General features: G+C 40.4%; 5 protein-coding genes and 2 non-coding genes across 8 annotated transcripts; 4 read left to right on the top strand and 3 right to left on the bottom strand.

The window, feature by feature from the left end:
- The first annotated feature begins 9,806 nt into the window (after window positions 1-9,806).
- On the top strand, window positions 9,807-9,878 carry trnaa-cgc. The gene has a single exon. It is a non-coding gene; the product is annotated as a tRNA-Ala (tRNA).
- Window positions 9,879-41,317: 31,439 nt separating this feature from the next.
- On the top strand, window positions 41,318-77,807 carry m1ap (meiosis 1 associated protein). The gene is given in 13 exon segments (XM_026353256.1): window positions 41,318-41,514; window positions 44,444-44,707; window positions 44,854-45,051; window positions 48,324-48,495; window positions 70,018-70,173; window positions 70,560-70,719; window positions 72,302-72,443; window positions 72,956-73,019; window positions 73,167-73,309; window positions 73,857-73,972; window positions 74,237-74,318; window positions 76,386-76,557; window positions 76,560-77,807. Coding segments are annotated over 12 exon segments (1,707 nt in total). The 5' UTR covers window positions 41,318-41,514; the 3' UTR covers window positions 76,598-77,807.
- Window positions 45,409-45,480, bottom strand: trnaa-cgc. The gene has a single exon. It is a non-coding gene; the product is annotated as a tRNA-Ala (tRNA).
- A 6,838-nt stretch (window positions 77,808-84,645) lies between the features above and the next one.
- dok1b (docking protein 1b) lies at window positions 84,646-99,269 on the bottom strand. Its single transcript, XM_026353255.1, has 5 exons — window positions 98,905-99,269; window positions 88,701-89,024; window positions 88,042-88,138; window positions 87,767-87,939; window positions 84,646-87,083 (listed from the first exon to the last, which is right to left on the bottom strand). Exons 1-5 carry the CDS (start codon window positions 98,959-98,961, stop codon window positions 85,674-85,676), a joined length of 2,061 nt encoding a protein of 686 aa, XP_026209040.1. The 5' UTR covers window positions 98,962-99,269; the 3' UTR covers window positions 84,646-85,673.
- A 1,694-nt stretch (window positions 99,270-100,963) lies between these two features.
- On the top strand, window positions 100,964-103,971 carry nagk (N-acetylglucosamine kinase). The gene is made up of 10 exons (XM_026352342.1): window positions 100,964-101,106; window positions 101,566-101,650; window positions 101,852-101,950; window positions 102,040-102,181; window positions 102,524-102,634; window positions 102,714-102,826; window positions 102,974-103,061; window positions 103,161-103,258; window positions 103,340-103,418; window positions 103,546-103,971. The coding sequence occupies exons 1-10, from the start codon at window positions 101,078-101,080 to the stop codon at window positions 103,746-103,748; spliced, it is 1,047 nt and encodes a 348-aa protein (XP_026208127.1). The 5' UTR covers window positions 100,964-101,077; the 3' UTR covers window positions 103,749-103,971.
- Window positions 103,972-104,420: 449 nt separating this feature from the next.
- On the top strand, window positions 104,421-107,878 carry LOC113157704. Of its 2 annotated transcripts, XR_003298521.1 has the most exons (10): window positions 104,421-104,545; window positions 105,588-105,725; window positions 105,819-105,902; window positions 106,016-106,178; window positions 106,280-106,348; window positions 106,504-106,635; window positions 106,944-107,043; window positions 107,169-107,340; window positions 107,469-107,601; window positions 107,701-107,878. XR_003298521.1 is itself a non-coding variant. In XM_026353307.1 (9 exons), exons 1-9 carry the CDS (start codon window positions 104,522-104,524, stop codon window positions 107,547-107,549), a joined length of 963 nt encoding a protein of 320 aa, XP_026209092.1. In that variant the 5' UTR covers window positions 104,421-104,521; the 3' UTR covers window positions 107,550-107,739. The 2 variants fall into 2 exon arrangements, 1 of the variants encoding a protein (XP_026209092.1); XM_026353307.1 differs by having other exon boundaries at window positions 107,469-107,739.
- A 297-nt stretch (window positions 107,879-108,175) lies between these two features.
- paip2b (poly(A) binding protein interacting protein 2B) lies at window positions 108,176-116,315 on the bottom strand. The gene is made up of 4 exons (XM_026353099.1): window positions 116,149-116,315; window positions 111,387-111,553; window positions 110,412-110,594; window positions 108,176-110,277 (listed from the first exon to the last, which is right to left on the bottom strand). Exons 1-4 carry the CDS (start codon window positions 116,153-116,155, stop codon window positions 110,221-110,223), a joined length of 414 nt encoding a protein of 137 aa, XP_026208884.1. The 5' UTR covers window positions 116,156-116,315; the 3' UTR covers window positions 108,176-110,220.
- Between the last annotated feature and the right edge of the window lie 1,907 nt (window positions 116,316-118,222).

Here is a 118,222-nt window from a genome sequence, read left to right as displayed (position 1 = left end):
GTCAATCTGAAGGATCGCATAAAAACAGCGAGCACAAATCCTGTGCTGAACGTGAACATTTCAAAATGTCGGACTTAAACAGATTACACGTCGAGCATGGGGTCAATCCCCACCCTGTGTGATATCCACTGCTTGTATTTGTATCGCTGCTGGCCGGTTGCCAACTGATTTACCCCCCGTGCCTCACCTCTGCTGAGGAGGAAATGGAACAAACAGCCCAAAACCTTTTCCACTAATCCCCCAACAATGGATTCTGCTGTTTTATTAAGGGTGTGATGGAAGGGATTCTGAGCACAGGTAAGCCTGGAGATTTGGTTCAACGCTCCAGTTAAAGTATTTGATTGGCTTCATTCGACCCAAATGACCCATGAATGTGTGTATTTTTTGTGTAGGTTGTTCAACGTGCCCAATAAGAACGCCACACTGCTCAACACAAGACTTCCTTGTTTACAACTGTAGCGGTGCAGATGGTTCACACACACACTGAAGACGTTATTCTGGTATACTGCATCGTAGTCTGTGATTTAATAGGCCTTGTCATCGTGCTGTCTACAAACATCAAAGTCGATGGTATACTCAGGTTTATTAGATCATGCGGTGCGGCTGCGCTGAATTTATGACATTGCTGAACCTTGTACTTGAATTTTGAATTTGTACTGTGGTGTGACCCAAAGAAGATCACAGCACGCTACAAGCAGTGCTCTACAAATATTTATCAGATTTTATGATAAAATGAATAGATGGAGTTCTTTTGTTCTTTTAATGGAGACCGTACAGGAAACAAATGGTATAAATGTGGTGACTATAGTATATTAATAGCATTAATATTACCAAAGGAATCAGTTACACAGTTTCCTCAACAGTAAGACCAGTGAGGCTCTGAAATTATTTCTGTTTTGTCTCAACGCTATACAAAAGTCTTCACTTTGTCACTTCTCCTATAAATCCCTTCCAGCTATATTACAGGTATGTCACATGCATGCCATGCACACGTCGATGTAATGCGATTATGAACAACCAAGCAAATCCCTCACATTGGCCCTGTAGTGTGTTCATGGGTAAAATGCCTCCAGCAGCAATCTGTCAACTTGTTCTTTCATTTTTTTTTCCAATGTGACGTGAACTGATGTTTCCAAGTAACATAGACACATGTGAGAGGCCTCTCCTGTGGTTACAGTTGTTGTGCAGCTACAGTCCAGAGGCACCAAAGGGATGTGCACAGGTGAGGCGTGTTATGTTTTGCTGATCACAACTTTTCAGCTTCCTCAAAAATCCTCTACGTCCAAACTGTAACCTGGCAACAGAGGGCACGGCAGAAACCATGAACTGAGCACCTGAATGTGTCATGTGTGTCAAATATTACATATTTGGTGGTGTTTTGAACGACCATGGGCGGGTTCACACAGCCTGTTTATCTTCTTTTATTGATTAAAGGGTGGGCAGTGTAATAGAGGGCATGTAGCTAAGTGGTAGAGGTCCCAGGTTCAATTCCTTCAGATCACACTGTGTTGCAGTACAAGAACATTGTTCATTGTATCTTTAGGCTTTAGGTAGAAAATTCAACCAGAATAGCAGCCTTACACTTGCAGCTGCTCCTGCAAGAAAACTGACAAACCTACATTTGGTTTTATCAGGCTTCACTGTCTGACAAACAGATTTTTTTTCTCATTCAATATTGTTCTATTCAGTTGCACCTGCTGATATGTTGCAACACAATGGTTGGCAGAGGTAACAAAGCCATCGCGAATCATCACATACAGTATGTTGTGCAGTTTCAGTCTTAATGCATAAAACACAAGCACATGTTCCCAGGCGTTTCTTTAATGCAGTGATGGAGCAGATCTGAGTGTTATTCACCCCTTTGCTGTGAAATGAAGATGTTCAGACGATGCCACCCAACGTTTTTCGCACAAACACACACACTAGACATGAGTCAACACACACATGAACGCGCACACACACAAAACACACACGCACAGACACCACATCTATTAAAAAGTTGTGTCTAATTAAAGGGATAATTTCAGTTCTAATTAGCCTGCGTGTCTGTGATGTAGTCATTCTTTAGTGTGAGCTGAACTATAATCATTAGCCTCATCCTTCAAAGCAACACAGAGCGCTTTGTAAGACACACATGCTGCTGCACGACAATCCCTGATCACTTCAATTGAAAACTGCTAAATTAAATCATCTAATGCAGTGATTCCCAAACAGGGGTAATTGTAAAGGTAAAAAAGGGAAAATAGCCAACTGCTGAATCATTTTTCAGGAGGAAAGATGATGCACATTGCATGTTAATAATAATGTAAAAGAATAATGTTAAATATTAGTACCCAGCATTAGTCTCCCTAAAGTAAAGAAAGGTAAAATATAGCTCATGTGGCATTCTGCTTGATTCCACGGCAGATGGTGCTATCAATTATAGAGCCTGTGAAGATGAATCTGCCCTCAATCAGATTAAGTTGATTATGCCAACATCAACTCCCTTATGATCAAGGCTTCTTAGATCAACATCAACACACACCGCCGAACACCGCCTCTTTGGCCCGATCTATCTGTGCGTTAATGTATGCACTTTTCAAATCTGACCTAAATACGCTACACGTTGAGCCCTCTGAACATCATCAGACTACATACCATGATGGAGTCACTGCCAACGTACTCGGTGTTCCACCCAACTCAATGCAAATGTCCCTTTAATCCTGTTAACCCACTCTAAGTGTGAGAGAGTAGGAGAGAGCCCGGGGCGAGTACGACATTGTGCCCCTCCACCCCGCTGAGATCTAATTGAAGAAACAAGTCCTCAGTACAAAGTGAACCTCCTTGGCTCCCTGTGACATTAATATATGACTAGTGTAAAAAAAAAAAAACTGTGATCCGCAGCGTATAAATCTGAAGAACAGGATTTGGAATGTGAGGGGTGCAGAGAAAGAGGAAACAAATTTAAACCCCATCTTACATTATGTTTAAATTGAGGTGCTTACAGCTAATCTACAGGTGTGTGTCACCGTTTCGGCCTGGCATCAGGCCAAGCTGAGGATTTCCCTCACCTCTCCACCTCAGTCTCCCTCTGGACCCCCCTTGTTTCCCTGGTTTTTGTAGTGTGGCTTAATAAATCCTGTTTAAGTTCATTCCTGCCTCGTTCCCCTCCGTAAATTGTGACAGAACGAACTGACCAGACCGCAGCCATGGATCCATATGATCCTTTTAACAGCCACATAACCCTTTCCCCCCATCTTGACCAGTACGAGCTTTTTCCCGAGGCACTACAGGAGGACTATGCAAACCCAGATGATTATCTGGACTCACTTTTCTGGGGTACACGTCTGGTTTTGGCCCCTAAACCGATAAGTTACCTGAGATCCAGATACCTGCGACATTTCCGCCAGAAGCGTCAAAATCGCCACGGCCCCAGTTCCTGCTCCAGTCTCAGTAACGGCCCCAGTTCCTGCTCCAGTCTCAGTCACGGCCCCAGTTCCTGCCCCAGTCTCAGTTCCAGTCACGGCAGCTGCTCCAGCAACAGTCACAGTTCCAGTCACGGCAGCTGCTCCAGCAACAGTCACAGTTCCAGTCACCGCAGCTGCTCCAGCAACAGTCAGCAACAGTCACAGTTCCAGTCACCGCAGCTGCTCCAGCAACAGTCACAGTTCCGGCCTCCACCACAACAGCTCCTGTTCTGTCTCCCCGTCCTGTTCTGTCTCCCCGTCCTGTTCTGTCTCCCCAGCCTGTTCTGTCTCCCCAGCCTGTTCTGTCTCCAGGCGGGTCGGCGCAGTGGTCATCGACGCCGTCTCCTCAGTCTCCGGGCGGGTCGGCGCAGAGGTCGTCGACGCCGTCTCCTCAGTCTCCGGGCGGGTCGGCGCAGTGGTCGTCGACGCCGTCTCCTCAGTCTCCGGGCGGGTCGGCGCAGAGGTCGTCGACGCCGTCTCCTCAGTCTCCGGGCGGGTCGGCGCAGTGGTCGTCGCCGCCGTCTCCGGGCGGGTCGGCGCAGAGGTCGTCGGCGCCGTCTCCTCAGTCTCCGGGCGGGTCGGCGCAGAGGTCGTCGACGCCGTCCCCAGGCCTCCGCTCCGCAGCCGGCTCTCCAGGCCTCCGCTCCGCAGCCGGCTCTCCAGGCCTCCGCTCCGCAGCCGGCTCTCCAGGCCTCCGCTTTGCAGTCCCGACGCCCTTCGGTCTGCGGCTCTCCTGGCGCCCCCTCCGGGACGTCTGCCCGAACGCCCTTCGGTCTGCGGATCTCCTGGCGCCCCCTCCGGGACGTCCGCCCGACGCCCTTCGGTCTGCGGATCTCCTGCCGCCTCCGGTCCGTCCGCCCGGGGCTCTCCGGTCTGCGGATCTCCTGCCGCCTCCGGTCCGTCCGCCCGGGGCTCTCCGGTCCGTCCCCCCGGGGCTCTCCGGTCCGTCCCCCCGGGGCTCTCCGGTCCGTCCGCCCGGGTCTCTCCGGTCCTGTTTGCCGCTTCTCCTGCTGCCTCCCGGCTGTCCGCCCGAGGCCCGGCTTTCTGGTTCATCACCTGTTCAGTCCTGTTCACCACCTCCCGGCCGTCCGGCGGAGGCCCTCCTGGTCTGCTGCGCCTGGTCCCTCCTCCAGGCCCCCTCCTCCCGCCCGTCTTGGTGTGCTCGCTGGTTCCCTCTTGGGCCGTCTGGGATCTGGCCCTTGGGGAGGGGGTTCTGTCACCGTTTCGGCCTGACATCAGGCCAAGCTGAGGATTTCTCTCACCTCTCCACCTCAGTCGGGCGGACCTCTCCCTCTGGACTCCGCCCACCAGCCCCTTCTCTCCCTCTGCTCACAGCAATCAGCTGAACATTGGACTCACCTGTGCCCACTTTCCCCTACAAAACTCTCCTCAGCCCTTTCCCCTCTGTTAGTTCGTCGTCGCTCCCAACCTGTCTCCAGCGTCGTTCTCCAGCCTGTGTTCCCTGACTGTTGCTAAACCTGCCTGTTCCTGCTCATCCTCCTCAGCCCTGTCTGCTTCCCCCCTGGATTCCCTGGACTTCGTTCCCCCCTCTGAACTCTGGACATTATTACCTGTGTTTCCCATGACTGTTTTCCTGCCTTTGAGCAGTGGTTTTGTTTTGTACTTTGATATCCTGATTTGTTACTTTGTGTTCAGCCATTTTGTTAGTTTTACGTTGTCACTTGTAATCGTGTTTCCCTGCCTGTTTTGTAGTGTCGGTTGACACCCCCCTTGTTTCCCTGGTTTTTGTAGTGTGGCTTAATAAATCCTGTTTAAGTTCATTCCTGCCTCGTTCCCCTCCATAAATTGTGACAGAACGAACTGACCAGACCGCGGCCATGGATCCATATGATCCTTTTAACAGCCACATAACCCTTTCCCCCCATCTTGACCAGTACGAGCTTTTTCCCGAGGCACTACAGGAGGACTATGCAAACCCAGATGATTATCTGGACTCACTTTTCTGGGGTACACGTCTGGTTTTGGCCCCTAAACCGATAAGTTACCTGAGATCCAGATACCTGCGACATTTCCGCCAGAAGCGTCAAAATCGCCACGGCCCCAGTTCCTGCTCCAGTCTCAGTCACGGCCCCAGTTCCTGCTCCAGTCTCAGTTCCAGTCACCGCAGCTGCTCCAGCAACAGTCACAGTTCCAGTCACCGCAGCTGCTCCAGCAACAGTCACAGTTCCAGTCACCGCAGCTGCTCCAGCAACAGTCAGCAACAGTCATAGTTCCAGTCACCGCAGCTGCTCCAGCAACAGTCAGCAACAGTCACAGGTCCAGTCACCGCAGCTGCTCCAGCAACAGTCAGCAACAGTCATAGTTCCAGTCACCGCAGCTGCTCCAGCAACAGTCAGCAACAGTCACAGGTCCAGTCACCGCAGCTGCTCCAGCAACAGTCAGCAACAGTCACAGGTCCAGTCACCGCAGCTGCTCCAGCAACAGTCACAGTTCCGGCCTCCACCACAACAGCTCCTGTTCTGTCTCCCCGTCCTGTTCTGTCTCCCCAGCCTGTTCTGTCTCCCCAGCCTGTTCTGCCTCCAGGCGGGTCGGCGCAGTGGTCGTCGACGCCGTCTCCTCAGTCTCCGGGCGGGTCGGCGCAGAGGTCGTCGACGCCGTCTCCTCAGTCTCCGGGCGGGTCGGCGCAGTGGTCGTCGACGCCGTCTCCTCAGTCTCCGGGCGGGTCGGCGCAGAGGTCGTCGACGCCGTCTCCTCAGTCTCCGGGCGGGTCGGCGCAGAGGTCGTCGACGCCGTCTCCTCAGTCTCCGGGCGGGTCGGCGCAGTGGTCGTCGACGCCGTCTCCTCAGTCTCCGGGCGGGTCAGCGCAGAGGTCGTCGACGCCGTCTCCTCAGTCTCCGGGCGGGTCGGCGCAGAGGTCGTCGACGCCGTCCCCAGGCCTCCGCTCCGCAGCCGGCTCTCCAGGCCTTCGCTCCGCAGCCGGCTCTCCAGGCCTCCGCTCCGCAGCCGGCTCTCCAGGCCTCCGCTCCGCAGCCGACTCTCCAGGCCTCCGCTCCGCAGCCGGCTCTCCAGGCCTCCGCTCCGCAGCCGGCTCTCCAGGCCTCTGCTTTGCAGTCCCGACGCCCTTCGGTCTGCGGCTCTCCTGGCGCCCCCTCCGGGACGTCCGCCCGACGCCCTTCGGTCTGCGGCTCTCCTGGCGCCCCCTGTTCAGTCCTGTTCACCTGTCACCTGTTCAGTCCTGTTCACCGCCTCCCGGCCGTCCGGCGGAGGCCCTCCTGGTCTGCTGCGCCTGGTCCCTCCTCCAGGCCCCCTCCTCCCGCCCGTCTTGGTGTGCTCGCTTTCCTGGTTCCCTCTTGGGCCGTCTGGGATCAGGCCCTTGGGGAGGGGGTTCTGTCACCGTTTCGGCCTGACATCAGGCCAAGCTGAGGATTTCCCTCACCTCTCCACCTCAGTCTCCCTCTGGACTCCGCCCACCAGCCCCTTCTCTCCCTCTGCTCACAGCAATCAGCTGAACATTGGACTCACCTGTGCCCACTTTCCCCTACAAAACTCTCCTCAGCCCTTTCCCCTCTGTTAGTTCGTCGTCGCTCCCAACCTGTCTCCAGCGTCGTTCTCCAGCCTGTGTTCCCTGACTGTTGCTAAACCTGCCTGTTCCTGCCCGTCCTCCTCAGCCCTTTCTGCTTCCCCCCTGGATTCCCTGGACTTCGTTCTCCCCTCTGAATTCTGGACGTTATTACCTGTGTTTCCCGTGAGTGTTTTCCTGCCTTTGAGCAGTGGTTTTGTTTTGTACATTGATATCCTGATTTGTTACTTTGTTTTCAGCCATTTTGTTAGTTTTTACGTTGTCACTTTGTAATCGTGTTTCCCTGCCTGTTTTGTAGTGTCGGTTGACACCCCCCTTAGTTTCCCTGGTTTTTGTAGTGTGGCTTAATAAATCCTGTTTAAGTTCATTCCTGCCTCGTTCCCCTCCATAAATTGTGACAGTGTGATCCAGCAACTGGCAGAAGTCAGTATGATTGCTGCTGTTTTACTGAGTACAAAGCAATAAGAACAACTGTGTAATCTTCTGTTACACTAACTATTTCCAACACTGTACTATATTAGAAACTATATTACAGTTAATACTCAGTAAACTATACATTCATTATCATCATTCACTACATTCATAAATGCTGTTGTGTGTGTGTGTGTGTCTCAGTGTGTGGAGGGGGACATGTGTGACAAGCTGTTTACTTATATGGATTTGCTTGATGCAGGCAATTGAGGTCATTGTTTCGTAGCGATGCAGTCTGACCTGTGACAGGATAAGAAAGGCCCACTGTGTGCTAAGCTGCTCTTGACAACATGTTTTGATTCTCATCGGGATAGAAGAGGAGCCTTAATTGAAAAGGAGTGAGGGGGTGGACACACTGGGCAGTGAGAAGGTCGAAATGTTTTACAGTAAGAATAAGTTTAAATTTCAGGCAGGAATTGCATTCAAGCCGTTCTTGTACCCGCGGTTCCCATTGCTGGGTGATGAACTGCTGTGGGTGGCTGATAGCTCAGAGATTTAAACCCCTTTGCACCGAACGCTACCACAGCTTTTGACTCCGGCTGGGTTCGCCTCCGTTGGCTTTATCACACTTCTGCAATGTGGGACTGAGCAGATGTGAAGCATTCCCATTCCAGAGGCAGGAGAAAATGTTCAAGGCCGTTCAGTGTCAAAGCATTTATTGTTTGAGCGAGAAGAAAGCTTTGGCTGTACTAGGGGTCCAGCGTCAGTAGGCCTTCTGATACTAAGACCAATTTTTCTCCAACTGACTTGTGTTAATCTGCTCCCCAGAAGGGAAAACATTTTACTTAGACACACTGTACACCTCTGCTCATCCTAAGGATACACCTGGTACTTTAGCTAGCAGCATGTCCAGCAGCATGATACATCCAGTATTTTCCAACCCTCTGATTTTCCAGTTTTTCTCTTACTACTACTACTACCAGTTTCCTTGTGCCGTCAAATCAACACATTTTTTAATTTATGACAAAATTTCACACCCATTTTGTTCTCAGTCCTGTACTTATTATTTTGTTATTCTCCTTCTTCTAAAGTTGCCACAGTGCAGGAGATAATGTCTCTAAAGCTTAATCCCCTGCTTTGGTTTTGAGAACTAACCTATCTTCTAGGTGTCAAGGCTGCAAATATGGTGTAGTAGCAACAACTTTCCTATTAGCTTCCAATAAGTAACAATGAAGAACAGTGCACGCTCACTTGCAGGAAGATTTACACCACAGTGAGACTGTGTAAGAACACACTGGAATAAATACACAGCAGCGTAAAATGTAAAGGATGGAGGCTGACTGCACAGATTAAATTGCACAATTGATCACTGATGAAATCAGCCTCTGCATATTTGTGGCTGTCTGCAGTTCCTCAGTAATCCTCAGACTGAAGTCTTACTTAAGACTACATGTTAGAATGGTCTCCAGTAGTGTTTGTCCTATTCAACATAAACATTAATTGACTAACAAAATATTTACTGTAGCATGTCAGATCATTAAAATGTATATATATATATTCATTATACATATATATGTTGTATATCTGCTGCCAAAACAACAGAAACAATAGACACTACAGAACAACTCCCCCTTATCACATAATTATCACCTTTCTGACAGTTTCAATAAAAGCTGAGATGTTATAGCATAGAAAAAAGTAGACTACACTGCAGAGTGTATACAGTAGTGCTGTAAACACACGCTGACAAATGGTGATGAAAGCATTCAGTGAAATAAAGCAATGTGGCAATGAAGACAAGAAAGATGAAAACTGCAACCAAACAATATTAATGTAAGCAAATGAAATATTCCATCAAATAATGGCAAAATCCTAAACTCTATACAAGGAGGGGCTGTAGCTCGGCGGTAGAGTGCTGGCTTTTGTCACCAGCATCTCCATTATTTGGTCACCTTGTTCTCTTTTCAAATTGAGAAATGTCATTTGGTGACTTGAATGCTGCTGATTATCTCTTTACAATGATAGATGTGAAGGGATGGGATATGTGAGCATCACAACTTGACCATGGAGCAATGAAAGTAGGTGGCCTGGTCTGATGAATCACTTTACTTTAATGTGAATAAGTGTGTGTGTGTGTGTGTGTGTGGGTGTGTGGGTGTGTGTGTGTGTGTGTGTGTGTGTGTGTGTGTGTGTGTGTGTGTGTGTGTGTGTGTGTGTGTGTGTGTGTGTGTGTGTGTGTGTGTGTGTGTTGTTCAGTGGGGAAAAAATTATAGGATGTGCGGTTGATGAATTGGTACCAGATACCAGAGGACACGTTCAGAGCTCTTGTGTTTTAAGAGGCACCTATACAATCTGTCCATGTCTTCTATAAGAAGGGTTCATTTACATAGCAACAGCCACAACTAAGAGGGGATGTAGCTCAGTGGTAGAGCGCATGCTTCGCATGTATGAGGTCCTGGGTTCAATCCCCAGCATCTCCATGTCTTATCTGCAAGAGAGCAAAGCATTTATTCTTACAACATACAGATAGTTTGAGGCTCTTTCACATTCAACAACAATCACTGTGGTGTCCGTTGAAAGAGAGCATAAATAATGCTTGTTTAAAATGCATGAGTTGCAACAGCTTTCATCAGGGTTAGTTGACATCGAGTCTCTTTTAACTTGAGCTTTTTATTTGCAGATACATTGAAGAGTAATGAATGTGATAACTGTGAAACATGGGTTTTGGGTTATGTCATGCTTATATGATCTTAGTATTTTGATCATTCTCCCTCTTCTCATTAATAACTGTGAGCCTTTTCCTGAAGCAGACTGAAAACGAAAGAGCTGAGACGAAGCAGGGATTGAGGCTAAGAAAGGCAAGGAAGGCGAGAGCAAGGAGCAACGACTAGAAAAAGAGAATGCTCCTTGAATGGTTTTTGGTCTGTGGATGGATGATGAGTTCAGTGTTAGATTAAAAACACCCTGACATCATGTCTATTAATAAAGGTCATGGCTCAATAATCAGCACATGAATATGAATTCAAAATTTCATCAGGAGGGAGGCCAGATTTGTGGAGTGAAGGAGGTGGGGATGAATCCAGCTGGGTGTCTGCTTACATGACAACAGCTCCGTCATTCTAAGCCGCTGCAACGAGGGAGCGAAAAAAGAAATTCAGAGGGAATTAAAAAGGGAGAGAAGGAGTGACAGGCAGACAGGAGGGAGGAGGAACAGAGTGGCGTCTGTCCCTCCCTAACATCTGCTCACTGATCACCAGGAGAGGAGAAGACTTGAAGTTTTTTGACAGCTACAGAGACAAAATGGGGAGAGCTGATAAATGATGTGTTCGCTGAAGCGTGACTCCTATTTAAGAAAAACAAGTGCTCATAGAAGAGGCTATTAATGATCCCTAAGTTCATCTCTCAGTGAACAGCAACTGGTTGCACCATCGAAAAAGGCGAGCAGAGCTCAGGACGGGTTCAGCAAATTGGAACTATGCTCAGCGCAAATGTGCAGCGTCACAGAGCTGTTAGCAAGGCTTTGGACCGCAGGATCGTGCACTAGTGCGGCTGTCAACACGAGCAAAGTTGAGTGTATGATGTTGTCGCTGCACTTTTGGAAATGCACAGAGGGCAAATGTGGGACAGTAGCTGCTGATATTTGTGGTACAATCAGTTCTACTGCATTGTGATGACAGTTTACCTTCAGAGAGTGAAACAACTTTTTTAGACAATGTCAAATAATTCAGTTGTGTGTATGAACAGGTAGTTTCTCTGGGGTAAATTTAATCTGACAGACTTGTTGTTACCCCTTGGGCAAAAATCGCTGAACGCCGTTCTGCTGGGGAGGGAACGTGCTCAAAAATCACCAGTAAATGTCAGAAAATATCTAATCAGTTTAGCCAGTCATCCCTTCTTCCTTCTTCACTTCACTTTTGTCTGGAAATGTTTGGACGAGGATGAAGAATGAGACAGGAGTTGAAAATAAAACAGCTCTGCTCAGATTGGGTCCAACAGTCGAAAAGAGCAGAACTATAATAGCATACAAATACTGTGAGAACACATGTACTAATATACTAATATCACAGTTTCTTATTAAATAATGGTTCCTAACATTTTCCTTGTGTTTATTAAGACACCACATGATCGAAGGTGACACTGTGTACTCTCAGGTCTCAGTATTCAACACACAGAGCTGAGAAACAAAATATAATTTGGACTTGGTTTGGACCTGGCTCAGGTTTCTGTTCCTCAGACATGAAAAGGGCTCAAAATATGGCAGCAATATGGCACCTTAAGCAGATTCAAGGCAAAACATCAAACAGAGACCGTTATGTGTTAATACAGCATGGAAATATTCATCTGAAAAATCAAAGCACTTGATCCTGGAACATGTTTTTTTTTTTTTCTGCGTTAAAGCTCTCGTCACAAAGCTCCAAAATCTTTCTATAGCTGTTCTGCACCTGCAAGACAGAGACCAAGGATAATTGTTCTCAGCTGCAATCATGAAGAAAGGAGAAAGAAAGTCACCCTGTGATTTTGATACATAAAACCGTTTACTCATGTTACTGCTAAAAGAATATCTCCTGTAGTCTTGCTCCCGTTTCCGTCCACGTCCTCATCCCCTCCTCCATCTCTCCTCCACACGCTCCCGAGCTTCTCCTTTGAGCTCCGTCAACTCCCTGAAGACAGACAGTGGTGGGAAGCAGGCTTTTGGGGGGAGGAGGGAATAAGATGGGGTGATGGTGGTTCTGATGGGGGGAGGGCGTGGAGGAGAGGGTGCGAAGAACAGTGTTCCCAGAATGTCAACACCCACATGTGCGTACATCAACCTACATACACACAATGGAGAAGCAGCTCTACTGAATGGCAATCACACCAACAGCGCTGCCAGTCATTCCACCCAAACACCCCCCACCACCACCTCTGAGGCCCGTCTGTGGTTTAATTGGTGTAATTATATTTGCATAAGGCTCTGCTGTTTCAGCTAACACACACACACACACTCGTGCACGCACGCACGCACACGCATGCACCTGACAAGTTTTAATAGGCAGGATAATTGAATATGGTTCCCACCTGTGCCCTGAAGGGTCTATCTGTATTTATTGCAGAAGATCAGCGCTCTATACGTTTACTTAGACAAATTGGAGCTCATTTGCCTCTAGATAAGCTGTTATTATAGGACTTCAAAGGTTAATGGCCTTGAATAGGAAAGTTTATAGTCATCATTATGTTGGTGATTGAGGGCAGAAACAGTCCCAAAAAACTGTAACAGAGCATAACCTCCATGATGAAATCGACCTGGCTGTTAGTTGTTAATGTACCTTTTTCTATGCATGAATCTAAGCCTCTTTTGAAATGACTAACTCTTAAAAAGAGCAAAAAATACTTTTAAAGTGGAACTCAACTTGACATTTTCCTAAGTGTAATTCGTTTTCCCTTATTATTTCTAGGTCACAATGAGCAGCAACACTAGATTAAAGCACTAACACTTTAGTTGTGTTCTTTTTAGCTGCAGGAATTGGAAGAAGCCTTGAGATGGCCCAATGAAGGAAGGATTTCTTTTAAGCGTAATTATGGATCATATTACGCAGTAAAATTTTATTTTATCGTTTAGACTGATCCCTGTGCTTTTATTACTTAAACCATGACATCAAACATCATAATCAATTATGCTCACACCTGAGCAAACGAAGAATCTCCCTCTTTGAGGTACACAATAGACAAACTTGGTGCTACTTAAAGGTTTCTTTAGTTGCCACAGTACTGACACTTTCTCTAAAATGTTATATTTTAAGGTGACCAAACACTACTTAACATTCTGGGGAAAAAAACAGCTGTGTATGACTAAAGCACCACTATCTCATCGAGGGTGTTATTAAATGTCAGGAAACTTTTACAAAGCACAGAAGTTTCCACCACTCACCTACCTAAAGGCTTTTTTAGGTAACAGACAAGCACATGCAGATAAGGTGGAGGTTCTATTACACACACATCAGCAGTGTAATTACCACCCATGACAGGGAAAGACTTCTTTTAACTATAATTTTCAAATGGTTACTTATGGGATATGTAAGATTCTGTTAAATGACCCTACAGAAGAGGCAGAGTGTAGATAGTAAGAAATGATGACAGGAAATAAGCTAGAGTCAAACCCATGATATAATGGATAAGTGTGAGTATTATTCTGTCTAATTCATGTTTTCTACCAGAACTTCTCTCTTCTGATAAAATGAAAACAGAAGTTCTAACAGGGAAAACAAAAAAGCACAAAGAGAAATCCAAGGGCAAAACTGGAAATGATAATATGACTGATGATCCGAAGAGAGATGCTACTGTCTCATATTTGTTTACTCTGTTTCTTTGTGTTTTTTTCTTACTCAGATTTACCTTGTAACCCCCCAGGTTGGCCCCTGCACTAGTAGACCCTCCCAGTGTTAAACATGCTTGCAGCTCTAAGACAATATTGTCAGCTCAACATGTTACAGACTCTACAGGCAGTAGACGCCCATGTATTTTTACATGTCAGTGATATGGAGCCACTAATATAGAATCAGGAAATGTTGCTGCTGTTGCTGAAAATTGTAATGTGTGAAATACCTCAAATGTATTCATAAAAAATGGTTCTATTCACACAAATGGCCTTCAAAATTACCTCTTATTAACATTTCCAACAATGCAACGAATGAATGCATTTGAGATTATCTTCACAATAAGAAAATGAACCCTATTCTTCTGCACCTCAGCGCAGTTTGAAATCATCTCCACCACTGGCAGTGGCTGTCTGACGGCTGCAGTTTCCTCAAATGCACTGTTGCATGTTTTAGGCTTTTCTTTTTTCTGCCCATCTTTTTTGCTTTGTTAACCATACCTCCCCCTTCTCTCACTCTCTCTCTCTCTTTCATTTATGAACTCACCTCACCTACGCTATCCATCCCTCCCCCCTCTTCTCGTCGTCGTCCTCCACCTCCTCCTCATTTTCCACACACACCAAACCCCTCGCCTAAAAATGAAATCTGATTTTTCTTCTCTCCCTCTCTCTCTCTCTCTCTCTGTGTGGATGAGGGTCTCTGGGTCTTTTGTTCATCCACCCGCTCATGTGGCCTCCTCGTGTTGCCGCGGCAACCGGGTGTACACATACTGTTGCTCCAGGAGAGAAATCGAGATGGCAAAGAGAATGGGATGCAGGAGGTTGAGAATGATGAGATGGAGTCAGAATCAGGGGAGACTGAGACAGAAAGCAAAAAGGACAAATGGTGGTAGAAATATGGAGTGTGGCGTGATTAAGAAAAGCAGGAGGTGGAAATTGAGAAAAAGGACAAAGATGACAAAAGGGGAGAGAAATGAATAAGGCAGTATTCCTCTCCACAGCTTTGATTATTATTCTCTGAATGAAATACCTCTGTAATAGCAAGCCAAATTGAATTTATACATGTAACATCTATTTCGCTGCTCAGCACTTCTTCATTTCTATAAATTTAGTTTGGTAGAAGATAATTAATTTTTTTTTTCAGAAACAGTAAAGTTTGAATCGAATATTCTGTCCAGGAACTCATGCTGTGTGTTTTGTATCAGTGACCGATTGTAATACAGTCCATGCTGCAAAATGCTCTCAAAGCATAAGCAAAATGTAGAGTTAACATGGAAAAAAATACTGCAATGATAACACAGACAGAAACAAGCCATTGTCGAGTTCCTTTTTTACATGGATGAATTTCCCAATTGTGCACAGACTCTGATAGCAACTATGGTGACAGCAAGAAAAAGAGTGGCTGATCTAATTCAATCATTGCAGTACAAAACAGTAAGATAATGTCTAAAACAGTAAGAAGAGAAGGAGACAGGCATTAAACTGAATGTCTGTATTATTATTCTGTCATAGTCTGCGTCAAACAAGACTCTTGTATTTTTAATACAAGAACATTTAAAAAGAAGACAAAACGTGACGTGATGGGAGCAGACCTATTATGACGTATAAAAAAAAACAGATTGGGAAAAATAACGGCAGAGACACAGTGAGAGACAATAAATACCGGCATCCTTGTACGGGCGGTGTCTTCCTCCACCCAGTTGTCTGTGTTTGCTGTATTAGAGGCCCTGTGTGAATCCAAACCCTGCAGACAAGCAACCATCTGCCATCCTGGCTCCTTTCCAATGCTGCACAGTAGAGCCAAGATGGTGCCCAGTCATACAGTCAAACAAGCCATGTTTTATTATAGATCAAGACATGTATACTGTAAAAAGTGGAACCAAGGGGTACGTTATTTGCGTCTGGCTTATCTAGCAAGACAAGTAAACATGTAACTACATTATAACTGGACCTAAGGACATGATGGCAACTAAAACAGTAGCACACTAGAAATTAAAGATGATGTTTGATTTGTGTTCAGTCAGTCTTTTCTTAAATTTGGATCCCTTACATATTTTCTAATATGTAATATTATGACATATTCTTGTCAACATTTAGTCAGTTATTTAGTTTGTGTTTTTCCTTTTTTCATACATTAGCAAACATTTTTAAAACTCTGATTACCCTTTGTCATTATATGTAGGTACTGAGTGTAGAATAATGAGGAAGAAATACCTTGCATGCACCACATGCAATGCATGACACAATTGAAAAAAGTGTGTGCAATCATGTGCATGCAAGCAAACTTAATTTACAGCATGTTGCTGTATGTTAACAATGTTTCAAACCCTTTATAATTTTTAAGTTCTAAAGTACTTTAGAGTTAAACTGAGGGAAGAGGGAGATAAAAGTAGTTGCATATCTGGATCTAATATGAGTTGGCTTCAGCTGCAGCAAACGTCTTCTCTAGAAAACAAATGAAGGGTGCACATTAACACTAGCTGACATTTCTTTGGTGCCACAAGATGAACAGGGGCCCATTGACTGGTTCATGGAGTTGGTGGCAGTCTGTACGAGTGGCTGGTGACCTGCTTATATGAAGATTGATTGGCTGAACTGAAAGCTGAAATAAAGGAATGATGAACAGAGGCAGGGGTGAGAGACAGACAGAGATAGAGGAACTATCGGTATCATAGAGACTTTCCATGCCAACTGCACATATACTGTATGTGCACACACACACACACACTGAGCTGGAGAAAGATCACGACACAGTGCTCTGATCTGAAGTTAATGCTGAACCATCCAGACTCATTGGCATCATTCCATTTCACAACACACTCACACAGACTCTCTACTGGCAGTTCTCCATTATTATAATCTCAACTCCATCTCATGCATATACATACCCACATGCTCAGAGGCCAATAGAATATAACTTATGCAAAATTGAACTGTGTAGAGATTCGTCCTGTTATGCAGAAATATTTGTATTTTCATGCTTCATTTAGTCATTACCTTTTAGGCTCTGTGGTATAATGCCATTTATAACTAGGGGAAGGAAATGCCGTGTTGAATAGCTAGGAACCAAACCGCACTGCTGAAAAAGCTCAAGGATGAAGGAGCAGCTGAACAAGTATAAACAGGTACCTTGAACTAAAGAAACAAATGAAGGAAAAACAGACCTAAAACGCATCAATATGTGAGCACAGAACTGAAAGAGTTGAATTGAAATGTACAGTAAATACTTGGTGTAAGCGTGCTTAGGATGTGACCATCAGTTGAAGTATAAGAATAAAAGCTAAAGGGCTTTGTTAGGCAGGTGCTTGAACGTTTGCAGTGGTTGCTATGGCGTAATTGGTGGTAGGGTGGTAGGTACGGAGTGGTTACTATTTTCTTAATAATTAATTTCCCTGTACCAATGTTCTCAGTGCCATTAATTATTAATAGAGGTGTGTTTCAGTCTCTCTCCATCAGTCAGTACTCTGCAATTATCCACACACCAGAGAGAACCACCTTTATAGAGGAGAAGTTAACAATCCATTTCTTTTATTTGTTTTAGTTCTTTTGTTGTCTGTTATCACCTTTAAAAGGTGTGAACACATATTGTAATTTACATCCCCACTTTCTGTCCACCTGTGGGACTGCTGTGATGATTGACAATTCTGAAGGAGACTGATTAGGACAACTGAGAAGCAGCGATGTGGTGGAGGAGCAAAACACAAACTGTAGCATCCCAGCTTCCAGTGTTACACATTTTCATTGTTCACGTTCAAAAAGGTAACAAGATACTATTTACTAATTAGAAGAACATAGAGACCCAAATGTGACAGAAACCTCCTCTCCCTATAACCTAATGTCTCATTTTAATAAGATATTAATCCTGCCTCTATGAGCTATACTTATCTTTAGCCCTACAGTATCTATCTCTTTACCAGGTCAGAGGAATTATATTTGGTCAAGTGTCTATATAAAGTAATTACAGATTACATCAGATTACACAACACATAGACATGTGTAACTGTATAATCCCAACATCACTCTTTTGACATGTGGTGAAGGTCAGCATATTGTAATTGTTTGTCTTATCGTGCACATTAAGGCAGATTAATATGTGTACTTAATCACCTTAATAATGTGTGTATATTTAGTTTTTTTGGTTCGTGTGTGTGTGTGTAAAACTGCAGTAAAGCAGCAAAAGCAAGAATATGTTTAGTGAGGTCAGTCCTGGGTCAAATGCTGAATGTTGCCAAATGCTGTATATCTGTGTGTGCAGGCATGCATATATACATATGATTATGTGAGGATACATGGCACTGTAGATCGCAGACTGTGTTCATATGCGTGTTCATATATGACCAAGTCTCAGCTGGTGCCATGCAAGCAAACAGTGAGGGGGGTTGTACCCCTCGCAGGGGATTGTCACATATAATAAAAATGCTGTTAATAATGCATGTGTGTGTGTGTGTGTGTGTGTTTGTCTGTGGGCGCGCGCACTGGAGTGAGCGGTCTATAAGCTGTAGGATTAGTGTCTGCGGATTGAGACTGAGATTAAGTTCCCACACCAAGGGGCTGCTGCTGCTGCTGCTGCTGCTGCTGCAGAAAGACACATTAACGTATGTGTGTGTTTGCTGTGGTGCGGACTAACTAGGACAAACCTGAGGTTTGTTTGGCATAGAGTATGTTTAGGTTTAAGAAAATTGACTGGGCCCAAATATGTGCACTCAGTTATATTTAAAGTGGCACAAGGGAGTTTTATGTAAAAATATATTTATTTAACAGCCTGAATACTGCATCAGAGAAAATCTTCTCAAAGAAGTAGTAGATTCATCTTAACTGTCAGAATTTGATCTTTCAGAGGGTATTTTTACTGGCTAAAAGCAAAAAACAAACATCATCTGCTCCAGCCAAGCACAGTTATGCGTCACCAGAGCTTTGACCCTCAGTAAATACAAAGAAGATGCAGCTTTGTAGGGTTCTGAGAAGAGTCCAACTTCAAGCTGACGCCTCAAAGCCACTCCAGCTCAAAGAAATAAAAACCCCTGAGCAACGTCAGTGAATATAGAGTGCTAAAAGAACGTTCTCTTGTGTCTTCTAGAGAAATGCCTTTTATAGATTACCTAACTCTAATAAGAAAGTGCCTCTGCACCTCAAAGTACACACACGCACACAATCGTATTACATGCCATGTAATCAAATCGTTGTCACACTTCACTTGTACTCGTGCTTTTTCTTTACTTAAACTGCAAACAAACGGCACAAGAGTAAAAGAGTAGATTAAGAAATGCATATTTATTTATTAGCTATTATATTTATTTGCAATAAATATAAATATAAATATTCCTCACTTCCTACTTTCCATGCTTTTCTGTCATACACACACACAAAGAAAAACACATCCACTCCGCTCTTTTTTGACCTTTAAATACACTGTCAGTTTTTTTTAAAATATATATCTTTGTTGAGACAGTAGCACAATCTGAAATTGCCTGTGGGGTCCTATTCACAATTTCACAATCGATGCCTTGTGACATTTTAGGGGGAGGCGCTGGGAGATGTGCGTGTATTTTTATTGCATGTGTGACAGGTGAGGTCAGTTTTGTTAAACTGCATTTCTAACTTGCATCCGTTTATGTTTATTAAAATACACAGTTGAAAGCAGTGTACATGATGAGAGTCTAAAGGAAGCTTTGCTGCTGTCGTACCTCCCATTTATTTCAACAGCGCGATTTCTGGGGTGGTCAAGCTTATATTATTCTCGTATTATGTATGAATAAGCCTCTAAAAAGCCATCTGATTGCCTGCAGAGATTGTACAGTGCTAAAATCAATACACATCTGATCTAGCTAAGCCAGCTAATGGAGGCCAAAGTAGCGGAAAGTATTGACAGTATGAATACACTGGTATTCAATCAATGTCAGCCACTCAAACCATAGAAATACTTTAAATGATAATTAATTAAATAAAACATAGGATAAAATAATAGCTGCTATTGCTAAGCTGTCAATGTGATGGGATACAAAGGAGGAGCACTCCTGCCACAGAAAGGTTTTAGCATATGTGGCCTATTGAAAAATTGAAGAGGCCGCAGTCAGTACACTGTAAAGTACTGCAGGGGCAACACTGTCAGTGGCAACAGTGAATTGCTCTGCACTCACACACTCGTGGAAGCAGACAGAAGCACACAGACCAACAAGCCAAGGCGATTCTGTGGCACTCTGTGGATAATGTGAATATGACCAAACATTTGGAGATAAAGTTTACCCTGTTCTGTTGAAACATGCACACATAAACACCATCTGCAGCACTGTTGACACCACTTCAATCAGCAACCAACAAGGTCATCGCCTCCGTCACGGTGGGCTCAGGACAGCAGCTTGTCAACAGTGACAGTGATTGTTGCTTCAAGTGTCAGAGAGATGAAGGAAATGGTGAGGATGAAGGCGCCCTGCAGATGTGACAGTCTGTGTCTGCCTGTCTGTGTGCAGCTGGGATTTTTGACATGGTGTGAGCTCATGAGCAGAAAGTTAAGAATGTTAGTTGTCCTTCTTCAAAATATTGAATGAGTTTGTTATTGGCAGATGGAATAAGAATCAGGTGCAGTCGTGGTCAATTTATATTTTGTTAAACTGCATTTCTAACTTGCATCTGCTTATGTTTATTAAAATACCCAGTTGAAAGCAGTGTACATGATGAGAGTGTAGAGGAAGCTTTGCTGCTGTCGTAGTCCTGTGTGCTAAAGTTTTAATTCAATTCAATGTTCAATTTAATTTCACTTGTATAGTGCTAAATCACCGAAGAAGTAATCTCAAGACACTTTACAGTGTAATGTTTAAGACCTTATAAATGTAACTGTATACATAATTATAAAGAAAATCCAACACTGTAGCACTAGGTGACAGTGAAGAGGAAAAACCTATAGAAGAAGAAACCTCCAGCAGATCCAGACTTACGGTGGGAGGTCACCTGCCTCGACTGGTTGGGGTGAGTAGAAAGAGGAGAGAGAAAAGAACAGCAGGCAACAAAAAAACAACAACAACAAGCAGCAAAAACATTGGGCAGGTTGGTAGGGCCAGTAACTGCTGTTAAAGATGATTATAGTCAAAAAGAAGCATGTCATGTGTCACATTGATCATTCACTAAATTAAACGAGAATGAACGAAAATGAATTGTACAGTATTAAAGGAAAATGTTGGCTTAAACCTAAAAGCGGTAGAAATGTTCAGAGACTAACAGGATAAGACCAAAGAAGCTCACCTACCACAAAAAGACAGATCACTCTGTTTAGAAAGCACAAAGCCACTCGCTGTTTCTCAGAAACAGTCCTCGACTTGCCTCAGGCTGTCCTCAGTAGGTTGGTGGGTTGACCATTTAAAGGTTAGGATGTGCTCTGGGCTTGAGTGCACCAATTAGAAGGAGGTCAAAGTACAGAATCCGTCTGAGCCAGTTTATGTCAAGTGTTTGCTTGTTGCTCACACTGCATTTCCTCCCATGTTTGGGAGCCGCTAGTTCGTCTAATTTCCTTTTTCTAATGATGACTTTAAAAAGTTAAAGTGTGAGCTGAGGTTGTCAAACAATGTCCAAATAGATATTATCTAGGTTTTGACTGTTAGTGGTATTTAAAGACATTAAAGAAGGCATTCTACTTATGTTCGATTTATCTATCTATAAAGGTCTCTGTTGAGAGCATGGCGTATTCCGAGAGTTAATCTGTTTACAACATGAAACGCCACCTAATACTGCTAAGAATGCACAAAGCTATGTTGTGGTTCAAACTATGTCCAAACAAAATCTAACCCATAACAGCTGGATTCAAGGTGCATTTGACACAAATAAGTATTTTGTAGCAAATGTCATGTGTCTAGACAGGAGGGGAATCACACCAAAACACAGTGGCACCCCAAAACCAGTCAAGAGAGACACACTGATGCCTTAAAGCCACAACATCTCATAACAATGGGATTAAAGCAGCATTAATACCCATGTTCAAAACAACTCTCAAACCCTTACATCCCTTTCTAAAATCCTCTTCCTCGCTTCACCCCCAAAACACTTCCCAAATAATCAGATTAAATTTGAAGAATGTTGTTTTTTTATTTCAGTGATTCTTGATGCTTTCAAGAAAAACAAGTGAAGTAGTTATTAGTTAGAAGTACAGTTTCTTTAGTATCACCACCATTCAGTCAATCAAACAGCATTCGATCATTGCTTTTGCATGAATTAACCAGTGCTGAGTCACACATGCAATGCTTTCATCCTTCAGATTTTATTATCTTTAATTTGGACATTGAAACGAATCTGCATCTGTGTTTGGCTCAGATTGAATCAATGAGGTTGATTTAAATCACAATCAGAGCAGCCAGTATCTGTAACAAGTGCTAATGTAAATGTTCAAACACATGCACGGCCAAGGTCACAATAAAGGACTGTTGACGTGGAAACCATGTTGGAATAGCATGGAGACAATAGTACAAGCAATGAAGATGTTTAATAGGTTAATATACTGTAGGCTTTACTGGACTGTGACCATGAAAGAAATACATATAAACACACAAACATAATATGAATATGCACCCGATTCTGTAACACACAAGAAGCTGGAAAAAAGATTTATATAAAGCATAATTAAGGCAGTGTTAAAATAATTATATTGATTACTCTCTGATTTTTCCCTTCACGTGTTCCTGGTGTAAGATTTTCTGAGCTTATCATCATGTCAGCATCATCAAGGGTCTTGTGCACATGTAAATTACAATTTCCTATTGACACAGAAAATTGGTTTAATATACTGTAACATGCTCACCTTTATATATAATATTTTATGATTATTACTGAACCTTAAGTACACCTGACGCTGATGGGAAAGCCACTGGTTTTGCAGGTATATCATGACACCTGCTATAAACCAATGTATGGACAGATTGCAATTTAGTTCTATAGGATAACAATACAGGATAACTGTTGGCATATTGAATTTCAGTCTGGACTGAGGTACACAGACATAATAGACAGACATATTTTAATCAAATATTAAAATGTTTCAATTCAATAGATGGGAAAAATACTTTAAACTTCCTCTATTTACACAGAAAAGTCTAATTTCATACTGAGAAGATTATAAACCAAAGTAAGTAAAGCAAAGGACATTGAGCGTTTCCTACTGATAAAACACAGTGTTACCCCATTTAAATTACACAAGCAAAAATTAGCTAATACACAAAAAGTAGAACTAGGAGAGGGCATTAAAGATTACCAACACACACACTGGACCAGATAAAAATTACCAACCAGTGCAAGTAATCGCCCCACATTCTCCCCTTGAGAAATAAACTTGATACAACAGGGATGTTAGAGCAACTGTAATTTGCTCTTTTGCAGTTTTAATTATTAAGTATTAATATTTAATTATTTAAGTAATAATGGAAATGTTTTTTTTATTAGCTCTAAGTTGCAAAATTAACATTTACTGTCAACAGTACTGACTGGTGTCTTCCTGCAGCAGTAGACAACTTTTAGATATACAGGTCTGGGTATTCTGGTCCCATGCAGCTCAAAAACAACATATTACCCATGAGGTTTTGCATAATAAATGATTTACCCACATAGTAATTCTCTAGGTATAGGTAGCTCTCGGAGGACAGATTCCGGTGCTATTGTACTGGGACATATGTGGTCACTTTAATGGATTAGTTAACAGGACAATGGCTAACACACACCATATTGTATTTGGAATCAGCAGATTAATTTTGTTAGACGGCAGCGACACAGGCTAATTCTGGCCTGAGGTAACTGAGTGTGTCTGTGTGTGTTTCTCTAAATCCTTTAACCACCTGCAGGGCAAGACTCTCTGACCCTAAAACACGAGTTTAATCCCCATGGAGGAGCCCCTGGTGTCCCAAAACACCTTCTGACACACACATGCACACACACACACACACGCAAACACGCAGCTGGCCTGTCATGAGACTCCCTACGGTGTGGGAACAAACCATCCTGACAGCAGGCAGGGGAATGCTGAGGAGGTAGCTTGTGTGTCTAAATGAGCCTGTGTGTGTGTTAGTGTTAGTGTTTGTGTGTGTGGCAGTCACCTGCGTGTCTTTGATCGCTCATCGTTTCTACTTGCGTGCGTTTCAACTGGGAGCTCAGGGTACAACCATTAACAATGATATCACTTCAGCCTCTATTAATCTCTTTCTGCCTCCCACAGGGTGAGGAGTGGTGGGAGTGAAGAGAAGAAAACAGGAGTGTCTGGAATCAAAGAGATCGGTGTTTGCGCCTGGTGGGTGATGAGTGTGTGAGGGAGAAAGAGGGAGGGATGAAGGGAAAAAGGAAAAAGAACAACAAGAAAGCTATGCTGTTACTGGCATGGTGCAAGTATACATGTATTTAGACACAACGCATACAGACACTTCCTGTTATCTGTATTTATGGTTTTCTTTGTCCTTTTTTTCTCCAGTTCAGAAAAACTTAAACATCTCTTCAAATCCTTCTTCTGACAGTAGCCAGCCCCAGCAAGTTTTATATGATGTTTTACATGGTAGTTTAAGGAAAATGGATGTTAGTTGGGGCGGCAGTGAGTTCAGTTGGTAGAGCAGTCATCTATAAACCCCAGGATGACTGTTTCGATTCCTGGTTCCTCATGGCTATATGTCGAGGTGTCCCTGGACAAGACACAGAAACCCCATTATTATTATTTATTTATTATTAACAAAAGTTCAAATATTAAAGATGCGCTGATCAGTAATTTCATACAGAAAAATGGTCGAATGACTGTGAAATTCTAAAGGAATCCCTCACAGAGACAGATCGTCAGAAAATTATTATTACCTAGTTAGTAGTAGTTAGTTTTACTCATCTCTACATTGCCTCACAACTTTAACATCGGTGCTCAGTTGTTTTCCATCAGCAACAGGAAGCTGGTTCAAGGAAACTGAAGAATTTATAGGCGACAGTTTGCTCAAACGTTTGTGTAAACTGAGGAGGTGATAAAATGTCAATGCCATTGCAGCTTGGCAGCCTGGCCACAAATGGCTAAATCCAGTAATTACAACAACATTTTATACAACATACCACTTTCTGAGCTCAGTCTAGCTATAGCATCAGACTCTAAATCAATCTGCTCCTCTCCGCCACTCCCTCCCTCCCCCAGCCCTTGATGTATTAATCTAATGAAGTTATAGTAAATTAAAATATAAGCTCACTCAGAAAAAGGATATTTCTTCACTGCTGTCCCAATATTTAGTGAAACCATTAAATATATCAGCACGTGATTTTGTATGCTACACATGAGATAGATCTGAGTGGGGCTGCTGTAATTCTTGGTGGCCTTATTGCCTCATCTAAGCCCCACCCTGGCACCAACTATAACTGCAACTTTAAAAGTTGTCACTGTTGTGTTTACACATTTTTTCTGCTGCTCTCAAGTGCCTTTAAAAGTTAGTTTTTGTGCCTAAACATAACCAAACATTTTCTAAACAGAATAGTCAGTTTGTAGTCATTTTAGAAAAGTTGGCTACTGACAAAGAATGAGTTCCTTCCAACATTGGGAAACATTCAAATACGTGAAGGCTTTTGTTTAATTTTTTATTCTATATCCTAATCTTTGAAAAGGTGTGCATACAGTACTTTTCTTCGGAAGCTGATCACCCTGTACTGCAGGAGTAAAAGTCTGTAGATGGGTGAATATAAAGTCCTGTCTTCTTTTCTATTGCCCTTGTCTTTGTCATTAGGAAAACAGCACACAAAGCTCCCCAGGAAGTGGGCAATCGACATTTTCTTTGGTCAGACCACACTCTCTCATTTCTACACACTCTTCTTGCCTTGTCCCACTTTCTCCCCTCTCCATCGTTTGTCTTTCTCCCTTTCTTGCTCTCGGTCTTTCATGTACAGATCAGAGGAGGCTGCCACTTATCACAGGAGTCTAGAGAGGCTTTTCAATAAAAGCTGGCGTTACATGCCTGATTTAACAGGGCACACACACAAAGACCCCTCTATCTCTCTGTCTTTCCCATCTATAGGATATCCCTCTCTCTTCCTCTTTTACACACACACAACACACACCTACACGCATATTTTCTCCATATAGAAATATCACTCACTCATAGACTCTCACTCTCTTTTGCACACACACAAACACACACACACATATTGGCCTGCGTCAGCTCTTGTTCTCTCACAATGGGATTACTGGTGTGATTCCTCCACTCCTTTTAAGTGGGCACACCATCAATCCACTTACGATAGACTCCGCTGAATACAGAAGAGAGTAAAAAGAAGGGGAGGAGAACGGAACAGAAAAGAGGGGAACGAGAGGAGAAGATGAAAGGATATATTGAGCAGAGAAAAATGAAACGATAAAAGAAGAGAGGGAGGAATAGAGGTTACAAAAGGTGAATTTAGCTTGTGCATTTTTAAATGTGGAAGCACTTTCGAGGTGACAAATGTAACTCTATAGGAGTGCGCACAAAGGGAGGACAGTAAGACAGAGACAAAAGAGAAGAAGTGGCGGCAGACTTGTGCGCCAGAGGTGAGGCAATCACTACATAACTCTAACAAGCTCACACACACACACACACACACACACACACACAAGTGGACCTGTTGCCAGGGTGACAGGAGGAAGCAGAGGCCCCGCCCTCCCCCGCCGTGTTTCACACAGTGATGTCACCGGTTGCCGCCGGCGCCGGGCGGGCCCCTGGCCAATAGGACAAAGGCACCAGAGGGTGCAGCCTGTCCTCCTCTGTTGTTCTTTTCTTTCTTTTTACTTTCTCCTTTTTCTTTCTTTTCATCAGGTGCTCTCTCTCACCCGCCCTCTCGTTTTCCACCCCTCTTTCTTTTCCACTCATTCAAGGTCAGCGGGTGGCTGCAGAAGTTGAGGCTTCAGGTCTTTCACCGCTGATGAGGAGTGAAACTGATTAGAGCAGCTGAGATAATATTAAAGAGAGAGGATTTTAGATACAAGTTTGCTTGTGTCTTCTGTCTTCTTTCAACACAGATTTCATTCAAACAAGACTACTAAAGCGTAGCCATGCTGTCAGCTCTGCTCCCCATCATATTCATTGTATAGAAAAACATCCTTAGCTCCAACATTTGTTTTGTTTTTATTGTTTTTTGATTTGACATGACTTACCTTATTAATACAACATAACATCAGCCTTGTAGGAACTGAGGTGCAGGTGTTTTATATGTTCTGAGAATGAAACTGAGACTGAGACTTGAAAACCAGTGCACCTTAGAGGGAGGGATATTGGTGGAGGGATTCATGTTGAGAGCATCATATAATGCTTCCTGTTAGATTTCCATTTCATTTATAACTTAGTTTTGGGCCTGCTAGGTCTATTTTTTCAATTGTTTTCCAAGAGGGTCTTTCCTCTGTGTGATGCTCTGTTGCCTCTTTCCCTCGAGTTCACCATTTTTACTAACTGTGCACAAAACATCTCTTTTACTTCATCCTGGTTGTTCTGCTGTGCGTGTGTGCCCACCACTGTGTGAAAATATGATAGTGGTACTACACAAAGAGTCAGGATATTACTAAATTTATTGGAATTATGAAAGAACAGTGTGAAAAAACAGAAATGTATTCATCATGGTGAAATAACTTATGAAATCATCGACCTCATTCGACTCCAGTCTCTAACAGATATTTCAGTCCTGGCCAGAGTAATAGACCAATCAATCAACAGAGTCCAGGAAAAGATGTAAATGATTTTCCTGTGCATCATGACTGAACATTTTCCAAACAATTTGACTGTGTTTATACAATTTGAACGTGGGCTATTTTGTCTGCACCTACAAGGTGATTTTCATTTATTTCTGTAGTGCTGGGAGCTTGCTGAGTTTTGTGCTTCATCAAGTCTGCAATCATCCCATTTCAAAAGCGTTACTGATTGTTGCTGGTTGCTGCTGTGAGGTAAGGCTCTTTTCAAATGGCCTGCTTTACTAAGCAATCATAATTTAAACAACTAGTGGACAAAAAATAAATATAGGCTTCATGTTGACTGAAAAAGATCTCTCAACAACAATGTACCAAGAGCATCAAGGGCACTTCACCTACAGACTAGACATAGAGGAGCCTCTATCAGAAACATAAGTTCACATAACCAAAACAATAAACAGATCTTGAAACTGTGTTCTTGCATTGCAGAGAAATGCAGATGATTGGAAAACACTTAGAAAAGTATGAAAATAAATACACTTGTAATCAAAGCTTTATGTTTAAGAGTTCATCTTATTTTCATCTGACCGTTAAAGTAAAATGCTGCATCACTCTCACAACAGGAGTTTCTTTAACAACTGAACTCTCAGACGGACTAAGTGTTTTTCTCATGCCCACATAGTGTTCTTTTCTGCCCTCTTGGCTCTGCAGCAGCGGATTCCCTTTTCCCACTGCATTTAGGCCTGCAGAGTTATTCGTTATCTCCTGTCACAGTCGGGAAATCTCACTTGTCAAGAGACATTTCCCTTTTACAAGTTGATATTGCTAAAAGAAAGAAAGAAAAAGACTTGGATTTTGTTTCTGAGTCTGAAATGAACATGCATTGAAAGCTCATTACCTAAAGTGCCATTTCCTATTATCTCATCTTAAAATGTTTTTGCTTTTATCTTGTTTTATTCTCTTATTACTATTTGTCCCCACTTGACACCATGCGGCCATATTTCAGCGTGCTCTTGCTGTAATCTCATTTCATTTTTGCCATACTTTTGTCACAAGAGGGAAATGCAGCTAAAGTGTTGTTGCTTTATTGTCCCACAGCAGGAGCCTACAAGGACTCTTCACAGCAGATAAGAACATTCTCCAGACACACACAGACACAACTAGGAGATAAGAAACCATTATTTAGGGTGACTGTCCATTATGCAGCTCAGCGTGCATGTACCAGGTCACTGAATGAAGCCACCAGTGCGAGACTGATTGCTAATTATTGCGTTGGATGTTGGTGGCATGTGGAGAAAGGATGAGATAATAAGGAGAGCAGACAGCGGGGGGCGCTGTCAGAGATCTGCACCTGACACTTGCCACATTTTCCACAACAGATCTCATGTATATTAGCATACTTTTAAAGCTGCATGAAACATGAAGTCAAGTACAGTTGCAATGACCACCAGGATCTGTTCACATCATCAGTAGTCAATAGTGTCTCAGTGTGACCTCTAACCCAGAGAAGTGAAGTGCTTTATCCTTGAGCGACCTGAATTAAAAAAGCAAACAAAGACAGGGGCTTACTTGTGCATGCACACTTCTTTTACACATGTGCAGACACTTTCCTTGTTGACAGGAAACAGGCACGCCCAGAGGAGACCCCGACAGGACCTTCTTCCTGTTTGAAAGTTAACAAAAGCTTCAGTTAAGCTGAGTTCATTCTCTGTTGCTTCCCTAACACCTATTGTAACCATAACAATTACTGTGGGAAATCTCACATGACAGCAGACCAAGGTCAAACCTCAAGATACGATGTATATTATGTCAGGACATAAAGGTTCTCTTATCAAAGAACATATTTTGGCTGGATGGTTGGAAGTGTCGCTATAAAGACAAACAGGACAAAATCTGTTCATAGAAACTGAAGTAGCTGCCAGGTTTGGGACGTTTGCATAGGACGGTGGCATGGATTATAAATAATAACTCCACATTTTTAGGAGACAGAAGCAGCAGTTTTCACCAGAGTGGAAAGCCAGACTGAAACACACAGCATACATGATTTCAAGTCTCACAGTGTCTGTCCAGCTTTACAAAATAAATGTGTAATTTCTCATCAACAAAACACGCATTTGCTCAGTGCCACACATATATATCAGCAGTTGCTTAGGACCAGTGGGTTGGCTAACATAACCAAACTTTGGATATTTTAACTGTGTAACACGCATTGCTGGATCATTTCATTGGTTTTTATACACCTCTCCACCTCTCAAACCTTTACTCAATTACTTACTTCCTGCATATTGTTTTATCATTTAACACCATCCCATTTTTGGCTCATGCGGCCTTACTGTTTAACTTGAAGTTATTGTAATTTTAAAATGACATAATCATTTATGTAACAAATTAAAAGGCAAAATGAAGAAATGGTATGTTTTTAAAACAGCACTGTACATCAGTGAAAAAAACACAATTTTTCAAAGCTGTATTCATGTTTCTGAACTGTAATCATAGACTGTGCATTGTATGAAATTATCCATTTAACCTCTTGATTTATTCTGGAGGCACTTGAGACCAATATGATTGTCTTTTGTTCCACAATCACATCTTTAGACGATGAATCTATACCGTGAGTGTACTGCAATCAAGCCATGAATATGTAATGAAAAAACAAACTGGTAAAAATAAGTGGTTCTTTTATGTCTATGCACAAATGCACAAATTACATCCTACACTGATGAAGCTCAGTTGATAAAGTGTATCTGACCCTGAAATAATCCAGCGGATCACATTACTGATTGGAACCTCTTACAGTAAATCTGTAGCAAATGACTTTTTCAAGCAGCTCTGTCTTCCTGGACTTTGAGATTTGAAAGAACCTACAACATGTATAACTATTACAAATGTATATACTTACATAAAGTTGTGTAAGTTTCCAGTTCTTTTGCTTTTCCATTTTTACTAGGTCATGCTGACAGGATGCAGTCGGTTATAATGGGGAGACAGGAACATTAGAGATGTAGTGTGTTTTCAAAATTAATTTGACTGTATACTACCAGTTGATTACCATTGAATCATAATCTGTCTCGCAAGTATTTGATATTGTCTCTGATCTCTCTTCACCACGCTAACAACGCGAGAAAAGAAAAAAACATATTTTGATTCAAAAGGTTTAGAACAAATGGTTCGTTAATGTTGATGACGATGTTGATAATTAGCCCTATCTGTCTCCACTTGACAAAAAACAAAGGCTGCAGACGTCATCAGACAACATCATAAGACACGGCTGGTGATACACAGCTGAGGCAATTTTTGATACCTATCAGGAGTTCACTGGAGATAGCGTGACTTATTGAGCAAGAAAGAGAAAATGGTGAACAGTATGAAGCAAAGAAAGAAACAAATGTTAACTGTTTCTTTCCCTACTAAGTACTAACTGAGCACACAATATAGCCTACCACTATTCATCCATGAACAGAAAACAAGTGAAGAAAAAAGGTTATATACATATACATAAGGTAAACTTTTTGTGGTTCATCTTGTTTATAGTAAGAACACTACACGAATTTTGACAAGCAGAGAGCAGTACTAGGGACAGTCAAAGAAGTCTGAATGCTTTAACAGTAGCTACTGCCACTTCTTTGGCTACCAATATACACCAAAATTTCGTTTCTACCAATGCTCTATTAGCTTTGCACACACCACAACACCAAGTCAGCAGTTTCAGATTTACACACTCCAGAGGTCAGTCTGTAGGGGAAGAACAGAAAGGTGCACTTTCAGTTTTATCCAGCATCCTCTATTGTTTTTACATCCTGACAACTCCTGCGCTCACTTTTTCTATTGTCCACCTGATGAGCCTATAAATAATTCTGTGAAATCCCACTAACTTTCCTCAGAAAGAAGTGAGTGAGTAGATAATCACATCCAGATAATCACACCTGGATGACTGGGAATTTTCACATGACACGATAAATGAATCGCTTCTGGTTGAGTCACTGGCAATCCCCAATGAGACTACTAGTTTTGAGTATCTGAGCATTACATCCACATTTAGTAGTACTCACATATGAGTCTTGAGTTCTGAGACATCTGTGTTTAAGTTCAGCCTTAGGCTTCAATTCTACACATTAGTGATTTAAGCCATCAAAACACTACCTGGTTTGTACATTGGTTTCATGGATGGTTTCCTTAGAGTTGTACAGACGTTTCGTGATCATGGATCACAAACGTGCACACTGCTTCGAGCTTCTTAGTACTGGAGGTTGGAGGAAACAGGGGAGATGCTGATTACTGATATCCCAGTAATCAGCATCACTGAGTGATTTCCATCTTTTCGTCATTAAAGAAAAGTGCTCCATAAGTTCTCTATTGATGACAGGAACAACTTAATGTACAATGAAGTGATTTGGTCCACTACTCTTTTTGGTTTCTATGGTAACAGACCTACTGAACCTCTCAACACCTGATTAACAGCGAAGAGAGTGCACCATAATATACTCTATTATGACATCCCCCATCCACTGGTAATTAAGAGCAAAATCACACTCTTACAAATTAATAAACACAAGCAAAACATACTCGATTTTCAAGCCTTTGCACTTTATCCTTTTTTCTGTCTCTTCAACTCCATCCAGTTCTGCAGGGTTTACTTGTTTACTGATATGAATATGTCTGGTTATATGCACACCAGTACAGTATGTTACATTACCTGTATGTTGTTAGATGCTATTTTATAGATTTGACATTAAGACTAATTATTACTGTCTGCTATCGCTGATAAACACTCTTCAACTCGTGTAGCCAAAGGTTTCCCTTTAGTTCTTTTTATTCAATACTAGACAAAACATGAAGAAAGCAGCTCCACCTGCAGCATTAAAAGATTGGGAGAGAAAACAGAGGCCTACATAAATGCAATGATTTTTAGAGTGTATTTTACATTTAGTTATTTGGCAGACTTTATCCAAAGTGACTTCCAAGGTACAAGGCAGGGTAAGTGTATGTAGTTCTTGCCTAAACACCCCTACTGGAGCTAGGCCACATGGAGGGCAGCAATGTTAAAAACTACACTATTCGGCCACCATATATACTATGATCTTGAGTATAGCAGGACTACATGAGCTACACTCAACAACAAATGGCCCAATCAGAGCCTAGAAGCTGCTCTACTCTCACAAAAGTAGCCCAGCCGTCTTTGTTCAGTATGTGTGTATGTGTGTGTGTGTGTGTGTGTGTGTGTGTGTGTATGAAGTCTGTCTGAACACAGCTTCGTTACAACTAAGCCTGCATCTGCTGTAGGCAATTATAATAGCCACTTGGATTTATCTTATAAAGAACTAGTGTGGGGAAAAAAGAATGTCTGGATTGCTTTCTAGAAGTTGTTGAGTCCATATTTATATTTTTAGCAGACTTTAACTTATACCATTTCCCACAAGCCCTAGATGTTTGGGGGCAGATTTTCTCATCTCGACAGAAGTCCGTGAACAAGTCAAGTCACTGTGACCTCGGCTCTCTGTAGTGTCGAGAAGGGGTTTCTTCAACATGCAGTGTGACTAGGTATATGTATAAGAAGAAAAAATAATATCCAAGCCGTAATGAACAAAAAAACGTTTGGTTTTAACAGTCACCAGGCCTCTTTTATTCCCGCTGACGCTGTGTCAGACTGAACACAGGTGTTGATGTATAGCTCTATATTAATTGGAGAAGAAAAAGGCGTCCATTCAGTAGAATGTAGCCTTTAGCTTCATTTTTACCTGAATGGTACAAAAAAAGCAGAAATGATCCCAAACTACCCCAAACCATTTTTACACAGTCTGTGAGTGACTTGTAGGCAGCTCCCTGCATTCAGCTGATGTATTTACTGTTAGAAACACAACAAATAGATTTACTAACTAAACGAGTAGAAGAGAATAATGTGTGTAAAAGTGAAGAAATGTAAATCTAGTACACAATGTGTGTGGCGGCGTATTAAGAAAGGACAAATCAGTGGAATCAGTCCTTATCTCTGTGCACTCACACTCCATTTTTTTCAGTCTTAGCAGGGTTATTAAAACTGGCCAATTCACATCGCTACCAAAGAGACTAAGGCATTCAGCTCTATCTATTTTGAGACAGCTAAGCGCCTAGCCTAGTTTTTCTTTGTGGATTGAGCGGTTTTTAGCCCAAAGCAATTAGGCAAACTCAGTAGCCTTGTCAGCAAATGCAATGAATGCAATCCTGCATTGACAAATTAACCACTGGGCAGATTTTCTACCTTCCTGTCTCTATTCAACATGTCGTTTTCTTCTTCTTCTTTTTACTTCATTTCTTTTTTCCTTCTGTGATGAAATGACAGAAAAAGTGATTAACTGCTGGAATCTGCCTGTTGGTTCCCTCACATACACACACACACACAAAAACTCAAATTCATCATTCATGTTTCATGTGAGGGGCGCTCAATGGTGCCATTTTGGAGAGCCCAATTTCCATGACAACAGGTCTGAGGATTAGGGTGAAAAACTGTCGTTCCAAAGCAATTGTCAGAGCACCTTGATTCAGAAGCACACTTAAAAGTGTAAGGAAAGGAACTGAGGACGGGGGTGGAAAGAGAGGGATTTGGGTCTCTTGGAAGGATCAAGGGAGAAACAGAGGCATGGATAATGATCCTGGTGAAGATCACTTTACCCCCACACCTCACTCATTGTAAGTGACTATGGATAATAGGTAAACAGCTAAAATGTAAATGTAAACCTAGAACAGTACGATATCAGTTAAAATAGAGGAGTAAAGATGGTGCATTTTTCACTGTAAAGGTTTCACCTAGAAGAAAAAGACTCACACCTTTGACGGATGATTTTACATTTGACAATATGACAAATGCTACTCGGATACATGAATTCGTGATTATATGCATTTTGCATGATCATGTTCTGTTTCAAGAGCATGTTTCTAGTCAAACAAAATAACTAGTTTAAAAATATCATCAGACTTGTAATTGTGAAGCACTGTCACCAATATAATAATGAATATGTTGTAAATTTGTCTATAACCTAAATGCATGGCAGCTCCACCACATACTAGCTGTGTGTCGAGATGGTCTGATGCACATAGGTGGAATATGGAAAGAAAACATCCTCCAAACATAACATGGCCATGAAAAATCCTCAGCTGCAAAAGTAATTTAAGGATGCTTCATAACCTGGAGGGGACTTGGAGGCAGGTTAAAGGAGCACCTTGACATTAATTCTAGTTTATTTTGCTTCACCTAATCTTTCTATGACAGAAGGATCACCTCCCACAAATTTCATATTCACTTTTCAAAGCATGGCCAGAAAGCAGAAAACATCTTGTGTGAGCATGATTCATGTGGTTTCCGCCATAGCAGCTTGTCAGTCTTTCTCCTTTCTAAACTTTATCACTAGCTTTATTTATTTTGACGCCTCTGTGGAAAAGTATTTATGTATTAATTTTATTTTATATTTATGAAAATCTGACAAGTCCTCTTAACCTGAGCCACAGGCTTTGCTGCTCCTTTGAACTGATTGCTTTCGTTACGCAAAAATCTTCAGCGTGCCTGAAAATTGAAGAGATGAGGCACATGCCATTCGGCGCCGTCTCTTCTGTGATGTTCGGCTTGGAACAATGTTTGCACGGGTGGATGCGGCTTCCCTCCAATTAGCTGTTCCTGAGCTCGTTCTGAAGTTAGCAGCCGTTCATGTTCATCTGAAAACATCTGCTGTTTTAAAATCGATCTAATGAATAGACAGTTTTTATTCTGCTGCAAAGCTGTGTTAAGTGTGTCAATGTTAAAATACAGGATTTAAAATGAAGGCGCCTGTGAGCAAACTGACATTTTACAGTACTGTACAAAATAATGTTTTCATTCCCTTTTTTCAAGTTACAAAACCTAAACTGCACATAAGAGACATGACTGACAAGAGAAACAAGATCAGGAATGTGTCAACGAGCAGAGAGGAAGAGCGGTGACATCGTTACCATGATATAGCTCTAGTTTCAAGCCTTACTACACATCAGCAAGCAGGACCTAGTAGCAGCATTGGCTACAGTACTTATAACTTTTAAATGACACGTAACCCCTCAGAACTGCCAATGACAAAAAAGCAAAGCTACAACCAAAGTGAAATATGGTCACTGCTATTGATTACTGTGACATCTGTGGTCTGTATTGCTGCTTGCTCCTTGTCCGAGCATAGAAATAAAGAGTCACAGGAACAAAGACAACAACAGGGTGGATTGTTGGAGAGTCACGTGACACATCGGCAGACCCGATGATACCATGTAGTTCTGTAAGTGTTACTGTACAGGGCTATACTGTCCATACTGTCCCTCAGCAGAGCTTAGCAGGAAGTGTTTCCTGACATCTAAATAGCACACATGGCAGGGGGGAGGAACACAGAGGACCAATGTTCTCATTTTCCTACCGTTTATCAATAACATGGGAGTCTGCTACGCTTGGGCACATGCTGAAAGCTGGTATTTTATGCTCAAGCCATGTTTTTGGATTTCATAACTTTTGCATTAAATTAGCTACTATGATAACATTTACTCCTGTATAGCTGGGTCAGCTTCACTCATTCACCACATGATCGGAGAAAGAGACCAAATTCAAGAGCTATATCACAAATTATGCATGTCTATTGCCATTGCTTGTAGATGTCACTGAAAGAACATGCAGCTGAGGACTAATTAATAACAAGACTATGATGGAATCTGTTACAGGTGTAAATCATTTGTCATGAATTAATTTATATTGAAAGTAACTGCATCACCAATCTAGTGATATAATCATGACTATAACAACAAGTCCTAAAGCTGTAGTGAATGAACGAGATAAGATATAAATCAGCTGACCTGACCATAATACCTCATGCTATTAGCCCTACAGATGTTAATGTTCAACTAAAGAAGAGTCATGCATGTTCATGGGAACTCAATCTGGAGTTTTCCAGAGAACATCACTTCTTTTCACTAAGGACACTGACTTATTTATGAGGCTGCAGTCACAAGATCATCAGAAGCTTCTGTTGTTTGGGAGACAATGTGTTTCCTCTACTGTTTTCTTTTCTGACGCAAAGCACTTTGGGTTCAGTGCAGCTGAGTTGAAATTCTAGTTAAGCTAGGATGATGCTGAAACCAAACCTTCTGGGGATGTTGTGGTAGCAGCTGGAAGAAAATCTGCCTATTGCCAAGAGTTGCCCACAGGAATATAATGATAGGAATATAATAATATAATGGAGTGATGTCAATCTTTACTTCCTCCTCCAGCCAAATCTCTCCATCCATCATCTCATTAGAGAGGAAAGTGTCCCCAGGCTTTCAATAACAAATTAGATTTCTAATTGATATGTAAGGGATAATTGCATTTTGCAGTTTGAGTGGTATCAGTAACATGATACATGAGCCAGGTGGAGAGGAGCAGAATTAATTGTTCTTGCAAAGGTTTGTCATCAACCAAAGTAAAAGAAAAAAAAGAAATCCATTGTGGCTGGTGAAGCAAGAGTGCAGAGAAGCAAGAGTGAACAGGAACTGCAGAGCCGGGTGGTAATTATCTGTGGTTTTATCACTACTAATGACCCCTTTCACATTAAACCGTTATTTGATTTACTGCTAATATAACTACATTTACCACTTGGCAGCTGTATGCTAGTCAAGTTGCAGTTTACATGCATGCAAATCCAAGTGCCAGACAAAAATTAAGTCAGCGTAACTTTGACCTTTGACCACTAAAATCTAGTCCAAGGAGAGCATTTGTGCCAAATTTGAAGAAATTCCCTCTATAGTTTTCATGGGAAGGGCACAGATGTGACCTTTGACCTTTACCATGCCTGTTAGTCAATTAATAAGTGTCAATTTTAAGGAAATTCCCTCCAGGCCTTCCTGAGATACAACAGAATAGACAGATGTACACCTCAAAACCATAATGGCTCCAGCAACATAAACGTATGAATTATAGCAGCTTTGAGGATTTCTGGTAGAAGGTTTCTGACATAATAAATCCAAGCTTTGTATGTTCGACCTTACTGTGACCTCTAGTCATGGTGTCTCTGGGCAATGTGCTGATGGACATGATACCACCACTTAGTCATTAGTGGTGTCTAATGAACAAACTCAGTGGTAACATGGTCTGGTTCATGATAGAGCTTCCTGTTGTCTGGGAAACATCTATGAAGATTTACATCAAAATGGACCAGAACATAATTTCCCTACCACCTGTAATTAGAAATTTATGGAACCAAGAAAAGCAACAGGCTACATTGTTGGTGCTATTTGATCCTGATCCTCTCCTTGTTCTGCTTCACCTGTTATTTGTCACAGAAGGCAGAACTCCCATTAGACCATTAAGCCATGAAAGCTCGGCACCCAACCTTTTACTGTAAATCACTGCCATTAAGGTAAGAGCATCAAGAGAACTTACCAATACATTCATCGTTTTTGCCCCATTCTCTTCTATTATCATTCACCATAGTGGCAGATAACACAAAAAGTAACATATCTCTATCTACACACGAGTATTAATGCTTACCATCACTAAGCTCAAAACACACACAACTCCAACTCCCATATTTATCATTACAGTGGAACCCAATCTGATCCTCTGTAACATTAGGACAGGATTTGCCCTGAAATTTGTCTAATGCGGACGAAAGCAGCAGGTTTGTCCCTATTTCTATTGCTCAACCAAACTACATTTAAAATAATGCCTACTTTGATTAAACTGCTCCATTTTTCAGTGTGTAGATAAGGTGGAGGGATTATTGGAAAACGGTTGTAGAGAAGTAAAATGATTTCATGACAATAACTCCCTTTGGCAAGACCACTGGTGACCTATAATTAAACCTATAATTAGTGACTTTTATGAGCTCCAGTAATTGCAGTTAAATGTACGTATTAAAAATCATCCCAACCACATTTCTACCTTAGGGTTGATGCCCTCAGGTGGTTTAGGTAAATCCTTTTCAACACCACTGTAAATGTGTTTACACTTGTGTTTTACATATAAAGTAGAGCTGGGCTGATGTTAAGTAGCAAAGCACCCTGCTGTGCATTTCTGGCAAATGTCTTCAAATTCTCCACAGTCATCATAGCTGTTGTAGCAGCTGCATGAAATCATTTAGAATTGTGAAGATTTTTTTTCTCTTGTCTTTCATGTTCTGAATAATCTACTTTCAACGACTTCAACAAAAAATGCTCCTGCCTTCAGAAGCCAGCAAATACCTCCAGTAGTTCAACTGAAGTCACATGAGTAAAGACGGATGAGCTTTGAGGGATTTGCTGTGACAATGGCGTAAACAAGTAATTTCTAATATTAAATATGCAATAAGTAGGATACTTTTTTTTCACCTCAAAAAACATAACAGGCTACTGCACATCCCAAAGCTTAGTAATGGAACAGATTTGGGAAAATACTTGTTAGTGTTAGACATGAAGACAGATGAAACTACCATCTGTCTCGCTAATACATTAGGACCACTAAAGTAACAGGGGGAAACACTTGGCCTGGCACTGCCCAAACGACACAAAATGTTCCTATCTCTAACTTTAAATAAAGTCAGTAAGTTTCCAAAATCTTGAACTATTTCTTAAAATATAATGTTTGTAAGTCATGCATGCAGACACACAGTATATTATGGTCAGAGATGGGGATTTATAAGCAAGTGACCTAAATAAGTGAGTGCAGAACAAAAACACACCAAATGAGATTGGACCCAGCTCCATTCTCACAACCTAAGTTGTTAAAACTCAAGTTGTAAATGTTTGCGTCGGCTATCTACTTTCATCTTTCCCTCTTCAACTAAAACTGCCAAGATGAACTGAGGGGATTTTATAATTTCATGCTCCTGTTCCCATCTTAGGGAATTAAAGTAAAACTTCCCAAGGCAGAAAACAACTTAACACAACCGACTTAACATTAATTTAACCTCAATGCACAGTGAATAAAACTAAAAGTAAAAGTCAGAATGGTGCAAGACTCACACTAGACTGAAAAAGCAACTAGTGTGCAAAATAACTAAAACTACTGGGCAAACTTTCCCTCAATCCCCTAGAGTAAATCAAAAAGGCATAGCGGATTAGTACACTGTCGCAAAGCTCTTATTGACCTAGAAGGAAGTGTGTTCATCTCAACTAAATTAGGAAGCACATGTGTGTAATTTATTATGTGTGTGTACATTTGTGAGTGTGTGTGTGTGTCTGTGTCTGTTTAAGCTCCAATCATATCTGTGCAACTAATCCCTTTACATGGGCCTTTGAGACTGGAAACCCAACATCCGTCTCAGTTGAAGGTCCTCATAGTGAAATCTCTGCATTCTTAATGCAAGGCACCGTGTATACTGGCAGGTGGGAAGTAGAGGAGTGAGTGGGGACATACAGTGTACAGTTAACTAGGAAGTAAGCAAATAAGGAAGGAAGGGAGGCCTTCAAGGGTGCACAGAAGGCCTTCAAGAGGCCATTGACTGAATAACAGCAATAAATAAGGACTGATCATCTGGTGACACACAACAAACATACTGTGTTTTCAAATCAGCCCTTTCACTGGAAAAAAATGTATCTGGGAATGGTTTTGGCAGGTATAGAGAGTAGGCAGGAGCTAGTTTTTCCTTTCTCAAACACACACATCTCACTTTATCTTCCTTAAACAGATGTCTGTGTCTTTTATTTCTTCATGCTAATGTCATGTGTAGTGGGAAAGTTACACATTGTACACTGTGTGTGTTTGTGTGTGTCAGACAGACAGAGAGTGCGAGCTATATGACTGTGCATCAATCAGCCCTTAGTTCATAGCCCAGCATTCACCAAAGCCTCTTACACAGACCAAAGCACAAAACCCTTCATACACCGCACGACACACATCATCATGCACACACGCACACACACACACACACACACACATTTTTGTATGGCAGTCAGTGTGAGGACACTCATTGACATAATTCATTCCCTAGCCAACTACTGTCATGCAGGCCATGTTAATCAACTCATTTTTCATTTATCGCATGTACCGCCTTACCCTAACAATAACCAAAACCTAATTCCAACCCTAAAACCTAGTCTTAACCCTGAAATTGCTTTTCAAACACCCTTCTCATTGTTTGTAAGATGTCCTCACTTTGTAGAAATGTCCTCAGTCCAATGGTTAAAAAATTCATGCTGGGTCCTCACAATGATATGCCATACAACCACACACACATTCATCATTATTGTATTTTCTCCATATTCAAAGCCTTTGAAATCTTGATTGTGGCTTGCATAGACTCTCTCTCTCTTTCTCTCTCGCTCACACACACACACACACACACCTGCTTGTCTACTAGAAAGCGCTTCAATTGAGCAGGGCACAGAACAAATTTCCATATCACACCTTCATTCTGTCCCTGCACTCGTTTCTCATTTATCTTTTTCTATCTTAATCTTAAAATGGTGAATAGAAATAGACAAATGCAAGAAGATGTAACAGTTTTGAAATAAACTTCACGTTTCTAAAAATGTCTGTTTTTATGTTTTTTTTCTTTCTATCATCCAGACAGAGGCAGTGGATTACTTTAGTGTTGTGGTCTGCAAATTTCTGTTTGTCTCTTTGCAGATTTAAGCTTTCTTGTGCATGCTCTGCTAAATTTGTAGTCCTATGTACCCTTACTGCAGCATTTCCCATATCTTTGTTTGATTAGTTGTGAAAGAAGACAATGAAGAAACCATGACACCTGTTGAACTGACAAAATGCACGTCTTTTAAACTCAGATTTAAACCTTAAAGTCATCATATCTAGTGCAGAGTATTTTTTAGAAGTCCACAGATTCTTTCATTAAATGAAATGTCGAACAAGGGCTGCAGGTAACAAGCCAGAATTTCACCACTAGGCTGTTTGATTTGTAGGTGAGTGATTCATCTTTACTAATAGACGATCTTCGGTTTTATGCCTGCTCCTCGCGCCATCTGACTGCCTGCTATAGCTAGCGTTAGCCTGCTAGCAACGAAACTGTTAGGCTAGCGAATTATTGTCCATCTACATTTACCTATGTGTTTCTAGCTAATTGTACCGTTTATAGTTTTGCTTGACACCCCTCTCTGTAGATACTTACAAGAACATCCACCGCTTGTTTATTACTTTTCCTGAAGAAACCTAACTGAGGTGGAGAAAGCTGACGTTGCTAAGGTAGTTAGCTAGAAAAAGCTATCAGTCTGTACCTTAAAGCGGCTAAAATCAACAGTTAAGCTACTTTACTCATACTTCTACTGCTAATTTCCTTCCCCTTTCCTTGTTGTTGCACTGTTTTTGTATCCAGCTGTTGCCAATCTTCTTCATTTAAATTAGATTAACTTTCCAAACCTTCAGAGACATTATGTATTAGACTTGTAGATATGTTCACTATTGCTCAGGCTATTTGTTTACACAGATAGATATGATGAACAGGAAAATTCAAACAGTGGCTAAGGACTGCACGTAGGATCAATTCAGTTAACAGAATCACAATATGAATGCAAAATCTGTATTATTTGCATACTGGAAAAGTGTGAAGGTGAACCATTTGTTGCTCTGGGTGGTGAGAAGGACAGAATTAGGATTAGAAAAGGAGAAATGAGTCAGAGATAGATGAGAAGGGCATAAGATTAAACAGCAAACACACTTTCACATAATATGCCCTTTATAGAGGGACTTACCGGTAAAATAGTCCTTCTCTGTGAAGATCAGAACAGAGCAGGGTTTCAGGACAGTGGATTTAAGAGCCTGGATGATAACCAGTGCTCAGAGCTCTGCTTTCGATTGGAAGGGATTAGTTCTGTCTCTGGCTTTTACTCAGAGCAGAGCGGTCAAGGCTTTTGGTTACCATGAGATTTGTTGATATTTCTGCCTGTGTTTAGCGTTTAGATCAGGTCAGGCAGTATTGGTGCCTTAGTCAATGTGGCATCCGTAGGCGCTTGTGTGTTTGTGTACTGACTGCGTGTGTTCAAACCCTGTGATGGACAAATAGTTTATTTTTGATGATTAATAACAACGTGATGACAGAAGGTTGAAATATGTCATCTGGTAACTAAAAATGAGTTCATCACTCACATATGAAAGGGTATGAAATTTGTAAACACAATTGTCCTCTTAGCAATACAGTACCCAACCCTTAGAGACAGGCTGATGAAAACATTGTGTATATTTCCAGCACAGTTGCCGCTGACCAGTGTGAGGAAGTTTCCCTTTTGCAAAGTAGTTGAGCTACAAATAAATATGCACAAATAGAGAGTTATTTGTATCCAAGGTAGAAAAAAAGTATTTTTCCAAAACCATATGTGGCTTTTACAGATTGCATATGTTGTCTATAAAACAGTCTCAAATCCAAAGCTATCACATTTATATAAAAATGATCAAATTAACAAACTCACATATTCCAGAAGAAGCAGCCTGTAATTAATTTATAATCAGAGCATAATGTTTTGACGGATTAGTAGATCAACTTCAACTGATCAGTTAATCAATCAAGGATTTCAAGTACATTACCACATGGTCAGCTGCTATGAATTATTCCTAAAAGCAACTTAAGTTAGGAGACAGAAAACCCCCCACACCATCATGGTTTATAGGAATAATACAGTACTGTGTTTCCTGTTTCGACCGTATTGTCACACTCAGCATGTCTTTCATTTCTTAGCTAATGAGGTATGGAAATGAAATGACTAACGGTACTGATGTGTGGGTCAAAATAGGAGCTAATGTACATCGTGAAATGAGGGGTTTTCCTCCAGTAACGGTGATGCCTAGTGGGCACAAAAAGACAGATTCATACACACTTACATTTAGTAATGATGGGGTTATAGAGGTTGTGATTGACTCTGCGAAGCATGTGGGGGGTTTCCCTTCACCATCCCTGTGGCCACATCCTCTGTGTTGCATGACTAACCAACATGCACACAGATGGGCCGTTTTTCATTAGATAATAAGCTTTTTCCTGAGACATGGAAAGAGCTTAACAAAAGCATGTTTATAAAAAAGCTAAGTGATGTGTACCTTTTTTTTAAAAAGGAATTTGGAACTACATTTAGATTTGTAGTAATGTGAGGCTCATTCACTTAGCTGCAAATGTGAATTTTAACTAGTGTTAAAATTAGCCAGTTCTGATAATTAAGTAATTGTTTAATTTTTTCCAATTCTTACCTTTCTCTGCTGTACTGCATAATTGAATTGGACAGTTCAATAGGACAAAACAACCAGTTTCACTTTCAATCCCCCAAATGCATTAAAAATAATCATCAGATTGATCAATGATACAAATAATCACGAGTTGTAGTTTTTCTGTTTGCGTTAATGCAGTACCATTATTAACTCCAATTCCCTGTCGCTTTCTGCTGCTTCAGTGACCCAGTTTCCTATTGGAATTATTAAAATCTCTGTTTCTGTCATGATTTAATCCTTGCATCATAACAGTGCAATAGAGTTCTTTGGACAACACTGCTGCCAGTGTTTATTATGAAACTGCAATGTCATCAATATTTAAATGAACAAGTTAATAATCCTCATTACTATACAGTATATATCAGTAAACTCATCACAAAGACACAAAGGTCATCTCTATGTAATAAACTTGACCACTTCAGGCAAAATTTGAATGTAATTTACGGCATGCAGTAAAGTTTCTTGCATCCAAATAGTCTTGTTATTTAGCTTGCAGTCATGAAATAACCATTTTTGAGTCATAATTGCACTAAAACTTACTTTTTCACATTAGCCTTCTCAGAAGTTAGAAAAAGCCCTAGAGTTATGTGAAAACCCAACCATTTTTAACCTAGATTTTTACATAATCTTCCCTGTTCATTACAGCCTATTTATTCATGTTCTATTTACAGTGATGCTTACTGCTGATGACTACAGCTAATGTACTTTGTAGTAAATGTTGTTGACCGCATGGGCTGATTATCATTAGATAACAATGACTTTTCGTTATACACACAGTTAATAACTGGTTTTCCTCCTTGTTCTGATGAATAAACCCTCCTCGTCCTGTCTGGGTTGAGAGAGGACCCAAAATGTATATGTTTCAATCTCAATTCATCGCTTTTCTTTGAGTGTTGTATTATTTTATGTTTGTTATATTTAGATGTCTGTGGACAACAAGAAGAGGCCAGCTGGTTCCTTCAACTCTGGAAACTTGGTTTTCTGGTCCTCTTCATTCAATCGGCAACCAGCCAGGGTCCTGATTGTGGACACACTGCCACCCTGCTGGTCAGAGACATGTGTGGTGGTCTGTGATGCCCTGAATAATTTCTTGTCCCTGGCTTGTAGTCTGGATGGACCCTGTAGAATTCCTCTGCTCAGCTTGTATGCTGTCAGCAGGCAGCAAGAATGTTTACTTCCATTTGTGGTAAAATACTGTTTCTAAAAGCAGAAAACACTGTATTATCCATGTTTTTCTTGTATGTTTTCCCTCAGCTCTCCATTCTTGTTTTATTAGCTGCATTACCTCTCACTTTTAGCCCTTTTTCTCTTTCTGTTCCTCTTTATTTTTAGCAAGTTCGTGGTAACTTGGCCAGGCTGCATTCCTGTGTGGAGGACCTGAGGTCTATTCCAGGTGAAGGCTGTGTCAGAGCAGCCACCAGAGGAGGGGAATTGCTGCGACAGGCAGTGCTGGACAGTCTGCAGCAGTTTAAACAGTACATCAGACATACCAGTACAACTAACCAGGCAAGCAACAACATATCTGTGGAGGTAAGCATCAGTAAGCCTTGTTGATGCACAACAAAAAAAAGATCACATGGACAGTGAGTTACTTTAACATGAAGGCAAACTTAGCTTCAGCAAAATTTTCCGGTTACCCAGACTTTGTTTTTGCTCATTGTGCTGAACATTTACAAGCAAAAGCACATAGCTGCAAACTTATGAGTTATTCTTTAAATTGTTTTAGAAATAACTAAATTTCTGTGAAACTCACAAATGTATTTAAAGTCAAACAAGAGGTCTTCTATTGTAAGGTGGTGTTTAAAGTGTTCTTGAACGTAGTGCTGAGAGCAAATGTCATATAGACAGTATGACTCAAAGCCCATCATAAGCCTGTCCCACCAGGAGTGGAGATGCTGGGGATTGAACCCAGGACCTCATACATGCGAAGCATGCGCTCTACCACTGAGCTACATCCCTTTACCTTTAGTTTGAAGAGCTATGGTTGATTCCCAAGTTTCTTGTATTCCCTCATTTGACTATTTTCCCTGCAAGGAAATGCAAAGAAAAGAGACGTCCCTTTCACTGAACGGTCATCTGTATCAACATCTGTTTCTGATGTTTGATTGGAGTGTTGAAGTTTGTAAAAATTCTATTCCAATGGAATTACCTAAATAATAAGAAAATTGCTAACTCTTATTTCATTCAGTTAGGGTTTAGCTTATTTAGACAAATCAAAAAAAGGCAACAAGCCTTATGGAAATACTGGGGATTGAACCCAGGACCTCATACATACATAGCTTGCACCACTGAGCTCAATCCCCACACCAAACAGTTAAGGATAACCCAATTACTTTGAGAAATGACCAATCTTTATGCCCAAGCACCTAGTTTCAAATACATCCCGTATGTAGTGTTTACACACAGTGGGGTCTGGCACCGTACAACACCATGTATTACATGTCACACAACAAAAGTACGAGGATAGAAAAAAATGAGAACGACTTCACAGAGTCATGTATTCCTATAAGTTCTTCGTAAACAGCAGAGATTTGCCTCTATACCAAGCTGGACACTAAGTTAGCTAACTATAACCCACAATAACCACTGTATTAGTTTTTCTTGTCTTTATTGAATATGATGTAATTTATTCTAAATATTTGGATGTTTCATTTTTGTCATGTCCATTATGAGGGAGGGGATCTATTCCGTCTGAGTTACTAGTCTTTTGCTGCAGACTGCTGTAGCTCATACCCTTTGATCTTCAGCTTTGCACTTCACACTAATGTAGGGAAGAGCCTCCACTTATATCTGGTAAATGAAACCTCATCAGTTTTAATTCAGTCTCTGTAGCAGCTGCAAAACATATATTGAATTTGGAATCTCATTAGCATGTTATAAAAGCTTTACACATTCCTGTTAATGGTCCATTCTACTTTTTGAGAACTCTTCACATCTTATATCAAAAAGTCCACTTGAAACTAACTTTTGTACATTTCAAATGCTGAAAATGGGTTTTATTCGTCTGCTGTTGAGCCATTTGTTGAGAAAGATTTGCAAAGCCAACAACTGAAAAGCTTTAGTAGTTCTGCTAGGGTGTCCAATAAGCTGTAACTTATAGGTGACAGATTCTTTGACTGTACAAAATATTTAGTACAGTTTCCTTTCTGAGTTTGGTAAAGTCTACATTTATTTTATTTTAACCCCTTATTTTGCAGAAAAGTGGGGTTTATTCTAAAATGCATTAAAAACTAATATCTTAGTTAATTAGCAAATGGCAAATAGAAAAACATTTAGCAAATGGCACTTTAGTAATTATGGCTTAGGGTGAAGGAATATTAGCTGACATTATTGAAAGCACCTTGTTTGTTAAATTTAACTTTTTGCACAGAGGAGCCTAGCTGAGAAATGAACCAGCCAGTGACCTTCATGTTAAATCTGAACAACTTGTCCTCTGGGTACGCGGCAGCTCTGGATTGTTGAGGATGATTTTCTCAATTTATTAGGAGGCTCTGGACAGATGATTACACTAAGACCCACTGTTTCCGACAGCAGCAGATATGAATAGCCCTACAATGACACACAGAGACACTAAGCAGACATATAGTCTTGTGTATGTGCCTGAGTATGAATGCGTGTCTGTTTCTTGTTTTCATTCATGTGTATGTTTCTAACATTCACATATGTGTGTCATGCTCAACAATGCATTTCAGACTTCTGCAGAAGATTCTAATTTTGGCTAAAGAACAGGAAGCACAAAGCAGAACCGAGCCTTATTAAAATCTTATTATAATCATCATTTACTGAAACTGTTTATGTGATTTACCAGGGTGTGCAACATCAGCCTAACATTAGTTTATGTTTATATTCCCTATTAAGCATGTAAATGCCACAGAAAACAAATTTTGTCTCTTTCTCAATTATAATTAAATAAAGTATTCATTTTGAGATGTTGTGTTTTTGCTCAAACATTCTGCAGAAAGCTATCTATATTTATCCAGAAAATAAATAATTTTTTAAAACATATTTTATAGGGTAATTCCAGCAGTTTCATTCATTCCCAGTGTCCTGACTTGTGAGATAATGATAGCTCAGTTACAGGAACATTAAAATTACAGGCAGTTAAGGCTGTTTTTTTTCTCATGAAAGCATAGATTCACTAAATATGTGTAGAGTCGTGTCATCATAACATATAGTAGGCCACTTGTCTGTTATAGTGGGAGTTTTCCTAACTGGGACAGCAGTTCTGAGATCATGTATTTCATTTAGTAACTGTAATTAACTGTGTGTCAAGTCTCTGAAGTAGAACAGAAACATTACAGTCATATCCAAAGAATGCTTTGCTGTGGAGATGTTCTTCTTAAGAAAGGACAAATTAAGAAATACACTCAATCATTCATAATGTCAGCTGGAACAATTCAAGAGTGAACTTTTTGGAAAAGAACAGTGGAGAAAAACACACCACACAACAATGTAGCGTAATAATAAATGCAAGAAGTGACCAGAGGCTGCTTAGTTTGGTGGTGGTGATAGGGCAGCAGTGTGGGTTTACACTGAAGACAAAAGGCAGATACTAGTTATAAGATGGGGAAAAAATTTGCTAATGTTCTTTGAATGTTTGCACCAGTCAGAGTTTGATTTATTTCTTGTTTAATCTTTGGCATGAGAGTTGCACCACGATAGGTATTTTCCAGTGAATAGCATCTGTGAATTTGTTCCCCTCTCCCTATTTTTATTTGCATCTTATCTTGTGCTTCTCTATTTCATAACAATTCTGTGTTTTACTGAGGCATTTTTTCTCACTCCTCTTATTTTATCCCCAGGTTACTGTGGTGACCAACCAGCCAGGCCAGGACATTGTCCGCCAACTGGAGATGGGCCTCAAAGATGCTGACCTAGTGTCACTCAAGCGGCTCCTGGTGGTACAGATCTACAGTACAAGAGACTGGAGCCAGGACACACCCTCACCTGAAGCCTTGCATACTGAGACTGAAGGTAGGAGAGAGACAGGCAGTTCATGCAGGCACAAGAAAAACTATTCGCAATCAACAACTAACAAGCACATGCGCACAGTTGCTGTTCATTCAAGGCTGGGACATGAGCACACTGACACTGTAGGAAGTATGTAAAACTGTTATTAAACAAATACGCAGGAGTGTTAGCACACAGTCAAACATCATGGAGGTCTGTTATCTATTTCTGGAGCAGACTTTCCTCCCCCTCACTTTCCACAGAATTCTCCCCTGTGCTCCCTAATCATCTACAGTTCAGTTGTGTAGTATTGACCCATTTATACACTGTATTTTTTTGCTGTTTGTCACAATCTTCTCTTGAACAACACACTTCAGACACATGTCACAATTTATGGCATTTGACAACCATCCAGATGTTTGCAAGTCCTCTCAGAGAGCCTGCTTTCATAATGATATGCCTTTTCTTTGTAATTATGTGAAGGTTCAAGTGGTGTGGCCTGAATAAGTAGGGAGTTCACTGAGGACTGGGTGGAAATGAAGGGGAGAAAAAGAAGAGAAATAGCAAGTGAGGAATAATCTAAGTAAAACAAAGAAGATGGAAAGATGAGGGAAAAGATGGGCAAGGGGTATGGTAAACATAAGCTGTGAAGTATTTTAAAGTTAAAGGTGTTTTTGAGATGCTCAAACATGGTAATGTTGTGAATTCTAACTCATCTGATAGAGTTAGTCAGTTATAAAATTGTCAGTTATAAAATTGTTTATACTTGTTTATCCTCTTTAACTATTTTTATGACAGTGCTAAAACAATGTGCCTTACATGGATTTGTGTGGACCCATTTGTGCGATTGAAAGCGTGACTTTCCACATTAATGTTTTTAAGTAAGGTGTCTGTTCTTTTAAACCAAGTAAATTGAAAAACAAATTGAGTACTCGTCAGGATATGAAAGATAGAAACTTATTTTCAGAATCCTAAACTCTCTAGATATTGAAAAATCCTTCAAATTAAGAAAATCCTAGAAAGAAAAACAAAAACTAATTTGTTGGACTGCTTTATAAACATTGAGGTCACAACCTAGGATGAAGGGTCACAAGTAAACATATTTTAATTAGAAGGGTCTCAATCCAATAAAGGCTAAGGGAGCCACTACCTGAAGCTGTTTGCTAGATGTTACAAGTAGCCCTTGATGGGGAGCATGGGGGTGAAAAATATTAAATTGAAGAGCAAAGAAGGTTAAATGGACATTTCCTACAGTAAAGTATTGAGTTGTATGTATTGCAACATTTATTGGCTGTACAGTTTTTGAAGGCACAATCATCAATAGGAGCATTGGTATGTAGGCTTGTTGTGTGAGTGTGTTTGTTCAGTTGGACTCTATCAGAACATATCCAATAGAAAATCGATATGAGCCTCTTTGGATGTGTACTCTGGCGTACATTTCTTTGTATTATTAGTTATCATTGATCAATATGAGTGATACATGTTCATGTCTCTCCAGTATGTAAATAAAAAGAGCAGTACCACTCAACCAAGAAGTATTTGGAGTATTTGGATTGGAGCCTTGGATACATGGTTTTGTAGTGACCACAGTTGGATGATAGTGAGGTCTACACCCTTCTCATTGCTGTGATGCCACTGGGACTAGATCACTGTGTTCCTCCACAGTGTTGTTTTCTCAGAAATGTTTATAGCACATGCTCATCACTTGAGAGCCTTGATACTTCAGAGAAAACATGATTGTTCCTATTATAACATCTTCATACACAGTGTTAATGATTCCACTAGTGTCTGGGTGGCTTAAAGTGCAGATCTCCTATACTGTGTTACTTTTATAGAAATGATCCATCCTTTTTTCATAAATACATAATGTTTTAACTGAGAGACATGACAGAAAATCTAACAGCTTCTTTCATTTGCTCTAATATCAATTGGTTTAGTCGTAAATATACATGAAGTATAACCAGGGGATGTTTCTTGTTTAGCCAGTGTCCTTGGTATGAGATTTCAGTCTATGACATTGCTCACAGCAAGACCACAAACAAATTTGACAAAGTTAACAAGCGGCCAACATAGAGAAGGGAATTGGGTCAGCTCTGCATCCAAGAGCTACAGTGACCTCAGAGTTCCTCTGCAGACTTAAAGATAAGAAGTTAAACTGTCCAGCTAGTATAAATTCTACTGAGACTTATAGGAAGCTTGCAAAGGTCTCAACATTTTGTTTAGGTCGTTTAGACACTGCTGCCTGCATGACAGACCCCATTGCTGCTTTATTATTAACTAATAATTGATGCAACAGGCAGTTTGAATAACTCAATGAAACGGGGTAACTAATATATTCTAATATGCCACAATTTAGGAAGCATTGCTGATGCTGGGAGTACTGTGGAATCTGGGTGCGTTTTGGAATCTTAATCATGTCCGTGTGTGAAAGGTGATGGGTGGGAATCTAGCAAATATGTCTTGCTTAACACCAGAATATTTATTCTAGCTCTCGGTGTGTGTGTGTGTGTGTGTGTGTGTGTGTGTGTGTGTGTGTGTGTGTGTGTGTGTGTGTGCCACTCTCCAAAGAGTAATATATTAGAGGAAGTGGGTGGAGTGTTTTTTTGCTCTGGACAAAACTGAAATCATAGCAGAAGCCTTAACAGAAGCCATAGCAATCTTTCCTTGAATCTCCTCATACTACCTCATAAAGCAGAAAGAGGTATGATGAATCTTGCTGTGTATAATACAGATAGCCTACGTTCTGTGTGTTTAAACAAGTTTAAACAAACCGGCATGAACACTGGACACTGTTCATTTGCTTGATAAAAACATCTGTAAGAGGACAGGTATGCAAATGCCTCTGAGGTCTGCTGTGTGTGTGTGTGTATATATTCCTTTATATCTTGGTGAGCATCAGTTTGAATCTTATAAATTGAGGTTGTGACATTACTGGAAAGTATGGATAATTTTAGAATTAAGGATAAAACCAGGTGTAGATTAGGATTAAAGCATCATCATGTTGAGGTTGAGAATGTAGCTATAGCAATTACTGTTCTGGGCTAGGAAATGGTTTATGTCTTTGAGTGTCCTTACAAATGTAAAAGCACAAAAGTGTTCTGAAGGCCAACACCTTGACAAGCATCCTGTTTTTGTTGAAGCTCAACCAGTGTATCCTTGAATCCCCAGCTTACTCTGTAATTGTACAGTTGAGCACGGTACAGAAATGGGTCACAGAGCAAGAGCAGCAGAGTGAGACAGAGGCAGGGATCATTATGGCACTAGTGGCTTTGGTTTCCCTCCTCACATTTGCCAAGTTGTTGACTAAAACAGAGTCAACAAGTTGTTCTACAGGGGATGCAGCAATTCCTTAAGGTCAATCACTTACAAAAACTATTAATTTCCCTTGTTTGGTCAAAGGAATAATGAGATCCCTTATCATGCATGAAATCTTATCATGCTTATCATGCAGACATATGTTAATTAATCAGCATCGACTTAAGTAACTGACTGTACACAACTTTATCCACATTACTGCTTTCCTAACTGCAGATCAAGCTTCTCGTAACTATTGTTCATTCTGGATAACTGAGTGAACAGGACAAAATCTGTCGATTTATAGTGCTCTCTGCAAGTTTAATTAATTACCATCAGTTACATTTTAGAGTGTACTTTGTCACTTCTCTATTTCCATATACAAAAGCTTGTTTTCATTAAGAGTTCATGTCATCAGAAGAATTTTTCCTTCTCAATACTTGTAGTAAATCACCGTTACATGCTGCCCAGATGTAGTCCTTAATCTGTGTCTCAGAGGAAAAGTTCAGTATGTTTCCTTTCAGGGAAACAACATCTAAACAAATGCAATTTAATTCTGTAATGACAGTTAATAAATTGAAATGTTCCTGAGATAGCCTGATAAATTCCATTTAGGGGTTACATAGTTTTGTGATTACCTGATAATGAGCTTTTTTATAGCTGAAGGTTACAAACACTGTAACACTGAAAAACACAGACGATGCCGGGGCAGACAATACAATGGATGAATTGGATCCATCGTGTATTCTGCAGGCCAAAGGAAGTCAGCCAGCCTTAGAAGTTTAATACTCTCGTCCCTCCAGACTAGAGAAATGATAAAATGAAAAACATTCAGCTCTCCAAGTCTTTCCATCTGTTGCTGTTGCGTGTGTATGTGTGTATGTGACATGAATTCATTAAAAAGAGACAGAGCATGCACAGTATCTCTGTGTCCATAATTGTAGTTATGTGTGTGTGCATGTGCAATCTGTTGCACATGAACATGCTAATCCAACAATTTCCAATCAAGTTTGATTTTCCAAATGTATATTTAGGGTCTTGTTATATTTGGTGTCATTTTTAAAACATAACGAATCGTTGTGTGTACTGGACTAGACAGAGAGAATAAATGCAGCAATGCAGCTACTAGACACTGGTGTTTACTTGGCGTCACACAACCAGACTATGCATACACATTCACACATACTCACATCAGACAAAACATATATTTACTCTCAAGACAAAATCACGAGTTCCAAAAAAGGAAGCATGTGTGTTGGGAGAGAGATACTTAACTGTGATGTTACTTTTGCAAAGTCATTGTGAGCGCTATAAGACACCCACTGGTAAACATACGCACACAAACACCGTCTGGAGCAGCTGCAGTGATAGATTACTACCTTCTGACTGTCTCCCATGAACACCTGGGCCTTGTCCCCTGAGCCGCATCTCTCTCTCTCTCTCCCTCTATCGCCCTGAGCCTAAACCCAAACACTGTGATAAGTTAAGAGTAAGCTGCAGGAGAATTTTATCTCACTCATTTTTTCTCACTCAGAGGTTCCCCAATGTCTGCTATCAACAATGCACAACTATCCACTCTAGGTCTCCATATCTTTTGGTTTTTTTTGTTTGTTTGTTTTCGTAAAATATAGTTGACATTCTACATCCCTTATCGTGCAACCTTATTTATTGAGAATTCAAGGTTTTGTGCTAAGCATTGTCATTCAACAGGACAGTGACTCAAAAAAACCCTCCAGACTATGCAAGGGCTATTTGACAAAGCCCTGTGTCTGATGACCTAGATTCCACAATAATAACTATTATGAAATCACATAAATTCAAGTCTGCGTCCATGGTTGCTTGACATGCATACAGAGAAGAAGATGAATATGACACAAGAGGTCAACATTTCAGCTTTTATTTCCAGGTGTTTGCAACAGAAGCCGAGACAAAACGTAGAAGATATCACCGTTTGTTTAAACTCCTGTAAGCAAAAGTATCGGAACAGATAGACTTAAAATAGATTAAATTAAAGAGGCTTCATATTTAATTGCATATCCTTTGCTGGCAATAACTGCATCAAACCTGTGACCCATTGACTTCACTAAACTTTTGCATTCATCTTTTGTGATGTTTAAGTCTGGAGACTGACTTGGCCAGTCTAAAACCTTTCACTTCTTACCACTGATGACCTCCTTTGTTATTTTGGCAGTGTGTTTTGGGTTATTATCTTGCTGCATGATGAAGGGTCTCCCAATGAAAAGACTTCTGAGTTCATTTTGCTGCTGCCATCATGTGTTATATCATCAGTGAAGATTAATGAGCCTGTTCCAGAAGAAGCCATTCACAGTGTTTCACAGATGAGCTTGTATGTTTGTAATCATGAGCAGATCCTGTCTTTCTCCAAACCTTAGTTTTTCCATCACTTTGGTAAAGGTTCACCCAGAATTCTGAGGCTCATTCTTACTTTTTGGCTAATTACAGCCTGGCCTCTCAGGCACTGATACCAGCTCATACCAAACAATAAAATAAGAATGTTTTGTTGTAAGTTACTCATGTGTTGCTAATATATGGTCATTTTAGTTTTACAAGGTACAGAGCACCATTTAATTAGATCTCACTTTCAAAGAATCCCACGCTATTGGGATAAGCATTTTCAGCATGCTGTGGAGCAGGAGCTGCCATAATTTGAAATTAATGTGAACATTGTGATGCATCGATGATGTATTATTCGGCCTCAGCAAAAAAAAAAAAAAAATTTTAAATTGTCATGTATATGTATAATCATGTAAAGATCATGACAGTTATGTCATAAGTGTATGTAATACATTTTATTACAAGGTGCATTTTTAGGTGCATCTAAAAAATTTAACAACATTGTTAAAAAGTTGTTTTATTTGTAATTTAATTTAAATTTTTTACTCTCATATATTCTACATATATTAACTATAACCGTAAATATTTCAATGATCACAGCTTACAGCTAATTAAAATACAAATTTTAGAATATCAGAATATTAGAATAAAGTATTCCATTACAAGATTGAAAAAATTATTATTCACACTAATCGCCTTGATTAGTTCAGAGCGATACACTGTTGCTGACTTGACAGTTGTCTAGAAGATGATCATTGAGCTACAGAAGGTCATCGCTGGAAGGGCTCACTGATCACAAAGTGCTGGATGAAGGCATATTCCTGCAAATTGTATTAGAAGAGAAACTTGTAGTAGGAAAAGGTGCACAAGCAACAGAGATAAGCACAGCCTTAAGAAGATTGTCAAGAAAAGCCGATTCAAGAACTTGGAAGAGATTCACAGTGCATCAAGAGCCAGCATACACAGACATCTCTAGGAAATTAGTTGCAACAGTTGCATTGCTAATATTAAGCCACTCCTGAACCAGAGATGTTGAAGCAAATAAGAAAAAGAATTGGATCATTGTCGTCCAAAGTCCTCTTTGAAAGTAAAGATTAAAGTAACTTTTACATTTCATTTGGAAATTAAAGTCCAAGAGTCTGTAGGATGAGTGCAGAGGCACATAATCCAAGTTTCTCAAAGTGCACTGTGAAGTTTTCACATGCTGCAGGATGACTCACTTCCAACACTGCTTTGCTGACCATGATATGACTGCGTGCTTGATTGGCCAGCCAACTCACATGGCCTAGTATTCAGTGGTCTACTGAACACAATCCTTAAGGAAAAACAGCAGTTGGGGGGGCTGTGAAAGGAAGATTGCTTATTGCAGATTTGCAGATGTTACGAAATGTACCAGTCCTATAGGTTTGTTTTGTTATAGGCTTGTCATGAGACACACAAAGACTTCTTAATAGTATTTCAGAACTGTACTAGTCTCTCATCTGTCTCTCATCATTATCTGGGATGAAACCTTTTTTTTTTTTTTTTATTTCCCTTATGTTGAGTGTATCATTATTTATGCAAAACCAGCTCAATAAGAAAATCATACATATCCTGTCAAAAAAAAGTCACCAACTGTATTTAACTAAGCAAATAAGTAAAAGCCTCCTATTGGATAATTACTGCATGGATGATTATGTTTCAGCTGGCAACGAGCTATTTTACCCAAACTGATGCAGTAAGTAGCTTCTCATTTGTTAAACAAACAAGTCTGAAGACAAATCCTGTGGTCGTGGAAAAGATGTTAATCTGTTCCAGAAGGGTCAAATTCTTGGCATTTATCAAGCAAGAAAACATCTAAGGAAATTGATGACTACTAAAACTGGGTTAAGAACTGTCCAGTGGAAGGTCATGTGGTCTGATGAGTCCAGATTTACCCTGTTCCAGAGTGGTGGGCGCATCCAAGATGATAATGCCAGGATTCATGGGGCTCAAATTTTAAAAGAGTGGTTCAGGGAGCATGACACATCATTTTCACACATGGATTGGCCACCACAGAGTCCAGACCTTAACCCCATTGAGAATCTTTGGGATGTGCTGGAGAGGACTTTGTGCAGCGGTCCGACTCTCTCATCAAAAAATGTGAAAAAATCTGGACGGAAATAAATGTTGTGATATTGCAGAAGAAGAATGCATGCTGTAATCAAAGCTAAAGGTGGTCCAATGAATTATTAAAGTGTGTGACTTTTTTTTTTTGGACAGGCAGTGTATATTGTAAATTAAAATCATTGGTATTGGTCATTTAGAACTCTGAACTCTGATCTGACGTAACACTGCCTGTTGGATACACAGCATCTCATAGTATATTTGTACATAAACCAACAAAAGCACTGACTTTTGAGTAACCCTGACCCTGATCTCTGAACTCTAAAGCTGTGAAAGCCCATTATAACATGATACATTAAATGATATCATATTTGGTAAGAGCAAAAATGATTCATTTACTGTGATTCAAGGTTTAATTAATTAAGGCTTTATGAGTCACAAATGAAGCGTGTAGTCAATGGGTCACAGTGTTTTAATAAAGCTTATGTTATGTTACCTGGGATGAAGTTCAGTGTAAGCTGATAAATAAGTAGCATTGCATTGCTGCATTAAAATTAAATGTTGCTGTTTGACATATGAGTTAGACTAAAATGTTTTTTATTTCTCTCTTTAAAGAACTTTTTTTCTAACTAATTTTCTATAACCATACCTGTTGGTGAACCATGATGAAGTAATATGTTCAGCATATACAGTAGCAATAAAAAGTATGTGAAGAATTTTGTAGTTTTCTACATTAATTTCTCATAAAATGTGATCTGATCTTCATCAAGTCAAGAGTATTAACAAATATAACGTGCCTAAAATATTAACACCAAAATTCAGATCTTTCATGTCTTTATTGAGAACAACCATAAAAACCTCATTGTGCAAGTGGAAAAAGTATGTGAACCCTTTTGTAATCTTAACTGCTTTAACTCTTTCATATTCTTTGGACGTCTCGTGTCTGTTTCTCTTCAAGTCGTTCCATACCATCTCTTTTGGGTTGAGCTCTGGGCTCTGACTTGGCCACTCCAAAAGGATTTAGTTTTTTTTCTGAAGCTATTCTCTTGTATGTTTTGGGTCATTGTCCTGTTGCATCGCCCAACTTCTACAGAGTTCCAGCTGACGTAAAAACATTCTCACATTATCCTGGAGATTTTTTGATACACCTGGGAATTCATCTTCCCCCCAATCACTGCAAGCTGTCCAGGCTCACTTCTCGGTAGAGTAGCCACAGTCCCAAAGTGTCTCCATTTGTAGATTTTTTGCCTAACTGTTGATTGGTGAAAGTTTTTGACATCACTTTGTAGCCCTTTCCAGCTTTATGTAAATCAAAGATTCTTGATCGTTGATCTTCTGAAAGCTCCTTTTGTCATGAAATTCGAAAATATGGTTTATATACTCTTTTTTTTTTTTTGCCACTGTATCCACATACACAGTATGTGAATATGTATGTATTATTTGATTTTCTACATAGTATTTAAATCTTCAGGCAAAAAGATGTTCTTGTTTATATTTATGTTTGTGCACTTTTATGAAAGTCCATCTGACTCATCCATCTGAAAATCCCTTTCAGCCAGCTGCCAAAATCTTTCTGCTTCTCATCATATTTTGACAAACACTCATTCAAACAGTTTAATTCTTTTTCACATCACTTCTCAGCATTGTCAAGGCATTTATTTTATTTAAATACCTAGTTGACAATTGCTTCTCAAAGTGACAACAGTCATTTCACCCAAATAAATTTAGCACTGAAATACACTTTCCAAGTGACACTCTTTATTCTTTTGAAACTTCATCCAGAGCCAATTTTGTGATATCTTGTAGAGGTTATTATCCCTTTATTGAGCTATCCTCCATCTGTCATACATCAATAATCTCTTTATTTCTTCTGTAGTTTAGGTCTGAGCTCAACATTATGTCCTCAAACAAATATCAACGCATCCCATCTTCTCTGATGATTTGCTCCTCTATGACTTTCACATATCTATAGAACATAACATGTTGCCACCAAAGACAAAACATTCCCATTTTTATTGTGTATCTGTAATAGAAACTGTAATTTCTCTGAGTCAGTAAATGCTTATATTATAGCTGGATATGTTGGGGATTAAACCCAGGGCCTCATACATGCAAAGCATGAGGTCTATCTATAATATATAATCTATAATGTAGTGCTATAAAAGTTAAAAGTAAAGTGTTCAAATGTTTCAAACTCACACATTTTCTCAAACCCTTTGAGAACATTTTGTCAAATTATATCGGGTCACTGTAGATGGTTGATTATCTAAAATAACCTAAAAATTAAATTACACTTTCTCCTTTACTATAACTACCTTTCCAAATGAGTTGTATGTGTTCTTAATTTCATTATATAGTTTCAGTAATTGCCCCAGGCTCTCAATTAAATGGGAATTATTCTAATTAATGTTGTTGTTTTATTTAAAAAAAAGTATTGCAATTTTAAAAAATCATTGTAAGTTGGAATCATTTCACTGTAAGTGTTTGCTATAAAATTATATAGTGTTGTGGGAGGGTGGTTGACTGTGAGGCAATCTAATTAGAGGATGTTTAAGTTATTCAAAATTACTATGATCTCATATTTCACTTTTACAAATATGACCAATATTGTAGATGAAAATACTTGCTTTTTTACTTGTTTGAAAATTATTGTTAAAAAGAGCTAATCTTGATTGCTACTTTTTGTTTTGTCTCATCCCTCCCAGCTACAGTATATTGTAGGTAGAAGCAGTGGAAAAAGCAGACTTATCTCATGGACAAGTAGCCCTTTCCAACTGACATCTCATTATCAATTCCTGGATTATAGGCTTTCATATCTGCCCTAATCCTCTCCCTCTGTTTGGAATCTGTCTCTCTTCCTTTTTTCCTCTTTCTCTCATGCTACCTCTGTGTTTCCTGCCCTGAAGATTTTGCGTCTTTCTCCCAGTCTGTCTGTCCAGTTTGTACAAGATATAAGTAGGTTTTACCAGGAACAGATGGATGTTGTTGTGGTTAAGCCTGAGCGATTGGAGAATACTGTGTATGTTAAGCCTGTGTCTTTTTGCAGGTCGCGTTCCTGCCTGTTGCTTTTCTCTTTGCTTATGAATGAAGCTACACCTTTATGTACTGTGTGTTCTCATGTATGTCCTACATACATGAGCGTGTATTCGTGTATTTCGTGAGTTAGTGACTCATCAGTATCTCTCCCCACACTCTTCCTCCACTCTGTGGGTGTCAGTGTGTGTGTGTGTGTGTGTGTGGTCCTCCTTATTGTAATTTTCCCATATAATTTTCACTTTTCTTTTAATCATACCCCACTTCACAGGAGCTGCCATGCTCCATCAAAGTGTAACAGGGAGATGAGAGGATTTTCCCTCTTTTTTTCTCTTCTCTCCGGCTACTTAATTACTTTCTCCTCCTCCTCTGCTTCCCTTTTCTGAGGTTCTTTTTAGGAGGAGAAAAAATAAAATTCACTGCTATGTTTTTGTCCTCAACCCTCTCTCCTCCCTCGTACTTTGCAGGTTTTATGTGAAGTATTCAATATCCTCTCTCCTTTTATCTTGTTCTTACTTTATCTCCCTTGTATTACCATAGATTTATGATGTATTAACCTAGATTTATTGTACTTCTTGCCTCGCCACTTGTGATTTTTTTAGTAGGTCTGCTTAAATTAAATAAAATGCGACTTTCATGCAAGTCTTTCAAACAAACGCTGAAAGGTAGACTGCATGGAACTTTGTATCAGAGTTACTTAATACTAACTTTTTTGAAGCTAAGAGCTTTACACATGAAATGAGTTATCTTTAGCAGCCTTGTTGTGTTACATCAGTGTGTTAATGCTGGAAAGATAAAAAGTCATTCAGTAAACAGGACTAAACAGTAAGTACTGTAAATACTAAAGGGATCCTGTTTTCAGTCTTTACATTCTGGATCAGATCTGAGTTAAATATACAGTATACAGTATGTCTTGCCAAGATTGTGGGTGTCCTGTATTGTGTAATCATGTTAACTGTTACCCTGCTTGCAGTACGTAATGTATGCCTTTTCATCTGTGTGATTGCCACCTTGAATATGTAATGCGCTTTTTGTTTAGAAGTGTTTTCCTTCTCCTTATTTTCCTCCTCCGGAACACTTAAGCCATTTCCACACCCCACACAGTTGCACTTGGATCAGTGTACATCCCACAAATCCATTTTGAGTCATAAGAATAATGACTCTCAAAATTTGTGTCCCTAGAGAGGAGGATTATAATCCACTGGCCCACGGCCAACGCTTCATCCTAAGGGCTCACAATGAGCCTTATTTCTTGTATTACATTACAGTAATAATGTGAAACTTTCGATACCCAGAGGTAGCTAGCTACTCTAGTCAGTTGTCCTTGTCTCCATAAGGAGTTAAGACTTAAAGAGCAGAAACCCTGGAGCTTTTTCGAAAATGCTTTGGCTGAGCAAATGCTTGCAAATGTGGTTGTATTAACTGTGGATGGTTAAGGATGGTGTGTCTGCACCATGACGTCAAATCGAGCTGGAACCTTAATCTGCTTCGCCTTTAAAAGGACCCAAACATACTGGACTCCAATTAACAGTTCATTGACATACTTAAAATGTTTTATGTGTATTAAACAGGTGAGATAAAATGTGTTTATTTGTGAGCTTCGCAGGTGTTGGCAGGCAGATTTTATTACTGCCAGTGTAGTCATGTCTGTGTTTCTGTTTTTTAATGCTTGATGATTACCTTTAGTGGCTATAGCTTTATTCTTACATAACTGATACAGTGATATTGATCTTCTCACCTAAAGTCAAACTTCACAGTCCTTAGATGGCAAAATCACTTCATAGGTTTATCTAAAGGTAATGAGAAGACACTTCGACAAGTGAGCTTTTTTACCTTTATTAAGTCTAATGTAATCAGTTTTTCTTATTTCATCATAATGACTTGTATTGAATGTTCAGTATTTTAGTTTCTCGTAGCTCCTATAGGATGGTAATGAACATGCTACATTCCTACATTCTTGTGTAATTGGTTTTGTGTAAAAACAGCTTTCCACCAGACATTTCCGTTTCGGTTACCGTTACTACCACCCACCTGCAGTGATTCAACCCCGGGGTTGCTCTTTCCATCTTTGCTCTTTCTCTGTCTGTTTCTTCCAATTCATTTTCCGTCACCGTCAGCCAGTTCAGTTTTGTGTGCGGTGGGTAAAAGTGCACAAATTTGCTCAGAAGGAAACCCCACCCAGACCTGCTGACACACACACACGCACACACGTTCAACCACAGGTAGTGTAAAATGTGCACAGAGACAGGAAACAGTCATTCAGATACAGTTTCTCTAATTTCACCACATAATTGCCAAAGCGAGGATTAGGCCGGTGAGGAAAGGTCGATTTTGAATGGGACTCTTTTATTTGCTTATCATTAGATATTGTTTAACATGATTGACAGTGTAGATGTATGGAAATCAAGAATACATGTTTTTAATGTTGCCACACACACAGTGCCAAGGTCAGGCTGTTCACACCTCTGTGTGATGTTAGCAGAGCAGCAGGTGGGCATACAGATGGAGCCTGGCGTCACTCTTCACACCAGGATATGGAACCTATTAGTTACACACTGAGAGGTGGCTGGTTGCTCTCTGATCATACGCACGATGAGACATAATTTTTTATATTAAAGCCTACCTAAACTTGTGTTTGTCCATCTATCTTTTATTTTATTTTCAGTTAAATTTATCAAAACATAACGAGAAAACAACACAATAGAATGGCAGACACATTCACAGCAGAAAACTTGGCTATAACATACTTCTTTGAGTATTTTAGGGTGTGTCCTCTTAGGTTTTCCTGTGGTTGTGGTTTGCAAATACAAATACTTCTTTGGAGACCCTCTTTTCTTAGCTGTATTTTGTAAGGGGTGGTAAAAGGAAGAGCAAGCAGTTGAACAGAGAAAAGAACTGAATCTTAGAAAAAAGCTCCTCAGCGTGGTTCACAGCTATTAAACAGTGTTGTTACACTTCCTATCCCCTATTCTCTGCCTTTTTGCCTGCTTCCTGCACTCTCAATCATATCCCTTCTCTGACTTCATCACGACTTTCTCAAAGAGAAAAATGTGGAGCTAGAAAGATTTTCTGTCATGTTCTTAAGCTCAATAGCTGACCCTGACCTCCCATCACCATGTCAAGAATGGAAATTAATGAAATTTCTTAAATATTACAAAGTATATTATTAATACACTCATAACAACATATCATGCAAAACAAACATATTTTTGTGCTTTTACTGCAAAAAGATGGAACCAAATAGGAAAGTCTTATCACCACAACATAGTAATTAAACTCCTCTTCTCAATTTGTAATTTGTTTCATTCTGCCCAAGGTTGGTTTATATCTAAACAAGCACCAAGATTAGCCTCTTGAATTTTTTATCTAAGAATCATCGGTTAATCTTCCTTGCAGTCCGTGCCATCAAAATATCAGTCTATAGATCCTGTCACTTCTGTAATTACAATTTCTTTTCCTCCTTCCTCCTCACACTTTTGCTCTTTTGCTTTTTTTTCGTACAAATGTATAGTTCCTCTCTTGTTTTCCTCTTCTCTACATTAGTTTTATTTCTCTAAACACAGATTTAAAAGGGACAGAATTACTGCTTCTTGCACCTGGTTCTGTCTCTCATCTTGTTGTCTTTATCTGTCTGAGCATCTCTCCCTTGTCTTCTCCTTTAGGCCACTTCAGGAAAACAAGTACGTCTTTTCTTCTCTTTTAAATTGTTTATTATTTACTATCACAAGTGCAATCCTCCAAGTCTGCTCTCATCTCTCTCTTCACCCTTTTTTATAGGTCTGCTCTGCCACATATCGTTTATCATTCTGCCTTATCTTCTTTCACTTTATTTCGCAAGTACTTTGAACACTTCTTTAAAAACTTTTACGTACGTGGGAGTCATGAGAAACCACTAAGACTAAGAATAACTGATAATTAGAGCTGATTTACAACAACATAAACTCCAACACTAAACCAGTAAATGTGCTTGAACCTATTTTCAATTAAATATTGTAGTATATCTATATATACTATATAGATAAGATGCCACCACACATACCAGAACGGAGTGCGCTGAGACGGTGCTGCTCGCTGCCATTTCATTCCCTGCATGTTCAGTTTATGCCAGGGAAATCATTGATGCACAGTTTTGTCACCGTACAGGATGGCATTCATATACACACAAGAAAATGAGCTGCAGCTTTGCTTATGTTTGGGTTTAGCATGTGAGCAGAAAGAACAGTGGCCAACAATTTTCAGAAATCCAGAATTTCTACTTGAAAACGCTTCTCATCTCTGATCCCCAACATTCTCAAGTACTGTGCTAAGTAGTTTGTTGACCATTGATTTGTAACATACTGTATAACAAACAAAATTTGATGTGAGGATTTGATAAATATGATAGTCAGATCCACATTTTAAACACGCCAATAAATAGCTGACCACTTTCAGTGACCACTGTCTCAAAGCTATGCAAGAAAGCTATTTCTTGCAGGTATCCAGGTTTCCTTCTCTATATCCCCCTCCTCCTTTATGTGCCTCCATGAATACAGTCTGTAGAGTTCTTCTCATCCTCTGTCCTCCTGTCTTTTTCAAGTGCTTCAAAGAAGTCGGCCAGCTGCAATCCTCTCTGAGTCTCTGTGTCCGTCTCTTTACCTAACCCTCTTCTATTTCCAGATTCTGCTTGAAACCAGGCAGTTGATCTTGTGCCATACTTCTCTATTTCAGCTGGTCATGCTCAGTCTAACATAATTTACTTGCATTAATGTCACTGCATCTCACTCATCTTCACCAACAGGCATGTTTTATCTAATTTGTCTTAATATTAATTTCATTCAACACCTACTTCCACTTTGTACTAGTACAGAATCAAATACACGTAATTAGCTCATGTCATATAAAATGTTGACCGCTCTTTTAACCCTTTTTTTAAGTATCGGTCACTAGATGTCTTTCTTTTTCTGTTCTTCCTCACTGACGACAGCCTGGTGTGCTGATTTTGCTCCTTTGTCCTCTTGGCCTTTTCAAGTGTCTGTCTTCTTTAATTGACTCTATGACCGCATGGCTCAAAAAGAAGTGGCTGCAAGGCAATTATGTCACACAGCCACTGGTGTGTCGAGAGCCTGTGTTTCATACAAGATGATCAATGTCCTATTTGTCACAGTCTCAAACTACATCAATGAGCTATTCATCATTAATGCTTACATAGACACAGTGACAGACAAGGACACAAGTGTGTGCTGTCAGTGCTGCTATGTGAGTGAAATATGGATGTCAGAAGCATATTTCACAGACAGACATTAATCAACGTTTCCTTCATGTTTTGGTTGACTTTGTGAAGTTTGTGTCAGGGGCTTGCATTAGGTTGAAATTATAGTATTGCTTCACCTTAGTGTTAAATTTATACATTGGTGCCAAGTAGAAACATATTTTTAGTGTTACATAAGCTGAGAAACCTGGTGAGCTGTTTTTCTGTTAGGACATTGGTAAAATTGAATATTGAGTAAGAGTGGCACAATGACTATTGTTTAACCTTAAAGTTAAAAGTCTAATTCAGCTTTACTTCAGCTGTGGTCTTTAGTGGTGACAGATTAATTTCTAATATTGACTTGGTGTATTTTTGAACATAATCTTTAAAAATTATATAATAAAGAAAATCAAAAGTTGTGATACACTGGAAGTGTGAGTACAGCTCCTCTTAGTATCCAGTTTAAGATGTAAGTTTCCTTCTAGCTTCAGCTCAGTTGTTTTGTTGGTTGACTACCTGTATGTACTGAATGGCCATCAATGGATGTTTTTCTTCACAGAGGGCATTGGCATTTTCCAAGATGACAATGTCAGGCTTCATCGGGCTCAAATTCTGAACATGTGTGTTTCAGGGAGCACATTGTTTTTGCACATGCAGACTTTATGCAGTGGTCTTATTCAATCATCAATATAAGCTCTTGGTGAGAAATTAATGCAACTCTGGATGGTTTTAACCAGCTAGTGTGTAATTAGGATGGTCACTGAAGATTTTTCTGTTCATGCTTTTGTCAGCAAATTACCAAATAACGTAATATTTAGTTTTTACTAAGAAGTCCCAACTTTTCTGGAAAGGTGGTTTGTAGATTAATAGGACTTGGAGAGACCAAAAATTACATTAAGTAATGTTAATTTATCATTCCAAACAGCTAAAAAACTTTTAAAAGAAAACGGAAACAGGACAAAGAACTCAAAACTATTGATGTTTTAATGTGGCAAACTTCTGAGTATCTCCATTAGCATTATCTTTCAGGGCAACGTTATGGTCAGAAGCTATCATGAGTAGCACGATGTCCATTATCTGTAAGTGGTAAAGCTGATATATGTCTCAATGAATGAGTGAAAACATGGGTGTAGACTAGAGATCTGCTTCCTTTTCTACTTGTGCAATGGCTCTTGCATCACTAATTTATCTCCACAAGCTAATGTTGCACTGGTCGATGGTCATGAGGATGATTCACTCTCCCTAATGCACAGAGTAAATGGAATCATTACTGAGCGTGGGAGATGGGATGGGACACAGAGAGATGAGGTTTAGAAGAAGACATAGCCCAGGAAAAGACTGGGAAGGATTAGATCCATGGAGTTGAGTTACAGAAAGCAACAAATTAATCTCCTCTGTGTAATCTGTTTATAAATACATTATTCCAGTTACAAAATTGCAAAGCTAAAATGACTGCCTGTCTAATCGTGGAGACAGAAACAAACAAGAGATCCCCTGATGTCTTGAAGGCAGCCATAGCCAATTAAGATGTAGGTCTGTCACTTCTTTAAATCAAATGTTTGAAAGGATAAAAAAATCATCTTTAGCACTAAAATAATTTTTGTATGTCAACCATATTGCCTCATCCTAAACTGCATTATACAACTGACCTTCACTTCATGCGTCTGTTGCCTCACCGTTCACGCGTATAGGTTGGCCTGGTTCTGCAGATTTGCAGAGAACTCCAAAGAAACAAAATGGTAACTCAGTGTGATTATCAAAGTAACAAATGACTTTAGATTTATTTTTCAGCTGTTACTGTGAAGCAGCTGCATTTTTACATAGCCTTTCTTTTATTCATCTATAGTGTCAAATTATTTCTGATGTTTGCCCTTTGGCAAATTTCAACAGTGCCACAGACTGAACCGCGTCATAGCACCATTAAGGTGTGAACTAATAGTTTCACTCAACATCTGGAAACATTTTTATTTACGTGAGTCCCCGTTAGCTGTTAGTGATGTAACACCTGCTCTACCTGGGATGCATATGGAGAATCATAAATGACTCATCTGGACAGAAAAAAAAACTCATTAAGCAGATGGAGAAAGAAGAGAGATGCTAATGTAAAAGTGAGCAGGCATTAGCAGCTAGCCTATACACAATGCATGTTTCCAGGGATGTGATGAGTCAGCAACAGGACCTCTATCCCTGCAGCTAAAATCTGCACTGTTGGTTTTTTCTACATTATTACTGTTATAATAATTCATGGTATAATGCTTTATTTAATTGAAATTTCAGTATACTATTGGTATGTTGTAAGTTCTATACAATATATGCTGAAAATTGTCCTAACTGTCATGCAAAAATAAAAAATATATGGTATGTATAAATGCAAACACTTTCTTAAATTACAGTTGTAAAGTTCAAGTACTCATAACAAAACATATACAAGTACATCCCTGTCATGAGACAAGTGAATATATTCCCTTCTGGTCTACATAAACAAGTTTTTCTTTAGCATGCTACAGCAGAAAAACATGTGCAGTGTTTATTTAGTAGACAGGAAAAATATGTCTATAATCTAAGACAAAGATTGGGAATTAACCAAGAAATTCCACTGATTCTGTGAGGCTCTTCAGAGGAATAGAAACATGGGGGTTGACTGTGACAGACTCTCCCTGTCCCTTATCTCATAGCTTGTCCTTGGTCCCTCTTTCTGGGTTGATTATGAGGAATCTCATGAAAGACAAATTAGATGGAGATTAGAGCTTGAAATTTGTCCGTTTTCTTAAAGCAATTGTTACACTGTTTTAAATTAAATTTTACAGTATTTATTTGGTGAGTAAAACATAATCAAATTTATTGACTCCTAACATAAGGTGACAATTTAAAGGTTTATCAATAAATAATAAATAGGTTTCACTCACACAACCTCATACATGTTCATTGTGCATACATGTAGAGACATGTTTAACCTATGTTCTTCCTGTCTGACTCTACCTTCAGCATACTCACAACAGACTCACTCTGTTCACACACACAAACACACACTTAATGAGATGCAGCTAGCACCCCGCATCCTCACCTTACCATGTGTGTCACAATCTATCTACTCACATTTTCACATATACACATACAGAGAACATGCTACTGTGATGCCGGAGCACAATTTTACTTGTATATGTGTCACGTTGCCAGGTTCATAATTTAATAGATTCTTAATCTTTCACTCTGACAGTTTAGAAAAGCAATGAGCAGAATTAGTCACTGAATTAGGATCGGGAGGGGTGAACGGTAACACCTTTTTTTTATCTTACATATCTTAAGTAAACACATACTAAATGAAATAAAACATTCAGAGGAAGATACTGTATATCTGTAGTAGGATTAAGCAGTATAAACACATTTTTCATGAACACAGATAAGACTGCTAGTGAGACAGCCACTCCAGCTCTATACCATCTCACTGAACACACACACACACACACAGGGGTTAACTGCTCTCACCTATACTGCTCAGTCTGAAATGCAGTGCTCTGTGGAAGTGTGACACTGAGTTATTTATGCCACTGTGACATTTAGTACTTTTTCACACACAAACACACAGATTCACACTTCATGGTCAAATTACAGGCACTTCTGATAGTATGGACCGTCGTCATCATCCAACTCATCACTCCCATCGTTTTCTTTCTCATTTCACATCTTCTGCTATCATCATGGCTTCCAACTCTTGGCTCTGCTCTTTCTGTAATTTCCTCTTACTGAACTTCCTTTTCCTTTCCTTCCTGTACACACTACTGTAGTTCACCCTCTCACTCGCTCTCACTCTCGTTACTGACCATCTCCTGCTTCCTGAATTCCTATTCCCTAGACAGACATTCTTAAAGGATGTCCTGATTGATTTTCTTCACCCTGCTCTTTCCTCCATCTTTATCCATCAAGGCTTTTCCTCTTGTCTCTCCCCATTACCATTTCTATATAAGCAAGAACATATGCTTTCCTCTTCTTCTTTTCTGGTTCTTTTACTGTACATGTATTTAAATCTGATATTTTCTGTCTTTTGTCTTCTTCTCTTCTTGTCACCTTCCTTCTCACTCTTTCTGTTAGACACCCTGTTTTCTCTTAGTAAAGTTAACAATAATAACATGAATATATATATATATATATATATATATATATATATATATATATATATATATATATATATATATATATATATATATATATATATATATATATATATATATATATATATATATAACATTTTTATTGAACTCAAGATCCCATATATGTTCAAAATCCCATCAGTTCTGTAACGCATATCAAGAGCACTGCACTATGGCATGTGTCACAAATGATAGAAAAGGATGTTGACTTTACAGTATGCTTTTTTGAACATAAAAGGAAAAGTGCCATTAGTACATGTACTTGTTACCCTCCTTATCTTCTGTCTTTCTCTCGCTGCCTTCATCCTTCTTTCCCTCACCCAGCAGGGATCAGACCACAAACACCCATCAGCAGAAAAGTAGCAAACATAATTCCTTCCCCTCCAATGAAGTACTTATTCCTAGATGAAGCACTTTTGGAAACTTTGGCCCAGAACCAAAAATAGCTTTTGCACTGTAGCTGCCTCTGACAGATGAAAGAAGCAATGACATATTTTATTCTAGGAATTTAAAGTTTCTCATTTTCTCCATTAAAGTTTCTGGCTGTGAGAGTTTAAATACTTTGTCTAGTCTCAATCCATCTCCTCTAGCGTTTCTTCGACTTGTCCTCTCATCTGACAACCTCTCCTCTGTCTGTCCCCTCTTTCATTCCCTACAGGGCCTCCTGATCCTTTCTTCTCCTGTTAGTCCCATTAGTTATCTCCTGATGGGTCATTAACTATTAAACATCAAACAGAGGGAAAAGGAGAAGAGGCATGTATCCAGTGTGCAATAATAAAGGGACCTGAACAAAGTAGAATCAGCACAGGAGGGTGGGGCAGGACCACAGGATCACATTTTCTATCATGAAAAGAAGAAATCATTTGGCAAAGAGCAGTGTGAGTTCATTCTGTCTTTTTGGATTAGGCATAGGAGCTAAAAGTGAAAGAGGAGAGGCAGACATTTAAATGAATGCTTTAAATAAACCAAAATCCAACTAGATTTCAAAGCAACAGACAGACTAGAAGTAGTGGATTTAGAAAAAGTACTGACTGAAATGCAGTCTTACTTTTTCCCCTCAGGAAATCAGTGCCAAGCCTTCTCATTCAGACTGACTTACAGACATGAATGATCCAGACATACCCATACCCAAATTTATAATAAGTTTATTGAATTTTGCCTCCATCTAGTGTTGAAAGAGGGAAACTAGAGGGCAACAGCATGTTCTGGTGAGATGGGGAAATACTAAAACAGTAGACTAAAAGATGTACAGTAATATGAGTCCTGATTTCTCGTGATTCATCGATTTAAATCAACTAAAGTCAAAGTAGTGAGTTTCGATTATTTGTTTCAATTTGAAACCTCTTCTTTTTCTTTCAGTCTGGTTTATTTTTTATAAATATTGATGCCAGTGTTCATCTTTAGAGTGCCTGATGTTGGGAACGGAGGTTGACCTGCAGCAGGTGGAGAACAGTGTGTTTGCCATGGAAACAGTGTTGAAGGTGTGGCTTCAAGAGGAGGGAGGAGACAGAGAGCACCTTCACCTGCTGCTGCCCAGCCCCCAGGACAGTCCTATTCCAGGTTGGACACTGCACACACATACACGGACAGATATTTGCTTATAGTTTGAAGGAAATAAAGAGTCTATTTTATATGCCACTATAACAAACAGTAGAGCAATTATAGTTTGGATTAATGAAAAGTTAAATGTAAACTGCTGCAAATTCTTAATGGTTAACTGAGTGAAGACCAATATATAAATATTCACAACTGCACACTGCTTTGTTTTTTGTGTTCATGTTTTTAGCTGCATCCTGTAAAATTCTACTGTTTACTTTTAATATAACTCACAACAAAAATGAATGAAGAAATTATGCATAGAAAGCATAAATGAAATATGTCAATTCATTCAAGTCAAGTCATTTAGTTTTTGTGTTTGTTTCTACTGACATTTGTCACCACTGCAGTATGTGTGAAGTGTGACATGCAGGAGCGTCTGATAAGCCCTGCACTCATCCCTGTGACCCCCAACCTGGGAGTGAAAACCGAGAGCATCCACAACTTCCTGCCTGTTGCTAAGAGCTCAGCAAATCAGAACCCACCACCGCAGAGATTGAAAGCAATCAAGTAAGAGACCGCGGGGGCTTGTATTCATTTACTCACCTGTAATTAGAGTTTTGCCGAAAAACAATTGTTTTCTTATTCCTCACTTTCCTCGTTTTCCTCGTATTCCTCGAGCATTTACACATGTACGTGATCATGTGTAAATGCTCTATGAATCGTGTGTTATGTATTTTGTGTTCAGTAAAGCCTCGCCTATCTATGAATGGGTCCATTCTGATAGCAGGGAGTAGTGGAATATTTCTTAGATGAACTTCTTCCTTCAAATAAGAGTCGGCTTTGTTCTGCTTTCTGGAAGACCATCACAGTAAGGCAGAAAAATAGCTCCATGCCCAAAAGTTCCAGTCCACGATTAACAATGGTAAACAATGAAAAGACAGCAATACAACTTAAGATAAGCAGATAACAAAACAATACATTGCTTTTAGAAGAAATGTGTACAGTCCATGTAATCAAATTAATTACACAAATTCCATAGTCTATTGTGCAGCTGCAGCAAGTACACACAAAGAAAACATAAGCTAATAAATATCTTCAGTTGAGCCACTTGTTGGCCATTTACATCCAAAATATGTGCTAGGAGAGACCACAGTATTGCACATTCCTCTACAGTTCCTTGCAGTATATTATATCATATATATATTAGATCACCCTCTAAAAACTACAGGCTGTGGTGGTTTTAAAGGACAGGGGTCAGCGTGGGAAAAATGCAGTGCTAGCCATGATCGACAGGTCACTGAACACTGTGTATCCACACATCAGTCAGAGTGTCTATGATTCTAATCAAATCTTCCTTAGCTTAACAGTCACATACTATTCTTGATTGGCTTTTTTGTCTGATAAATAAATAAATAGCAGCAAACTGGAATGACTGTGCTAAAGTTATAAACGTGAGATAGAGAGCATGTTTCATGTTTTGTGAATGCGTTTTAATGTGTCTTAATAAATCCTGACTCTATTTTAGCATCCCACACATCAGCAGACAGCGGACCTACACAGATATAAACAAATAACTCTGTTTTTTTTTAAAAGCTGATGTCATTCCCTACAACATACACTCACATATATAAATGTGAACGTCATTTCTATGTATACGTACTACTCCACAGACAATGGAAAGCAGACAGTTTTTTTTTTCTCTTCACTGATTTGCATTAGATTTGCATTTTAGGGAACTGCAGTAGGATGTTATGTGAGTCTGTGTTTGACTGTGTGTGTTTTGCATATCAGTCAGTCCAAAAGTTATTGTACTGTGTGTGTGTGTTTTACATACTGATGAGTCACGTTTTACAGCAATAGCATTAAAATTAAGCTGGAGGACAGTTTCACTGTTAAATTTACCACAGCAAAGATGATGTCATTCTCTGTTCTACATGATCTACTGACTATTTAGAAGAGCTGAGAGAAGATGGATGTGGTTTTCTTTGACGTAAACCTTCTTATATAACAGCTTTGAGTAATGAAGTTACAGGGGCTATAAAATACTGTAGACACATGCGTTCCTCATTCTCGGTCTGAAAGCTAACCAGTGTCGTCTGTGTGTGTATCTGTGTGTGTGTGTGTGTGTGTGTGTGTCTGCGTGTTTCAGGGTTCTGCGTGCAGATGGAGTGTGTGAGAGTGTGTTGTACGGCCTGCCGCTGGTGATCTGCCCCACCACCTGCTGGCAGCTGGACTGGGATGAAATGGAGACCAACCACAATCTGTTTCATGCTCTATGCCACACACTCCGGGTGTGTGAATGTGCTCACTGTCCTATTTTTGTTTTTGTTTTTTTGTGAGAAGCAACGGCAGCTACAGAAACAGTCAAAAATAACATTTATATAAATCTGTCAATAACAGAAGTTTTGCACCAGCTTATGAAAAATTCATGTCCCTGTGTTTATTTGGATCAAACATTTAGACATATTTCTATATGTAGCTGCTGTTGTAGCTGCATGTATAAACATGCTGCTGTTCTCTGTATTTCTGTCTGTGTTGGTAGAAACTAGATCCTTTTTACAATTTGATAACATATTATGAGTAAAATAGTTTCTGTTAAGGATAAAACAGTCAAATCAATTTTTAATCTAAAGCAATTATACTACAGAACTAAGTTTAATCATTTACTAAATATTGGGGGAAAAAAACTTTACTTGAGCTTCGTGTCACTTGTTGCCTGTTGTAACATTAACACTCAGAATTCCCCTGTTTTGTATAAAAGAAAGAAGATGTTTTATGTCAGATTTGTGTGTCTCTCTTTCAGAGTCGTGACTTGTTCCTGCTGTTGCAGGTGGAGCCCATCCAGAGGTCTGCAGCTGGAGCATCAGGTCTGTGGATGTATGTGAGAGAGCGTAATCATTTTAATTTGTCATTGTGTTCTCTCATATTCCTTGTGTGTGTGTGTGTGTGTGCGTGCGTGTGTGTGTGTGTGTGTGTGTGTGTGTGTGTGTGTGTGTGTGTGTTTGTAAGCGTAGGTGTGTATTCACACTACATCCTCCAGTCTTCCCCGTCCCTTTCCCTCCTCTTGAAACCTGTGGTGTCCAGAGAGTTGCTGCTGCCCTGCTCACTGCCCGTCTCAACCCAGGACCCTGCAGCTGACGCTATGCACACTGTCCAGGTTAGGACACTATTATTATGCATAAAAAATTACAGAAGTAGACTAAGGTATTCAGAAGCAGACATATTCATCACCTGCATGTGTACTGATACTAGGAACAAAATGCAAAGTTCACTGCTTTGAAACAATTCACTATCTGTAGTGAGTTGAAACTTAGTACAGAGTCAGGCATAATAGGGTTATTCTAACTTCCCCTGCATCAAAAGGGCAATCACTAAGTGAAATTTGGATAAAACATTAAGCAAACTTGATTTAGACCATCTCATCTGAATTAAAGCTGTTGCCAATTAGCATCATCATCAACTGGAAGGAAACAATGATCTGAGTACATATTCTAAAGATATTCAGGTCATACTGTGTATCACATGATTGTAATGACGAGAAGCAGAAAAGAAGAACCTGTTATTCTCACCCTTTTCACACAAAGGACATGTCATTCCCTGTGATTCTCACTTCAGTTAATTGATTTGCTTGTTTACCAAGTGGTAAACACAGTAGTGAGTAATGGTTTTTTGGTTGATGACGGCACATTGTCTCTCTCTGTCAGGGCTGTCTCACTCAGCTGGATGAGGAGTCTGTGTTCAACCCCCTGTCTCTAAGTAGCAACCTCTACCATCACCTCAGGAACAGAGGCCTCTACTCACAGCCACGGTACCCATACAGGTCAGCACCACCGGGTGTCAGTTTGATGAGGAGGGTGATGTGATTAAGGAGGACAATGCAAATAAATCTTAAGCAGGGGCAATGACACTGTAACTGAGTGAGGGTGATGATGATGACTTAACAGAGCATGACGATTATAATAAAGGTTGTGATGAAAATCTAGATTATATATCCTATAATGTAAGATTGAAGTGATATGTGATTATTATACTATATATACTAATAACAATATAAGGACAACATATTGATGATGGTTGATTCCAGGCTGCAGTCAGCAGCTGCCCACAGAGACCAACGTCAAGCAGCAGAGGGCCCTAAAACCACAGGCAGCAGACATCCACAGCAGGTAAACACAAAAACTTTATGACAGTTTAAAGTTCGCTATTGTCTGCTCATATATATAAGTATGTGATTATAACCCAAGTTATGGTCATAACATAAGTAGATAGCAGTTTGCAACTCAAAGCAGGAAGAAACCTCATTAATGTACTGATACACTAATACAAATTCCTCCTCTCTGCTCACTTCCTCACTCACTAGATGGCAGCACTTTCTGCATGATGGTTAAATGCTTAGAAAAAGACAGACACAAGCACAACCATGTACTTCTTCTAAAAGTTTAAGGTCTCTGATTTAAGGAAGTGATTCAGCAAATTATTGTGTGTGACTCATATCAAAATGACAACTTCAGTGGTGATAATACAGTATTTAGTCATATTATGTTACTATAAAATGTTTCTATTCAGCCATAAGGCTCACAACACTATTATTTCTGTGCGGCCCCAACCTAGTGCTAGACATAAGCCTCCAAACCATTGCAAGACAAAACTGAGAGGCTGTGAGATGATGCACATACTTGCATTAGATTAACTGAACAGTTATTCAGTTAAAAGATGAGGACTTACATGGGTTTTATGTAAAATATTAACCAGAAATCTAACTAGAAATTAAAGCTGTTAAGTAAATGTAGTGGAGTTAACAGTGCAGTATTGTGCAACTCAGAATTGTGGTAAATAATCATGTATGTGAGAGATCAAACGCTGAGTAGAGTCAAATCTGATTTCATGTAGATCAAGAACTAAAACACAGGAGGAGATTATATTTTCTCATTCTACCATATTATGCTGTAAATCATTTTTCATACTGAGTCACGAGCACTGATGAAACTAGCTGAGGTGGCAGTACTGGGATATTTTCTCATCACCTGAAGTTTCTGTCAAACATAATTCGCAAAAGATCGATAACAGAAGCAGAGGTGATACGTAGCAAAGTACTTTTACTGTACTCAAGTATTTAAGTTACTTAACTTTACTTGACTAAAGGGAAAATATTGTACTGCAGCACATTTATTTGAACATAGTTACTTTTTACAGAATTTGATTCTTATAAAAATCCTTTTAAAAATAATTAATTATGATGATTGATTGATTGATGATGAATTAAATATCTGCCACAATGTAAGGTGGTTTATAACAGCCCCCCTTTACTGAGTGCTGTTTTTGTTCCACAGCCTGTAGATAACAACATTTTAGTCCTAATTTTTATCTTTGAGAACAATTCAACAGTAGTTTAAAATACACTGTTTTCTTAGTGGAGTACTTTTAGTTTTGTACTTTAGTAACATTTAGTACTTTAGTATGTTTACTTCAGTTGACAAATTAAAGGGTACTTCTACTAGTAGTGGAATATATTTCTCAACAAGTACTTGTAAGTTTACTTGAGCACTGAGTTTGTGTACTTTATACACCTCTGCTCAGACGTTCAGACCAATTCATAATATAAGTTTGTCTACAAGTGTAACAGTCGACGTACAGGATGTACTTTAGCGTGTGGCAGTAATTTAAATCCTTTAGCTACTGTGTCGTCACAGATACCAAAATGTTTTACAGCATTATTTCATAGAGTTAGCTTTACAGGTGGATCATCCAGCCATACTGCTGTGGCTTACTGTGACCTGTGAGCGAGTAGCTGTTGGCAGTGTGATTAATCTGGCTTGATAAGGCTGCTGACATGCAAATAGTTGACTACGCCATCGAAACACAGAAAATAGGTTCATCTGTTCAGCTTTTGTTTAGTGTCTCTCCTTTGGAACAACATCTAATACCGTACAACTACATTTTTGCCTTTGATTATAGACACACGTTATGTGTGCTTGTGCTTCCTGCTTCTTCTTCTTCTTTTCCTCTGTAATTCTTTATCTCTCGTGTTCCACCTCCTTTAGAGCCTCCTCCTTTGTCTTTCTCCCAGCTCCCTTTTTCTTGTCCTCTGTATTGTATGAATCCCATGTGTCCCTTTTCTGCTGTATTATCAAGTGAAAGTTTCTAATTCTTTCTTTGTTTAAATTACATTTGTGCTTGTATGTACAATATGTATAAATATGCTTGATTGTTGCTTCGATGTTGTCTCCATTTAGCCACAGAGTCGCCAACTGGCAACAAAGAGCAAGGCCAGGGCCACTGTGGCTCCTCTCCCCTCTGCCTCCCCCCACTCCTTATCCATGGGGCCTGCTCCTGCTAAGGCCTCCCGTCCAGCTCTGATGCTCCTCACCAGCAGCAGTGGAAGCCGCCAGGCTCCCGCTCCTTCTCAACAGAAGACGATGACTTCGACTCCATAGTAATACAGTAAGACACTGGAGCGTTTGGACTGAGAGAGCAACACAGAAAAAGGGGAGAGAGAGAGGGACGCAGTGTAGCACATTCTGTGTGGTTACAGCTTCTTGATTTTCACCACACAAATAGTATCAGCTAGATGTGAATTTAACAAGCCTGTGTACGCGCATGTGTATGTGTGTGAGAAAGGAAAGTTTCAGTTCACTGCCACCTCTAGACTGCTGAGGCAGCAAAATGTCAAAATGACACACTGCAAAGAATGAAAAATTAAATAAAGAAAAGAAAAGAAAGAAAGAAAATAGCGTGACAGTGGAAGCCTGAAGGAGCCAACAGCCTCAACAAGGAATGGAAAATAGCCACCAAATACCAATAAAAGAAGAAAAGGTGGGTGGTGTGGGAGATCAAAGGGAGATTAAAAACTGATGGATGTATAAAAAGCATTGTTTTCATGTTACAGAACACCCACAGCACACGCAGCTTAACACAGAATCAAGCAGACATACTGCAGCCATAGCATACAGAGACTTATAGACAAACACACACATATGCACATTCCTTTTCCATTTTGCCCTTAAGCCCCAGTCTGAACACAGCTCCACTGTTTTAATGAGACAGAGAATAAAGCAGCAGACAGAGGGGCCTCTCTGCTCTCCTTCACCCCCACAACAAGCTCTCTCTCCGGGGGTCGAAAAGGACCCTGGATGGGGCGGGGTAGATGGAAGACGAACAGAGATGAGAGAAAACTGATTTTTTAAAAAAGCTCCTGTATTTAATGTAAAAACGTGAATATGGAAAAATGTACACGACAAAAGGTTAGCGCTGACGAAAAACTGGGTTTTACAGATTTGGATAGGGTTCGATTTAGGTTTGTGTTGGGACATTAGTGGTTGGTATGTGCACAGTATTACATTCACACAAATGTAGCTATTGATTCATGCCCATACGTACATATTCATGGTCAGTCAGACACGTTTATCGTCAAGTCATCAGTCATCAGGAAGCTTTGTCACCCACACACAGGCTTAATCAGTCTCCCGCCATTCCACCCCCTTGTTGAACCTTATAACATTAGGGACTACCCAGTGGCAAATTACTTCACGATGTTGTGATGCCACAGGACTTCCACATTCACAAATGACAACTACAACGATCCTTTGTCTCTAAAGAGAAACTCAACAGGGCACTCAACACTGCCTGCTGACATTTTACCCACTTCTCTCTCTCTCTCTCTCCATCCTTTCCGTCTTCTCGCTCACTCTTCAGTCATCACTTAGCTCAGAGAAGTCGAGTCAATGTGTGTGAACATCATATATTTGTTAGAATAGAACAATAGCAGCATATTTGTCCCCAAAAAAAGGTCAAAGGAACAAAGCCAGTGTTCACTCATTAAATGTCACAACTGGTAGAGATTAATAGGATGTGACCTTTGATGACAAAACTGAGATTGTTTGTGTTTGCAGAGTTGAGTTTGACACATGGTAAAACATTAGTCAGGGAATGTTCTAGGTTTTGGGAGGTTTGTTATCTGTCGTTCTTTTCTAAGAAGGTTCTTAGTTTGTTTCTTGTTACTGACTTCGCCACACAAGCGTCTGTTGACTCACTCATGTTACTGTTAAGCTTCCATGTTGTGTGAGCATTGGACACTTTTTAATCTATTTATTGTCTGCTGTGTGTAACTAACCACTGCTACAAAGGAACTGATGTTATGAACAACTGTGTATTAATACCATTATAGTGAGAGAGCTACTATAGGAACTCTTTAAGGTGAAGCAGCCTGTAGTAGATTCGCTCTGAAAAGAGGGCATCTAACCACCTTCAGGTTTTTACCACACACTGTTCCACCTGCAGGATGCTAGCGCAACATAAATGTCATATGTTCAAAACCCACAACGTCAGTGAAGATGTCATTTATTGATAGGTTAAATCTTTGCTGTACATAAAAAGTAACTTCCTTTTTTAAAATAATTAATCTCAATAATTAATCTCAAACTTCTATGTATGAATGTATGGCACTATAGGTCCGATGTTTATGAGTCATCAATAAACTAAACCTTATTTAAACTTGTGACCTAACCTATTTAACCATTAGCACTCACTGTTCCACCCGCAGGGTGCTTTGATAGACAGATAGTAGTATCTTCATAATTGTGGCTGCACATGTGGTGACTACTATTATATGCAGTGTCAAGAAGTCATTTTTGTCCTACTGGACAGGAGGACAAAAATGACTTCCTATCAAGGTGTCCTGTGCGATACTCTCAGGGTGGCTGTCCACAAGCTGAAGTTCAGAAGAAGTTGGCAGACATAGCAGCACAATGAGCCTAAACATGGCATAAATCTACTACAGAATACAACACAAAATCCACCTTCTGGAGCGGCCCAGTCAGAGCCAGACCTTCGACCTATTAGAGATGCTGTGGGATGACATGGAGAGAGCTGTTCATACCAGGCATCCCAGGAATATGTTTGAGCTTAGGCAGCTCTGTGAGGTCCAGAGTTTCTCTAAAAGGTGCTTCAGGTTTAATCCACAGCTACAGTAAGCACTAGCTTGAGGTCATTACTGCCAAAGGTGGTCCAACCTGCTAATAAAACACTGTTTCACATACTTTTTCCACCATCACTCAGTATGTTAAATGGATGTGTTCAATATAGACATGAAAGATCACGACTGTTATTGTTTTATCACCTTAGAAAGATTGTGTTTGTTGATATTAGTGACTTCGGTGAAGATCAGATCACAGATCATAAACAACCTACGCAGAAAGCAGGAAATTTAAAGTAGTTACTTTTTCTTGCCACTAAGTTTGTGCCAGAGTTTCAGTTGAGTCATTTGCTGATAAATAGTCACTGCACGGTATAACTTTATTAGTGTGAAACCTTTATCTTGAGATGCTATATTCACCTTGAGGCTAAAGAAAAAAAAGTTTTTCATGGCAAAATTAAATTAAATTAAATTACATCTCATGTAGCAACAATTATTGAAGCTTTTCTTTAATACACGTTGTATCATTGTCATGGCCAGAGGTTAGTCTCTGGTATGCTCTTAATAGACAACTGTTCACTCAGCGTCACTTGTTACACTGGTTGCCATGTGGATTTGGTGATTATCTAGCAAGATCTAGTTAGATAATAGCATCGAAACAAAGCTGTGAAACTTACACTAAAATGAAACCAGTGCAGAAGCACCTTAGAGGACTAAATCAGTTGATATTTTGCCCAGCAGTGAAAGTGTGTGTGTGTGTGTCTATATATATATATATATATATATATATATATATATATATATATATATATATATATATATATATATACTGTTGAATGATTAAGTTATTTACATTTAATCCCAACCACTATAACCAAACGGTTCATGGGAGGTATATAAGGCTGTGATGCCTTTATATAAAAAAAAGAAACAAAACAGAGGAGGTGGTAGGATGTTTCGTTGCAGACAGTGATCAGTTGATTAGACTCCTACTGTTTAAGTTTTGATTCATCATTTCCTGAGGGTGTAGAAATGACCTTTCCCTGCAACACTCTGTCTCAGTTTGCACCCACTAAACACATGTCCTTGGACCTCTGTCAGCATCGACTGGACACTCTGGACACTGTTATGGCTCCACTACATTAAGCTCAGTGTATTTTTATACGTTCCGTAGATATCCTGGCTTCCTGTTTCTTGAAACGTCTGTCATTTTATGTGGTTTACTAAAATATTTTCTTACTTAAGAAGGTGTTTTGCATATCTTTTTCTTTTTCTTTTTCCATCATGACCTCAAAAAAGAACATCTGTAGTCTGCCCTTTTCAAAGTGATATAGTATTTTTTTCTGTGTCTCACCAGCCTCTGTATGTGAGTCAGGATAATATTAGCGTTGTGACTTCCTGCTTTTTTCTTAATGTTCCATTTCCTTCTGTGCTACAATGTTCAGAACAGAAAAAAAAACTTTTGTCAGAATCTCTATCTGTCTCACAACCTATAATACACTGTCTCTTTCCTGTAATTGTCCTCAACGGCTGCAGGATTCTCATACGCACAGAGCAGCAACTCACAAAGACACACAATTCATATTAAGGTTACAGGCAGGGTAAAATCGACTCTCAAAAGTGACTGAGTAAGAACGGAATAAGGAAGTGCATCTTTGTGAGGAGGAAGTGAGGAGGTGAAGTCAGTAGACTACAGGAGCTGAACTATGATCCTACTGACAGATATCTAAAAGAGCTCTACTCCTACAAACGCCTAAAAAAGTCTGGCAATCGGCAATCTAATTAACATGTCTTTGAGACAGACTCATAGACTTAAATCCCGCTGAGAACCACATATCTTTTTGCCAAAGCTGATCAAGAAAGAAAACGCTGAAACTCGTGGAATTATGAATCGAGTTGGTGTTTTATACATTTTGTAGAACTGGTTTAGCTGTGATACCAAAATAAAAAGTGAAAATGAATAAGAGTCACAGCACACTCCTTTACACATATATTAATCAAAGTTTATCAAAAGACTTTGTACTTTTGAGGCCATAGAGCCACTATCTTGATTGAGAAGCTGTCATTTCCTTTATAATCAGTAGTTGTGCGAGCCAAAAGAGAGTGAATGAAACTGTCTTTCAGACTTACACGACTGAATGGGCTTGCCCACACAGAGCTAAAAATAGAAGCAGGTGGTCTGCACAGTCACAGATGAGAGGAAACCGGGCGGTTTCGGTGTGTCTAAAGGCAGAACATGTGAATCCTCGTGAGCTGAACAAAACAGAAAGATCTTATTTTTAGTTTACCGCGGCCTTTAAACAGAACAAGGAACTGCAGCTTAGTTTCACCTGTAATGTGTTTTATATTAAGAAGTGCAGCTGACAGGTGTGAAAACTTCATACAGCTGCGTGATCTGCATTGAAAAATTCACTCACATTTTAAACCATTTTCTCATCGGAAACTGCCACTTCAGGACAGAAATCATAAATCTCTGGGATAAGCGTGGAAACAGTTTGGACTTGCATCCTTGTGTGTCATCCCAATGCCCCTTGTTTGCAAAGTAGCACCTATAAAAATTGCTTTGCACTCTGTTTGAACATACAGTCTACCTGTGGTAAATTGCATTAGTTGGACATGTTTTTGAAAGACCTCTCTATAGAAGGGCTCACAGCTGACAATACATACTGTATCAGAGACCATGAGGTCAGAGGAAGTGCCTGCAGAGCTGACATGATCGTAAGCAAGACACAGATCTGGGGGGAGGCTCCCAAGAGCACAGCAGCAACATACAGTAATAAGCTTTTCAACTTGTTTAATAGGTTTCTGTATGTAGAAACACTCTAGCCTCCACAAAGTCTAGTTTCAGTGGCCCTTGGTGTTAGACTGTTCTTCTTCTCTTTCAGTAAATATGACATGACCTTTAAAAGGTGAGAGAGAGAGACGGGACAGGAAGAAGACAGTCACACAATGTGGAGGATAAACAGAGCAGAGGACAGGAAGCTTGTGATGGACCCAGTCACATTTGAACATTGTGTGTTTGATGTCAGACATGCAGAAAGGCGGAGACCTCAAACCTGCGCAGAAAACAGCCTGACCAACAATATGGCGAGGTATGTGGCTGGAAACAGCACAAACACATAGAGACGTTCACACATGTAGGCTGAATTATGTACGTTATGTTAAAGTCGGTGCATGTGTGACTGCGCTGAAACCAACATGCTTGTCATCACTGTTCACACTTTTTGTTTCACGAGTTCTGCAACTAAATATTCAGTGCCTCTCTACAGACTTGATATTTCTCCAAAACATGAGAAAATGCACAGAAGTGGATGTGAAACTATGAAGTAGGTTTTTTGATAAGCTTTCATTATGAGCCTAACAACCTTGAGCACACACACACACACACACACGACACAGGATTGCATGTGAAGTGACCTGGCCGTAAGACTCACTGACATCCCTGAGCTGATATACTGTAAGCTGAACAAACCTGACAGCATACACACACCTATTCATCGTCAAGACAGTCTCCACTGCAGCACAAAATCAAGAGCCAATTAGTTCATTTTGACCTATTATTCTCAAACAATACAGCAGCTCTGCCATGAATTCTACTATATGTTTATGACTGAGGTTGTAGTGGTCGGTGGAGTTGGACTAGACTTGATTATATGAAGAGGCGTTCCTAATGATTTGTACCCCTCATTCATGTCAACTGGGTGGAGATGTTACCGTGTGGTTTTCAGGCACCTACAGGAAATGACTGCTCACTACCACTCCCAGAAAACCACCCACTGCTGTTTCTACACTTCAGATTTTTGTACAGATTGAACAGATAACGCTGTAATTTTGTACCCGTAGGTTGATGTTACCTTCAGACAGAGCCAGGGCAGATTTTTTCCCCAGGATTTATTTCAAATAAGCTAATTGCCTGATGGCAATAGCTTCATATACAGCTTCATATTTATCATAAAGTCATGAGACTCTCTGTAAGCAAGCACATTTGTGTATTTTCCAAAATACTGAATTATACCTTTAGTATTTTAAGACATTATAACCAATTAAGTGATTTAGGACACAGGTACAGAGGCTGTATCCCACGACGCAAACCCTTCATCAGCAGAAAGGATGGGAAGCCCGGTCGGAATTTGCAACATAATATAACATAACATCCAAAGTACAGAGGTCACAAAAGTTCAGCTGCAAGGTTTTATGGACTGATTAGACCAAAAGTAACTTCAACCAGTGGATGGAAATGGTCACTAAACTTTACTGATGATATCATGATGGCAGCAGAAGTAGTAGAATTACAGAAATACAGCAAAGCGGATAAGAAGTAGCTTCATCATGCAGCAGGACGATGATTAAAACGCATCTCAACAAAGGAACACGCAAAGCTGAAAGTCTGACCTTCTGCTACATATTCATTTTTTAATGTTTTCGGTGTACAGCAAACACACGGACTGGCCTCGTCCTTCTGGTACCGGCCACTGAAGAAATGTTCACTCTCACAGCCAGGTACAGGTCACTGTATGACCACAGTTTGCTCCTCTGCACAAACAAACACACAACAGATACACTGTAAATGTGTAAACACTTTGTTTTATATGCTTTACCATCGAAGTGTTGAACTCTGTCTGTGTGTGTGTGTGTGTGTGTGTGTGTGTGTGTGTCCTCTCTCCGCACTTTTCTTTCCAATGAGTTCAACTAGAGTTTAATGAAAAATACAGAAGTTTGTCGCTGCACTTTTTCTTTCTGTTTTTCTTCCCCCACTCAGGAGGGACAGGAGGGGCGTTAGGAAATTTACCCTCAAGATGTGATTCAGTTACTTTTTGCTTTCCTGTTCAAAAGAGTACTTCAGCAGCAGGTGGAGAAATAAAGACAGAAAAACAAGGGAGGGATAAATAGGAATGACGGGAAGAAAGAGCAGCAGCACCAGTCGGGAACAGTCTGTACCTGTGAGTGAGCCAAGCAGACACAGGCTCATGCAGCCAGCATTCATCGTGTCAGCAGCGTTCTCATCTCTGCTCTCTGTCTTTAAGTCAGTCTCTTTTCACTTTCATCATCCTCAGCTCAGGATAAACACACACGTTCCTCTTTCTCTGCGCCGTTCTTCAACGTGTCAATTAGCTGTTCTTTCCTTCTGTCTTCCCCTTTTTTTCTCCTCATCTTTCCATCTTGTACTCCTGCCCTGCTCTTACGGTATCTCACCGCAGTTAAAATGCACAGCGTGTCCGACACAAACCAGCCGCTATTAACTGTCACCACAGCAACCAAACAACAGTTAATGCAGAGTGGGAGAAAGGAAGGAAGAAAGTAAGAAAGAACGGCTTTGTTTCGTTTTTGAGGCTTAACTTTAACGGTGTGATTGAGTGGTTGGAAACGGACTGAAGCAACAAAAACAGAGCGTGGCAGGGGGAAGAGAAGTGAGGGATGAGGTCAGACCATTTCACTGTCCCGCTTTGTGCAAAACAGAAACTCTTTGGAATTCTAAGAACTGTCTGATTGGCTCATGATGGGAAAAACATCCAGTGGGGAAGTAATGATGCAGCAATTACAAGAGATCACCTGTTTACAGATCAACTATGGAAAAATACTGATGTTTTTCTATAAGCCATTTTTATTAGTAGTTGTATTTACACACAGCACAGCTGTTTCTAACACATACATATACAGACACATTGCAGGGGAGTGATTAGTTTGATATTTAGGTTGTCTGTACATAGAAACATAAAGAACGGTATTATATTGTGCAGGAAGTCACCCCTGTAGTTCAGCGGCCTCGTGAGGACCTATGACCAATGGGGTCTTAAAATCCCACTTTTCATGCATCCTCCAAAACAATAGCAACAACATGTTTCCATTTAGTGGATCCAACATGAAACCATGTTGCATATTAGTGTCCTGGGCTGAAAAATCTATTGGGATTTAAACTGATCAGTCCAGAAAACACAAAGAGGAAAAAAAAAAAAAAGTTTTTGTAAAGTCTGAGCCATCACAACGACTCCGAACCAGTCAAACATTAACTCCAGAAAAGCAGCAGTGCAAAAACATGTTTCCCAGTCACTTCATAACACGGCAGATGCTTTATATAAAAAGAGCCAAGCCGCGCTCTCAGCTTGTTAAATTGAAGCCTCTAGGCCGAGCTCGTTTTGGCAAATCCATATGGTTTCTGTGTGTGTGTGTGTGTGTGTGTGTGTGTGTGTGTGTGTGTGTGTGTGTGTGTGTGTGTGTGTGTGTGTGTGTGTGTGTGCGCGTTACAGTGAAGTGGCTGGCTCAAACCACACTGTGGCTCGGTACACCAATTATGGGTTTGACCATGCAAACACTCACTCCGTCTTTCCCAAATACACAAACGCGCTCAGAGGGTGGCCCTGCAATAGCTGCACAAAATGCAGCCATGATGTGGTTCTCTTATAGTTGCGAGCTAATCCACCCCGAATGAATCAACTGTCTCGAACAATTATTCCAGTCCATAGATGGAAGAAACATGAAACGCGAGAATGTGCTTAGTCCGTACAAGAACTGCAAGACCAAAGGTTTTTCAGCATCTCCTCTTCGCCTCTAGCATCATCGTGTTCAAGAAACAAATGTTTCGCTTTGGTTCACTTAGAAAAAAAAAAAGATATCAAATATCTCCCAAGTTGTCATAGATGATATCTGGTGATTTCAGCGGTGCCTGGTGGTGCTTGCTGTACCACAAATTAGCAGGTAGATGTTTCTGTTTGGATACTTTGCTGTACAGCTCCCTCCCCCCTCCGCCTCCTCCTCCTTCACCCCAAATGTTGTTGTTGTTGTTCACATTACTGCCAGGACCTCCATGTTTCCCAGGCGGCAGTGGCACTGGCTCCTTCCGAGTGAAAACACCCCTTGGTGGCTTGGGGGCAGTGACAGGTTTGGGCAGCCTCTGAGTCACAGGTTGAGCCGTGCCACGGCTTGGGCCCAGCTGTGGAGGAGAGTGCCTCAGGGGCTCTGATGGTTTGCCGGTGGTGGAGGTGTTGTAATTCCCCTCTGGTCCTGACGGGGCCATTAACTCGTCCGGTCTCTTCAGGCTGGGGGGCTCTAAACGGGCCTCATCATAGATACTTATTCCTAAACTAGAAGGCATGTTTGTGCTTACTTTGGCGCAGCCTTCTGGTTCATCATATATGTGCTCCAGACCAACTGGCAATGCTCCCTCAGCTTGGCCTCCTGGGGGTCGCCTACTACTCTTCATCGCTCTTCCTCCCCCTCTTCCTCCACCAGCTGCCCCATTCAGACTCAGAGCGTTTGTTTTTGAGTTTAGCTCCAGGTTAATCCGGTCGTACACGTGCGAGTACAGATCTGGGGGCTTCCTGTGGTTGGTGCCTCCAGGGTGATGATCCCCTTGCGCGCTGCCTCCCGAGGAGTCGTCGCCTACTGGTCGGAGGCGTGGGGTTGGCACTGGTGGGGTGGATGGGTTACTGCTTTGGTTTTGACTTTTGATACTGTCCACCGGGTCAGAGTAGAGGCAGTCGATGCTGTGCAGAGGCAGGCGAACTGAGTCAGCTGGCTCAGAATAAAGACCTGCTTGTTCATCAGCTGAGCAATGACCTTTTGCCGGCTGTGACCTTGGAGACCGCGGAGGGGTCCCTCCTCCTCCTAAAACCCCCAACATTGCTGGTGGTTCTGGCAAACTCCTGCCTTTAAGGCCCCCTGCTGCTGCTCCTCCCCCTTGCCCTCTTCCTCCTCCTCCATCTCCTGCTTCCCTTTTCCCAAGGACACCATCAGCAGAACCTGGTTTGCTGCCACCTGAATCGTTATCTGCCTCTCGACTGCTGCAACTGCTGCTGTCTCCACTTGCTGATGTCATGCCAGAAGGGTGGCGTATGTGTTGCAGCGATGCGGGACAGTCTGGGTCAAAGTTGAGACCACTGAGATGGCGGTCCTCAGCCTGCGCCTTCTGCGACTGGATGGCCTGGTCCACCAGCAAAAAGATGTCGTTCCCTTGCTTGGTGTCAAAGGTGAACGTACCAGGGCCTGACTCGCAGCGCCGTCCTGCTTCAAACGAAAACATCACCTATAAAAAGAAGAAAAGCAAGAAAATGAAATAGAAATTGAGTAAGAAGGACAACACGTGGGAGGGTTAGGAGAGTTGAAAATGTGTCAGTGTGTGTAACTACTTATACAGAGGTAGGTAAATTACGATAACACCAACATGGGGCAGAAATAATGGAAGCTAATCACAGAAGTTCCTGCTTAGTTCCCGTCATTGCTCTTTTATCATTTTTCTTGGCATTAAAACAATTCTTGCTTCCTTTTTCCGCTGAACTTTAATTAGCTGTTTTCTCTGTTTTGTTGCTTCACTCCTTTAACTTGCTCAATTCTTATCTGCAGCTGAATGCTTTTGCCCCAACTTTCTTTTTTGCAAATGCAACGCCGTACATAAAGAGCCCAACACGTGTGGTAACATCATGTGTGGACAAACCAGACAGACACTTTAAAGGTCATCAGTCAATTTTAGATCCTAGTTTAGAGCTTTAAAGCATCAAAGTGACACAAAAACAAGCACATACTCTAATGCTAAATATGCTCTGGCGGCGAGGCTCTGACCACACACACTTAGTTATCTATACTTTCTCACTACAATCAGTTGTTGCAGTCTGGTGCAAATATAACACCAAACATCTGATCTGTGTCTATACTTGATATAGGTGTTATCAAGTCTCGTGAGCACAGAGCTTCTGTGCATCAGACACCCACCCGATCTCTCCCGTATCTCCGGAGCAGCTTGTAGGGCCACACCTGGATGTTCCTCTTGTTCTTTGGATCCTTCAGTATCAAGGCGTCATTTTCAGCTTTCAGGCAGTAGCTGCCTGTCAGCCCACAACGCTCTGACGCCTCTGTACGCTGAATGCTCACCCAGAATTCATTCACTACAAGAGAAGATAGGGTGGATGTTTTTGCTTAGGTTAACTTCATTCCAAATGATCTTTTGTACTAGGCTTATGTGAAACTGGACTGTTTTGTTACTTTACCCTCTTCTCTGGAGTAGTAGATGAGGTTTTCAGACATCTGAAGGTCCTGTGGTCGTCCATTAGAGTCTACAGCAGTATTACTGCTGCCACTTCCACCCTGTGGGCACAGACACTGACAGTCAACCAGGGGTTTGCTTTTAAGATAACAGAAAAGGGCAGCTTAATAAACTGGCTGCTTACCAGTGTTAACACTAAAAGAGTATGCAGCAAAAAACAAAGAAGATGGAGTATGCCTTCTGGAAAATATATATGCTATATTCATGTTTGTGTATGTGGGTGTAAGAAGCCTTGCCCTGCATTAACTCTCCAGGGGCATGTGGGAAATTTTGGAAGACTGATAGACACATGCAAAAGGAAAGAATTCAATTAAATCCCTGCTGACAACAAAAATTGAAGCAGCCGTTTTCTTTTTTTTTTCCTCTAAAATAAGAAAAAACACATTTCTTTCTGTCGTCTTTCTGACGACAGAGCAGCAACGAGTGCACGAAAATATTTTAAGAGAATAAAAGTCAAACACCTTTAAAACACACAGAAGCTTGGGTTCACATCCGCCCACGTCCTAGTCAGCAACCGCATTTCACACACACACACACACACACACACTAGGCCGCTGGTTACTCTGTTTCGTATAACACACACATTGAGAAGTGTAGCGATACCTGAAATGCGATGTCACACATGGTGTCCATCCAGTCCTTAGCAGCGCTCTTCTCTGCTGCAAACACGTGCGTCTTGTCGTTGGTTTCCACACAAAACGCTGCCATGTTTTCCTTAGGACAGGTCTCGGTCAACGACGGCAGGATGGATATGCACTCAGACAAGCGGATGATCTTCTTGTCCAGCTTCCTGGTTTTTTCATTGGACCCGGCTCCCGAACCCCCGCCAGGACCACTTCCTCCACCCAAGGGCGAGTCGTAGAATTCGAGGCGGGCGATGCCATTTTGACTGGCAGGGTAGAGGACAAACCAGTTCTTCTTCCATTTCTGATGGGTGCAAAAGAAGGAATGTTACTATGGCAAAATTAAAGCGGATTTTCTTTTTTGCATCAACAGAATGACATGTAATGTTAAAGGTACTGCTCACAGCGATGAACATTAGCCAGCCCAATTCTATGTAGTTCTAGATTATAATGTGTTTCAGCTGTCTTGGTTTCACAGCCTGCAACTTTCATGTTTGGTTCAGCATCAAGACGTCAGTAGGTTTCCAACCACAGCAGGCAGTAAAAAAGGTTAGGTAAGACCACTGTACAGCACCTGCCCATCCCCATCCAGCAGACAGAGAAACTGCTGATGAGCATTTAGAAAGGTCATAAAAACTCACACTATACATTTCATTGTTGGCATTATACAGCATTTCTGATATGGTCTGATACGAATGATGAATGTTAGAGTTGCTGTGCACTCTGTCTACAGACAGAGTAGTATAGCAGAGTTATGTTCACCATAAGGAAAAAAAAAATTAAAAAATTAATATTGTAATTTACTACAATGCTCCAAAGAAATACTTTTTAATCAGAGTCAGTTAAACGTCTGGACGACTGGAGACGACAGTCCAAGTCCTCCAGGATGGCACATCAATATGTGTCATTTTCAGAAGGTTTGCTGTGTCTCCCAGCACAGTCTCAACACTGGTGTGAATGTCTCTAATCAAACAATCAGAAACAGACTTCATGAAGGTGGCCTGGGGGCCAGACGTCCTCTTATGGGCCCTGTGCTTACTGCCTAGCACCGTGGAGCTCAATTGGTATTTGCCATAAAACACTAGAACTGGCATGTCCCCTGTGCTTTTCACAGATGAGAGCAGCTTCACCCTGAACACACGTGACAGACATGAAAGGTCTGAAGAAGCTGTGGAGAACATTATGCTGCCTGTTACATTGTTGTTGCTATTACATGCCTTGGACCATGAAATACCTCTTGGTCATCATGCCTCGACGTTGTCAGTTATGCATACAAGCTCACGGGGGCCAAACAAAGTTCTAAAAACTATTTTGAGCTGCAGGAATGAAATTTCAGTAAAATAGACAGCAGTGGACAAATCAAATGGAAGGATTTTAATATAACAGATTTTAATGTAAAATTAAATATGAAAAAAGAGAAAAGAAAAGTTTTTTTGTTCTGTTTTGTTTTATTTTTGTAGTGTTTATTTTTTTCTGTTGTATTCTTTAAAGTTTGTATGTGTGGTATTTGTATTACAGCAATAAGTAACACACATCCTTGTTTCATCTAGAGATTAGTAAACCAGCCTCCTATGTAAAGACAGCTAATTCTAAATTTAGTCAGGGAAGGCTGAAGGGGAATGACATTAAAAAGAAAATCAAATCTATATAATCTATGTAGTTTGCATTTTCCTGTGAAGGAACAAATATTTTTCATGTGGCTTATTCAGACAGAAACAAGGAAAAGGCAAAATGTAGAGTTGGCCACGAACAAAAATCAAAAATAGACGAAGAGAGAAAAGTGAATGTCAACGTTCACAGAAGATATGAGTCAAAACTATATTTCCGGGTCTTCCTCTTACCTCTGCTGTATTGTGCTGACTGACACTTAATGTGGTGCAAGTGGAGGAGGCAGATGGTAATGAATGTACTGCAGTTTGACTCAGATCTATTGCATATACCATAGTTCCTCTTGCATTTAATCAGCAACAGCAGCAGAACACACTTAAAGCATTAGTCATCATTGCTCATAGAGAAAAGAGCTATTTCCCCCAAAATCGAATCAGATACTGGTTGAGTTTTTGGTCTTTGCTGCTCACAAGAAGCATTTGATGAAGTGAACTATGCCTTCTCAGATGACTTAAGACAAAAATCTGTCGATGTGCATAAAGCTGGAAAATATTCATCAAAATATCGTTAAACTAATTCTCTGTAGGTTGTGACGAGTTAGTCTGGATCACTCCAGAGTCAATGTCACAGTGAGCCCAGAGTAACTAGAGAACTAGAGACTTAAGGAATAACTGGCAATGGTTAACGTCTCTATTCGTGTCTACCATACACACATATTGGTGCATGATTGTACGAAGCATGTTATCCACTGCATATCTAAAGTTTGCCAAAGAGCACTGTTACACTGGAAAAGGGTTTTGTAGAATGATAAATCTAAGGCTGTGTTGTTTGGGAAGGACACACCTCGACAGTTTGACATAATGAGACAAAAACTGAATCCAAAGGTTACAAAGCTATCAGTGGGTGATACCACAGAACAGTGACCTAAACACTGAAGTCAATTTACAGGAAAAAAATGGAGGTAAGATCTAAAAACACCATTGCCTGTAAATATCACATTAAAAACTACTAGGATGACATGTTATCAATTTCCCAGGGCATTTCTATGTTAATGTCAGCTGGCATATTGTGGATGTTTAACATTTGTGAAGCGTGGTCGCCCCTAACGGGTTAAAATTATGACCCAGTTAAAAATGAGGTGACTTTTTTTTTTTCCTGCTGAGGACGGCAGAGAGGAAACAACAACAACAAAAGCTAACAATGACTTCTTCCTCCACAGAGATAAACAGGGACATGGCCACACAACATGACACACAATACTGAATAAGATGCACAGCAAGCGTGTGTTACACACCAGATGTTCTGTGCTAACAATGAACATGACGGCAACTTTACAGGTTGTCTGGAAGTTGAGTCATGGCAGCTGAACTTCTTCCTTTGTTCCTAGTTCATTCAAAAAGTCTCGCTGCTTTCAGAGTGAACGAGGTGGATAGATTTGGTATGTCCCAACCAACTCTCCTCAGGAAGAAGAAGCTGCTTAGGTGAATACAAAAAAGAACGTCTGTGGAAAGACGTCTGTGTGTGTGTGAGAGATACAGAACTCAACACTTATTTGGAAAGTTGCTGTCATCCCTTGTGCCCTCTGGACATAAGTGTTTTGCAGCAGTACATCACTCTAGGCCTCGTGTCGGTGTTTTCCCCTGCATTCTCTGAGCGGTGTGGAAGCTGCTCTTGTCTGTGACAGGAAGGTCAGCAGTTTGAAAATCCCTTAACCGACAGGGAAAATCCAGCTAATGGTGTATGGGACATTAACTCAAAACCTACAAGTCATCAAATAGTCCATGATGAGCCAGCTTCTCTTCTGCACAGTTCAGATAATATTTAACCAACATATATCATCCAGTTCAGTTGAAATTTATGCTGCTCTACTGTAACTGCAGCTCACGGGGCCTGTGTGCCCACTGTAACAGCAGCAACAACTTAACAGCTCTGTGACACATGAGGCTAATATAGGGCGATGTTGTTAAATTTGTAACAATTATTTTAGAAGGTGCTTGTCTGTAAAGTGCAGTCTTTGCGCTGAAACGCAGGGCAGTAGAGGCACAAACTCAAAACTATACCTGAGTCCTTAAAGAAAGGTATAACTAAAACTGTAATTTAATATATATAAACTGAAATTAAAACTAAATTCAGCAAAAATACTAATGAATACACCTATGTAATTAACTATTTAAGACTACAGAAGAAGAGTTGAAGTAGAGTCATCAGTCCAGTTGTAGAAAACAAGGGAGGTTATATTTGCCAAGGTGGTCCCCGTGGAACTTGACATTTGCAGAAAAAAATATTTTTTAGTGTGTAGGCTGTTATCATCAGAGGTGAGAAACAGAGCCAGCGCATCACTGACACAACAAGTGTTCAAAATCGATCAAAAAATGATACGAAAAACGCAAACTGCTAGTAGCTCTTTAGCGTTGAAATGAGGCTCATCTGTGAGCAGCTACCATAACCTGGTTCTCTCTCTAACCTTTCTAGAGCGGTAGATAGTAGTTTAGTTAAAAGTAGTAGTAGTATGCAGAAAGCACCTGCTGTGTCTACGGTACCTATGTGTAAAAAGAAAAAACTTAATTAAACTGAACATTTGGATAGAAACTGACAAACTCTCTTAAACCACTGAAACTAAGCTCATAAGTAAAGGTGATGAAAACTAACTACAAAAGTTATAACCATGTTAATACTGCTTTCAACCATTGGCTTCTACAAACTCATGATATAAATAGGAGTCTTGTGAATCAGAGTGTGGTATTTGCATGCTGGGTTCAATAAAACTGTAGCTGAAGTCTTTGAAAAACAAAATATTATTCAATAATTAACATTGATTTGGTTATAAATTAAAAACACATCTAAGCTGCAAAGGTTATACCGTAATTAGTAAATGTCACAGGTGCATGTACAAAAACTAAGTCAACAAATGCATGCACACTATCCAAGTTGTTAAAATGAACAGCCAGAAAGGACAGGAAGTGCGTGGGATTGTCATTACCCATGATTCCCATGCCTGCCTGCCTTATTCTGCGTCCAGTTGTGTCTAAGTGTGTGCATATGTTTGTATTGTTTTTAATATCCCCTTAATGCATTGATGTCTTAATGTGCACACACACACATAAAGAGTCTGTTCAGTCAATGCAAGTGTAACTGTGCAGGATACATAAATAGGGTGTAGCTGCGATGTTGTCCTTGTGTGCATATATATGTGGAGGTTGTACGTATGCGTGTGTGCGCGAAACAGCTGCTCCATATAAGGCAGCAGATCGTTATCAGTCACTAAAACACTGAGTGGAAATTATGCAAAAAAGATCATGACACAGAGAGGGAGAGAAACTTCCTCACTGCTAACCTGCCTGTTCATAGGAACACAGCAAAATTTGGTATAACACCAGTTCATGTGTGTGTTTGCATTTCTCACTTTCCCTGCAGAAACAACACAATACAAGGGCTTTACAGTTTCTGTGACCTACATCACATTTGATGAAATGCAACACTTCCCTTTGCAAAACAAAAAAGAACTGACACACTTTACATTTACCAGTTTTTCTTGACTGATTTCCAGTGTAAAAAAAAAGAAATCTTCGTTTCCATACAACACACTATAGGTTCCTTAAACATTTTTAAGAATAAACATGAAAATGTTGCTGCTGATTTATATCAAAATGAAAAATGCCAATACATTCATGCATATTTTTGAAAAAAATTAAGAAATTCAGTATTAGTAACAGCTATTTTGGAAAGTTAGCAGGCCTTGACTTCACTGGGCGCAGTTGTTCTTCCTGTTCGTCAACACTGAAGGTGTTTTTGTAATTGTTTACTACCTGTCGTGATGCTATTCATCTAAACAACTCAACTTGTTCCCACTGGCTACAGACAGACCTTAATGACACATGCAGGAGGAGCGTGTGTAGTTATCTGCATGTGAGGGGATTTGTCTATGAGAATAAAAGTTTGTGTATTAAAGTGTTTCTGTTCTTGTTCTTGGGGGGTTAAAGGGGAAAACAATGAAAAGCTCTGTGACTATATGTGCGAACTAACCTCAGTCCTCTGCTGTGTCTACAAAGTACAAAGGAGGAACCGTGAACATGGTGAAGTATTAGTGTTTGCACGTTGTGTGTCCTCAGACAAATGGCTACTTTTAAAAGCGACAGATATTTTGAGAGAACAATGTCCGTAAGTAGGTCGACTTCAATAGTATATGTCACAGCATGCTTACAACCAAAATATTATACACAAACAATACAAACTTCCTAAATGTGATTTTCGTCCAACTTTTCATTCTGAAATGACAAATTGTGGAGGCTGTGTTACATTCAGAGTTGAAACCAAACTGCTAATCCAGGTGTAACAAAGTATTTAGTTTTATTTCCTGTTTCATTTCTTTAATAATCACAGGGGGGATTTTCAGTTTGGATCAACTAATTATTTAATTAACTAATCATGTCAGCAAGTATGGGCTGGAGAAACTTGTTCATATTGAACTAAGAACTTCAATAAATTATTTGAATGCGATAAAAATATTTGGTTAATTATCCGTAATTAGTAGTATTAGTGTATTAGTAAGTTGAAAAAGATTTATTTGTTTAAAAAACAAAATGGTACATGATCCATTCATTGTATGACACCAGGAAATCAGCCTAGTCTCTCTTGCGATAGAAATGATTGTTCATGTTGGCCCATAGTTTGATTGTAAAACAATCTTTGTTTCTGTTTAACGGCAAACTAGAAATAATACTATATATATTCGGGCCACAGCTACACATTTGTAAGATTTGTCAAAGATGACTAATTACTGTAAGAATTGTATTTGTTTCAGTGCGGACTTAATCGTTTTCCCTTAGTGCCAACACAACACAGTATAAGATCACTACTGGTCCAAATATACAGAGCACCCACTGCAGAGCGTACTGTATACAGAGAATTATTTTATACAGAGAATTATTTTATACAGAGAATTATACGCTTATAAAAAAACAGAGCAATCTGTTGTTTTCTGAGAAACATGTTGTGGAATACCGGCGATAAGATATCTGACACTAACTCACTAAGTCATTAGACATCATACCTTAGATATGAATCACTTTCATGTAAATCTAGCAGCCTCAGGGTGTATAATACTTCTTTATCCTGACACACCCCATCAGTTTGAATGGCAGCTATCTTCTGCCTGAAGCTGTCTTCAGTGGTAAGGGATCATCTACTCTACCATTCATACAGCTAGCTACACCTTTTACTGGCAGAAAGTCAGAAAAGGGTGCAGGTGAACTACAAACTGCAGGTCCAAGCACATTGGCTCTAGATCTGAGTGGCAGACAAGCGGATGCATGTACAGATAGTTGTGCTCTCACTAAATCCTTCTACTGCATTTCAGCAACAGCAACAAACATGAAAACTAATTAAAACAACAGAACATTTAACAATCATTTACCTGACAAGATATACACATATCTACTTCATACACTGAAAAACATTCTAAGTACACTGCATATATTTGTCATGATTCACACATCTTCATTACTGTGTTATGCTCATTGGCCGAGACAGAGGGATATGTCATTCTCTGGATGCTATTAATGCCTTTGTGCAACAGACGTCAGAAGAAAAACTAATATTTTCGTCTGTGGTGGAAATACTTTCAGATTTCTTTAGTGTTTTATTAGTAAAGGTTCATTTCATGATGTTTACGTGTCATGAGGAATACTACTCAGTATGTTAAACTATGCTTGGCATGGTCTTGCATGGCTACGAAAGAGCTTTTCAAAATCTGGAAGCATAACCCAGATAACATCATCAAGGTTATTTCTGTTCAGACGGAAGACTTAAAGTGTTTAACAGTAAGAACAGATTACAAACTTAGAAACCACGAATAATGATCCGATTTATAATTAATATACTACTGCTCAAAGTATAACATCAGTGCAGTGGGGGTGCACAATTAATAGCTTTAAGCTTTAAGCAGCTTTAAGATTGCAATCTCAATTCAGTTCCCTATGCTGTTTCACTCTTATGTGGTGGAAACTCTGCCATTTTTGTACTAGTGAGATGATCCACTGAATGAAACTGAATGCTACCTTTTCTCTCCTAAGCTGCGTTACGGGGGTCATCGTTGATTGGAAGTCGCTCATGCTGATTGCATTTTTCCGTCGGAGATCACCATTTTTCAGCAGAAGTGATTAATTCCTTCACCGGCACACGCATTTGTCTTGAAAGTGTCATCATTAAGAGCAGACGCCCTGTTTCAGTAACGATCATATCGTTTTGCTTTCATAAAGAGAGCAATGAATAAATCATTAATAATAAAAAGACTTTGCTCAAGAATTACGAGCCAAAATTCTGATCTCAGTTGTGAATATAAAAAGAATAAACTGTGATTCATATTTTACCCAGAATTGCGCAACTCTAACACTGCAGTCACGCTGTCTTGTAACTTCAGCTGCAACTTATGACTGGCATTGTTTGATCTCCCTGCTTGGGGGCATCCTGGTGAAATAGAGGTCTTAAATAGACTTTCTCCCTTCCCTCCTCATTTCCTGTAAACACTCAATTAGTTATTAGTTACCAAACACAGGCTTAAATGGCAAGAAAGAGGAACATAAGTCCACGACAAGCTCTTACGGCCCAAGCCATCTTCTAGATTCTTCCGTGAGTAAAAACACAGAAGGAATTAACATCATATTCATTTGAGACACGACAACATGCAAATATGCACATTGTGGGAGCTGGAACCTGCTGGATGCAGGCACTTGTTTTAAAAATGATTTTTAACTTTCCTTTATTTCAGAGCAATATGCAAATAAGAAAAATTACATTCAATTAATTAAATTTCAGATTGTCATCATTTTTTATCAATATCATGTCAATCAACTTATGGGTTTGTTAAATTGTTTGTGAGCAGAGAGGGGGAAAAAATTAAAAAATGTATAGTTCAAGTAAAAGTTAATTGATGGCGACCTAAATTTTAACAAAATGTAATCAACTGACTTTTAATGTCACATTAACAGTGTAAGTACTAGTGGTGATGATGATTTGCATGCTACTGTACAAACTCTATACCGACCAATACTCGAGAAGTCGTAAAACAACAATCAGAAAGAGAAACTTCAGTGGGACACTGAACTATTGAGTCACATTTTCCGACCAAGCACTGGGCAACGAGCACGTGTGAGTGTGTATGTATGAATACTGACAGTTCTAGCTATTGCATAATTCACCATACAAACCTCACAGCAGTTTCAACACTAGTCTACTAACATTCAGCTTCCCCTTCATTTTCCTTCTTCTTCTGTGCAGAGATAAGATTATTTTTGAAAATGTGGAGGTTCGGCCTGTTCACTTTCTATGTAAATAGTCTATAAAAGGCATTGAAACTGAGTTTTGGGTGTATGAATGTCTATTGTAAAGTGTTGATTTCAGGACAGGAAACAGGGTCAGAAGGTTTTGTTGGTCCATGTCATATGACCAGTGAGAGACTGAGAGACAAAGACCCTCTTTACAAATCTGAAAGCGTAAATGAGTTCTTTTCTAGCGTTGCTCTGAGACCAAAGGCGAGGTTGCATGGAGGCCAAGGACTGAAGCAAACACAAAGACACGCCTACAAACACACACAGGTGTTAACACTGACATTTGCATTCACTCCTGCCTGAAAAGAGTGATCACTCCGTCACACAAACGCGGTTTATTGTGTGTGCAATGTTGCGAACTGCTGTACACCGTGCTAAGATGAAGTAGAAATATGTCTGCCCCCTTTGTAAGGATCTGCCTTCGTTCTGTGAACTTCCAGCTTTTAGGTCTTAGCTGTTCCAGTTTTGCAGCCTTTAATGTGAAACGGCTTCTGTCCACTTTGGCTGCACGTATTTCTCCATTTACTTGAAGGTAACTCCAGTGCACCGGTGTTTCACCAGCTGGCTGGCAAGAAGTTCACATGCATCCACACACACACACACACACACACACACACACAGATGCACAGCAGGTTTAATCCAGGAAGACCACATCAAAACAAGGCCAGAGCAGTGACACACTCTGTCCCCAGATAGAGGGGGAAGACAGGGGACACACACATATTTAACATCTGTACTCATATGAACACATCACCTGTCATTTCTGGTTTACTACCTTGAATAGCAGCTCATTAGTGAATTCATAAGAAACCCCACACAGGGCCTCCATCTTCACTTCAATATATATTCACACACTTTATCTCACTCGCATGCCACTGCTTTATCACACCTATAAAGTCCTTACAGACACTTTTTTGACCTCATTCGTCGCAGATTCATTTAAGTATTGACATATAAACAGTTTATGACTTCCACTAAACTTCATTGCACTTGTTGATGTCCTGGTTTCCTGCGCTGCGTCTTCAGAGAAGCATTAAAGCTCATTTTTAGTGACCGTGAAGAACTAGAACATTTTTATCTTCAGCTAAACTGTTTGTTTATCATAATGCTTTAATAACTCCGATGCCGGCGTTTAGTTTAACGATAAATAGCTTGATTAAAGCACTTATTCCGGGGTCTGTAGCTACAGTTTCTCTTCTCTGTCAGCGCCGCAGCTGCAGCGACGCGGCGACGGATTTTTCTTGAACTCACCTTTCCAAACTTCTGATGCTGCACAAACAGTTGTCCCTCCTTAACGTGGGTGTCCATGCCCACAAACGCTCCAGGGTCCCCGTTCGTCAAGAGAGGTCAGATTTAAGTTGAATTTGACAGAAGAAAACCACTTTTCTCGAGGGGTTTGTTTCCCCTCTCACCCCTGATGAGTTCCCCTCGTCTCACTTCCGCTCCCCGGTCGTTAACGCGCACTTATCGTAGCGGTGTCGGACACTTAGCGGTGTCATGATGACCGTATAAAAGGTCCAAACAGTCTCTGGGTGGTCCTGACAGTGCTAAATAAAGTCCAAATGTTGTCGGCGGGTCGCCCTGTCTGTCTCCTCCTGTGGGGCTGGACCGCTACAAAGACACACACCACATGTCCCATTAAGCTTCCGGCCGCCGCTTTCGCAATAAAAGTCTAATCAATCAGGATGTTGAGTAAACATAGACTGTATATAAAGATTTGTATATACAGCCTACAGTGGAAACATATTTTATCTTTCATCAAGTATTATATATGGGTTAATTCCTATTACAAATGTGGTCCTAAACGTACACCTCTCCACATCCCAATAAGGAGACTAGTTGAACATCAGTGTCAGAAGTGAGGGTCATAGCAAATTGTTGCCTGTTTAAATCCACCCTGGTTATTGCTCACAGTGTGCACACGTCATCAATTCACCACAGCTGAATTGAAACAGAATAGATGAGGTGATGTTTAAATACCTCACATCTGGTACAGCACGTTTGTTGCGAGCATTGAACCTAATGATAAATTTGTAGCATCATCATGGAGAACATGCACAGTAAACAGAGGGTGTTAAAGGTTACCCCTAAAAGTAACCATTGGCAATCCGTAACAAACAGTGCAATTGCACCCACTCTGTGCTTTTATTTTGTATACTGGCTGTCACACTGTGTTGCAGCAGCTTGACGCAGCCGCGTCGCTGCAGGAGGAGTGAGCAGAGCGCGGCCAGCGCACTGAGCTGCATCTGTCTGTTTTCTCCCTCCTCCTCATGCTCGAGTAACTTTTCTGTTGGTTGCAGCTCTGACATCTGCAAACTACATAGGCTATGTATCATCATCACCTGTTGCACATAACCTTTAGGTGATGATATTGGCGGATGAACTGCAGGAAATCACAACATCAGAATAGATGACAGAGACCTCACTATTAGTGCTCAGATATACTTCAGCTCCAGAAACGTTATAGCACATTATGTAAGTAGGAACTGCAAAGGAATGGCACTTGTTTTTAAGCAGCCTATACTGGCAAGAGAAGCTGGCCCCCTAATGTGTTGCAGATGCCTCCTGCTGGCTCACAGTGTAACTCTAAGTTCCTGTTTTCAGCTCAGAACCACACGGTGCTACATCTCTCAATGTTATTTTTGACACCGATTAGGGATTTTTAAACCATGAGTCAAAACACAAAATGGGGTTTTAATTGGCCAGCAATGCTTCACAATACTAGAAATGTTCATACTTGTCCTGTGACGTTGTTGTTTTTGTCACATAGGGGCAAAAAAATCCACATGTTGGAAACTGGAGTGTAACCAAGTACGAGAACCTTCATGCTGTAAAAGGGGTACCGAGTCTGGATTAATGAAGAAAAAATGGATCTAAATAACTGGAGTGTCAGGCTGCTACATACCAGAATTGAAAAACGTTAATGGAGTCTGAATCCTTTCTAAGTGTAGTGTAAATAAAATGTTGCTTATTGTTCTTTGCCTATGTCAATTTGTGGCTGCTTTTATCTACTACTCAGATATGTGTCAGAGGGACGGGCTACTGGTTAAATATTAACTTACAATTTACAACACAGAAAAACTTAACTTAAAGACAGTACAATAAAGATTAAACAGTATTGTATCAGTACCTGTAGGCCTGTGTAATAGCAGTCACATGGACACTAAGTACATTTGTATGCTCATGCGTCCCTGTTTTTTAGATAGTCGTTTTAATACTTACAGTTTTTGTAGTACTAATACTTTAATCAAAGTGGATTTAGACTGATATGATTAAAAATACTAGTATCTGTAGGGCTCTGCTTCTACTTTAGCAAGAGCGACGACTGCCATCTACCGGTTGTTATCTGACACTGCAGACCGGGAGCTCAGGTACAACTCTCGCGATATCTTCTCACCTCCGTGGATCAAACAGGAAGTGAGACATGACAACAGTGTTCGGCGGAGTAGAAGGGTGAGAATGAGTTAAAATATACAACAAAACTTACACATGACTATTTATACCAATAGGAACTAAGGTTAAGTGTTTGTTATAGATGCTCGTATTCTTAATTTTGCAGTTGGTACCAATAAATCTAGCTTATGACCGCATACTGAGAGAGTGTCATTGTGAGCACAGGCTGTAGACTTCAGACTGGGACAGTAGGAAGTCTTCTTGTGTTAATGAGTGTGTCTCGTGATCATTACTTCCTCATGTTTTGTGGGATACAATAGTTTTTGGACCGATTTATCAACGAATATATGGAAGACTGGCTTTTTGTACCTAAAGCAGTGTATCTGTGTCTTCACTTTCTCACCTGTGACTTCATACTGTTTGTACTTAACTAATAACTAAGAACTTTTTTTCTTGATGGTTCCTGGTGACTGCACTGCTCTCTCTCTCTCTCTCTCTCTCTCTCTCTCTCTCTATCAGTGGAGGGACTCACTCCAAAGCAGTGTTGGTGGCGGCAGATGGAAAGATCCTGGCAGAGACCGCGGGACCCTCCACCAACCACTGGGTAAACAAACAAGTAGACAGAGGAGAGACTTTAATAAACTGAGTAGGACAAGTGGAGAAATGTAGAAAATACATTAAGATTGTTTGTAACTTAAACCGTGCATTAGAACAGTGATAGATATTTTTTCCTTTCATTATTAAAATCAAAACACATGCAGAAAGCAAAAACACTGAGTGTGTTCACCTGTGTGTTATTATTCAGCTGGTGGGGGTTGACAAATGTATTGAAACCATCAACGACATGGTCCACAGAGCCAAGGTAGAGGCAGGACTGGATCCAAACACACCTCTGTGCTCGCTGGTCAGTCACACTTGTGTCACAAAGGTACATTTTTACTCACTTCTAATGAAGCTACAGTTCTAACTTTGATTTTCTGTTTGTGTGTGTAGGGCATGTCTCTGAGTGGAGGGGAGCAGAAGGATGCCATAGACAAATTAATCTCTCAAATGAAGGAACGGTTCCCGTGTCTCAGCCAGCACTACTTCATTACCACTGACGCCATCGGAGCCATGGCAACTGCCAGTGATCGGGGTAACCATCATTTTCTGTTGTTCATTTGCGTTGTAGTTAATCCTGAGCACAAATGGTATTTACCTTAGATTTAATGTTAGTCATTTATAAGAAATTAGATTTTTACAGACTAATATAAGATTTAATGTGTTATTAAATACAAATTAAATTAAATGCAGCTACATTTACTGTGCATATTTACTCATCCAATGTAAAGTTGACCATAAAATCTCAAACTAGGCGAGGCTCGAGACTTTATCCTCTTGGGATTGTATGAATGTGTTATCATTTCTAGTGTCTTCTAAACTATATGACTTAATGAGACTTTCAGCTCAGCTCACAGTGACTCCGTTTCCTATGCAGGAGGTGTTGTCTTGATATCAGGGACGGGCTCAAACTGCAAATTAGTCAATCCAGATGGCACACAGCTCGGCTGTGGAGGCTGGGGTCACATGATGGGTGATGAAGGATCAGGTAACCATCGCAATGTGTTTGAATTATTTATAGCTTTATGGATTTGATAAAACACTTCAGAGATCTCCCTGTGTCTTAGCGTTCTGGATCGCTCATTTGGCCGTGAAGACGGTGTTTGACGCCAGAGACAATCTTGTCGCTCCTCCGCATGACACTACACATGTCAGAAAAGCCATGGAGGAGTACTTCCAGGTCAGGTTGTGGCAGGAGTCACTAAATTGGCAGCTTTTTCTTGTGATAAAAGTATTCATTTATATACAGTAATAATACCAAACAAATCTAATTTAATGGGTATTTTCATAAATTCAGTAAATTCACATTCACATGCCTTTATCTTAGGTGTCAGAGCTGATGGGGATGCTGCCGCACCTCTATAGAAACTTCCAGAAGTCACACTTTGCAGGTTTCTGCAAAGAGCTGGCAGAAGGTAGGCAGCACGTCACTTCCTGCATAGTCGTGTTTGGGCAAAGTAAAAGAAGAGTGTGTGAATGAGGTGTAATGAAAAGTGTGTGTGCATGTTGTATAGGTGCAGAGGCAGGGGATGCTCTCTGTCAGCATGTGTTCACTCAGGCTGGGAGAGTCCTGGCAAAACATGTTGAGGCTGTTTTACCTGCAGCACAAGAGGTAACACACACTCAATCTTCATTCGATATAAACAGGCAACATGAATTTGTTTTAATCTCTCTTCTTTTTCTCTCTCGCTAGCCTCTACTAAGTGGTAACCTGGGCTTGCCCATTCTGTGTGTGGGCTCAGTGTGGAAGAGCTGGAAGCTCCTAAAGCCAGGTCAGTGCCCTTCAAATCAACAAACTCATTCCATAACTTACTTTCCCATAGTTTTCACACTGAAAGACAATTTGGTGAAGCAGTGGGAAGTTCTGATATATTTCTCTGTTCCTGTGTCTCAAACCAGGGTTCACTGAAGTCCTAGATAAAGTAGCATCATCTGACAAGTTCAAGGGTCATTTCCATGGCTACAGCCTTTTGATTTTGCATCAGTCTTCAGCCCTTGGAGGCGCCAGTCTTGGGGCTCGGAGTTTAAACCTCACCATAATTATGGACTACACAGCCAATGCTGACGTCTTCTACCGACACACCTTCAGTAGCAGCCAGTGACAGGAAGATATTTCATAACTGTTAGCATCAATAAGCCATATCATGTTTATACGGATTGTGTAATTGTGGTTTTAGGTCTGATTTGATCCCACCACAAAATATATTTCAAATCACGATGGTTTTAACAGCTGCATGGTGACTGTTGTGACAATGAAATTGACAATATGACATATGGCACTTTTCTTTACATGGGACATTCCTAATAAAAAAACTGTTTACTCATTCAGAGTTTTCATTTAATCGTTCATTCAAAAAACGTATCACTTAAGTCCTACTTTTACTGGTTTTCTGCACTTTTGTTTTGTACTAGCACATGGGGCTAATACACACGCTGTACATGTGTGACAATGTCTTGTCATTGTTATCAAAAAATATTATATTACACACACATAATACATACTACTGACTCTCATTGTTTTGTTTCTAAAAGAGGAGCAAATGAAGCCAAGAGTCACTTTACTGTCTTTTGGTTTGTTTCTCTAAGCTCATGTTGTCTATTTAATGACAGGCTTTTTGTAGAGTACCCTGCACGTTAAGTGTTGCAATAATACGTGAGATGTGCAGGAGAAATAGCAGTGATGCTGTGTGTGTGTGTGTGTGTGTGTGTGTGTGTGTGTGTGTGTGTGTGTGTGTGTGCCTCCACAGTGAATAGAATAAATACCATTTGATTAAAAACAGGATGAGTGACATTCCACTGGCTCACTTCAGTCCAGCTTCACTGCTGTGATGGTGCACTGCGATTACTCGGCCACAGAGGAATCACAAAACCATCAATGATTCCCCCGAGTAACCTGAAGGTAGGGACATTTGTGCTTGTTTTTATTTCTGTTAATTTCCCACACCTTTGAGTTGACTCATGCCGATGTGTGATTTGTTTTAGTTCAAGTTTGTTTTGAATTAAAATTAGTTTAAAATATTTTTTTTTTAAGGACATACCGTCAGATGTAGCAGCTGCAACTAGCACTACACAAAACTGTTAGCTGCTGACATTACACTTATTAATGCTACTTGTCATCATCCACACACTGCACCAACAGGCCAGTCTGCATTACTGCTGTGCAACAAAAGTCAACATGCATACCCTGCACATTTTCTGTCCTGAGTTACTCTTTGAATAAATCTGAGGAGATGTAAATTCTGCTTTTAGATTAATGTTAGTGTACAATGACGTTCTTATAATGTTTACTTCATGCCAACAAATGTAGGCTTATGTTATTATTGTGTGTCGTCGCCCTACTACTGTAGCACATCTAGCTGGCAGCTCCTAGAGGACTACACCCGTACTCATAGAAGCTGGGATTTACAGTGATTACAGTACATAACCAACGTTACAACATTTTAGATTTAGTTGATGCTGCAAACTCATCAGCAACCATCCAGAGTAACAACCTACACGATGAGTTGTGTTTCTGGCCACTTGGGAATGCTAATTTAATGTTCACTCTCCCTTTGGCCCTATTTGCATCAACTCCTGACATAAATGTCTGAGAGATATACTGCTGCTCAGCTAAAGTAGTTAAGAGATGAGAACACAAGCAGAAACGCAGCCGACTGGGAAAACAAAACACTGACCTGAGACATGCTGGAAGTGTAAAGTGGAGATAAAGACAGGCGCACGGTCAGATGAGAAGATAAATGCAGGCTCATCACTACCCAGGTGCTTTATGACATTAGAGTATTTGCTTAGTTTTGCTAAATGTACTCATATACTCAAGCATTTTAAATGTGTAGTTTCAGTAACAAACTATTCACACAGTTACCTCCATTAATAACAGCTGACTTGCTCAGCGACCTGATAGTCAAGACATTTGGCTGCTTGAACAGACTTTGTTCATTCAGATTTCAGGGCACAAGCCTTCTGAGAGATTCCTCACAACTTACAGCAGTGACTACAAACCCTTCAGTGAGCGTCCTCTACAAGTCAACCAGCCCAAACCTGAAGCCAAAGCTGCTCCAGCATCTTTCACCCAGCTGCAGGTTAGGATCAGTGAGTGACTCTGGAAGCTGAAAGAAAGATGAACGTTTACTTTGACCGTCCGTCCACGTTCTTTTGTTTTTGTCTTTTCACAGACTAAACGTGAAACCTGGCCTATATTTTATCAGTTCTTTTACAAGACAACCAACAGCACCTATGGGTCATCTGCATGTTTACAGGTGAGTCACAGCAGCACATGAACACCCGCTGCAGGTTCACCGGAGCTTTTATTGTGAACTGGCTTTCAGTTTCTAGTAGCATCACCGCCATCGTTATCCTTTCTGTCTCTCAGCCTCCCTCTTGTCACCTCTTCCCTGCCTCCCCATCTCCATTTGGTATCCTCTCTCCTTCCATTTCTGAAGTCAGGACACAGGAAGTGAGAGTAGCCTGGGAGACTGGGCACTTACTCGACGAGAAGGAGAAAGATCAGCTGCACCCTGGTCATGGTGGGAAAGGTAAGGGGTTCCCACTGAATAACACACACACACACACACGTATCGAAGCAGGCAGGTGCAGAAACAAAAACTGGCTCTGTCCATTTTTCTTCTATTGACAGTAAATGTGTTGGAGCAGCAGGAGGAAAACGATGAGCTCCAGCAGGAGATTGAGGATCTCTGTGAGAAAGGTTACGTTGCTGTTTTCATCTCAGGAGTGGTGTGATTCATCTGGTATCCACGCATGTAACAATGAGAAAACCTTTTTAAGTGCACGAAACAGCTTGAAGGCTGAGTAACACGTGGTATTTTCATATTCTCATGTTCTGTATTTGCGTACTTTCAGGTATGATTGTGTATTCATCCCTTGTTAATCCGGCCCACTGTGAGGATCTTCTTAGATCTCTGTGCAGAGAAACCGACCTGCAGCACCTGCTCAACCTTCCAGTGGCGTCTGGTCCCATTATCACAAACAAAGGTGGAGCAACTTTCCCTCTCTCTGGAGTTACTTTAGTTTCTTTAAGGTGCATTAAATTCAAAAGTAACTCATTTCAAGAAACCAAATCCACCCACCACCATCCCCGGAGCTCATGAATTTTTCTGTTATCTTATCACATTTACATTTAGCTTTTATATACAGGGCCACCGTCCTGAGAATCTTCACAGACATCGACTACTAAAATATTCTGAAAAGTCACATAGTGTATCTCTGGTATGTAAACTGTGATCCCAGTACCTAAGCACAGTGTTTTAGATGAATGCATTTTATTTCTTACTCCTGGTTAGATGCTGAAAATTGGGACAGCAGCTACTTGAGAGGCTTGACACCTGCTACTGGTCTGAAAAACAGTGCCTTCCTTCAGCCTACCTCGTGGCAGTGCAGTTGGTTAGGGGCTACAGACACAAACCTCACCCTTCACCATCAGCACACGCAGTTTTTTTTATTACCTACCCCTGATGCTCCCTGTGCATTATTCTCTGACATTCTCTCTATGATCCTCTCCCTCTCAGCTGTGCATGGGAAACGCGCCCAAATAGCTGCTGCTTTAAGGTGAAGACCATCTCTCTTCACATCCCTCAGGGCAGCAACCTGCATCTGGCTCCTGTACCGCTGACTATCTACAGCACAGAACGCAGCAGGAAGCCACTGCTGACAGAGTACCAATCCAGTTATGCTGCTGAGGTAGGAAGAGGGTAGAGGTGTGTGTGTGTGTGTGTGTGTGTGTACCCTGATCAGTATGCTGTAGATCCATCCACTGACATTTTTATGTACTTTTCTATTTCTACTTTATCTTGTGTGTCTTCTCTTAGTGGCCCCAGTCCAAGATCCGGATGAGCGACTTTCACCATCAACGTCCTCCTAGTCACTGGAACCCTCATGCTTCACTCTGAATCTCAACTTTTGTCTCAGTGCACAGCAGATGAAGAGTTTAAACTGCTACATGTTAGTATTAAATAGTAGTATTTTCCAATTGCATGAAAAATCCTTCCTGCCTGAAGAAACGGGTAGGGCTAGTATGTGTTCTTGTATACGTTTCCTCAGGATACAGAAGCTGAGAATGATTCACAACACAGCAGAAAATAATCTACTGGCAGGCACCCGAAGGACACAGTAAAGCGTGCAACTTGATGTCATCCTCCTGTTGGGAATACATTTATATGAGCATACAGCAGCACGGTGGTAAAACACGTCAAGGTTCTGCATTCAAATGTCTATTAAAGAACAGAAGCATTATAGTGAAGCTGAGAGAAACTCTTGGGGCATCTCCACCTTTGCAGGTGAAGGGACAGAGACTGGACAGAGCAGTTTGTACTTTGAAAGGAGGTGTGGGTAGTAGCAGCAGAGGTGTTCAGTCTGAGGTAATTTTCTTCAGGACAACAGCTCTGCTCTTTTGTGTACCAAGCTTTAGACTCTGGTCTCGCCTCATACACTTAAATAGTGAAAGTGTCTAAAAGGAGTCGGCGTTAACTTCAGGAGAGGAGGTAAATGCATAATAAATAATACGTGACAAAGCAGGTGTCTTTAACAACTTTATTTGACTTTTTTCATTATTTTTGTTTGTATTGAAATTTATACTCTGTGTCCTCTGGAACTTTTTTTGTTTGTTTTTTTTAAACGGCCTCTGTCATTCAACTCAAACAAAAATCACCAAAAATGATTTGTTGTACAATCCACCTGACGGACATTCCTATTGACTTCACCAGGGTGCCATTCGACAGCTGTGGTCCAACACTGTGGTAGGAAGTTCCCTTTTAACCAAAATGTCACTGTTTCGAGTGCACTTTTAAGAACACACTTGTTAATCTTAAAGTCTGTATGGGTGGACAGACCTGTCAGATACTCGAAAACTTAACATGGTAAATACAGAAAACATAGTTGCTGGTAACACCACAAGTGAACAGCTGCATGAAGAGGATCAATGTTCAGATTGAAGAATTTTCCCTGGTGACAATGAGAATAAGCAAAATGGACTCAATAACTGATCATTACTGTTAATAACAACCTGGGTTTCCTCAATAGCATCTTCACATAAACATATTTCCTCCAATTGGCTCACACCTTAATTGGTTATACTTGTTTGTACTGAGGGCTGATGCTTCAGGGAAAGCCAGACCAGAATAAAGACGGGTGGTTAAAAAGAACTTCCTCCAAAAAAAGAAAAGGAAAAATCAATTTACAAAAAGAAGAACACAAAAGGAGGCCCCACTGTCGGCCACACGTTCCATACTGCTTTATTCTGACTGGCCGTGACAATAATCTCCTTACGTTTCCTCCTACAGATAGATAGGACTGAATGGACACCACAGTTTACTGTACCCAGTAGAGACACAAAATGCCTCATCCTCAAAAAAAATTCAAGGTAAATGAAGGAGGGGGAGGAAAAAGAAAAAAGAAAAAAAGAAAAGGAGGAGAGGCTATTGGAAAACCTGATTTGGGTATGGACACTTGATCTGATGCTGGACAAACCAAGTTGTTCCGGCAGAACGAGGCAGTGTCTGTGTTCCAGACCAAATACTCCCCCCTGAAGGTCGTTCACTACATCTCACAAAACCAAACTGCACCAAAGAATGAAGCTGTGAACACAAAAAATGTCAAAAAAAGTCAATAATGGCGAGTTTTGGTTAAAATTGCTGTGCCCTTCCCCCGATGCTTAAGTTTTCTAATGTCGCTGAGTGATTGAGAAACTTCTACCTCTGTTCTTATAACCTGGGCAAAAGATAAACAGACTTCCACATAAACTGAGACTACGTCGTTATCCATGATTCCACCTGTTCATGTCTATTCTCATCACTTCATGGAGGGTGGGGGTCTGTATTTGGTTTGGAACAGAGCCGCTGCAGATACAAATAACCCGCATCTCTGGATGCACAAGATCTGTGATGTCACAGGGCGCTTATGACATCATAGGCGCAAACACTGACGGGTTTGACTGACCGTGATGAGTCTACAGAGCAGTGGCAGACACCCATCAAGTCCCTGTAAATGTTAGTTGTTCTAGCATCATTGTCATGGAAACTTCTGCAAAGCAATGTTCAATTTGACAGCAAACAAATTGACAAGTATGTGAAGTCTGTTTGTTTTGAAATTTTATTAGACATTTTGGATTTTAAGTTTCGTCCTGGCATCATTCACTGGTAGCTGCCTCAGGTCAAAAGGGGGCTTCAATGAGATCTGCATGCTCTGTAAACATCAGTGTCATGTGAAATGCAATGATGAGCTAGCGCCCGCTGTAGGGCGGTGCTGGTATTACACCCCTCTCCCACCCCTGTTCCCCACTGTCCCTCAGTTTACAAGAAACAAACAGGAAATAAAAAGATTAAAGAAAAAAAAAGACAGAAAAAGAAATCCCCCCACCCCCCAACTGGGCCTGCCAGCACGCCACTGACTTCAAGTGTATGTGTGTGCATGTGCGAGTGTGTGCATGTGTGTGTTAGCGCGCACGCGCAAGAAAATCAGTTTGTGTGCGGTTGTGGCCGCCAGAGTCTCTGAGAATGCGTAAGGGCTGGTGCATGTCTGTGTGTGTGCGCGCATGTGGAGGCTCCATGGGGGTGAGGGGGACTCCTAGTATTTCTTTCCCGGGACGAACTCCTTCGCTTCAGGATTCAAGATGCTCTTCCTCTGCAGAAAGCAATGAAAAAAATAAATAAATAAACACACAACAAGTTAATTCAAGCATGAACTGTGCAACAATTTTTGCTTGAGCTAAAAATAAATAAATAGAAATTGCGAAATGAGATTCTTCTGTGACTCACCGCCACTTCCTCCACGTTGCTGTGGTGATCGCTGACCGACAGACCATTGAGCTGCTGCTGCAGCTGCCCCACCCCCTGGTTGTTGAGGTCACGTGCAGGGATGAACCAGTCCTGGTCCTCCTCCTCAAGCATTTCCTGGAAGCAGCGCTCCAAGAACTCCTGCTCCAACAGTTCCTCTTCCACCTGGAAGATGAAAGAGATGACAGTGATGAGTGAACAAAGAAAAAAATGCATCTCAAGTACATTGAAGATTAAAAAATAAAAAAATGTCTGATATAAAGGTTATAATGTAGGTATCTAGGTGAAAGGGTCAACATTAACCTACAATTTAGTACTAGTACTATAAAAACAAGACTTAAAAGGAGGATCATATTTTATACGTGTTTATATATACACAGTGGCAAGAAAAAGTATATGAACCTTTTGGGATTTCATGGTTTTCTGCATTAATTTGTCATAAAATGTGATCTGACAAGAGTATTAAATACTTGGTGAGGTATGTCTCACACAAGCGTACTGCATGGAGCAAACTCAAAAAGTCTGAGTGCTTTTTGTCAGTCGAAGTAGCTCTAGTCCACACCTCTAAACTAATTTGGCGACACCGGACTCCAATTAGCTTTTTCAAGGTCATTATTCCAAGGGCTCACATAAGGCAAGGCATGAAAGATACAAGGGTAAGAAGGTCTTGTTTAGGGACTTCTACTGGAGCTAGGCCATCGCCAGAATTTGAATCCCGGTGTCCCACATGGAGGGACACCGGGATAAACAACTCTGTGTTTTATGCCACAGCCCCTCTGCACAATGAAAGTAGAGACGATAGTAGCGAGAGAGGAAAAAAAAAAAAATCTACATCCACCCCTCACACCTACCCACTGTTCTCCTTTCCTACAAGTGGGGTCTTGCATTCTTCCCTCCACCATAAGACAGTGCCCCTAAACTGCTTCATGTCCCACAAAGCACAGCGTCAGTACACACCTGTCTGTTATATTCCTCCTCATTTTCCATCCACATGTACTCAGCAAAGGGGTTAGCGTCGCTGCTCTCTCCTGCGTGCCCGTTGGCCACCGGCTCCTTTCCCTCTTTGCCCGGTGCACCGCCTCCCGGTGTCTTGGCCACCTCTGGACCGCTCATCTCAGCCGGCTCTGCACAAGACAACAAGAACAGGGGGTTATTGTTGTGAAATTTCCTCTATATATTTTAACTTACTGGTAAATCGACAAAAAAAAAAAAAGCCTTTAAACTGAAGCTCCAAACTTCATCATGGTAAAGTAGACTTCTAAAAAGCATGCCAGGGTTATTTTTGAAATCAGACACCAGTTCCCACTGCCAAAAAAACACCATGCTCCCACAGGTCGAACAGTCTTCAGAGGCTCACTGCTCATAAAACAATGGAACCAATGAACTACTATTTCCCATGTCTCAGGATGTGAAAAAGAAACCAGAAACAGAATCAGAAGCTGGGACTGATGCTGCTCTGAGCACAAATATGTCTCTACTCGACATCTGCAGAAAATCTTAATACAAACACCTAAATGAGTCTAAAAGTTTATTGAAGTCAGTAGTATTTTACAACTGAAGTTAGTAATTTTGGTGAAGTGCAGTGCTGTGGTAAAAGATAAATGGTTTCAGACATTTACCAGCATAAAAATATCCACAGTCAAATCAGTTATCTTAGGTTAAAAAAGTAAACAAGACACAATGTCACAACTTCCTCATTTCGCTGCACAACACAGGCTCAGAGAGGCTATGCTGTGCTTAAAGAAAACAACCAAGCCAAAGACGATTTAAGTGTGAATGAAGGATGGCAAGAGCAGGACTCATAATGAACCAGTAAACACATTTCCGAGAAAAGCTAAATGGACATAGAAAGATTTAGATTTAGAGTGGCTATTTAATTATCAAAGGACAAATGGGCAAAATATTTTTTAGCCATTTGAAGAAAAACATTCAAAGCTCACTTTGCACAAAATGACTGTCCCATGGTATTTGATTTAATTACATGGTATCTGATTATTGACCTTTCAGTCTACAAGCCTACTCCTAAATCAGCTTTGTCAATCTGTAATATACAAATACAACATGAAACATTTAGATTGACTTCCCAGAAAACAACTGATCTGACACATAGTAGCATATAGCTGGTTCTGTCTGAATGAGAATAACAAGGGACTGAAGAGATGACGACAAAATACTTTTCCCCTTCAGGATTTCTCACTATAAACCTTGCTGTGCATCAGACAAAGTCACATGTGAACAAGGTGAAAGGCTGATGTGATGTGAGCACAGGCAGATGTTGGTATGGTGATTTTGCAGCACAATGGTGTTGGATGATTCAGTCAAGACAAACTGAGTGAGTCATCGTGCGTAATGCTGCTGCTGTAAGATGCAATTTAGAGGCTGCAGGTGTAACTAACACACACACACACACACACACACACACACACACACACACACACACACACACACACACACACACACACACACACAGTTAAAAGCATGCACCATCAATCCTTGGGTGAAGTACAAATGCTTTGCTGTCATTCTTACTATAGAAGCAGAAAACTACTGTTACGTTTTTGTTTATGCTTGTTATTTTTACGTTTCAATTTTGATGTAAGCAATTATCCACCTAGTGACGCCGCACTGAAAGCCAACCTGTTATCACACATCCAAGTAGTTAAGAGCCAGCTTTGTCTTTATGTCACTGAGCTTTTCCTGACATGTTTCCATCCCACATGTCAAGAAAAGGCTGAAAACAGCATGAGATACAGTCCATTTTCTACAACAGCAAGGTTTTCATTCAGTACAACACTGCCGATACAAAAGAAAACTAAATTAAAATCATTGGCACCTTGTTTTGGGAGTTTAATATGGCAAAAATGATAACTGTTTACCAAGCACCGTCAGGGTTTTTAATTTTCTACAACACAAAAAAAATGTACTTAATATGTTAAATATTATAGAAGCAGAGACATGATTACTGTGCATCACTGCCTCAGACTGACAGACACAGCACTAGCAGTTTGAAGACACATGCCCACTATAATGACATAATCCTCAGACTGCCAGCCAGCTCTAACAGACTTGTCATGACTCAACTGCGGCCTCACAGTGGGGGTAGAGAAAAAAGAAAACCGATGATCTCAACAGAGCTGTGCACACAGCTCCAGGGTCAGGCTCATGCAGACACACGCACCATTGCAATGTTTAACTTGCACAGACTGATTTACATCCCCCAAACTCCCAGCAGCTTCAAACCTCTAATGACCTGATTTCCACGTTCAGGACACAATTTTGATGCAAACGTTTCTGTCCTGGTTAGTTTAACAAAAACCAACACATGCAGTCAAAGTTTGATCTGTGTTGAATGCTGCACGAACACACTGCCCTTCAGAGGAGCTCAAATAAACAAAAAAATTATCATCTAAGTGGGTTAGCAGAGTAAGAAGGTGCGCCTCCTTCTGTTTAGGGCCAGTAATAAAACTGTTTAATGCGCTGGAACGATGTGTTAGCTTTAAAGGCAAACATGTACTTTCCTCTTCAGAAAACACTTTAGAGAATAGATGCCTAGATTTAATTAAGCAAGGTGCAAAAGTTGTCCACTGTTGAGTTGTATCGCTTACTGCTGTCTATAAATTGTAAAGGAACAACACAGACCTCTAACAATGGCCACAGTTTAATACAATAATATGTCAGAAAAGCAAGAAATTTAAACAAATAAAATATGATAATGATGAATAAATATATCTACTTTCTGACATTTCATAGATTTACTCATTTTCTTTTATTGAAAAGTAAAGCATAAAGGGGAATAAGACATTAACAAATAAATCCCAGCTCTTCATCAATAGCCAATCGTTGCCCAAAATTATGACAAACGCATATTAGCTCTGATGACACAAGAATGAACATGATCATGACGAATGAACCAGCATTTAAAAAAAAAAAAAAAGTTCACACTGTGCCATTATGTACTGCACGTAGCACTTAACATATTCATGTTGCATAACCATGTGTTATTCATTTTAACCATATAATATTTAGAGCCCAGCTCAGGCCATCCGCCATGCCTGTTCGATGAGGGTAAAGAACACGTAAAATACAACAGGGCTTCAAAAAGAAGGTCAGTATTCAGACAAGACTACAAAAATTGCAACTGAGCTAATTGGGTTAAACTCTAATATAACTGACAACTCTTCATGTAGTTGCACTCTGGTTTAGCTAATTCACACATTTTCTGACTAGTTCCCCCGATGACCATTCATCTTAGTATATGTGGTACTCCTAGTCTCAAATAAAGCCTTCCTCTTGTCCTGTTCTGTTTTCTGCAGATTATGTCATTTCCACTGTGAGTCCTTAGTAATAAAATACATGTGTTTTACAACCAGGACTTGCAATTATATCGCTCCTCAAGTCTTTCACGCCTGAGGAGTGGAGATTTCCCAATTAAACACATATTGACTAGTTGAATGACAAAGCCTCAATTATTTTTCTTCATAGTTTGTTTAAATATTTGTTCTATGAAGAGCCTCTGGGATGTTTTTCCTCCTCCTTCCAATTGTAAATGGAAGGATGGATACTTAACAATGTAAACTTGGGTGTAGAGAACTTGTTGTTGATCATTTGTACTATTAGTTGACAAACTATGAACTAAATGTGGAGGTTTTCAGCAACAACAAAGGCATTCTCAATGTAAAAAGTGTCTTCATGCACTCCACTTGTCTCACCATGAAATCTTCATCCACAATGAAAATTACTGTAACCACTAAATAATATTTAAAATAACAAAAAACTATTAAGTGTCATTTGTCCACGTCAGCTCCATCATCCCAATAATAAATAGCTTTACGAGTACTAGTACTTAACGAAACAACAAAATAAACACATTCAGAACTAGAAACTGTTTAAACTCCGTAGATGAAAATGTCTAATCTGTCTACTAAAAAGCATGTGCTACTACAATTTGACAGAAATGTGAAGTAGCTCAAGACGCTTCGTGTGTCTGCATGTGAGGGAAAACTTAATCTCGAACTGGGATCCGACGAGGAGAGCGACACAACACAAATACAAACTCATTTACGCGACTGCATCAACTGTGCTAAATTAGTCGAATTTAAACATGTACAACACGTTTAACATTCACAAAACAAACCACTTCTTGACAGGTTATGTAATGTAACAGTCAGTGTACTGTGCGTAATGGGGGCTGCGTCGTCGTAGCTTCCAGCCTGCTAACACGGAGCTAACAGGCTAAACCAGGTGTCCAGGCCTACCTGAAAGTTGGGGAAAGGAATGGGAGGATTTTGCCAAGGCAATGCTAAGTGGCTAGTTCACAGTGGCTACAAATGCATAGGTGCACGTAGCTGTCACTAAACGGGCCTAACGTGAACGCTATCTCGGAAACAACAAAGGGTAGACGGCTAGCTGGCTCAAAACTGCCATTTTCAATACGCCCGTAAAGTGAATGTGCGTGAAAACGGCGCCGACGACCTTAGCGTCCTGAAACCACACGACACGTTCAGCTATCGCAACGGGGAGACCTTGCACCGAGGTCAAGCTCCAGTCGCGTTTGGATGCTTGAGGCCAAACAAAGTCGGCTATCAGCTAGCACGCTGCTACAGCATGGCAGCATCTCTGAAGCAGGTCAACAAAACAAGCCTCCGCTCCGGAGCTCGCCGCGGCTCCTCTCTCACACGCGAACCGTTAAAAATCCACGGCTTCCTGCGTCGACGTTTACCTGGCATCGTGTCCTCGGTGTTCGCTTCAAAGTGTAACGATACACAAAGTTATGGCAACTACGCCGCGGTTAGTGCGTGTTCGTCGTTCGTCCAGTGGGGATTTCTCTGTGCTGCGATGCTACGTAGCTCAACTTAGTTAAATCCTGTTAGCCACCGTGCTAACGTTACAGAGCTGGGTCGGTCACGTGGTCCCGTGCTGCCTTCACAGGCTTTCGGGAAATCACAAATTCACATGAACGTATCGCGAAGCCTACAAATTACTGCTCCAATTAGCATTTAATCCTTTAAGCTGGTTGACGTGGCTTTTTTTAATATGTCACGTTGGATTCTAATCATTCGGCAGGCTGGTTTTGCAGCTCCTCACTTTTTACAACAAAACAACTGCACTCCAATTTAACAATAATCCAATTAGGACAGTAATTATTGTTTCTTTAATTGAAATGCAAAATTGTAATAATCACAGTTGTATTATTGTCCATATTTATGAAGTCCAAATTAATGTCTCTAATTAAAAAACAGATGCAATATTTAGTTGCATAACCCTTAACGGTAGAATACAGGTTGTTCCTCATGATATCAATTTTCTATATTGAATATGGAAATACTTACTATAAGTACTTAAATACTTAATACTTAATATCATACAGCTAGCCCTGGTTCAGATGTTTTAAAATCATTTGAATATTGGCACCTGAGCAAGCAACAACCTTCAGAACATGCTGATGTAAAGAATGAGCAGCATTAAACGGCCAAACAGCAGCAAGCAGGAGTGCAGGTAGACAGTGCATGCTGAAAGCAAACAGAAACAAGCCAACCAAAAAAAAAAACTGAGGTTTTGTTTATTGTGCAGAACAATATTTGCATTGAAACAGATGTGGCCTGGATATCCAAGCAGCTACACCACAACATCTGGTTATATCCCACTGTGGTATTTCCACTCCTATTCTCCCCAGGGGCTAATACTGCTTAGTTAGATGATGGATCGTAAGATTGAACAAGATCCAGCTCTATTGCACTCAAAGCAGAAAGATGCTGTTGATCAGAATGAACTGTGATTTTTCTTTTTCTGCTGATACAAATGAAGAAAATGTATTTTACCCCCAAACTATTTAAACAATATCAAAGCCTGGAGTGTCTGGAATAAAGTAATAAATGAAGTATCAGTAATGTTCTTGGATATGTTAATCGAGTAAATGACAACAGCTGGCTGTGCAGAAAAAGTGCTGAAGCCTGTAACAGCTATTCTAACAACAGCCTATTCTCAATCCAAGTGCATCCAGGCATTGTTGCATACTTAAAAACCAAGATGTGACTTTTCATTCATTCATGATATGGGAAACTAACTACATATGGAAAGTTACCTACAGAAAATGATTTTGATACTGTTAATATATAAACACATGACCAAAACTTCAACTGTAGTTTCTCCCTTTTCATTAGGAAAGTATTCTTTAACTTAATTATTCTAATCTATAAAATAGGAAATAGTTAAGTATGTCCATCACAATTCCCTAAGGTCAAAGGTTATATCTTGTTGAGTTGGTCTGCCCAACCAACAAGTTAGAGCTAGCCAGTTAGAGTTAGAGTTCAACTTCAATTATTATAATACTAACGCGGGTGTAGTTTTCTATATTTTTGTTTTTATATATAAACGTCAATTAACTCCATCTCAGTGTAGAAAGGTATTACGCAATATGCAGTATTCATATTCAGAGCTGCATCATAAATAACTTGAGAGGCGTCGCAAGAAGACACAAGTTGGCTTTAATGGATCAGAGACCAAAACAGTTGCAAACCAAAAGAACACCTAGTTAATCTTTGCTGAAAAACACGTCACGGTAAGCTCGATTTTAGAAAATCTGGTCTCATGATCGGTTCGTGAATGCAGCATGTGGACGAACATCCCTCCGCCACCTCTCTGCTTCTTTCAAAACACAAATGCCTGCGTGGCCTCGGAAATAAAAGCATATCTGTCGATTAATTACAAATAATCCACTTGAATTGACTTTTTTGACTACTAAATCACCGATAGATGGTGGTGGCTGCTGTTCGATTCAGCGTGTTCTGCTGCAT

Source organism: Anabas testudineus, chromosome 18 (assembly GCF_900324465.2).
Source record: "Anabas testudineus chromosome 18, fAnaTes1.2, whole genome shotgun sequence".
Lineage (NCBI taxonomy): Eukaryota > Metazoa > Chordata > Actinopteri > Anabantiformes > Anabantidae > Anabas > Anabas testudineus.
The sequence above is the reverse complement of the archived record's forward strand: the minus strand, read 5'-3'. Positions and strand labels throughout refer to the sequence as shown.

What these genes read in the sequence shown, in the direction of transcription:
- paip2b (XM_026353099.1), bottom strand. An exon ending in AGGAGGAATATAACAGACAG is followed by an intron (nt 110,595 to 111,386) that starts GTGTGTACTGAC and finishes TTCATCTTCCAG; the next exon opens with GTGGAAGAGGAACTGTTGGA. An exon ending in GCAACGTGGAGGAAGTGGCG is followed by an intron (nt 110,278 to 110,411) that starts GTGAGTCACAGA and finishes TGCTTTCTGCAG; the next exon opens with AGGAAGAGCATCTTGAATCC.
- nagk (XM_026352342.1), top strand. Translation starts at nt 101,078, where the DNA reads ATGACAACAGTGTTCGGCGGAGTAGAAGG. An exon ending in GGCAACTGCCAGTGATCGGG is followed by an intron (nt 102,182 to 102,523) that starts GTAACCATCATT and finishes TTTCCTATGCAG; the next exon opens with GAGGTGTTGTCTTGATATCA. An exon ending in CCATGGAGGAGTACTTCCAG is followed by an intron (nt 102,827 to 102,973) that starts GTCAGGTTGTGG and finishes CCTTTATCTTAG; the next exon opens with GTGTCAGAGCTGATGGGGAT.
- LOC113157704 (XM_026353307.1), top strand. Translation starts at nt 104,522, where the DNA reads ATGATTCCCCCGAGTAACCTGAAG. An exon ending in TTCCCCCGAGTAACCTGAAG is followed by an intron (nt 104,546 to 105,587) that starts GTAGGGACATTT and finishes TTGTTCATTCAG; the next exon opens with ATTTCAGGGCACAAGCCTTC. An exon ending in CATCTTTCACCCAGCTGCAG is followed by an intron (nt 105,726 to 105,818) that starts GTTAGGATCAGT and finishes GTCTTTTCACAG; the next exon opens with ACTAAACGTGAAACCTGGCC.
- dok1b (XM_026353255.1), bottom strand. Translation starts at nt 98,961, where the DNA reads ATGGACACCCACGTTAAGGAGGGACAACTGTTTGTGCAGCATCAGAAG. An exon ending in AGCATCAGAAGTTTGGAAAG is followed by an intron (nt 89,025 to 98,904) that starts GTGAGTTCAAGA and finishes TGCACCCATCAG; the next exon opens with AAATGGAAGAAGAACTGGTT. An exon ending in TGTGTGACATCGCATTTCAG is followed by an intron (nt 88,139 to 88,700) that starts GTATCGCTACAC and finishes CTGTGCCCACAG; the next exon opens with GGTGGAAGTGGCAGCAGTAA.